The sequence below is a fragment of the Crocodylus siamensis genome, chromosome 2 (genome assembly GCF_052110815.1).
Source record: "Crocodylus siamensis isolate JL-2025a chromosome 2, ASM5211081v1, whole genome shotgun sequence".
Taxonomy (NCBI): Eukaryota; Metazoa; Chordata; order Crocodylia; family Crocodylidae; genus Crocodylus; species Crocodylus siamensis.
Genome location: NC_143396.1, coordinates 210,056,441 through 210,159,043, shown reverse-complemented (window position 1 = coordinate 210,159,043; position 102,603 = coordinate 210,056,441). Strand labels below are relative to the sequence as shown.

Genomic DNA, 102,603 nt, shown 5'->3' with positions numbered 1-102,603 from the left:
CCCCACTACAGAAAGGGTATGGACAAATTGGAGAAAGCCCAGTGGAAAGCAACAAAAATGGTTAGGAGGCTGGGGCACATGACTTATGAAGAGAGACTGAGAGAACTGGGCTTATTTAGTCTAGAGAAGAAAAGACTGAGAGGGGATTTAATAGCAGCCTTTAACTACCTGAAGGGCAGCTTAACAGAGGATAGAGCTAGACTGTTCTCAGTGGTGGCAGATGACAGAACAAGGAGCAGTGATCTCAAGTTGCAGCAAGGGAAGTTTAGGTGAGATATTAGAAAGAACTTTCTCTCTAGGGGGGTAGTAAGACACTGGAACAGGTTACCCAGAGAGTCTGTGGACTCTCCACCCTTGGAGGTTTTTAAGACCCGGGTAGACAAAGCCTTGGCTGGGATGATCTAGTTGGGGATGGTCCTGCTTTGAGCAGGGGAGTTCAAACTAGATGACCTCCTGAGGTCCCTTCCAACCCTAATTTTCTATTATACATGTACACATAAATCCTGGGATATTTCTGTTCTAAGACAAACACAGGCACAACTTGTTCAGGGACAGATAAAAACTAAGGCTAGGAACAGATATTGTTTCTTGTTATAAGACTAAGTTATTAGACTGAATTACATTTCATCACAAATATAAACACAGACATTCTGTATTATTCCACCAAGCCTCAAGGATATTTATAATCAGATGTCTCTGCAGACATCTAATTTATTCATTCATTCACCTTACCAGTTGGGTGGATCCCAAATCCATGGAATGATTGATCTCCAATAGCACAGTTAAAAAGTTAGATTTTTTTTTTTTTGCAAACATAAGAAGTAGATTGTTGGTATATTCTATACACAATTGGAGATTAGGGACAATTTTCTGACTATGAAAGGAACAGGCCAATTAGAGACATTGTGAAATCTCCATCCTCAAAATTTTCAAGAACAGGTTACGCTTGACTGTGATAGTTTAGTCAGGGATGTTCCTGCCTTGAGCAGGGATAATCTAAAATTCCTTCTAGCCCCACTTCCCTATTATCCCCCTACTATCCCACTTCCCCAAATCAAACATCTGTTCAGTTCAGCTGCTCAAGTCACAGGAATAGAGGATATTTTCACTCTCCACCTTTTATTCAGTCATACAAGCCACTAGACTGACCAGAATTTACCCAGGTGTTTTCTATCAGGGCAGCAGGGGGGAGTGGATCAGGATTTGCTCAGATGTGGTCTATCCGAGCAGCAGGGGAAGTGGATGACAGTGCTATGTATTTGCTTCAGACTTCAGTATAGCATAGAGAGATACTTGTACTGCCCTGAAACAGGTTAGTTCCTCATTAGGAAAATTAGTCCATACTAAGTTCATTGTTATAGCTAAACTGCATTTGCTACCCAGCAATATATCTTATTGAAAGCTAACCCTGATATCTCTGTTACTTCACAGTGGGCATGTCTATACGAGATGCTATATTGCCATAGCGATGAGCTACGGCAACATAGCATCAGCAGGTACAAACCATGACACCAATGCTACTGTGCAGTAGCAACAAGCTAGGTACTACCGCACAGTGGGGTCGGAAATGACCCATGTGCTGCCAGGACTCTGCAGTAACAGTAGTTAACAGCTAAAGCAAGTACTAAACAACTATGCAGTAACAACTGCACAGTTGGGGGCATGTGTAGATGTGCCCAGTCTGTAGTGAACACATACCCTACAGCTTCTACCTAAGCTACAGTAGCATCCACAATGTCTATGCACTCTATCTTTCAGGGATTCTGCCAGGGGCACTTGTCTATATAGACCCAGTGGGCACGTAACACAATTTTCTCTTGTTGAAGCAACAGAAGTGCCAAACACTGATCAACATCATGCAAAAAAAAAATATCTTCACATCGTCTCTTCATAGTTATGACTTCAAGCAGAAAAAAAGATCTGCTTCTCCGGCCTTTCACATGCCCCAGTATTTGGTTCTAATACACTGTGGAATATATAGAAAAAATAGTTCTATCCACACAAACCCCAAGTGTTTTAACTCTATAACAACTATATTTTACAAGCTACAAAGCACAATTCCCTTGCTAAATTTCTTCCAGTAGTAAAGGACTGATGTAACTGATGACACGGCATTAGGTCAACTTTGGAATTCTCCTCTGCACATATTTTAAATTACTAGAATATCTATGTTACGAGTTGTTTTACATTGTATTCATGACTGTAAAAAAAAGAAACAAACAAACAAACCAGTCTCCAAAAACAGAGTTTTGGACCTTTTCCCATTTTCACAATGCTACAGCTGTTAACAAATTTGTTGATCACCTACAATACTGAAATCTGCCAGCAGGCGGTAGGCTTGAGCTAATACAAAAAGATTCTGCTTACCTGCTCTCCTCTCAATGAAAAGACAGTAACAGAAAGCCGAGGATTTTATCTGGTTCCATGAGTTGGAATTCTTAGTGAAAACCTTTATTAAGGAAGAGCTTTTCCATATCGCTTTGACTTGTATTTAAAGGTCACCAATTATGAGAAGATGTGAACAGAGTGTAATGTCAATTAAACCTGATCTGATTCTGTTCTGAAATTAGTTAAAATGATCTTCAAGTGTAGGGGGAAAAAAATCGTATTTACATTCTGTGAGGAGGCATTTACATTATATTCAGAAGGATTTTTAGAGACATCTTGCTTTTCAGAGGTGCACATGAATCACTAACTAATAGCTGCTCACTGAAGCGATAATTCACAGGAATTTGTAGGTAATCAGTTCCTAGATGAAACTGGCAGACATTAGCATATGAAAAATTTGTACAGTGTCTAATTCAAGCAGATCTTAATCCATGATAAAGACCCCCTTGGCTCTAGAACTAGTCTATGGTTACATTAAAATTAAAATGTTATATATTTAACATTTTTAACCTTCCTATGAAGCGTATTTTAATTTCAGTCGTATAAAAAAAATGAAGGCTTTTATTAAGGTTTAATCTCAACATGCGAGGATGTTTCAAAAACTTAACAGCAAAATGGCTGCCCATGCTGTATGTCAGTGACAAAGTGCAAAAGGACACAGCAGCTGGGAATGCTGATGGGTGGCACTGTCAAATGTGCCCATCTTATCATGCTGAACACAGGCGTCTTGCTGGTGGGCATGTAGACAACATTACCACTCAGCTACCAGCTGTCTATGAATGGGTGGAGAAGTTAAAAAATGGGTGCACATCCATGAACCTCAGGCAGGATCCACCAGTGACAGCCAGAGGTGCAGCTTGTAATGTAGGAGTGGCTGTCACAGCAACAAATAAGCCTCTTTGAGGACACTGTCAAGAAACTTGTGACTTGCTTTGCAATACAGGTATTCCGGCAGGGCACTGATGTAGAGAAGTGATGTGGTCTAGTAAATGATCATGGCATAATAAATGGTTCTATTTTGAAATTGGTGCTAGTTTCTTAGAGAAAACTGGATAGGCACCTGGCTGGGGTCTTATGACCCCTGCCACCCCCAGTGCTCCTTCCTGCCCATGGCAGAGGGTTGGACTAGATGATCTGTCTAGGTCCCTTCCGACTCATTGATTCTATGAAACACCTCATAGATCAAATATTCCAATAGCCCAGATAGTCTAAACTTTGTGTTCTCAGTCCTTACCATGCTCATACCTCTCCCCATTTCTCATGCTTCCATATTGACCCCGGAACAACTATGATCAAAATTTTCAAATAAGGGTACCTGAAGTTAGACTTCCAGCTCTTTTTAGGCTTATTAATAAAGGCAGCTCTAAATTAATTACTTTAACAGGAGTACAGTATTTCTGAATACCTAATAAAGAATTTAAGGGTCTAGTTTTTTAGCTCATGTTTGTTTGTTTTTTCCAGATGGTTTTTTGAAATGGTCTTTTCTTTGAAGCAGTAAAGAAAATGGCATCTTGGAAACTGGGAACCAAGTCTGCTCTCACAAGTGAGAGAAAAGTTGAAGTGAAGAGGTTAGAAAGTCAAGACCCCATTAAAAAAAGAGGAAAGAAAAAGGACATACGTATTTAAACAAATCCTTATCTAGATAATGCAAGGACTTTGTTCATGTCAGACCATGATTATTTGAACTATATCCAACAGACTCTGCTACACTCAAAATTCACTTCAATTTAAAACTTTTACCCTAGTACATTTCACTAGAACATATCACAGTGCTGTAATTAAATAAGTGTGGGGAGCCCACAGGTCGGATTCAGCCCGTCAGAGGATTCTGTCCAGCCTGTGGTAGGTCCCTCAGCCCTGCCCAGTCCAGTCCAGGCACGGGGAACAGCCTGTGCCATGACACTTGGGGCCAGAACCACTGCCCCCAGGTGGCCTGCTGTGCCTAGCTGCTGCTGCCATAGTCTCTGCTGCTGCTGCCAGACCCGGCTCCACTACCTGGGCATGCGCACCTATCCACCCCTCACCCACCACCAGGGGCACTGGACAGAGCTGGTGGGCGAACAGAATCTTCATAAAGACTGGCCTGGGGCCCCTGTGGGCAAGGCATGTTAGGCTGGCAAGATGGGATGGGGAAAAGGGCGGGCAGGGAGCAGTGTCCAGGAGCAGGATGGGTTGGCAGGCCAGGGCCAGGATCATGAAGAAGTGACAGTGTTGGGCCAGTACAGAGCTGTAATCTGCTCCCCAAACACCTCTGCAACAACTGCTGATTCCACAGGCAGCAGCCATCCCTGGTCTCTGTCCACAGAACCAGCTCCCATCACAGTAACAAGCAGGGAACAGATCACAGCTCTGCCCTGGGTCCAGCCCTTGCAGCCCTGCACTGCACCTGGTTTGCACTGACTGCTCACAGCCTGGCAGCACAGGCCAGCCCCAAAAGATCATAACTGGCCTGACCTGGGATGGAGGCAAAGCAGGTTAATAGAAGGTGTGAACCCAGCCCTGTGAGAAGGAAAATGGGCATGAAATGGCAAACAATGGCAAGTTTTATATAGAAAGGATATTATGCTAATGCTAATGATAAGCCCTGCCAGTAAAGCAGCAGTGGATTAGGCCCTGGGTGCAATACCCAGCATTGTTGTAGCTCTAATGTTTGCCAGAGAGTAGCCATCATGATGTTCCTGCCACTTCAGCTCAACAGATAAGAAAGAGGTCATATGGACCTCTGAGCATTCAGAAGGTCAGATCATGCTTCATTAGTGAAGACTTATTAAAAGAGAGGAATCATAAATGCAAGGAGGTGTTTGATCATAGGTGCACTGTAGTCTGTGATATTTGAAGAACACAAATATTTGCCTGCGATATTTCACAGAATGAATGGGAGCTATACCATAGCAGATAGGACATGACCTAGAAGCTGGGGCAGGTGTAGTACTTTGTACTGTACAATGCAAGTGAGAGAAAAATATTTCCATGGCCAAAAGGTTGGTAGCTTGGGCTTCTGTCTTCTTTCTTTCTTGCCCCTCTTCTCACCTCTAGTCCCTTCTTCCACAGTGGGGTCCTTCTCAAATTCCCCTGTTTGTGCTGTCACTCACTGACACTGGACCTCAAAGAAAGAAAAGAGGTATTTTTGTAGTGCATTTCTTTACTAAATCTGAGGCAGCTCTACACGTGCAATTAATGCACGTGAATAAACCATTCCTGGGCAGAGTATCTATACATGCCCCTAGGACAAGAGCAAATTGACCCAGGGCAGAGCAGTTTAGGCCAAGAATGCTCCTGCTTTCCTCTGCCCCCCTGCACTAGCCAGGGGGAGCGCCAGGCTCTGGTCACAGTTGCCTGGGTGCCAGCCCCACCCTGTAGAAGTCTGCCTTGTTTTTAGTCTCTGGTAACATGCTTCTGTGGCCCCAAGCAGTCTGCAGCCTGCTGACAGCTTCCCAGAATGTTGTCTCAGGAGTTTTTCCCCTCCATGTGCCATGGACTCTCTTTGTCCTCCCTGCAGCCAGGGCACCATGCCTGCGAGGTGCTCACTGACCACCTCCTTCTCCTCTTCTCCCCACAGTAGGGTGCCTGAGTGGCCATCCATGAACCCAGGGCCCACAGTGCAAGCCCAAGAGCATGCACACTGCAGGCAGTTTGCAACAGACCCCTTCCTTTCCTACCTCCCAACAACAGACCCCCCACCTCAACCTCAAAGCACACCACCAATAAAGCACCCTCATACCTGTGAAATTATCTACAGTGTTTACTGACAAGTGTCAGGGGGGTGGGGGAGAAACAGTGGGGAGGAGGTGCCTATGGCACAGAACCCAGAGGAAGGTACCTGGCACCTGATCGCAGTGGTTCCCCAGGTGCAGCTGAGAAACTGGTGCAGAGCCCTGAGCTTCAATGGCACCCCAAGCAAGCCTGCACTTCCCTGCAACATACCCCTCCAGGTGACAATGTATCTGCCTACACAAGGAGAGCCTGGCCTTTGCAGCCAAGGAGATCACTGCTGCCATTGATGAGTTTCTTCACATGCAATGGGCTCCTGGCTGCCTAGCTGGGAGCCCACTGGGTGCTCAATGAAGTCTTGAACTGCTTCCCACCTCCCTTCATGTTGACAGGGCAAGGTATATCTGTGAAGTTGTTTCTCTTAACTACAAAGTAAAACTGTATCATCTGTGAAATGGATCTAATTATAGACTAACAAATATTACCCCTTATGTTGTATTTGAAAGTGTAACAGGGGGCCTTCTCGGGGCCCATCTACCAATGGCCCCATCCACCTGTTCTGGGTCAACAGCCCACCTTCGCCTGCCATGCCTTGTTGTTAATTAATTAACGATCTTAATTAGGTAGGAGTCTGCCCTTTTTCTTGCTCTGATGCCAGGGGGCGCTATCTGCGGCTTCATACCTCCCCTACATCGCAGCCCATGCCTCACAGATGGCATCCACAGTTGTTAACATCACCAGCCCCACTCTGGGCCCCAGAATCCTCCCAATCAGACCCCATCTAGATTCTTCTCCTCAGGCAGCCTACTCCACCTTCATTTGGGGCTGCCTAGCTCCCTGATCTGTTTTCCCTTATGGGTGTGGTCCCCCCAGGACCTTTGGCTACACTGGCCCTGGCCTCACCTCCAGGCCAGCCAGAACCCCAGGCCCTCAGCTCTGGGCATCTTTGTGGTGGGCCACTGGCTCTTTGACCCTTCCAGTCCTGGGCCCAGCATTGACCAGTTGAGGGAGTTCAAGTGAGGCTTATGAGTCTATAGCTCTGTCTCTTGGGTCTGCCTTCCTGACCCTTCTATGGGGTAACCCACCCAGTTGTGGGAGTTAAGGCACCCCAACCCACCTTTCACCAGGGTGGTAACTGGCCTGGCATTTCCTGTGGGCTCCCATTGCACTGAAAGCCCCACCAGGCCTCCCACTCCTGTCAGGGTACAGTATTAGGTCATGCCCAGGAGCCTCCTAGCCATCCCCTGCAGTTCCTCCCTTACCTCTAAGGTGTTCAATAAAACCTTGCTGCCTCCTATGCCAGCAGCAAAATGCCCTGCTTTTATAGGCAGCCCTGAATCTAAAATGGCTGCTGCAATCAGGCACCTGCTGGCTGTTTGGCTTAGGTCTTAAAGTGGCAGGCACAAACAGTGCCCTGCCACAGAAGGCTTCCTTCAGCTAATCACCTAGCAGTGGTTTTGTTTGCTTTCTTTTGGGTTTTGATCTGCAATATATATTTGCTTGACTGTACATTAACTATATGCGAGTGTATCAGGGCATACCAAGTTTCAGTATTTCAGCTGAAATAATTTTCGACACACATCTGAAGTACTTGTTTACATCTAAAATACAAGCAAGTCAGGTTACCCAGATTGATTAAGGTTGAAACTTGTCACTTGGATGGGACATAATTATGTTACAACTGGGATAAAGTCCAAGACTTTAACAATATTGCTGAATCATATGCACACCACACATTTATCCAGACTGCAGAAAGTTCTCCTATGTGTTGCTCTTGCAAATTAGTAAAGTCTTGTTTCCCATCCTTTGTTACAATTTTTGTATTGTCATCTCACTACTTACTACACAGATAGTATTCTCAATCCATGAGCTTTTGCTGACTGCTTTTTTATAAACATAAACAATATTTTTTTGCCATGCATCTCCTCCCTTGGCTCTCTGGGGAAACATTTCTCGGTCCAAGTGAGCTATATCATCAGTGAAAGCAATGTCTTGAACAAGAAGAAAGTTCCTGAGTCCTACTGTCATGTTGTTAAGCTTCTTTTCATTTGGAATCCCAAGTTCCAGGGCCAACTACCAGGCTTCACAATGCAAACTGGTTGTGGGGCAAAGGAAACTAAAGGACTGCAGCAGTAGAAATAATGAAACTTCTATATGCTGGTGATTAGCCATGCAATGTAGCTTCCTGAAAGCACATCCTATATCAAGGACAAAAATCATACAAGACATATACCAGTTAAACACATTTTTGGACATCAATGACTGTGAACACCAGAGTTCAGGAAGAGACTAAAGAACACTCCAAGTGTTTGGCATCATCAGATTTTGAATATTTAATGGATGAAATGTTCAGTTATGTTTGAACTTTCCAAAGGAGGTTGAGGAAAGCATTTAATTGGTTTTGAATCTCTTTGACTTCAGCTAAACCAGTCATTGAAGTCAGCTGTTGTCTTGTGTGTGGCCACGTTGTGGAAGCATGACGTAGATATTTGCTTTTTCAATTCTATTCCTGGGTTGGGGAGCTGAGTTTTGATCTACCAGTTGCTAACAGACTAGCCAGAGATTTGGCAGTCACTCTAAAGCAAAAAACCCCCCGAAAACATTCTGGATTAAATTTCAGGATGCTGCATCTTCCCACTTCTGCAGAAAGAAACTTCTGTAGCCTTTTTAGTTAGTGTATCTGTAAAAAAAAAAAGCGGGGGGAAGAGAGCTGCCTGATGTCTGAGACATATGTCAGGAATAATTATTGTGATGGATGCAGACATATTAACAGTACCCAGTAGAAGAAGCAAGCTCAGTTCCATGTTATCTGGGCTTCAGGTCCAGTGCTGATTCCCTTAAAAAAAAAACCCCAAAAAACAAAATGAAGCAAAAAACCCCACAAACAAACAAAAAAACCCACACACACACATTTTTGGAGGAGGGGGAAAGCAACTCTCTTCCCTCAATTCCATGATATTCTAGCATGGATCTGGCAGGTGACAGGGGTGTAATGCCAAGGGCATGAAACTTGGAAGATCTAAAAAATGAAACTCCTGTCTAACAAAGCATGATTACAATTTCTATCAGAATCTGCATGAAGCATAGGACTGGGAGAACCTATGGTAGTAGTCGATCTACAGCCACAAGACAGCAGGCTGTGGAGCAATCCAGATCTCGAGCTGAATTTCAGTCTATTTCCCACATGGAGTAAGTAATATCAACCATGGAAGTTGATTAATTTCCCTATTTTTGTCTGTCTACTTTGTATATTTGACAACACTTTTAATCATTTTCACGACTGCCTCTCTCTAGTCATCTTTTACTTTGGTTGAAGAAAAGGATATATAAATAAAATATATCCAAAAATGCTACTTCAAAAAAACCTCTCAAACTAGAATTTTTTTTGACAGATTAAAATTCAATTGGAAAATGTTCAAGTCTTAAACGCAACACCTCCACCTTATATAGAAAAGGACAGATTTTTCCTGATGTGAATAGGAGTTAATCTGCCATTCTGGCTCGGATCACCAAAAGTCTACAGTAAACAAAAAGCATAGTTCATAGTTCAGAATGGCAGATTAACAGACTCAGTGAGACACAGACACACACCACATAATCTAGTGCCTTATTTAAAATTAAACACAGTTCTTAGAGTTATGTAACTTCATATCTCTGTTTGTCTAAGGCAACTCTAATCTGAGTCTGTTATAGCCCTTCAGTTCTTTAAGACCGAGCACTACAGTTGAAAATTAGACTACACCTACCAGGTTGAAAACTTGAGAGAGAGAAACTTGCAGGGATGAGAAACCAACTAAAGTATCAACATAAAACAGAAACTCCCTAACAATATCCCAGTCTACCCAAATAGGAAAGTCTTACTGAAAGACGCCAAGACTTGGGCTTCAGTGGGTCTCAAAAGAGAGGCAATTCCAGAGCTGAGAGCAATGCTGAGACCTTCCATATATTTTTGCCATATGCATGTGATGCACTGACAGTACTTGCAGGAGGTTGCTACTGTTGGCTGACATTAGGGATCCTGACGGGGCATAAGGGAGAAAGTGTCTTATAGAAGTAGGGCCCTCATCATTTAGGGGCTTTTAGGTCAAAACCAGCACCTTGAATTTTGCCTGGAAAGCTATTGGGGCGAACGCAGTCTTTGAAACACCAGAGTTGTGTTCCTGGTGATCCACACCAATCAGAAGTCAGGCCACTGTGTTCTGCACCACCTGCAACTAGACAGTCTTCAAGGGCAGCCCCATGTAGAGTACACTGCAATAGTCTAGCCTTCTGATTAAGAAGGCACAGATGATAGTAGCAGATCTGAATCTGAAAGAGTTGCAGCCTTCACACCAAAGGGATTTGGTGAAAGGCACTCCAAGCCACCACTGCCACCTGAAGATCCAGGTGCAGCAAAGGCTGTGAATCCAAGAGACAAGGAGAGGATAAACTCCAGTGGCATGTGTCTGCCCCACCCCACAAACCCACCAAGTCAAGTGGTCTGCCTACCACTATCACCTCTGCTTTGTCTGGATTATGTTAAACTGGTAACGTTTCAAAACAGAGGAATTTAAAAAAAATCAAAATTGATACTCAAGTCAGTGGTTCCTCACTTTATAAGCACATTAACAAGTGTTTCTCTTATATAAGAAACAAGGTTTTATAAACTTGTTAGCACTTTGACACTTGTTTTTAAATAAAAGCTGTTAAGTTTGCATTGTAAAATCCCCTCTCCCGTGCATCTACAAGTATGTTCAGACTTCCATTGTACTCTGTCAGATACCTCAACTACAATTACTACATTGTAATTTGGGATTACTCAATAGCACAAAAGAGATATGTGAAGCTTCCCTATCTTGCTCAGATATGTGCGGGTTCAAGGTACACATTGATCTTGGGAAGTGGACAGAAGATAAACAATTCAACCAAACGCTTGGTTCTTTATCAATAGAAAAAACAAATGTTTTATTACCAGGGCTGAGACTTGAATTTATCATTTGTAGGTAACAGTGAATGAGTAGAAGGACATGTAGAAGAGCTTGCAAATAGGTGATTGTTTTTCCTTGTGCAACCTCTCTGTTCATTATAAAGTTGATGATTAATACTGGCAACCAACTCCTACGGCTCTTTTAACAGATGCTATGAATCTTGGCTGGGAAGCACACGACCAAGACCTTAGAATACATAGACTTTACTATGAATCAGAAGCAAATCTCCACACACTTGTCATGAATAGAACAGGGATATTTTTAAAAAATGTAGTGAACAATTTACTTACCAAAAAGGAAAGTTTCACAGGGAAACAAACTAGTCACGTATTTGGGTTAACTTAAGTAAATAGTCTTGGAGAAAAAAAAATAAAGAGGAAATTTTCAGAAGTCAAGATGCTTTGCTTTGATACTTTCTAAATCAGACTTTCCATTATTTTGTTTCAAAATTACATTTTTTAAAAACAAACTGCAAAATGCAGGTAAAGGGTTAGAATTCTTGTAAAAATGTTTCTCAATCCAAAATTAAATTTATATTTTTTCTTTTGTTTTATTTTTCTGCGAAAATATTACTGTTTTAATTATGGTTCATCTAAAATTAAATTTTGCATTTTTTCAGTTTGCACATGGAAAAAAAAGAAAATTCAAATATAGGCAGTTTTAATGACAGATCTGCTCAAACCTGCGCTACTGGACACTAACCAGACTTCTGAGAGACTCCAAATCCCAAATCCCTTAGGCCCTGCACGTGCTGGGACTTGGCAAAATTTGAGGCTCTTAAGCCTGCAATTTAAGTCTACTACCCGAGTTCAGTGACATTTCCCCAAGCCTTCCCCAGGCATGAGTCTTCTAGTTTACACCCTTTAGGGATGCATGCTAACAAAAACCAAATAGAAATAGGCTTGGCAAAAGGCATCTAATGCAATTATTCTTTACTTAAGAGAAAACAGACAGTACAATTCATTGGGAAAACAAAATGCCCAGAACACTACAACACTTCACACTAGTTCACCCGTCTGAGTTCAGGTAGGCAGGCTCCCCTCACCACATCAGGTTTGGTCTGGGAAAAATGACCAAACCCACAGTAGAGAAAGTCCTGTACGATTGATTTTGGTTTGCTTTGACGTTTTCCAGTCTCCTGTGTTATGTGCTTGATTTAATCATCCACAAGAAGCTACCAAACACCAGGGCGGATTGATTTAAACCAAACAACCAAACTGATTTAAACCAGCAAGCTAAAAACCCAATTTAAATAATTGATTTTTATTAACTTTCCAAGTGTATATTTTTCATTCATTGATATAACAATTAGAATATGTTGATTTACAATGAAATACAATTTGTACAGGAGATATGGTACATAGGTACAAAGCTGAATTATTTTATATTAGACATAACATCTAGTATATTATTTAGTTATATATCACATAAGCTAATTAATATGATTAATAAGTACTATAGTATAAAATAGTGTCAATAGATACAATATTTATATATTATAGAATTAATAGCATATTATAGATATCATAAGCTTGTAATAGAATATGTAAGTTATATAGTATCTACAGCTTAATATATTTGGATTGTTAGAAACCCTAGATTTTAGTATGCTATAAAAAGATGAAATATGTATCTTATTCACATAACCTTTTGCTCATATTTGTAATCAAGCTTTATTAAGATAGCAACTTGAATGTAATTAAACACAGAAAACACTCACTTTAAATTTATTGAAATATTTTGCATACAGAAACTTTTTAAAAATCAAAGTGGACATTTGCAACTATCTAATTTATTAGACACTGGTACTAACCACTATCGTATTAGAAGTCTGAAAGGTGATTAGCAAATTAAATAAGTTATTTCAGATCACCCTGGGGACAATTTCCTAAAATGCCTAGGTGAACATTATTTGAGCTTAAGTTACTACTTGCCTAATTCTCCTTAAAATGAGACCATAGTTTTTTGGTTTTTTTTGAAATTTTCAGGCTGTTTGCCTGAAAATATGTTGTTTTGAAATTTTACTTCCTTTCTTTCTAGCTTTAGAACTCATGAATGTCATCCTCATTTTATTCATAGACTGGAAAAGTAAAAAACAAGTTTTCCTGCTTTTTTAACTCCCAATCAATTTCTCAGCTTTGAATAAACTGATCTAAATGAAGAAAGTACTCTTACTGCACCTGCAGAAGAGGCTACTGATGGTAAAAACTGGTTTAGCAGTTCATCAAACTGTTTCCAGGCCCTTCCCTAGTTACTTCCTCCAACTCAGGGGTACAACTTTCTTTAAAACATCCTCAGCAAATGTGCACTACATGAATGGTTAACCTCCAGCTCTGAAATTTATTATGGTTGGCATGATTGATGGGTGATTAGTTGATAGCAGTGTTTTCTGCTTTGGCATTTAGACATCCACCCTGGTACTTCAAGCATATTGGCTAGGTGAATAGGTGAAATTGGTGTTTGATCCATCTGCTTCTTTACTGAATGCAATTTAACTTTGTTGTCAGGCATTTCTTGCTTTAATGTTTCTTGAAGTTCTTTCCGTATTGCAACAGCATCCACAACAGAGCAGCACTATTTCTGTAGTTTGTCCAAGGCTATGGAAATAGGTTTTAGCATACTCAGCACATCTTCTAGGGCTGTGCGAAGCTTCAGTCACTGATTTGATCTGGCAGAATCTGAATCAAATCAGGAGACCCCTTAATCCAGGGGTGAGCAATTATTTTGGGCGGAGGGCTGCTTACTGAGTTTTGGCAAGCTATCGAGGGCCATATGACAGGCATCCCAGGGCAGATAAATATTAATTTTCTAAATTTTTAGGGGTCCTGTGGGCTGGATAGAATGACCTGGCGGGCCACATTTTGCCCACCCCTGCAACTGAATCGGAACCCTCTGATTCGATTTGGAGAGATTCAATGATTCAGACATGGGCACAGCTTTAAATGTTTTTTCTACAGACCTCAGGGTACCAGGCAGCTCATGAACGCTGAGATGCCGGGGCAGATGGAGCATCCCACAGGAGCATGGGGGGGTGGTCCCCAGCGTGCTCGGTGGTGGACCCAGAAGTGGACGAGAAGCACTTCCAGTCTGCTTCTGGGTCCACCACAGAGCACATGGGGACCGTCCCCCAGCTCAGCAACTGGTGCCTCTTGGGTTGTGCGGGGGGGGGGGTACTCAGGGTCCACCTGCAGCCGATCACCGGGCCGGGGCGATGCAGGGTGGGGGCCCCCCATGCTCTTGGCAGCGGACCTGGAAGCGGACTGGGAGCACTTCCGGTCCACTTCTGGGTCTGCCACTGAGCACATGCGGGGGCCCCCCACGCTCCTGCAGGACCACTCCATCTGCCCAACCATCGCAGCATTTGTGAGCCACCTGGTACCTCAAGGTACATAGAAAAAACATTCAAAGTTGTGTCTATGGCCAAATCACTGATTCTCCAAGTAAGCATCGAATCTTCAGATTTGGATTTGACTGAATTGAATAAGGACTGTGATCTGAATCAACGAATCAAATCGCTATCCCCCAATTCGGGCCAAATCCAAATCCGAATCAAATATGGCCCATTTTGCACGCCACTAATATCTTCTACATTTCTCTTTAGTCCAATATTGACTACTCTAGCTGTAATACTTCCATCAATTTTGTCATGATTTTCTTCACAGATGGTTGTCGGAATAGGTCAGCTCTTAGCAAATAGCTCAAAGCAGTCAACTGCTGAATTCCATCAGACACCTTGCAGGAGAATTAGCTTGGATCCCACAGCTCTCTTCACTGAAGCTGTAGCAAACTGGCTGTGATAGAAATATATGATGCATCCTTTAGCCAAAGATTTAAGTACTCCAGCAATAAAGAAAAACGCTGAAATTTGCAAAATGAGCACTGTATCTGTAACATTGTTTCAGCTTTGCTTTCTTATCTTCTAAGCTTCTTCTCATCTTCTTGCTGATCCTTTGCATACAGTAGTATAAATACTGTACCCCTGGCAGGGTCAAGCCCCTAACACATGAAATATCATGCTGCATTTTTAAAGCTTGACTACCTCAAAAGTTAGACGTTTCCATCCTTATTCTTACATAGAAGAAAATCAGCCTTTTTAGTAAAGGTTCATTAACTCAACGTATTATTTTAATGTATACCTTAGTCTATGCTATACTAAATGTATACCTTAGTCTATACTGTATTACATTCCAATTTCATTTTTAAATGGTTTATTCTTAAAAAGTAAAACTTAATTGGAACTTAAAATTTTAAAAATTTAAAAAAAAAAAATTGGATTTTTTTTGGATTAAAAAAGAAAATAAATTTTTATCCACCCTGCCAGACACCCCAATCAGGTAACACCCCCCGCCCCCCGCACAATAAATCAGTTTTCCTGGAGAGAAGCCAGCCCACTCTCTAGAGCAGTTCTATTTTCAGTGGGAAAGCACTTAGGTTAACATTGCTTTATTATCAGCTTTATCCCAGAACTTTGTATTGTGAGAGTTGGCATTACTGCATACTATGATATTGGCCATTGGAACTTGTTGAACTGGACTTCCAACAGTCTGAGCACAATTAGGAGACTCACAATTTCCAAGTCAAATTAACTCTGACTTGCAACCTCAGGATAAAACCTTCAGATCTCGGGTTTTTTCCTTCTGGTGCATGTAAAGAGCACCCAACTGGTAAGTCTGTGGAAGGGAAGGGGTGGGGAGAGGAGGAAGGGGTAGGGATGAGGGTGGGGCAGATCGAGGCTCCCATGGTGAGGGAAGGAGTAGGGCAGGGGCGGTGGTGAATGGGGCCTGGGGCAAGGGCAGGGCTTGGCACAGAGCCACAGGAGGCTCATCCAGAGACACAGGGGAAGGGGCGCGGCTCCCTGCAGCTGCATGCACTGCACCCCCAGAGGAGGCATGGGGGGGAACTTGCCCCCCCCAGATTTGTGCATGGGCAGAGGTCACATGGCTCCTAGGGCAAAGGCAGCTGGGCACAGAGTGGGCAGCCTGCCTCTGCCCCACACAAATCCAGGGGGCACATGCCTTCCATGCCTCCCCCCCAGGGTGTGCTCAGGGGCAAGGAGCCATCTACCCCTCCCCCGTGCTTCTGGATGAGCTTCCTGCCGCTCTGCTGCACAACCTGCAACCCAACCCATCTGCCTCTCTACCTGCCTCTGCGCCTGTCTGCCTGCCTCTCACTCTCAAGCCACAGCCTCCACATCCCTGCTGCTGCCCCTCACTCCTGACCCACAGTACCCCACATCCTGCCAGTGTCCAGGTCCTTCCCTTCTGGGCTTCAACACCCCCCCACAGCCCCGACACCTTCACAAATAGCTCCCCCCCACACACACACACACACACACTTCAAAAATAGCATCTCACGATTTACATTCAGATCTCATGATTTGTAAGTTTGTCTCATGATTTTTGACAGGGTGGGGTTGGCAATACTGTAGTATAACAGGGAGCCTGGGGCTACAGTTACTTTACTAGGGGGAAATAATTAATTGGTACTACCTGTAAGGCATGGGCATGGCTGTAAAGGAGGTTGGAGGCCACAAAGTTAGCCCTTAAGGTGATTAGTGCCCGGGGGCAGGACCAAGCCAGGGGGGTCATATTGGTGCCAAAGGAGAAGACAGCAGGGTTCAGAAGGAACCCACAGACTGAGTGCAGACAAGGGCTCACTGCGACACAAGGGTGCCTCCCTTTTACCAATCAACCAATTATATCAAGGCATAGTAAGCAAGGGAAAAGGAAGCAAATGCAAATTTCCTCAGGATTAGTAACAGTGCCACAGTCCTCAGCAAATTCTGTTCCCAGTCAGCCATCTACCAGGAGGGTGGGAGAATAGCTCCCTGCCCTCAGGAGCTGCTTGCTGCCGGGGCAAGCTCTGCTGCAGGAGTCCAGGAGGAGACTTATGGAGCTCCCTGCTGCCAGGGCAAGGAGACAAGCCCCCAGCTCATGACTGGGGAGTGGGAGCTGGGAGATCCTTATCTCTCAGCCCCCACTCCACCATTATGATCAGGGAGTGGGGGACTGGGATACCCTTATCTCCCTGCCTGAGCCCCACAATCATGGAGCCAGTACTGGGAGCTCCCTGCTGGTAGGGGCTTGTTCCCCGCCCAGCTTTGCAAGCATGGAGCTGGGGGATGTGGAGAGGAAACAGGCTGTGGAGGCCTGGCCATTGCTACGAGAACTGGGCTGCAGGCTCCCAGCTGACAGCTAGATTCCCATCTCCCATGGAGCCAGCAGTAAACTTCCGTTTTGTCCAATCGAGGTAAAGTACCTCAGAATACTTTACAAAAATCATTCCAGATTACAGCTGGGAGTCTGCACCCACCAATAGTGGGTTAAATGGACACTTGACTAGGGTGGTTTATTCAAGGCAGGATCATCCCCAAGTAGACAGTTAGACTAGATAACCATCTAAGTTCTCCTCTAGCCCTATTTTTTTATGATTCTATGATTCTGTGGCATAAAAGCAGAACAAAATCATATTTGGTAAATGTAAGTAATTTTATTTGAAATTGTAAATATGATTAAAAGCAAAAATTCTTGCATGAAATATATCAATGTAACATTAATAAGCAAAAGAACATGCGTCTTTCAGCTTTGCTAATATTAATATTGTCTATATTCATAGAATTCATATCCAGATGGAGTCATTCTAATTGCCTTCAATTATAGTTCATTGCAAGACAAGACTTGAGCTATAATGTTTGAAGCAACGCAATTATTGTGTGTTTGTTGTTACTAACTTCCTTTATAATTTTGGAATTTACTTTCTGCTTTCAAGTGAACTGGCTGCAATGAACAAATACATACACTGTTTTTATTTATTTTTGAAGTACTGAATGATCTCATTCCGTTAGCAAGAACAATCAGCTTCACTATATTAATAATCAGTTGTTTTATTATACATTCTTTTCAGTAATTTAGCTAGAAAAAAAAAAGGTTAGGGGCCTTGCACTCAAAAGCAGTTGAAACAGATTTGTGATTAAATGCTGAGTTCACTTTCTAGGAAAAGAAAAGCCTCAAATTAGAAAGGTTGCCTACCAACATTCATTAACAGTCTAGAGAAGTATTAGAAGGCACGAAGGTTATCAGGTTCCATTAATTTCTATTTCAATAAGTAAGTATAGACAAAATGGTTACTTAAAGTCTCAAAAACAATTTTATTTTGTGCCAACATTCGTTCATGTCTTCAACAGCTTACTCTCCAGTTGGATGGACACATGTCTCTGGACGGATTGATTTCCAATAGCACAGTTCACAGGTTAGCTTTTTCCTTTGCAGAAATGCGAGATGTATCTTGTGTGTATGTTCTAATCACATCCTTTAAAAAAAGTGTGAAATTAAGTTATAAAAGAAATTATTTAAGACAAATCCTATCAGTTTAATTTACCATCAAAATCCCTGGACCATACACCTATCTATCCCAGAATGTAGTATAACCTTACCCCAGTGCACCAAATGCCCTCATGACAACTATGTGGATGAAACTAGGAAGAAACAAAAAGAAAAAGCCCTGAAAATATCCCCACTATACTAAAATAACAATCACTACCAAAAAAAATAAAATAAAGGACAGAGACACTAGAACACCAGTAGGAAAATATTTTTCGTAGGGGGTGGGGAGGATGGGAGGAGAAGAATTACTTCCTGTTTGACCTCACAGTTCTGGTACTCAAACTGAACATCAAGTACCAGTGAGTTAATAGAGATGATGACTTAATAACCCTCCTGAACAATCTTGCTCTTTCATCATCAGGTTCTCACTGCATCTCTTCTGCTGCTAGCTACCTTGTAATCTCTCTTATATTGTTTTTATTTAAAGAGTTTTGTACATGTTTTTGTTTCATCTGCTATTTAGCTCTGCTATGTCTGCATCTCTCCCTGAGGAAGGGTATTGTGATATCCAAAAGCTCGCCTATGTCTATGCCACCCATGTAGCTGGTCCTATAAAAAAGGTATCATCCACAAGAATTCCTGCTTCCTGAATCTTTAACATACCGGATTCCCAGCTTCAGCATTGTACTTATCCAGGAGAGCTTGAACACGGGCACCATAATCAGGATGAACATCAGTGAAGTTCTTCACCTAAAAGAGGAAGGCAAATTAAGTCAGGAATAGACTTAAATTCATTTCTCATTTTCAGATAGTCTTTGTTCTTTTCTCAAACTCTACAGGCTGCAATCAACATCCCATATGTAATAAGAAAGGTAAGCCACTGACCAAATAGCAGGAAAAAAATTTGAGGAATTTTCTATCTGCAATTAGATCACATAGGGTCACCACACAAATTAAGCAAGTGTCTCCCACTGAGAAAGGGTGAGTTGGAGCCTTTTATCTCCTCTGCTTTATGTACACTAGGGGAAAAAATGTTTCAACTGTTAGTTACCCATAACTGAAACACCTAAGGCAAAGTAGGGATGCAGTTTAACACTTTATTTTGACATCTTCAAAATTCTATTAACCCTCTCCACAATTCAGGAAGCACAAGCTGCTTTGCTGCTGGAGTACAGTCTGTTAAAACTGCCAGCTCACAAAGCTGGAAGTTTTCTATAACGTAACTAAGAAGTTTTTACTATGTTTTGTACAATACAGAAAAAAACATCCACTTATTCAACTGGATTCAAAAAGCAAACAAACAACTTTCTGTTCTTCTTTTTATTTCTACATTGATCATTACTATAACATTCAGGCTAACACCATTATATCTACTTACAGCTTTCTTCTGAATGAAAAGCTGAGCACCTTTAAGAAGACCAGCAATGTTCTCACAGAGCCTTTGGCGTTCATCTTCTTTCAGCACTTTGGTAAAGAACACTCGCACCTTATGAAGAAAGACAGAAGCTTATAAGCAAGGAAATGCCAGTATTTAATCTAATGTATAAACAGCTCTCCAGCAAATGCTGTTAAATTGCTAGAGCTCAGTCTTGCTATAGATAGCAGAAAATACTGATTAGTCATTCTTTCAGCACAACCAACCACTTCCTCCCACAGTACAAAACTCCTAAAGCTTTTATATGTGACAAGGGATAAAGCACAAGAATGATCTGCTACTGGTCAAAATCAGGTCCTTGCCATCAACTTTAAAGATGCAGCCATGCTTCTTCCTAGCACAGTGGCGCTCAAATCTTTTGGCCCTGTGAGCCAAATGAGTGGCCTGGGACCAGATGCATGCTAAAATCAGACAGTGTGCTGGGATGAGGCCCTGCACTACTTCTTCATACTAGGATACAAAACCCCAAAAACTCAGATTGGGTCCAGGGGCCCTGTGCCACCTTGCACACCTAATCTACCACACAGGGCCAAGCTCTCTGGCCCCACTGGTCCAGAAATTTGGTAGCAGGGGGGAGTGGTACCACCCTACTGCCCTGTGGGCCAGATGACAATGCTGTGAGGCTAGATCTGGCATGCAGACTAGGGGTGACCACCCCTGCCTATCCTAACACCAAGAACATTATTCTTCTGGGCCATCTGTCAAAAAAGTTAAAATGTGGAATTCTATATACTTTTTGTAAGCATTGATATCTAACTTCTACAATTTCTAATATTAACATTTGATTCTTTCACAATCAAAACATAAATCTGAATGCTAGTCTATTTGTCTTCTCAAGCTAGTACTTCTTCTAAAAAACAACAAATAACCTGGCCTGAGTAAGACCAATTGACAATACTATTCATTTCTAATCTAAGATAATCAATTTAGCATTTCTAATGTTCAATGCAGTTTGTCTGCTTACCCAATCAGTGCTCAAGGAAGCAATCACTAATTAAATTGAGCTTTATTCCAGATCTGTATATCAGTGGTCAGAGTTTGGACCTAAAAATTTATCATCTCTATTCCTAAGCGCAACAAAAACTTTCTTAAAAGTTCCAGTGAAATAACATTATACTAAGTAAAATGCAGCAATAAGTAAGGAGATATATGTTATTCAAATGGCTGGAGGAAAGTGAGGACGTGGTAAAATATGTTTAAAAGTAAAACTGTGTGCATTTAGTAATGCAACAAGACTAGATGTGCACCGATTATATCGGTTGCATATTGGACTGGTACCAGTAAAAGAAAAATTAATATTATTGGCTATTGGTTTTTGGCTGGTATAGTCAACTAATGTCCCTGATAAATGCCACATGCATACACAACTGTATGCATGCATGTGGTCAGGAATGCAGCCAGGCAGCTTGGAGAGTAGCATCCTGCCATTAAGTCTGGGGGCTGGGGGGGAGAGGAGGGCAGATTGAGGGGGTGGGGGTGGGGCTGAGACAGGTATTGCCCAGCCAGGGCAATGAATGGGACTCTGGGGCTGGGAGTAGAATGGAGCCATGGGTGGCTTGTCCAGGGGGCACAGGGGAGTGGGGAAGGAGGGCAGCTCCCTGCCACTGCGCACACCTCTGGGGGAAGCATGAGGGGGCATGTGCCCCCTTGGATTTCTGCACAGGGTGAGGGCAGGCTGCCCACTGTGGGCTCTGGGCCAGGGGCTGCACCAGCCTCTTCCCAGCAGGGGGGCTGAGCCAGGGCTCAGCTCAGAGCAGGCTCACCTGCGTGGGGCAGGCAGTGGTGGCAGCACTGGAAGGGGTGGCTATGGGGAGGCTAGAGGGAATTTTGGGGTGGTTATAGCTCTCTAAATCCCCCACAGTGCTGCCCTTGCTTGGGGCCCTCCGCTCTACTGTCTTTCCCTTGGGAGCCCCACACTGGCTATGCATCCTTGAGTTGGGCAGCAGGGGTGTGGGTGGGGGTTGAGGGCTATAGCCACCCCATAATGCCCCATAGCTCCCCCGTAGCCATCCTCCCAGCACTGCTGCCACTGCCCACCCACCACAACTGAGTCTAGCCTGTTCCTACCCACTCCAAGCCCAGCCCTGTCCCAGGCCCCCTGCTGGGAAGTCTGGTGCAGCCCTCAGCATGAGCCCACACTGGGCACCCCACCCTTACCCCATGCACAAATCCAGTGGGGGGTGCATTATTCCCGTGCCTCCCCTGGGGTGCACACAGAAGCAGGGAGTTGCCCCCTGCCCGCATGTGCCCCCTGGATGAGCCGCTCACGGCTCCACCCTGCTCCTGACCCCGGGGTCTAATTCACCACCCTGAATGGGCAGCACCCGCCACAGCCCATGTCCCGTTCCCTTCCTCACCATGGAGGGCATCAATCTACGCCCCCCTTGTCACCCCCACAGACTTACTGGCAGGATGCTGCTCTCCAAGCTGTCCAGCTGCATTCCTGTAAATCAGCTATCAGATTGGTATTGGCTGATATGGCCAGTTAATAATTGGCTGTCCATATCAGTCAAAAAAATTTTTTATCAGTGCACCCCTAGTAAATCACAGCTTTCACTATGCAGTTAAGATTAAAATCGTCCACAAAAAAGAACAGTAAAAAGACATTTTGAGCCCTCATCAAAAATGGCCTTTATTTTAGACAAGATGATGTTTCAAGGAAAAACCCATATTCAGTTTCTATAAGCACTTTATAAACTCAGTCATGTTCCAAAACAGGCAATGTAAACCAGCCCTTTTTACGAAACATACCTGACTAACATTGTCCTCATCTGCACTATTGAAGCGCTGTACATCTCCTGATATATGCGTATGGCTCTCCTTCAAGTTGGGCTGATCTTCAGGGCCAGTAAAACTATTTGGATAATAATTGGGGGCACCACCTTTAAAAGCAAAGTCCAAAATATTACACCTTTCAGATTAGGTTAGAACTCAGAGAAATTACAAAGTAAACCTGCAGGAATGTTTCAAATAGACTTCTATAATCTCATATCTACTTAGAATTCTTATATTTTCCCTCACTTTTTGTAAAGCAGTTGGCAATATTTCACTACATAACACTCTAAGGACCAGGACTTCCTTGGAATTTCCTTTAACTTGAACATTTCATGTAATTCAATAAACTAAAGTATGTTAAATATTAAAATTTCTAAATATCATGCATAGAAAAATTACTATAAGTTTCTCTTAAAATTCAGTAAGGGTGTTGGAAAGTTTGTAATAATTGCCAGTAGCATTTTAATAAATCGGTTTTGGATAAATATTGAGATCTGTCCCATCCAGTGAAGCAAACTTTCATCTTATATTAACAGAACACAAATAAATTCTCTTAATATTGATAGACTATTATGGATCCATGACTGAAAACATAGTTAAATTCTTCTCGAGAAGAGGCTGTTGTATCCCTCTGTTACTCATAAAAAAGTTAAGGCTGTTACTAAGGAAACAAGGATACATCAAGTTAAATATTTTGAGTCATATATTAAAAAGATACTGGACAAAATACATTATTGTATGCATGCTTAGAAAATGCTTGCCAACTATTTTGTTGAAAATTAGCTGACTATACTTGCAAGACTAGAAAAGAGAGCCTTGTATATGCATTATTTTTAGCCAGTAATTCTCAACCAGTGTGCCAGGAGATCTTGTTAAAAGCGTACTGTAGGATACCACACCAGATTAGCATTGTTAGATGTGCAAACACCTACATGATTCAGGAGATAGACCCAGAGGTTTGAAATAGGAACCCAGAGGGTCAAGAGCATTGTGACCTGTTGTGGTCTTTGAGTTCTTTGCAACAGAAGAATTGCTCAATTATTTTTCTTCAGTCAAAAAACGAGTGAAGCTATGTGTTAGCATTTTCTGAGGGGTGCCTCAAGTCTAACAAGATTGAAAACACTGGGCTAAGCATTATGTCCAGAAGCACTTTCAGAGATACCTTGGTTATCAGATAAGCACATGGGTCCATCTCTCTGATAGTTAGAGACACGAACTCTGAAGGGACAATTCACAGGTATTTGTAGGTAGTTGGGTCCTAGACGGTGGCGGTGAGTATCAGGATATGAGAAAAGACGACCCTAAAAATACATTGACATTTAATATATTAAGTATTATGTTTTTTTCCCTAGAAAATAGCTACCTTTCAAAGCAATCAGTAAAAGGTATGTTTAATGCAGTTATTTTAAGAAATGTATTTTTTCCAACATGGAGATAATCACTTATAGTCTTTAAACGCTCATAGAGATATAAATAGCTAACATTTTCAAGGATTATTTTTGAAATTCTGTTGTTAAAGTACAAATACCATTCTACCTATTTTTGTTTTCATATTTACACGATGTGCAGTTGCTATATTTTTAAGTGACTTCAGATAAGTGACTGTTATAAATGTTTCATCTGTATGCTCCTAGGCTGAAGAGAAGCCTACCTGCAATAATTTACCCTTCAATGAAACAAGGTACTGTAAGACAAAACAATGATACTATTTTTAAAAAGGGCAAAGGGGACTTAAATAGATTCACCTGATCTATGCTAAATGTTTAAGCTGTCTGCTCTATCTATGAGCAGATGTTGAGCAGTGCCCTATCACTATCTATGCCACGGGTGTCAAAGATACAGCCCACAGTCTGTACCCTGACTATCAAGATACACATCATATGGCCTCCAGTGCAGGGCCCACCCAAATGCCAGATCTAGTACCCAGTCAGTCCAGGATGCAAGCCACAGCTGGTTCAGGGCAGACACCACATGCAGCACAGGTCCCAGACCAGCTGGAGCAGGCACTGGATATAGCATGCAGGGGTGCATGGGGAGGGGATGCTCTGTAGCTCCCCTGCATACTGGAAGCAGCACAGGCTGTAGCCAGTCTGGGACCCACGCTACATGTGGCATCCACCCTAGACCAGCTGGACTAGGGAACTGCATGACGCTCATGTCCTAACCCAGCGCCATGTGTGGCACAGTCCCAAATAGGCCAGAGCAAGCACCATGGGAACTAGATCCAGGATGCCAGTGGGGCAGGGTTTGGGGAGAGACTCCAGCTCCGTACTGTTCATGAGGCCTGTGGATCAGTCCTGGGCCATTCATCTGGCCTGCAGGGTTTGACACCTCTGAGCTATGCAATGCACTGGAGATAGGGATCGGGACAGAGTCTGACTGAGATTGAGAGGTTACTATGTCCAGGAATAATGGAAAGGTTACAGGAAATTGAACTCGGTTTAAAGGTCCAAAAAAGCCTTCAGCCCAAAAACTGCAGCTTTGGCCATGTAGCTGCTATCAAAGTCACTTTATCCTTATGTTGTTTTATTTTTCTGACAATCCTAGGAATCAATGAGTTTGAAAGGTCACATGCAGAAGTACAGAATCACACACAAGTTGAAGCACTTAGTTTTGACCACTATTGGAACAGAAGCAGAAACTGTTCTCCTTGCGAAAAAATAGTTTCTGTGTGAGAGTGCCTCATCTGCTGACCATCATTTGGACTACGTTTCATCCTTTCAGGGAGAATTCGAGGATGTGGACAAACTTCCTGCTCAGAAAATCTTTGTTTTAGGAGAATGTGATCCATTAAGAGTGATGTTATTCCAGATGCAAATGTTCCAGAGGTCTACTGCTCCTAAGTATAAGGGGTTGGATTTTGCTGTTTCTGTTGTGGTAAAACATTAGCGTCATGTTATCTAACACCACTTGAGCTTTAAGACCTTTGGACTGCAGGTATAAAAGAATAGCTCTTAGCTCTCTGAATAAATATCCAGAAGCTGATTCTTTCCTGCACTAGTATTTATATACCATAATCTAAGGCAGACATGTGAACTGGTATCTTTGATGAAAACTGATGGACAGTGATAAGAGTTGAGAAGCATATCAGTGTATAGCTCATATATACAACTTGAATCTATTTTGCATTACACTGCATATGAAGGCTGGCATGAAGAGGGACCTTTAAACTGCATACCATGTCTCCTACAAAATGTCAGGGAAGATCTGACTTTTTGGATGAGCCTGAAGATTGCAATATAGGTTTAGGATGAACTGAAATATATTCTGAGGAAAGTGAAGTCACAGCTGACTGGATCCAATGGATGCTGTCCATTACTTGTTGGCAGAACTGACCTTAAAATCATCCAACTGTGGAAACACCTGGATCCCAAGTTGTCCGGGGTGTGGCTCACATCATACACTTTGTGTGTTTGAGGGACTGATGAGGCCACATGAGAAATAAAAGTGTTGGTAAATTTTCCCCCGACCACAAAATTTAAAATATTTTCCAGGGCTTGGGTGGATAACAACATAAAAAAGGCATTTTGCAGCATATCAGTCACTGGCATTTATGTAAGGAATACTGTTGACATGGACATCATCCTGAATTTTAGTTTTCTGGTACAGGTGTTCAGCTTTTTCAGTCCAAGATAGGCTTTGGACCCCCTTTCTTTTGGGGTCTGAGGCTGTCTCAGGAACAGAAACCTAACCCCAGTTCTGTTAAAGGAACCTCTCCTACTGCTCTCACACCTAGAAGAAATTGTACCTCTCAAGGCTGTGCAATCTTATGGGGTGCATCTACATGTGTACTTTACTGTGGAGTTGACTAATTAAACTCCAGAGTAAAGCATCACTGTCTACATGTGTCAGCATTAGGGGGCATTAAATTAACTCTGCTGTAAGATATTACTATCCGGGACAGTGCTATCTTATGGCGGATTCACTTACTGTGAAGAAAGCACGTGTGGATGGTGACTGAACTGCAGCAGTTTGAGCCCAGACCAGCAGCAGGCTGGGGCGGGGCGGTCAGCTACATAGCTACACATTTTGGGCACTCATGTCCCAGCCAGTCCCTCTGCCACCCAAAGCCCAGAGCTGACCTCTCGAACCTGCTGCCAGCCCAGGGCTGCTCTGTCCTAGGTCAAACTGCTGCAGTGAAGGCGCTGTGCCTGGGAGTAGCCGACTCCAGAGTAAACTGCATCAGTTTATTGAGGTGCACTAATTGTATGTGTAGATGCTCCCGTGGGATACTAAACAAGGCTGGAAAGGTTGGGGGTGATAAGGCCTGGGATAATTTATCAGTAATATTTAGAAAACATCAAATCAGTTATGGGGTTTTTGGTTGTAGTCGTATTGATCTAAAGACATAGGCAGGCAAGGTTCTTTGAGTAGATGTGATATGTTATAAGACCAATGAGTAGCTGGAAAAAAGTTCTTAGTAAGCTTTCAGGCACAGTCGTCCTTCTTCAGGCATAGGGAGTCTCTGTTGGCCTGAGACTCATAGGGAGCTCATCTGAGACTCAGACCAGCAGAGACTCCCTATGCCTGAAGAAGGGTGACTGAGCACGAAAGCTTGCTAAGAACTTTTTTCCATCAATTAGTTCTAGCATTTGAAACTCCACAGAAATGGCTTCTGACTTTAGAACATGGTAGTTCCAACTTTAAGCTCTAAAGAGCTGGCAATTTTAAGGACCTTTGATGAGAGACCAGAGAATGGAGCCTTTGAACCTGAAGGCATTACAGGTTTTTCAGAAGTCAAAATCTTCAGCAATGGAGCACATGGAGTAGGAATAGCTCTGGAAATGTTTTTACAGCAGATTGGTTAATGTAATCCATCCTGGGATAGCCTGGATCAAAGGATGGATCAATAGGCCTCTCCACAAGGCACAAAATCAGGCAGCACTCTTTAGACTTCTGATCCTATTAGAAAAAGACCAGCAAACAGCATATTTGTTCATCATGCCCTTCACTAATGCAAATAAGGCTGATAAGCATGATTACCTAATATTGTAGGCAGTTCTTAAACTGCCTGTTTCATAATGAGGTAAAAACAGTTCCTAGCCAGAACAAATTAAAATTTTAAAATTACGATGATGACTATACTAACAACTAACCACTTGTACAGGAAGGGGTGCTTTTAAGCACTAGGAAAAAGAAAAACAGTGATTAGGATGTCTAACTGGGAGCTCTGATTCAGAGCAATAGGCAGTAAGAAGGAACTGAGATGGAGCTGGAACACTACTGCCCTTGGTTGGAAGTACGAGGACAATGAAGATACATACTGCTGAGCAGAAGTCTCCAGTTCAAGTGCCCTGGGTGTTTATGCATGCCAAAAGGGAAAATGGGCACATACAAAGACTTGAAAAATAAAGAATTTACTTCTGTGTGGGGAAAAAAAAAAAAAAAAAAAGAAATTTGCATTGGGATTCAAATCTATAACAGATTAAGGCCCAAATGGTCTTCCTAGCAGGGAAAAAAAAAGAAATTAAAAATGCCTAGCATGAAGTTACTCTGTATCCAGTGGAAAATCTTTTCAGTGATATAAACTATTTAGTATTGGCTGACCAAAGCTTATCAGTTAAATTCATTACACTCTTATGTACAAGTGTGAGTTTTATAAATCACTCTTAAGTGAGTAGTGAACAGTGGTCTCCAGACAAAGTAAAAACTTCCTAAAATTATGTTTTAGGAGAAAAACCTCACACTTACAAACCAAGTGGGAAAAATGTACAAAGACAAATTTGAGCATTTTAAAGCCATTATTAAATGAATTATAAAAAATAATACTTGAAAAAGCATAAATGCATGCATACATATTATTGTGGGAATTTTAAGTAGTTACTTCATACTACACATACACTAGACTTTAGAGTCTTAACAGATTTGGAGTCTCTCAATTCACATCAAGAAATACTTTAAAAGGTGTACTTTACAGCACCTGAAAGACACCGCTCACATCGGGCTTTTGTACACTATAACCACTCCAGTTTTTGTTGTAACTGGAGACATTAATGATTAAGTTGCTGACTTCCAAATGCTTGAGATAAATTACATATTGAACAACCAGATAAACATAAAAAAGAGGGAGTTGAGAGCCTGAACAGAAATCTAAGTAGAAAATGTTTAATTTAGCAGGACTCATAAGAAATAAGAATTCCAAAACTGATATGGAATTCACAAATCCTACTGAACTGTTCCATGAAGGTAAATGTTGCCATAATACCTATCAAAATATTTTATTACAACAACACATGGAATGACATGAAATCTACTATAAAGAAGAAAGCTGTGTCAGCGTACTGTGAAACACAAGTTTACCTGTAACATTTTATCAGGGCTAGGCTCAATGCCAGGTGGCATGTTGCTTGGATCAAAGGCCAGTTGTTCAACTTCTGCAAAATAATTGACTGGATTCCTGTTTAACACCAGCTTGCCCACAGGGATAAGAGGATAGTCACTGTGGGGCCAAACCTAGAAAAATAAAATATACATTATGATTACCACTTATAGGTAACTAGGGTACACAACCTAACAAGACAAGTACAATCAGATGCAATTAATTATGTATGCTCTGCAATGAAGTCATACATACACAACTGAAGTCAATTTTACTTTGGTACTGAATGAATAGTACAAAAAAGTTACACCTTAAGAAACAAGTAAACACAGGATATTCCAGTAACTCATTTACCTTAGCATGATTATTAGGGGTGTGCAAAGCTTCAGTCCGCGATTCAATTTGGAGATTTGGCCCAATTTGGAGGCCGAATCACCAAATCCGAATCAAATCAGGATAAGGAAAAAAACCCTTTGAATCAATTCAGAGCCTCCAAATAGATTTGGAAAAGATTTGGAGATTCAGAAGGCAGTCTTCCAGGGAACAGAAACTGAGAAGAGGGAGAGGGAGCAGGGGGGAAAAAGACTGACATCAGTAGCTTGCCACTGACTGTGACCTTCCCCGAGTCCCCTTCCAGCCACAGCGCTCCAGGGGAGGGATGTAGAAACAGCATATAAGCCTCTGTCTGCAGCCTTTCTGTACCTTTTGTGAGCTGTTTCTGCCTGAGTAACAGCATCTGAAAGGTACTGGACTGGCTTGGCTTCCTACCTAATCAGTCTTCTGCTACTTCCTGTTCTTAGAAAGGATTGGATATAGCTTACTAACTAGAATCTCTCTACTTATCCCTATCCAATCCATTTCTTTCAATTTATATTTATTTTTGCTCCCCCACCCCCACTTTTTAAAAAGAAAGCCTTGTTTTCCCTGGCAGTGAACCCCCTGCACCTATCTCCTTGAAACTTGGCACACCTCATTCTCTCAGAACGGGCTACCATCCCTGCAACTTTAATCCGAATCAGCCAAAAAATAACAAAGTTATAGGTATTTCAGTGATTCCCCATTATAGTCTACGGCCAAATCTCTGAATCAGCACTGAATCTTCCAAATCCGATTTGGTCGAATAGATTCAGGACAGTGATCCTGGCAGTGCAAGCTTTCAGGCACCAACACCCTTCTTCAGGCATTGGGGAGAATCCCTCTAATGCCTGAACAAAGGTGTTTGTGCCCAAAAGCCTGCAAAGAACAATTTACCCAGCTATTTAGTTAGCCTAATTAAATACATCAGATTTACCCAAAGAACCTTGTCTGCCAAAGGCATATGAAGAACTGAATTGGAATGCAGTATTATTGGTAGTGCTGGAGCCCAACCTTTCCCATTATAAGTGCTTTTTTTTTTTTCCAGCAGCTTCAAACTAACAATTAGTCTGGAGTCTTCCATTAAGTATAAGAATAGACTCTCTTTTTAACTTCATTAAAAGAGTTCAATCATACTGTGAGCAAAGCTAGAAAAATATTGGTAAAGCTTGCCAATGATGACTTTCTCCCTCCTCCCCCTCACTGCCCCCTACAGGTTTTTTTTTTCTAAACCTTCTACTACTGCTGGCTATTGAAGTAGGAACTTCAAAGTTTGGCAGGGGATTTAACCTAGGATCAGAAAGGTACATTTTACTGTTTCCCAGGAAACCGCACTCAAGTTATGCAGCTCAAGGAAAAAATACACAAACATACACATATAAAAATACAAATTAATATGTATGCGTGTGTGTTGTTCTTTTCACGTGCTCTGCAGCACTTGCAGAAGCTTGATGCTGCTGCTACATGGTACATACAGAGCTCATGTGCAAGATGGAACAATTGTGATGAGCTAGAAACATAGTGGACACTGGGTGCATCTACCCATGCAATTAACGTGACTAAATAAACTTCAGCGCAATTTGAGCCAGAGTAAACTAATCCCAACATCACCATCTACACATGTGTTTAAGCACAGTAATTTACTCCGCCACTAGATAATACCCATTTCTGACTGGACTATTGGACTGCGCTGTAAACTAGTCCACACCGGCCCAATTGCCACACACATGTAGACTGTTATGCTTTACTGTGCAGTAAATTAGTCTACTCCACACTAAAGCACAAGTATAGATGTGCCCACTGAGTTGCAGTCTCAGCTCCTCAAATTACTGAAATTTAATTCTCTGCACTTCATAGTCATCATTGTTGTGAAGAACTTCATACCTGTTTGAGGATATTTTACCGATGGAGTAACTGAAGTACCATACCATTTCTAACTCTGGGTTTCTAATATTGCTGAGTTGAGCCTTATCCAGACATAATCCCTCAAAGAGAACCTTCCCATCTATGTGCAAGACTATGTTGTCTATAACTACCAGTTCTCAGTTCTTTCAAAACCAGGATGAAAATGGAGGATTCAAAACTTCAAATATTCCTGTTACTTAGCTATTAATTGTATAACCTACTGGCATAGTGTGCATCACATCACCCTACAGCAGTGGCTGCCAAACTTTTCAGGCTGTGGGTCAGAACAACCCACTTCTGGTCTACCTTAAGCAGAGTAGTTCTGGTGGTGTATCAGTGACTGGCAGCTTTTCCCATGTCCATGCTGAGGCCAAGCAGCTGGGAGCTGCACCCATGCCACCACCAGTTCTCCCAAACCCTTGATACTCAACTGGGGCACAAGCACAGCTTCCAGCTGGTGAGAGAGCTGCATCTGTGCTGCTGCCATTTGCCCCCCTCTCAAGCTGCAGCTCTGGTGTCGCTCTCGACTAGCTGGAAGTTGAGCCCACACCACAGCCTTGGGAAGGTTAGGGGAGGCAGCAGAGAGAAGCAGCAGCAGCACAAGTGCAGCTGAAAGTTGTCCAGCCCTAGTGCCATTCCTCACTGTTTAGCCCCAGCATGGGCGCAGACACAAGTAAAGCCCTTTAGCTCTCTCGACTGGATCTGACCCATGGACCACATGTTGCCAGCCCCTCTCATAGTGTACAATACCCATTTCCCAAAATTTGTTACTCCTGTAATTTTAGTGGTAGAAGTTTGGGCTACACATCTAAGTATGTCTACACTGAAAAAACAAAAGATACAACTCCAGCTTGTATAGACATACCCAACCTAGTTTAAAATAGATGGCCTTGTTACAGTTAATGCAGCCACAGAAGCATAGGACTTATTCTATGATATTTATCCATGGCCCTGAATGGGTTTTTTTTCAACCCATAGTGCAGTAGCATAGATTTCAGTATTATCAGTAGCAAAACTATCTAGTTCCAGAATATTAACTGCTCATTTCTGGACTGCAGTGCATACAGAACACTAGAAAAACCTGGGCTTAACCTCTCCTCAGTTCCCAGTACTATTCCATTTTCTTAAATTTAGGAAACTGCATATAAAAAAAAAAAAAAAAAAAAAAAAAAAAAAACACATTCAGGTGGCAATCCCAGCATTCAAGAGTTACAAAATACTACAATTAAGATCACCCATGCAACTTTATTCTGGCCACACTGCATAATATGCTTTTCCCTATATGATCACGTATTAGTTGTTCTTCAAGACACCTGTCTGATGCAGTGCACACAACAGAATGATAACAGAAAAGAAGTTAGACTCTTTTGCGTTTAAGGCACTGGAATTGAGACGGCAACGTTCTATTGTTGGCTCTATTGCACATTTCTTATACGACCCTGAGTACCAATTATATTGCCAAGTGTGGGTACGTGATAAAAGGGAACACCTTCAAATATGACATTTCCTAGCTTCCAAATATATGGACTGCCAACCTTAACATGGGTTTTTCTGTACTGCATGTATTATACACACATTAGTATGAAGGTTACCTTGGTTACATCAAAAGGATTAAATGGGAACTTTTCTGCTTCTTCAAATGTCATAACCTGAATGTAGAAAGACCAAGATGGATAGTTTCCTTTGGCAATGGCATTGTAAAGATCACGCAGTGCATAGTCAGGATCAGTGGAAGCCAGCTGTTCTGCTTGTTTGACAGGAAGGTTTTTGATGCCCTGGTCAGTCTGAAAATAAATCAATGAAGTGATATTCATTACAACAGAATTAAACGAGGCTAGCTGTGGAATATTATAGAAGTAAAAACTTCACTTTTGCTCACATAGCCCACCTTGGAATATAACTTTCACCCTGTTTTTGAAAAGGCAGTAGAAAGGGAGGCGGGGGGTGGAAAGGAAAAGCAGCAGCTAGACAGCCAAACCTGCTGCCTGCGCTGTGCGCCAGATGGGGCCTGCAAATCAACCTTGTCTAATCTGGCAAACTGGGTCTGTGGCTGTGTACTGGGTCCACAGCTGCATGTTGGGTCTGGCCAAACCAATCCCACTGGCTGGCCGATGTCAGCCTGAAAATTTGGTGGTAGGAGTAGCAGTGTTAGCTGCCATGGCTCCCAGAGCTCTGGCAATTAACACTGCCATTCTCCCCCTGCAACCAAATTGCTGGACCTGTAGAGATCCCTATTTCTCACATATAATGCACATGCAAATTTCCACCAGCTGGTTTTGGGGGGGAAACGGTGTGTGTTATATGGGAGAAACTGAGGTACTTTAAGAATTGTGCATAATGTTCCACCTTGGATCTGAATTCTAGAAGAAATAAAATCACACATTCTACTAAACAGTATATTTTAATCGCTGCCTTCTTTACGAGTTTGAGATCAGCAAAATAACAAACTATCTAACATTTTTAATTTGAAAGTAATTGCTTAATATTACTAATGTAGAATCGTAGAAAATTAGGGCTGGAAGGGACCTCTGGAGGTCATCTAGTCCAACTCCATGCTCAAAGCAGGACCATCCCCAACTAGATCATCCCAGCCAAGGCTTTGTCTAACTGGGTCTTAAAAACCTGCAAGGATGGAGAGTCCACAACCACATCCTTTCTATAGCGTTTTACTACCCTCCTAGAGAGAAAGTTCTTTCTAATATATCTCACCTAAACTTACCTTGCTGCAACTTGAGACTGTTTCTCTTTGTTCCGTCATCTGCCAACATGGAGAACAGTCTAGCTGCTCCATCCTCTTTCAAACCACCCTTTTCAGGTAGTTAAAGGCTGCTATTAAATCCCCTCTCGGTCTTGTTCTCTAGACTAAAAAAGCCCAGCTCCCTCAGCCTCTCTCATAAATCATGTGCCCTGCTCTCCATTGAACTCTCTCCAATTTGTCCAGATCCTTTCTGTAGTGGAGGTCCCAAAACTGGACACAGTACTCCAGATGTGGCCTCACCAGTACCAAATAGAGGGGAATAATCACTTCCCTCGATCTGCTGGCAACACTCCTCCCAATGCAGCCTAGTATGCTGTTAGCCTTCTTGGCAACAAGGGCGCAGTGTTGGCTCATTCAGCTTATTGTCCATTGTAACCCCCCGGGTCCTTTTCTGCAAAAGTTGCTGCCCAGCCAGTCAGACCCCAGTCTGTCCTGGTGCATGGAACTACTCCATCCTAAGTGCGGGACTCTGCACGTGTCCTTATTGAACCTCATGAGATTTCTTTTGGTCCAATTTGTCAAGGTGTCTCTGAACTCTAGCCCTACCCCCAAGCACATTCGCTACTCCCACCAGCTTGCTGTTATCTGCAAACTTGCTGAGGGTGCACTCTATGCCATCTTCCAGGACACTGATGCAGAGATTGAACAAAACAAGCCACAGGACCAACCTCTGGGGCACTCTACTTGATACCAGCTGCCAACTAGACATCGAGCCATTGACTACTACCCTCTGAGCATGATGATCCAGCCAGTTTTCTAACCACTTTACAGTCCATTCATCCAGTCCATACTTCCTTAGCTTGCCTGTGAGAATGCTAAGGGAGACCATATCAAAAGCTGTGTTAAAATCAATCCATGTTTCAGGGGTGTAGATTGTAGCTGTATTAGTCTAAGGACATAGGCAGACAAAAGTCCTTTGGGTAAATCTGATATCTTTCATTAACCCAACTCAAATAGCTGGAAAAATTCTTCTTAGCAAGCTTCCAGGCACAAACACCCTCATCTGCTGAGGAAGCATCTGAAGAATTGAGTTTGTGCTCGAAAGCTTGCCAAGAAGAATTTGTCCAATTATAAGAGTTGGTCTAATGAAAGATATCAGATTTACCCAAAGAACCTCGTCTTGCTAAAAATCAAGATATACCATGTCCTCTGGTCTCTCTACATCCAAAGAGCCAGTCATCTCATCATAGGAGGTGATCAGGTTGGTCAGGCATGATTTGCCCTTGGTGAATCCAAGATAGCTGTTCCCAATCGTCTTCTCCTCCAAGTACCAATGATACTAGTAAGAAAATGTGATATTTTGCCAAGGCTGTTTTAAACTATTCCGTCAGCACAAAAAGGCCATGAATGAAGCAGGAGTCACTGAGTTTTCCTAAAAACTGGAGTTGTTTTACACCAGACCACCAGCCTCCTTTATAGAATGTGTGAGTGCGAGTGCGTCTTTGGTGCTGAAAAACTTGGATTTTAGGTATGTTTCTGAAGACTGTATTTTTAAATTTGGAAATGGCTCTCAGTGCTGAAGACCAGTCTTCTCATTTCTTTGTGTTTCAAAGCATGGAAAGAAAGGTTCAGTTACCTCAAAGATAGAAGGAGGTCCAAGGATTGTTTAGCCTCCTGGCTTAAGTGATCTTAGAAGGTGGAGGTAGAGACTTTAGGAGTCAAAACTAGCCAATTCAGACCTTATGGAATTCCAGCAATGGAACTCAGAGTTTTGCTGTACTAGATTCAGTACTAGGACAGCCTAAAAGCTTGCCTGACAGTCTTTATACATAACTTAACTGTGAAAGTTCAACATACCTCATACCCAGCCAGAGCACAGGGTTCCACAAAGCAAAACAAACAAAAAAACCTAGAAGTGAGCATCAGAACCAAGAAAAGTGCTGGTCAAGAGCTGCCCCTACTAAATCCCTCTCAGCTGAACCCTGTGCAAACTATGCAACTGTGTGCATCACACACATTAAACTAAGGTGCCATAAAAATTCTAACATGTTCTAAATTCATAATTCTAGAACTTCTTCACATTGAGGGTAGCCAAAATTTGGAATGGGCTTCCAAGGGAGGTGGTGCTCTCCCCTACCCTGGGAGTCTTTAAGAGAAGGCTGGATAGGCATCTGGCTGGGGTTACCTGACCCTCACACTCTTTCCTGCCCAGGCAGAAGGTCAGTCGTAATCTGTTGAGGTCCCTTCCAACCCTAGCATCTGTATTCATCACATAAAAAGAATGCTTAAGGCTTAAAAAAAATATATGAAGGGTATTTAGGAAAAATGTACAGCCAGGTTAAACATGTACAGAACTAAGAGTACCTGCACTGCACTGACTGGTGACAAGAAGGATGGTTGGAATTGTTCCCCCTTTATTACACCTTGTGCCCATATCATTTAGTGTCAGCGGGGCAGAGCCAAAACTGGTTCAGTGAACCTAACTTTCTAGAACAGTGATCAGCACCACTTTCTAACAGCTCAGGTCTGAGATGGGCCAACACTAGGACCCAGTCACCTCTTCCATCATTTCTCCAGGTGACCCAGCTTCCTGGCTGTAGTGCAGCATGGACACATGAATCTGCCCATTGCCAAAACCTCAGCTCTGTGGGCCGGATACAGGCTGCTGACACTTTTGCTAGAAGGTTCTGAAAGCTCACTGTACAAGCACCATTTGAATCCTACAAAGTGAAGGGTTAGGCTATAAACAGATATTACCAAATGAAAAAGATCAGAGGTTATGGCCGCTGGACCGTCTCTAGCCACTGGGTGGTGGCTCAGACCTCTCTTCGGATCTTATGCCTCTTCTGGACCCTCAGTAACCTCGACGTAGTTCTATCCTCCCATGCAGTAGACCCTGCACTCGCCTGCCACGTCTTGTTGTTCCGCAATGGGCGGGGTGCCTGGCAGGTTTCTCGATACCCGGGTCCAGCCCGGCAGCTGTTCACAGGGCTCCACCACCCCTACACCCCGGCCTCACGCCACCTTGCTGGTCACCTTGATGACGTCCTCCGACAGATCACGCCCACCCAACTTGCACACTGACGTGATGTTGGGTGGGCTGAGCCCCCAGCCCAGTCTCCCTCCTAATCCTGCCCCACGGGACGCTTACTCCCAGGAACTGCCTCCTAGCTTCCCTATGCCCATATCCTAAGTGCCCTCACCCTAGACTCCCCCTCCTCGGGGAACTTCGCCTGCAGCTGCCAAGACTCACTGCACCTTCACCACATCCCGTGAATCTCCCTTTGCTTGGCCTCAGAGTTCAGGTCAGCTCCACTAGCCTTCCGGGGCCTCGATGACCCCGTCTCACCCCAACCCCTCATCTGGGTTGTCTCAGGTGTTTGTCCACCGACGTGCCGTCCTTCACCCCACCAGCCCACCACTCCACCCTTGTCTTGAGGCTTCCGTGTAGACACCTCCGCTCCTCCCCCTTCATGTCAGTACTCACTTCAGCGGTGCCTGGTGAGGGATCTCGATGGGGTGCCTCTCTCTCCCACAGCCCAGGTTCCAGCTCACCAGCCTCCTCTGGTTCCTCTTCCAAGGCTCGCTCCTCCAGTGGCTGCAGCGTGGCTCGTTCCTCAGGCAGCATTTGCAGCCGTACTGCTCGCTTCCCCGACGGTGTCCGCAGCAGCCCTGCTCACTCTTCCGGCGGCGGATGCAGCAATGAGGCTTGCTCCTCCAGCGATGTTAGCTGCAGCAGACCTTGCCCTTCAGGAGTTGCTTGCAGGAGCTCTCTCTCTGGGCTATCTGCCCCCTCTCCTGCAGCAGCCGCCATTTTTAACTTTGCCGGCCGGCATCTGGTGCTGACATCACCGGCCGGCCGCAGCTGTACATAGAGTTGGCTCATGAGCCACGCGGGTTCCTCCCGCTGTTCTCTATGTGCATCATTCAGGGGTGCCGGTAAGTACCCTGCATTGCCCTGCTTCCCAGAACAGGGGTAACAAGCTGTGTTCCAGCACAGCTGATCCACTTCATTGGGACACACAGACATCACTTGTTTTCCTGAAGAATCAGGTCCCTCCAGCTCCCAGCATTTCAGGGATCCAATCCTGCAGGAAAACTGCAAATAAGGGAACCCCAGGTTTCCTACTTGCAAATGTAAGCCCTGGAATCTGCCTGGCACCCTGGCAGAGGATTCTCTGGGTGTGCATATTGTGCTGCTGCACCCTTAACTTGGAGCAAACCTCTGCAAATGGGAGAAGCTGGGCAAGTACTCCTGGGGTTTGGAAGCCTAATCCTGCATGCCCTGGGAATAGAAATCCTAGAAGCGTTCAGGATTGGGAACCTGAAGTCCCAAGAGTGGGATGGCTAGAGAGCATAAGCAACTCCAAGCTGCCTGGACTCTCTTGCCATAATATAAATGGAATTCTACTGCAAAAGACTTATAGTTTTATACTATCTATGTCACAGTCACAAATTTGGAGCATTTGTGGCACAACAAAGGATGCAGATATCTGTTTGTTTGGCCTTTACCACCTTAAAAGTGTTATGGTGACACAAAAGCAACATCTACTTCCAGCCTTAAAAACTGATTCAAAGAAGTATAAGCTTTCATTGGCAAGAACCAACTTTGTTAGATATCATGCAAAGACTAACATGGGAAATCACATCTGTTCCTTTAAAGAGATAATATAATGAGGTCCTTGTAGAAAAAAGTGCCTGTAAATCAGAGGGAACACCTTTGTGGATCTCGCAATTGTTGAACATTTGCAGTGGTTGTCCTTTGAATCTACATCAGCTAGTCTCTCAGATCAAAATATATATCAATACCCCTAAGACTTTTCCTGAATGAGAACTGCAAGAGTACATGATATTTCCATGACTTATTGATACTTGCATAAACATTCTGAAGAAACCATTATAAAACATTTGCTCCTGTAGCATTCTTAGATATACATCATTCTGGATAAGAGCTAAACTATAGACTAAGTAGTTGTATTTAAAACCAATACCTTAGCATGGAATTTGCAGTAAATTGCTCTTCCATTAGCATTAATCATTTTAAAAGTGTGTGACCCATATCCATTCATATGGCGAAATCCATCTGGAATACCACGATCACTGAACAAGAAAGATACCTACAGAAAAAGGCATAGTCAATATTAGAAAACTGCCCTAATATAAAAGAATTAATGAATGTATAAAGCACTTTCATTCTTTATTAAATCAAACAGCATCAGCAGAAATGGTCTTCATGCTGCAAACCATAATAGAGGCCTGTGTATCAAGACCAGCTTTATTGATTTTGAGCTTGAGTGTTTGAAGATTTCTAACACTCTAAGAACTGCTTTGATAACTGGGTCCTTCAAGGTGTTGCACATGTTGATGTACTAAATCTGCTTGAAGTAATGAATGAAGTAGTGTTACATTGCAATGACTTTCTAATAGGGATAAGTTAGTTAGTCCTATTTAATTTTAGAGCAGAAGGTAGGGCAAGCTGGGACCTTAACTGGTTCAGAGAGGCAAGAGATTTCATAGGCAACAACCCACTTCATCAGATGCTACTTTATTAATTTTAGAGAAAAGGTAATGGCTTTTCTAGTAATCCATTTACTTCGAGCTTATAAAAATTAAAAGTTTTATATCCTGAGCAAACTGCTTTTATTAAAAGACAAGAGATACCACCATGTGCATCATTTAATAACTATGGAAAATGCCTTTTGTCCTTGAATTAAGTGTGAACATATCCCCCAAAGACATTTTTTTCTTAAAGTTATTAAGCAAGGCTTTGCAACATTGGCTATATAGATACATTTTTAATGTTTACTTTTTATCAGTTTTCCAACTGTACAATTCACACTAACATATTAATATAATGTATTAATGCAAGAATAAATTGAGTTAAAAAAGGACCCACCTGGTGCAGGCTTTCAGGACGAAGGCTCCAGAAGTCCCACATCATGTCTGGATCCTTCAAATGAGTCTGAGGGTTCCTCTTTTGACTATGGATAAAGGATGGAAACTAATTCAAATTAAAAAAAAAGTATGATGAATATAATGGAACTGAAGCTTCTTTTGAAGTATGTCAATTCTTCAATTACTTTCAATTGTTTTCTACAATTATTCTGAAAGTCCATTTGTAAATTCTTTAACTGCATTTCAAGAAAATAGATTGCAATTCTATCTGAATATATGTCAGTTTCAGTAAGATGTGGTCTGTTTAATTTTTTAGTACATTTCAAACTGGGAGTTGGTAACCTACAGCCCATTAGCCAGATCAGGCCTGTGGAGCCATTTGATCTAACCCACAAACAGCTGGGGCTCTGTTTACTCTTACTGTGGTAAGATTGTATTTAATTTGCCCCATGATATTGCAAGAAGGAAACTAACAAAAATAAAAAAAACAAAATAAAACAAAACCACAGGGCACCTTAAAATTAAACTGATAAAGATATTTACATGATCTCAACTCTATATATCTATTTGCATGACAGACTAATATCAGTCTTTAACCCTGACTGAAACAAAGACAGATTAGGTAAGTACCTGAAATATCTTAAAGTAACTTGAAACAGCTAAGTCAAATATAGGCCTCTACTTTATTTGTTGTTACAGTATCAATTTAGCAAACCCACAAGCACTACCAAATCCACCATTTTATCATGTTAACAGAAATGGATGATGAGTGATAAGCAAGGTCTAAATTCCTGTTTTGATACTAAAAGCAAGTTATAACAACTTTTAAAAAGTGAACATTTTAGAAATAATCCTCAAGTTCAAAGACCCAAAACTGATTAAAATGATCACAAGAGGTAAAAACACAGCATATACCAACCTACGTAAAAACACTGAAACAGGTTTACTACTTATTCTGATTTTGGTTTGCTGTTCAATGGCACACAGCCATACATCTGCTTTCAAAAACATTAACTTCATTTTCAATCAAAAACAACTGGAACTGAAAAATGAACAGTAATTCAATGATGGATAAAATACAATTAGTTAGTATTTTATGCTTCTCTATACCACTTCTTCACTATTGGCACTGACCCTAGTTTGTTTTCATCACTTTCTCAAACTGCTGCAACCCATAGTTTGCACTCACCAACATTGCATCTCGGACAAAGAAAATGGGAGTGTTGTTTCCTACTAGATCCCAGTTCCCATCTTCTGTATAGAATTTCATTGCAAAGCCTCGAGGGTCACGAACTGTGTCTGCTGAACCTGATTCTCCAGCTGGAAGAAGCATTTTAATAACTTATATATAAATATCAAGACAGAAATGCATGTTCCCACAAGTCTAGCATTAAGATAATCAGAAAGGCAGGAGACCACATTTACTACTTAAGTATTTTTAGGCATTTATTATTTACAACCTGATCCACAATGGACAATTTTAGTATATTTTCAGCACCATTTCAAGCATGTTTGTACTTGATCGTGGACTGCTGGCACAAAGTAAACCCTCACATTGCAGTTCCATGGATAATTCTTACAGTACCAAATAACTTGCATTATTAGAAGCCAATCTCTTAAAAGACCTGAACATCAGAACTGCTTTAAGTGTGGACAGGATCTCCTCTGCTCAACAGAATGAATTAACGGCTGTCAACTTTGCAGCAAGATCTGCATTCCTGTTTATTTATCCTCTTAGGATAGTCTATCCATAGAATCTCTCTGGTCAGCAGAGGTGAAGCGGGGGGTGGGGAGGACAACTGGAAATCTAGCTACAGGTCCATAAGCCTATGCTATCTGAACTTAACCCAGGAAAGGAGTTGATCTAACTTATGCCAATAATACTAAGTCCCTAGAAATGTTAGGCTAATGAAGAACTTGTAGTGTAGTGTAGCTGGTAGTGCAGCTCTGATCCAACTCCTCTCTCCCTTGGGACATTCCCAACAGGTGGGTAGTACTGGTAACAGATGCAACAGAGGCAATAGTTGGCAAGACACTCCCTTCTTCACTGGTATTCTCTGCTGGAAACTGAATGGTGATGGATCACACTAATGAAGCTGTGATCTTGTCTTTACATCAACAGACTATAAACAAACTCTGAACTAGTCCTCTATCACTGCTGCTCAGGTAAACTGGAATAAAAACGGAAAATTATGATCTGTTACTAGCATTGAGCTGGATGGTACAGAAAAATTAACTGGTTTCAGAGACAAACAGTTAACGCTAAGTCACAGGAGTGTTGATTTCAAAATGGTCTAGTTATCTAGCATAAAAGACTTATAGTACTTCTCACAATGTAGTCTCTGTAGTAGCCTCCTATTCAGACAACTGTAATAATCCATTTTATGATGATCAGGTATTCCCAAAAGCTCTTGGTATCTTATCAAACTGTACATAACCTATTTCTTAAAATGAAGAGCTGGTATAAAAAGCATGTGCGTCAGGTGACCAGAAGGAAGGATGGAACAGAATGGTCATTACTATTCCAAGCCCGGACTCTGGACTCCTGGTGTGAGTGAGGATCGGATTCTGATCAAGGGAACTTCCCCGGTAATCCCTCCGACAGCGTCGATTGGGGACGTCCGACTTTGCTGAGATCACTTGCCACGCACCTGACATCAAGGGACTATCGATAAGTTGCCAACCCATGTCTGTCTATCTATTGTTTTGAACAGCCTAGTGGCTGATACCCTCGTAATGCCAGTTGGCCTGCGACAGAATCGATTCATCTATCTGTTGTTACTATTTACCATTAGCTCTTTAATATTGCATTATCTGCTTACTGCATTTATCCTTCTGTTAACTGTTGTGTGTGTAAGCTATAATAAATTTGCCTTTGCTTCACTCCCAACTCTGCCTCCTCGATCCTGAACCAAACAGCTCAGTGGCTGATACAGTTGCAGCACCCAGTCAGCCTGCAACTAAACTGATACACTCACAGTGCCCAGCTGGCCTGTGACACACATCAGGGTCTGGGGGAGCATCTGTTCATCAAGGCACCCCAGGGGAAGACAAGTAATAATGGTCATCAATTGCTAGAGGATTACTTTAGATGGGACACAAGGAAAAACTTCTTTATGGTTCAAGTGTCCAAGAGAAGGTTGAGAGGGGACCTGGTAGCCATCTATAAACTTACCAGGGGGGACCAGCGGGGAATGGGAAAGACCCTGTTCCCCCCGAGCACCTCCCGGAGTAACAAGAAATAATGGCCATAAGTTATTTGAGAGTAGGTTCAGACTGGACATTAGAAGGCACTACTTCACAGTCAGGGTGGCTAGGATCTGGAACCAACTTCCAAGGGAAGTGGTGCTGGCTCCTACCTTGAAGGTCTTTAAGAGGAGGCTTGATAATTACCTAGCTGGGGTCATATGAGCCCAGTATTCTCTCCTGCCCAGGGCAGGTGGTCGGACTTGATGATCTACTTGAGTCCCTTCCGACTCTACATCTATGAACAGAACTGAGTTTTCCACGGAAGACCACCCTTCATTTCATACTTCCACAAAAAAATATCTATAGTAGGCTGCAGTTCAGGTAAGTGGTAGCTGCTAAACATTACTCAGGGTTTTAGAATTTTAAAGGAATGAAAAAGATCAGAGAAATTATTTAGCAGAGGACAAAGTCAAAAGTACATAATAAATTTGTCATATGGTTCTACAATTTTTTTAATGGAGATCAGATATTCAAAAACACGCTAATTACACAGTCTTACCAACAGTAGAGAATCGAATAGCAAGTGGAGTTCTTTTTCCAATGTGCTCAAACACCTTCGCCTTACAATATTTGGTAATATCATGAGTCACCTCAAAATAGCCAAAGGCACCTGTGGGAGAGGAAAAAAAAAAAGCTTTTACACATGACTGGATGAACAGTGTTGAATGAAGAAAGGGATCAAATGCCTTTGCCAATATCAAACGCCACTGCCAAAGTAGGAGCTGAAGGAGAGCTGAGGAAAAGGCTAATTCTAGCAGCTGAAAAAAATTTTTATGATCTCCTTTTCTACCTTGAGTCACCACTAGCATGTCTTCACCTCAGCCTTTGGCTACTAGATACTTGACTTCTTTTGCAGTATTCCTTCACTCTACCACTCCAACTTATGATGTGATTTTTTTTCCCCCCCATTTCAACCGGGCTAGGTTCTGGCACTACACTTTCTAATTAGATTACTGCACAATCCTCAAAAAAAACAGTGGTTTCTAAAGCTCAGATGCAATGTAGATATGGCATACCCCTAACTTATTGTACCTTTGTCTACAGGAGTTCACTGGAGCATGACAGTGCCCAGGGGGAGGGAAAAAACACATGCACATTGAGGACCCTATGCTACTGTGAGCAACAGATTTCTGAGAATTTATCCCAAGACCACGACTGGTCACCACAGGGCTATCAAGAATCCTTAATACTTAAAATGAGCTGGAACATAATATCTCAAGTTGGTTTAGTATTCAACAGGACTGATATGTTGTGGGTACTGTTTGGATATGTGGCATTTTCTAATGTACTTTTTGAATATGTGACCCAATTTGAATGTGGCATTTTAGTTTTATATTTGCTATTTGTATGCTTTCTGACAAAGATGATTAAGACATTTGTATAGTGTTTTGTAGCTTGAGTAGATCTTTGACACAACTTTGCAGGTTTGACAGGAAATGGCTGATGGGAAAGGTAGGGAAAATATTCCAAGGCATACGTAGATAGCTGGAACATAGATGTATAAATATATCAAGGCCCAATCAAAACACTAATGTGATAGATGTGATCTTTTCTTCAGGATGTGGGACATGCTGTGTAGTAAGCCAAGTACAGTTAAAGTTTCACTTTTCTTGCTTCTCCTCCCTATTTCTTAACTGGAATTAAGTTAAGTCCTCTATTCAAGAGTGGTATGTACTTTCGCCATGGGAAGAGCAAAGCCTTGATTTACAAAGAAACATAGCCTGTAGCTATCTCAGTTTCAGTAATACCGCATGCTTATGTTAGTAAGCTCATGTCTTCATATTTTTTACGAAGCAAGGAAAAAGAATGATTGCAACTAGGAAGCACTGTTGAAAGCAAAAACAATTCAAAGGAAATTTCTTTTTAAGAGGTCTTAATTACAAACCCATGATTAATCTGACTTGATGGAGTTTTTCTTGGGGTTTAAATGATGTTTCTGTTTCTCTTTATGCTATGTAGTCCATCTAACCCCCTTTTTTTTTTTTCTTACTTACCGATTTATGAAGAGCGGGGATTATAAATTAAAGTGGTTTTATTATTAAATGCTTTCTACCTAATACATTGCAGCTGTAAGTAATATCAGGTAGTTGGCAACTATGTTCCTAAGGAGACAGACAGCTGTGTGAGTAAGTGGTGTAAAAATAATGAATGTAACTTAAGTTTAATTTTTCCCCAGTTATGTCAAACTTGCACATCTACACATGGGACACAAGCTAGCAAAAATTCAGTGAAGGTTTTGGTCTACAAAGCGAAAAAGAGCTTAATAAAATGCGGATCTCTAGGGTATTTTTAAATTGCCATGTCATAATGCAACAGACAAAAATTCATATACTCCAACATCAAATGCATGCCTTCCAATAAATCAAGATGTTAAATGCATTTGATTTTAAATAGAACTTAATCATATAAGATGCAGTATGGTTACAGAATAGCCTACATTATTTTTAAATTGTGGCATTTGATATTTTATTACATGTAGCAAATATAATAAAGCAATTTTTATTTTTTTCCTGTCAGTAGCTAAATATTCCCAGTAGCACTACAGGCCCTTCTAACTTGCACAGGAACTTCTTTGGATGCCCTTCCCAAGATTTCACCTACTTCTTCTCTTCTTCCACCTGACTGACTAAACACTTGTCCATTTAAAAATACACCTAGCTGCTTGGTACAAATAGAGCACCTTTCGCCCTTCTTCATGATGCAATAGATAGTTTACCTGTCTGTCAAGTGGGAAGAATAATGTTGTTTTCATTTCCCCCTAGACCAGAGATTCTCTCTCACACCCTATAAAAAAGTTTTGACCCATCTCCAATTACTACTGTGCCTGTCTGCCTCTAGATGGAGGTCTAATCTATCAAGGTACAAAAGAACTGCAGACTCTTACAGGCATGCTATACAAAGCATGAGGGGCCATCCTGAATTGACAAAAAGACAGATCTCTTCCTATATGCAAGGTATAAAAATAACTACAGAAATATAGATGATTGAGTTTTTCCTCTGAAGTATACATCATGGAATAAAGTATTTAAAATATTAATCAAGTTTTGTATATAAACTATATTTCCTCTGGAACTTTTTTTAAATTGATGGTTACTTATCCTGAGGGCTGCTCTACATGACACAAACTACAAGGTTATATTATCAGCTTTATAAGGTAGATAGAATCTAACTCAGTGTTCATATCTGTAATGAAATTATGTCAAAACAAAATTGAGTGTCATCAACACTTCAAGTTTTACATATGTGACTAGGAATATTTCTCTCAAAATTTTCTACCACATTTCCATAACTTTTGCTCTTAAAGATAGAAGAAGGAGAGATGAAGCTCAAACTCATCACCATTTGCTTACAGGGATTCTTCATTACAGACTTAAGTCATTTGTTTTCTCTAGTTGATTAATACAAGTAAAGAACAAAAAGTGTGTGTTAAACCCACCTGCTCCTTTTGCATGCACAACTCTTTCAGGAATCCTCTCTCTGTCGAAATGAGCCATCTCATCAGTGAAAACCACATCTTGAACCAGAAGAGGTCCCCTTGGTCCTGCTGTCATGAGGTTAAGTTTATCCCCTACTGGGATCCCAGCACCAGTAGTCAAAGCATCTGGCTTCTAAACAAAAACAAACAAAAAACCCTTTCAAATTACAGTGATGGAGATAGACTCTTCTAAGCCTTAAGCAGTTAACCAAATAATATGATTCAGTATATAATAAAAGATATGCCAGATTAATCAGAGACGTCTAGAGTAACATGCCTCCTGAACCTGAAGCAACTGTATCAGAATGGATTACTTCATCAGAAAGGTTATTGTGGAGGAGGAGAGAATGACCAACTTTCAAAACGTGTGCTAATATTTAAGACTAACAGTAGTATTTTAAACAGGGTGGATTTTACTTAAATCGCAACTTAATCATTGTTTTCTACAAAAAAGTGCATTCTTGTTGTTTGATATCCTTCATTCATTTAACTTCTTGAAACTGCACTTTCAGGGAAAGGTAAGGGCTTGACTGTATACACAAACTTGCAGAGAGACCATAGGGCTGATGGGTAGGTAAATCAGGTCTATTATCTCTCATCTCTATATACTGCTGTTAACAAGGATGTTATCTCTGGAGACACAAATCAACAGTTTGAGAACTAAAGCAAACTTCACAGAGATACTTAATAGGATCTTGTAGACCTACAGTCTCTAACCTTAAGTCAGAGATCACATTTGGAATTTAAAAGGATCCTGAGATCTAACCTGTGCCGCCACCCCGCCCAGCAGGTAAGTGTGTGGGGAGGGGGCAGATCAAGGCAGAGGGATAAAAAAATTATTTGGGGGCAAGCCTACCCAGCAGGTAATTCTGTGGGAGAAGGGGTCATGTAGCCCCTCCAACCCCGCCTTCCAGCACCACCGCAGCCCCAGTACAACCCCAGCTTCTGTTGGGAACAGCCCAGCCCCAGCCAGCAGCTGCAGCCCACCCCACCCAACACCAGGGGTATGTGCCCCCCCATACCCTCCCAGGGTGTGTACCCCCCCGAGAAGCCACTCACATCTCTGTCTCGCCCTGCCCCTGCTCCCTCTTACCACTGCTGCAGTTACCCACACTGCCCTACATTTGGGGGGACACGTGCCCCCTGATCTGTGTCCGGCAGAGGCAGTTCCCACTGTGGGCTAATAATCTCTATCTTTGAGCTTTACCATATCTTAAATTAGAACTATTTTATATAGGTTTACTTTTTCAAAGAAAAGCATCCTAATAAAAAAAAAATTAAAAAAATTTTAAAAAATCCAATTTCAATAAAAAGTCCAGGTTTTGTTTTTGGGTTTGTTTTTTTTTTTAAATATAGACTGGACTTAGTAACTGAAAGCTCTAGCATTCAGAGGCAGGTAAATTATTACACTCTCTCAACTGCCGTCATCCAACTAGGAACTACCTACAGTCTATTTTGCTTAAATGCTTTCCTGTAATCCTTTGATTCTCAAAAAAGGTTTTCTGGCACACTTGGAAGTGCTGCAACACAGGCACTGGTCTCATGACAGAAGCGGCCAGTTATCTGCCCCATGCACACTCCTCCTGCATTAGGGCACTAATAACCAACGCAGGCAGGAAATGGCTAGTACTGTAGCCGTCCTTGAAAAGGTGGGTTATCTAGCCTCCTTCAGGAGCAGGAGGAGGCTAGATAGGCACCTTGGTCCTCTTTCCTGCCTGGGGCAGGGGGTCAGACATGATGATCCTCTGGGGTCCCTTTCAACTCTACAATCTATGAGAAGGCGCCTGGATCAGGAGCCTGGTTAACCTCTCAGGGGCTGCTACTTGGAAAAACTGTTTTAAATCCATTTTTCCATCTAAAGACTTAAGTGATTTCATGTTCTCAAACACAGCTTTCCTATGCTCTCAAAACAGGCTGAAATGGTTGGTCTATGGGAGTGAATGGGTAGTTAAATTTAAACATTTATTGACGCAAGTGCAATTATTTGCCTTTCTTTCAATACATAAAGACCACTTTTCATTAGAACCATCTGTAAACACCAAAACAACAGCCACAATGCTCCATTAAAAATTTCAAAGCCCCTTAAGCAGTCACAACTCCACCCACTTGAGCACAAAAACCTCTTGCATAACTGCACACAAGATTTTCTCCTCTTCATTGCTCTGCAGACCACTTCAGATGGTAATAATGGTTGCAGAACTTGCTGCAATTTTTTCAGGACAGTGACACTTCTAATTTGAGAGTTTTTTGATGACCAGACTAATGGGTAAATATTATAATGCTCACTTAAAATAAATTTAATATTTCCTTATCTTCAAAATGCAGTCCTTCCAGGTAAGTCAGGTAACAGGACATCATGAATAGCTCCTTGACAGGATTTTGTTGGGTATAATTTTACCGGGACACTAGTTTCTTTAAGTGAAAAAGTCTGTATAGGAATCATCTTAGAGATCCTTCAGGTAAATGTTATATTACAAGCTATTTCGATAAAAGGTTTTCTTCTTTAAAAGACTGCGTAGATCTACTGGTAAAATGGTACTTGCCTTCAGGATAGTTAAGTTCTTAGTTATTTAGAGTCAACTTGCAGATATGAAAAAATCTAATGTATCTGGAAAATCATCTCTATACTTGTTCATGCAAAAAAAAAATCTTTCCCTGCCCCCGATATTTCCTCCATGGATCAGACTGACACCCTTTCCTTAGTTCTAAGCAGGACACCTATTATACAGCAAACACTTATTTAGGCTTTCCCAAAACTGTCCTCTCCTGTACTGTTAGAGATCTGCAGATTTTTCTGCTTCCTTCTGTCTGCAGATCTTTAGCAATAAGTCTTCAGCCCTCATGTAACAGAAGAGGCACAACTAGACTTGTTAAAGTCATTGGAAGGGTGGCAGTGACCTAAGCTACAAAGAGCATGCTAGTGTTCATTTAATATTTTTATTTGTTTAAACTCTGAGCCAAAAGGGCAGCCCTCCAAAACGCTAGATTTTTAATACTTGAGTTAATAAGCTGTTCAGAAGAACAGAACAAGGTGTTGAAAGGAAATACTCTTCTTTCCACACCACATTTTAATACACATATTAGTCTGCTCACTCTTAAGGCAGCTGAAGCAGATTTCTCCATCCATGCCGAGATAGCTGGATGAGTGAGTCTACCAATGTATGTCATTGTATTGGTGGCTCAAGTTCATTCTGTGATCTGTCACAACTCCCAGGTCTCTTTCAGTTGTGGTGCTGACAATCATATAGCACTGTGTGCGTTTTTGTTACTGTGCATTAGGGCAGCCTAATGTGCATTTATTTAGTACCTCTGGGCATGAGCGACTGGTGCTGCCTTAGTCAGGGCAGCCATGTGCTCCCCACCAGCAACCAGCCAGCAACTGGGGGGGGGTATCCCTCCAGGGACTGCACCGACCAGGGAAAGGGTTGGGGAGGGGGGCGGAAAATGACAGGGATCCCCCATGCGCGTCCAATCACTGCGGCCACTTCTGGGAGTGTCACAGTGCTCCCACTCCCCAGCTAGTGCTTGCAGGGGGGTGTTACTGGCGCTCCCGCCTGCCCCCCCGATCCCCCTTCTGTTGCCTAAGCAGTGAGCGTGGCCAGCCAGGGGGTGCACCGGCACTCTCAGGAGGTGCACATACGCCCCCTACACATCACCATTGCCTCTGGGTGCCTGTACACAAACATGGAGGCTGCCCTGACACGCTGTAATTACAGTGCATAGTAATTACCGTGCTCCAGCAGCCTCCCATGCCTCATGTATCAGCATCAAACAAGCTTTAATTCAAGCACCCCTGCTGCCATTTTTAAGCACAGGGACAGTGGTACAGGAGACATTGCTGCTGTGCTTTAATTAGAGGAGCTCTCTGAGCTGCTCTAAAGTGCAGCATTACCCACGTCCAGAATGCATATGAAAGTGCCCTCACATTAGAGGCACTAAATTTAATACGCACAAGTATATTAATGAACATGTAAATGCATCCTGTAAGTATTTAATTCTTGGCAAGGAAATCTGCCTCACTGTGCTTGAGCATTTCAGGTCTCCTGACATACTTATTAATAACTACATATTTTTTAATGTAATGGTTCTGATTCTGCCATTCTATGCAGGCAAAATTTCCATTCAAAGTTCATGGGAATCTATGCTGTGTAGGACTAGCTCCAAGGGTTTTTTCAAATACAAAGTCACAAGACTGGAGAAAAACAATGAGTCATACCTATGCTTACTTCTCGTTCTGAATGACACAAACTGAAGTGAGCAATGCAATATATCTTTTCATCATTCAAAAATACATTAACAGTCAAATGAAAGATAGTATTTGATAACATGCATCCACATTTTGAATAAAGACCATACTCCTTTACAAGGTTCTTATTACTTTATCTTTGTGCTCTTTTGTGGAGACTTCCATGGGCCATGATATTAGATTAATTCTCTTTTATTAAAAACAACATTATGATTCTGTGAAACAGACAGAGAAGGAATATAGCTGTAAACTAAAAGTTCATGAGGACTGATGATCCACTTCTTGATTTCTAGGTAGGCCTTTATTCTTTGGGAACAACTTGAGTCTGGTGTTTGTATATCACATTCACACATGGAACAGGACTCTTTGGTCATCATTTGAAAGGTTCGGGGGATGCAGAGTAGAGTCATACATGCCACAACTTGAAAAGTGATAGAACAAAGCATTCAAATAACTGTGCCACGGATGGCTCTCAAAAATTGGGCTGGACAATCCAATTTTGATATGGTAACATCTGGTAGTTTCCTAGTCCAAGATGGATATGAATCTTTAAGTTACTTCTAACAGACTCTGTTAGAATATTAACCTAGTAATTTCATAGATTTCATAGACATTAGGGCTGGAAGGGACCTCGGGAGATCATTGAGTCCAGCCCCCTGCCCAAAGGGCAGGAAGTCAGCTGGGGACATAGGATCCCAGCAAGATAAGCATCCAATTTACTCTTGAAGGTGTTCAATGTAGGCGCTTGAACCACCTCCGCTGGCAGACTGTTCCAGACCTTGGGGGCTCGGACAGTAAAGAAATTCTTCCTTATGTCCAGCCTGAAACGGTCTTGCAGCAGTTTGTGACCGTTCGACCTCGTCATCCCTTGGGGCGCTCCGATGAACAAACGTTCCCCCAGATCCTGGTGGTCACCCCTGATAAACTTATAGGTGGCCATCAGATCACCCCTGAGCCTGCGCTTTTCCAGGCTAAAGAGTCCCGTGGCTCTCAGCCTGTCATCGTAAGATCTGTTTTCCTGACCTCTGATCATGCACATGGCTCTCCTCTGGACTCTCTCAAGCTTCTCCACATCCTTTTTGAATTGTGGAGCCCAAAACTGGATGCAGTACTCCAGCTGCGGCCTCACCAAGGCCGAGTACAAGGGGAGAATGATGTCCCGGGATTTGCTCGAGAAGCATCTACAGATGCAAGCCAGCATTTTGGTTGCTTTACTAGCCACAGCATCGCATTGCAGGCTCATGTTCATCTTGTAGTCAACGATGACCCCCAAGTCTTTTTCTTCTGTACTGCGATTCCAACGTAGCACTGCTGAGCGTATAAGGGTGCTGCAGGTTTTTCCTCCCAAGGTGGAGAACCTTGCATTTTTCGGTGTTAAACACCATCAGGTTCTCGTCTGCCCATTTGCTGAGCTTGTCCAGGTCAGCCTGGATCACCCGCCTATCTTCTTGCGTAGATGCTTTGCCCCAAAGTTTGGTGTCATCGGCGAACTTGGCCAGTCCACTCCTGACTCCAATGTCCACATCATTAATGAAGGTGTTGAACAGTATGGGTCCAAGGACAGAGCCTTGAGGGACCCCACTGGTCACAGGGCACCACGATGAGTGACTACCATCAAATACAACCCTCTGGGTCCGACCACGAAGCCAGTTTCCCAGCCAGCGGATCGTGGTGGAGCCAAGGCCACAACTGGGCAGTTTGGCCAAGAGGTGATCATGGGATACCAGATCAAAAGCTTTTCTGAAGTCAAGATATATGACATCAATCTCTTCTCCCTTGTCCAGGTGATAAGTCACCTAGTCATAGAAGGAAATGAGATTGGTCAAACAAGACCTACCCGCAACAAACCCGTGCTGGCTGTCCCTTAGAATGTTAGCCTGGGCCAGTCCATCAAGGATGGCCTCCTTAATAAACTTTTCTAAGATCTTCCCCAGCATAGAAGTCAGGCTAATGGGCCTGTAGTTAGCCGGATCCACTCTCCTCCCTTTTTTGAAGATAGGCACCACATTGGCCTTCTTCTAGTCTTCAGACACTACACCAGAGCGCCAGGAGTTTTCAAAGATCTGTGCCAGGGGCTGGGCTATGACGCTCGCCAGCTCCTTGAGTACCCTGGGGTGCAGATTGTCAGGGCCAGCTGACTTGAAGGTATCCAGCTTCTCAAGGTGTTCCTTCACGAGGTCAGCATTGATGGAGGGTAGGGGATCCCCATCACCCGGATCTCCCTGTCCCATAGCAGGCATGGGCATCCCATGTGACTGATGAAAGACTGACGCAAAGTACCTATTTAATAGGTTGGCTTTTTCCTGGGCGTCAGTTGTCAGTTGCCCCATCTGGTTTAGCAGGGGTCCAACATTGCCCTTGCTTTTCCTCCGGCTCCCCACATATCTGAAAAAGGACTTTTTGTTGTCCTTGATGCTTGAAGCTAGTTGGAGTTCAGTTGCAGCCTTGGCTTTCCTGGTTTGCTCCCTGCAGGACCGGACCAGTGCAGAATAATCCTCCTTGGAGGTGAATCCCATCCTCCATCCTTTGTAGGCTTTCCTTTTTATCCGCAGGAGGTCCGCTAGGTCCCTGGAGAGCCAGGAGGGCTGCTGTGCCTTCTTGTTGCCTTTCCTCCGTGTTGGAATACATTTAGCTTGTGCATTGAGGATCGCTTCCTTCAGAAGCAACCACTCTTCTTGAACTCCCATCTCCCTGGGGTCACGGTCTCTGAGGGCCTGACCGACAAGCCTCTTGAGCTTGTCAAAGTCGGCTTTTCTGAAGTCAAGGACTTCTGTGTTGCTGACTGACTTGCCAGCTTTACGCGGGATGGTGAAGGTGATCAGCTCGTGGTCGCTGTCACCCAGCTTCCCATCGATCACTAGGTCGCCGATTAGGTCGTCCCCCGTAGCCAGTACCAGGTCGCGCAGCGCTTTGCCTCTCGTTGGCCCATAGATTTCTTGAGTCAGGTAGAGGTCATCCACGCACGAGAGAAAGCTTTGCGACCGCTCGGATTTTGCTGAGTGATCTTCCCACGAGATGTCCGGGTAATTGAAGTCACCCATGACAACCAAGGTCCTGGAGCAAGCGGCCTCAGTCAGTTCCCGGGCAAACTCCTGGTCAAGCTCGGGACTTTAAGTGGGAGGTCTGTAGTAGACTCCCACTGTTGTGTCCCCTGTGCCGTATTCCCCACGAATTTTTACCCAGAGGGTCTCTAGCTGTCCATGCCAGTCGCCAACATCAGCTTGCAGGGACATGTAGCTTTCCTTCACATAGAGAGCTACACCCCCGCCCCTTTTGTCAACACGATCCCTCCTGTACAGGGTATAGCCCTCTATACCCGTGGTCCAGTCATGGGTGGAGTCCCACCAGGTCTCTGTTATCCCAATGACATCATAATTCTTTGCACTGAGCAATGGACGAGCTCCTCCTGCTTGTTGCCCAGGCTCCTGGCATTAGTGTACAGGCAGGCAAGTGTGCCCTTGGGGGCTCTTGCCTTGCCCACAGATTGTGCCAGGGCTGGGCTCCCTTAAGTGCCTTGGTCTGCTGGCTTTGCAAGGGTCGCTCAGCGGGCCAGCAGTGGCAGTAGTCCCCCCATCCCCCAGCGGGCTTAGTTTAAAGCCCAGTGGAGCAGGTCAGCCAGCCTGGCTGAGAAGAGCCTCCTCCCCAGGGGAGAGAGGTGGAGGCCATCTCTTCCCAGCAGCTCGCTGCCTCTCTTGTCAAAGAGCGGGCTGTGGTCATGGAAGCCAAAGCCTTTCCGATGACACCAGCGCCGCAGTCTTTGGTTCACTGCGTGGATCCTCCTCTCCCTCCTCAGCCCATAGCCCGAGACTGGGAGGATGGACGAAAACATCACCTGAGCTCCCAGACCCCTAAGCCCCGCTCCCAAATCCCTGTAGCGCCTCATGACCTGGCTGGGGGAGCTCCGAGCCGTGTCATTGGTGCCCACATGAATAAGGAGCATGGGGTAGTGGTCTGTGGGCCGGAGGAGCTGCGGGATCCTCTCCGCAATGTCTCGGATGCGGGCCCTTGGGAAGCAGCAGACTTCCCGGGCTAAGGGGTCGGGGCGGCAGATTGCCCCCTTAGTGCCCCGCAGGATGGAGTCTCCTACAACAAACACCTTTCGCTTTGACTTGGGGAGAGCAGGGGCAGTAGCTGTGGTTGAGCCTGGGTTGCCTGCGGGAGCTAGCAACTGAGCAGGCTCTGCTGGGGCTGCAAGAGGTGCGAACCTGTTGCTAAGCTCCGGCAAGGGAGGGGCCTTGGTGCGGCAGGCCTTCGGGCCCTTGACCACCTTGGTCCATGCCCCTGACTGGGCAGAGCAGGAGGTCCCAGAGTCCTCCTTAGTCGTGGAGGGAGACGGTGCTCTCCCCTGCAGCTCCCAGGGGAGAAGGGCCTGGCAGTAGGAGTCTCTCTCCTGCTCGCAGTCCCTGATGGCATGCAGTCTCTGGACTGTGGCCTGGAGCTCCTCCAGCTGGCGCGCCAGAGACCCCAGTAGGGAGCAGACCCCGCAAGGGGAGGTGGCCATGCTCCCGGGTCCCAGAGCCTGAAAAAGGGACAGGCAGCCCCCGCAGCCAAGAGCCAGGGGCTCCGTCTGTGTGGAGCCCGGAACCATGGGCTCCGTCTGGGTGGCCGTCTCTGAGGTGCCCAATGGGGGGGGCCGCAGAGCCCGAGGGGACCCTCGGGGTGCAGCATGTGCCCATCCATGTCATGCCTCTGGTAGGCTGGCTACAGCTAGGGCTGACTACTCTGGGTCTTGTGCCCTCCCCTGCATGAACTCCGCGCTAACTCGAGCGCCTGCTTACGCAGCCTGTTCGCACGGCTCCGGTCGCGTGGTTCCGTGGAGGGCTGGGCCAAGTAGGGTCCTGAGCGGGGGCTTGACCCAGCCTGGCACCAGGCAGCGGCCTCCTCCCAGGGAGCGAGGAGTTAACCCCTTCCCACCACAAGCCCGCTCACCTCTGGCTGTGCTGGGGGTCGGCAGGGGGGCTCTGCGGCTGCTGAGGGGTGTCTGGGGGGCTCCGGGGGAGCTGGGGCACAGCAGGCTTCACCCGCGCGTCTCTCACCGCTCCGGAGCCTAACTGAGCTCTTTTTCCCCCCCCCCCCCCCCCCCCCCCGTTTGGCGGGCCCTTTTAAACGGCGCACATGCGCAGTGGGCCTGCTGTCGGGGTACGCTGGTTTCTCAGGCCAGGGGGGCCCTGCCCTACAGGAGGGGGACTGGTGAGTACCCCACTCACTCTCTTGTCACTCCCTGGGGGGCTGGGCCAAGTAGGGGCCTGGGCGGGGGCTTGTCCCAGCCCGGCACCAGGCAGCGGCCTCCTCCCAGGGAGCGAGGAGTTAACCCCTTCCCACCACGAGCCCGCTTACCTCCGGCTGTGCTGGGGATGGGCAGGGGGCTCTGCGGCTGCTGAGGGGTGCCTGGGGGGCTTCGGGGGAGTGGGGGGCGCAGCGGGCTTCACCCACGCGTCTCTCACCGCTCCGGAGCCTAACTGAGCCATAACACTCTCTCACCCTCTTCCTCCATCTCTCTCTCTCTCATACCCCCTGCCTGTGTCTTGCGTACCCCTAGAGGTACGCGTACCACAGGTTGAGAGACTATGTTCTAATATACTAGCAAACTGCCCATCAAGAATGATTGGGGGGGGGCAGGGACAGGGGCCTGCATCCGGACCTCTCCCCCACTCCCCCCCGACCTTGGGCCAGGGCCGCAGCTCTTCCCTGCCTCCCCCCTGCCGCTTGCCAGGGCTGTCACCTCCCTCCTCCACTCCACTTCAGGTTGAGGCCAAGACCGGGGTCACTCCCCCCCACCGCTTTGGGCAGGAGCTGCTCCCCTGCATGCCACTGCTGTTTCGGACCAAGGCCATTCCCCACCCTCCACACCACTTTAGGATGGGGACGGAGCCACCAGTCCACTCCGGTCCCAGTCCCCGCTGGTATGGCAGCGCTCTGCCATGTGGAGCAGGATGAGGCCAGCGCTAAGCAGCCAGCACTCCACGCCTCCGCCACCACTGCGCTCCATCCCCTCTGTCATGGCGGCGCTCCAATTCCTATTGTCCCCCTCTGCCTCGCCCTACCCTGCTCTGACACGTCAGTCCCTGCTGTCATGGCAGCGCTCCGCCATGTGTCTCTCTGTCCAGTGCACTCCGATTGGCTGCCAAAGCAACCAATCAGAGTGTGAATAAAGCATTATGGACAGACAAAGGCTTTTATAATATTAGAATTAAAAAATGATAAAGGTACAACATAGCCAGCCCCAAAATGAACAGGGCTCCTACTGCTTTCCATAAATCCTCAAAAGGCCTGTAGCTTTCATGAGTACTGACAAAGCTAGCGAGTCTGACCAACACCAGCCTGCCACTGTTTTACAAAGCCTATGTGAGAGATGGAAAAAGAGAAAGAGCAACGAAGAACTTTTCTTTTTTAAATATATTTGCTACCCAGTTACAAACAGTTAGTGAAGGTCTTTTTATCTAATGGGATAAGAAAAAGAACATCAGTTTCAAAATTTCATAGTGATTAACTGTGGAGAGTGGTAGAAGGAGGAAGAGATATGAAAATATATGAAGGAAACAAAAATAAATTATTTTTTCTTAAACCACGTTCCCTTTATTGCTACAACTAAAAGAAATGAAACTTAATTTCTGTGCTATTGTGTTTTACTGTTTATGTTTTTGCAGTACTTTGTGAGAACCCAGTTTCATAGCCCCCTGCCCCCCATTCCCCATTCTCAGTCAGTCTGGTTCCCCTTGATGAAGCATATCTTGGATGCCAGGTACCTTGTATGTCAGGCACCCCGGGATGCCACAAAATCTTGGGCGCCGCAAGATGCGAGGACATAAGGGCAAGATCAGGCTCATCCTTGCCTGGCCACTGCCCTGCCTCAACTTCCTTGCCCATCAGCAAGGAGGTAAACCCTTCTAGAGTAGAGGTGCACCGATACATTGATCCAATATCAGATTGGCACTGATTTAAAGAAAATTTACTGTATCGGAAATTGGCCTCATTTGGCCAATTAAATGCCTGTGCATGTGCACAGCCACACCACAGCACGCAGGCAGAGATGAACACGGCCTGGCAGCTTGAAGAGTTGCATGCAGCTGGTAAGTCTGTTGTAGTGAAAGGGGAAGAGGGAAGGAAGGGGTGTAGGGAGGGCAGGTAAAGGCCCCTGCAGTGAGGGAGAGAAGGCATGGGTGGGACATGTGCCCCAGGATCTCTGCGGGGTGGGGTGGGGTGGGCTGCAGCTGCAGGCTGGGGCTACACCAGGCTCTTACCAGTGCACGAGATGGGGGGTTGGGCCGGGACTACGCTCGAGGCGGGCAGCAGCGGTGCTCAGAGGAGGGCAATGGTGGGACTATGGCAAATTTTGGGGTGGCTGCATTCCCACCCCCTCATAACTCCTCTCCCAGCACTGCCTCCACCTGCCTAGAGCAAAGCTCCGGCCCAGCACCCACCAGGAAGAGGCTGGCACCGCCCTGACCCCAGGCCACAGCTGCAGCCACCCCACACAGATCCGAGGCACGTGTTCCCCATGCTCTCCCAGGATGCGGGCAGCAGGGGAAGCCATTCCCCCTCCCCGTGATCCTGCCCAGCGCCTGCCCTAACCCCTACGCCACTCCTCTCTCACTGTGGGGGCCTTGATCTGACCTCCCACAAACTCCTTCCTTCTCCCTCCCCTTCCACCACAACAGACTTACCAGTTGCACACAGCTCTTCAAACCCAGCTGCATATCAGAAATCGGATCACCATCAGCCAATATGCCTCCTTAAAAATTGGCTATTGGTATCAGCTCCCATAAATTAGTTTTGAAATGTGGTGCTGTTGAATTCACACAAGTTATGGAGGAGTGCCTTGAGTCCAAGCGGTACCTTGAGTCAAACAAGGGGTGCCTCAACTTTAAACAGGTTGAGAACCACTGCTGTATACAATCAGCACAACGAACAGAAGAACAGAAAGAAACACAGACAAACTATTTAATAAACTACGCTAAGTTTTAGGATAGGGCACTTGAAAAGGGCAGTCTGAACAAACTTTGACCAGTTTTCTTGTTTGATCAAGTGATTGTTTTAAAAAAGCGTTGAGACAGAGATTTTCTGAAGTGCGTACAACATTTCTTGACTTTTGGAAGACTTAATACTGATTCAACAGCCTGCAGGACTAAGCCTTTTAAATCTGTAAGTTTGCCTTCCTTCTTTGTTTACCATGAAGAATTAACACTGTAACAGAGTCCAGGAGGACACTGCAGTTGTCAAAACCACCCAGCAAAGAGAAGTTATCTAGATTGAAGAGCCTTGAATACCTTTTGAGTTGTACTAGTGCCTTACACAGGCTTTTTTTAAAATGTCCTTTCTCTAATTTCCACTGCACTTCTTCATACCTCCAATGTGTCTGCATGACAACCACGATAAACGTAATACCTACAATCTGTTCTGTAGCAAACGTTACTCCAAAAACCAAAAATCCATGTTGTGATGTGTACTAATCATCTTGTGAAAGCCCAACTCAACTCTTTATTGATCCGTCTCCTATTAGAACCTCAGTTTTCTACAACAATTCTTAAATTTAACTTCATTCAGACACTGGGGATCAACCCACCTATCAAACCAGTGCTATTTAGTTTAAAGGATAGTAAATGCTTATATTCATTAGTAGCTGGATACTGTCTTGGCACTTCACTCCAACTCCCCAGCCTCACAAAACATCAAGCTGGGGAAAAAAAGCAAAACCTCTGCTCTAATTTGATGCCTGCCTGGGAGGTAAGTAACAGAAGCACTGCAGGGCACCATCACTTGGGCAAACCTATTGTCCGTGCAGGACTTTAAGCACTATTAGAAGGTGTTATCAGCACTACAACTGTCACAGAATCATAGAAAGCAAGGGCTGGAAGGGTCCTTGGGAGGGCATCTAGTCCAGCGTTTCCCAACCCGTGAGTCACAACTCAAAAGTGGGTCACAACAGTATAGAAAGGGTCCCAAACAAACTTTAGAAATGGATTCTCCTTTCAAGGAGAAAAACATGGGAAACGGCAGGATTTCCCTTGCAGGCTGGCAGAATTGTAGCTTGCCAGGGGCTGCTTGAGGCTCCCCCTGCCCCACACATTGGGAGGGCTGGCGCCAGCAGGGCAACAGCGAGGGACCAGGGGCTGTTTTCAACTTAAACTATTTACTGGGTCAGGACTAGCCATCGATGTTTACAAATGGGACCTGGTAAAAAACAAGAAAAGGCTGAGAACCGCTGATCTAGTCCAACCCCTGCTCAAAGCAGGACCAGCCCAGCCGGGGCCTCTGAACTCCATCCTGCAAGGGGCCGGCGCCCCCCCCGGTAACGTCTACAGCGGGCGCCCAGCGTCCTGGCTCCGCCCCCGATACTCCTCAGTCGCGGGCCCCGACCCCCCCTTCACAGCGGCTGCTGCCATATCACCGACCCCCCGCCCACCGCGGAACGTTCCATCCCGCACTCCAGCCGCAGCCATGTCGCCGACCCCGCCTCCCCCCGGAAGGTTCCATCTCACAATAGCCGCTGCCATGTCGATGTCCCTACGTCCGGCACGGGTGGCTGCGCCGCGCGCGGTCGGTTAAGAAGCCAACGGCCGCGGCGGGAGGTGGGGGGAGGCGGCAGGGTGCCGCGCGCTACCTGCGAGCCGTGCTGGTCCCGCCACTGCTTAAGCTGCTGCGAGGCGTGGTCCGAGCTGCCGGCCATGTTGCGGGCTCCGAGACCCCCGGGCGGGCTAGAGGAAGCGAGGCGCTACGAGCAAGCCAGCTGTCGCCTGCGAAGCGCAGAGGGAAGCACAGCTCAGAACAGCGGTAGCTCCTCGCTCGCCTCTGACAGGCACTTATAAGATCACCGCCGCGGGCGGCTGCCACTGTCACTCGTAGACAGCCCCTCATTGGTCAGTAGCTTCGCCACTTCGGGCTCTGATTGGGTGCGGCGTGCGCCAATTAGCGAGAAGGAACCGCCTCTCCAGGGGGCGGGGTGGGTTTCGCAGTGTTTGTGATGAGCCCGTGCTCGCCATGGCTGGAGGTGTAGCTTGTCTCACTGCTTGATTGCTTTCGTGACGGCGGAGCTGCTGCAGGGGTTGAGCACAGAGGAGACCCTGGGCAAGCTGTACAGCCTCCATGAGTTCTTGTGGGGCGGGGGAACCCTGGTATCTCCCTTGCCAAGTGCACCGTTTGGGAGTTGAGAGCTGTTTCTGCTCTTCCACCTTCATGGTGCCCGAGTAGGAGGGAGTGGGAAGCACCCCCTGCCGCCCACAGACCCCTGCAGGACGAGTTGTTTACCAGCACTTGGGCTGGCAAGTCGTATTTTTAGTAGCATAGCTTGTTTTCTGCCTTATCTTGAAGGGGGAAAGATTAAACCGCTGTTTGGCCTGTGTCCACAGTCTCGCGATCCGTTCAGTTTGCACTGGGACCTGTGGACCTTTTGCCCAGTCAGCAACATCTCTTTCCCTTGAGTTAGCTGAAAATGGGAGGATTTTTTAACCCCACACAAGTCCAGCCCTGAGATTACTCCATTAGTTGGAGTAACTACTGTATCTTTCCAGCACCCTCTCCCCCACTTTTTCCCCCCTCCTGGGTTTTGGAGTAGCTTTTGCTGGATTGGGTTGCTTTAAAGTACTGGTTCTCAACCTTTTTTGTGCTAGGACCCATTTGTAAACATCCATAGCCAGTCCTGACCCAATAAATAGTTTAAGTAGAAAACAATGCCCTTAGCCCTGCAGGTGCTCCTAATTCCCAACCCACAGCCCCCCACACCCCCAGCCCTGTGGATGCCCTTCACTCCCAACCCACTGCCCTCAGGTCCCAGCCTCCGTGTGTGTGGGGTGGGGGGGCACATACTCCCCCAGATTTGTGCACCCACAGTGGGCACAGGACTGCAGCCTGGCTGAACTGACATGGGCAGGAGCCACCTCCATGTCCCAGCAGGCAGGACCTGATGCAGGAGGATGAAGCAGAGCGGCAAGACTTGCTGCCTGCCACCCCACCTCTTCTTCTGTGTAAAGGCATGGCCTAGAGGAGAGCGACAGCAGTGCCTGGACCATGGCAGGGAGTTGCTGGAGCTGCTGTCCACTCTGCTGACTGCCGCATGTCCAAGTGGTGCCCCCTGCTTGATCGCCCTCCTCCCACTCCCTGCAGCCCCTTGCAAGCTGGAACTCTGCCAGCCTACAAGGAGAAACCTGCCATTTCCCACATTTTTCTCTTTTAAAAGAGAATCCATTTTTCAAGTCAGTTCACAACCCTTTTGTATATTTCTGCAACCCACTTTTGGGTCACAACTCACAGATTGAGAAATGCTGCTCCAAAAGCAGAGGGACAAGCTACAGTTCTAATTGCTGTTGTTTTTGCAGCAGTGAACCTAGTACCCTAGGACAGGGATGGGCAAAATACAGCCCATGGACTGGATGTGGCCCACCAGCTCATTCTCTCCAGCCTGTGGGGCCTCTAAAAATTTCAGAAAATTAATTTTTATCTGCCCCTCACTGCCCGTCAAAGATGACAGGGAGACAGTGGCAGCAGGACCCAGTAGGAACCTGTGGCGGAGCAGCAAGGCGAGCCTGGCTCTGCCCTGCCCCTCTCATCCTCAGCCCCACAGGGTCTGAAGCTTCTGTGGACCCTGGAGTGGCTCCCCACCCTCATTCGAGTAGAAAGTAAAGCCATATTGGATGGAGCAGGGGGAGCCCCTGGTGCATCCTGGGCCAGGCTGGAAACAGGGTGGCGGAGGGAAGTTGCTGCAGCCAAGTGGGGAGGGCTTGGAAGCAGTGGGGGCTGTGGGGAGTGGCGGGAGCATGCGCCACTCAGCTGCTGCTTTTTGCCAGTACTGACCCAGCTGCGCCCATCTCATTCCGAGCAGCATGTGGGAAAGCAGTGGCTGGGCTGGCTTTGCCACGTGCCACTCGAGGGGTCAGGACAGGACCGGCTGGGTTGGCACCAGCAAGAAGCAGCAGCTGAGCCACGTGCCACTTCCTTGCACCGCTTGGGGCAGGTTGGCACCAGAAGGGCAAAAAACTGTGACTCAGCCTGTGCCAAGCAGCATTCTAGGAAGCAGCACACAGGTCAGCTGGCTCAGCTGCTGTTTTTCCTTGCCAGTGGTGGCCTGGCCGGGCTGTTCCATCCCAAGCAGCACGCAGCAAAGCTGGCCTAGCCGCTGCTTCCCTGCATGCTGCTTGGAATGCAACAGACCCGGCCAAGTCAGCACTAGCAAAGAGAATTGGTGGCTGGGCCATGTGCTGCTTGGGATTGGACATGCCAGGCCAGCGGAGGTAAGTGCACAGCTTCGCACAGCTGTTCCCAGACCCCTGGGGGCTCTTGCCGTGGCCCAGGGAACTCTGCTCCACTCATGCTGTGCCCTGTGTACCTAGAGGCTGAGCCAGGAGCCCCCCAAGCCCAGCATCCTGCCCCTGCTAGGCAGCATCCTCTTGTGGGCAGGGCAGGTTAGTTGCACCCCATCCCACAGAGCTGTGTGGGCCAGGCCAGGCTCCACTTTGGGTGCTGCTGGGGGCTCAGATGTAGCCCAGTCTGTGGAGCTCTGAGGCAGTCTCCACTCCCCTCCTGGCCCCCCTCTCCTCCAGCTGCCACCTTCCCAAGTGCCTCCCCATGCACCTGCTTCTTTCCATGCCTCTCTCCTTCCTTCCCTCTCTCTTCCCTCTATTTTTTCTTCCCTCTCTCTTCCCTCTATAAAGTTTTATTTATGGTCACCAGGTTTAGAATTTTTAGAAAATCTGGTATTTACCATAAAACAGAAACGTTTATGATTATTAACTATATTAATATCCTGCCACATACCCCCTGCCCCAGTTTTGTTTATTCGACATGCCAGCACTCCAGTGCCTTACAGGGTAGACAGGGTGTGGATTTTGGCACTCCAGCCAAAAAACATTGCCTACCCCTGACATAGACCATGTGACAGAGTATAACTTCTAGTTCCAAGGCCCTACTACCCCCACCCAGAAGGAGTACTTCTGGGGGCAAAGAGAGGGACATCCACTGGCAAAGGGTAGGGTTAGGGGTAGGACTTCCAGCCACAAGATGGCAACCAGGGAGCGGGACAACTGTCAAGGAGTGGGGCTACCCATGTGGCCCTCGACAGCTCACCAAAAGTCATGAAGTGGCCCTCCACCTGAAATAATTGCCCACTTCTCCCCTAGAAACATAATGACCCAGGAGGTTCAATCCAATCCCCTGCTGTCACAGGCAACCACTCCCTATGATCCTTTTGATGTACTGGTCAGACCATTTTAAAAACATAAAAGCTTCCAAAGAAACCTGAAACACACATGTTCCAACATTCATTTTACCACCCCTACTAGAACTGTGCTCCTCTGATAGAACCCTAATCATTTCCAGCCCATACTTATTCAGCATCAGTCCATTCCCTTTGGTAGCATCTTGGGATTATATAATTATATGCAGTTTACCATATGTAGTACTATATTATGATTTTACTTTTGTAGAGGCCTTGACCAACTCAGTTCCCGGGGCAGGCCCAGTGAACTGAAAGTGCTGAACTACTAAGACAGACAAGGTTCATTGGGTGAATATGATATCTTTTATTAAACCAACTTAAATAGTTGAGAAAAAAAATTTTAGCAAGCTTTCGGGTTTAAAAACCCTTTGTCAGGCTGAGGAAGTCTCTGCAGTTGGTGTGTGCTCTTTGTGGATGAAATGAATAGTAAAAAGGCTAGGTTGGTCTACATGCAAGATAGGCAATCAGTGAAGATGTAAATTGAGGAGTCAGCGGGTGAGAGACAGGCTGGGTGGTGGGGAGAAGGGGGATGAATCTAAGCAGTTAAATAGTGGAGAGGTACCTTGGGAGTCAGATGTCAGACAGGTTATGATGTGTCATAAATCCAATGTCTACATTTAGTCCATAATTTTTAGTATCCAGGAGGTTGATGTAGTGAAGTTCATAGGCTCATCTCTGAGAGGTGTTTTGTAAGTTATCTTTGAAGATTAGAACTGAGAGACTGGAGAGAGAGTGGTTTTCTTGTGAGAAATGTGCCCCCCACCAGTAATTGGGTATTCTTGTCTTGGATAGATTTCTGGTGTCCATTCATTCTGGTGTGCAGTTGTTGTTTGGTCTCTTATACATATTTTCCATCAGGACATTTGGTGCACTGGATGAGATATATTACATTTCTGGAGGTGTAGCTGTAAGACCCAGGAATGCTGATGGGTCTGTTGTAGGGTGTAGTAATTGTGGGGGTGGTGGAGATGTGTTGGCAGGTTTTGCATTTCTTGTCATGGCATGGACTGGATCTATTCGGTGTATTCTGGGCCTAGGGAAGTTTGCTTCTGGTGACGAGGTTAATGAGGTTCGGTGCTTGTTTGAAGGCTAGAATGGGTGATTCTGGGAAGATCTCTTTAAGAATAGGGCCTCCTTCTAGTATGGGTTGCAATTGTTTGAGGATTTTCTGTATGGGTTCAAGGGAGGGGTGATATGTCATAACCAACAGCATGCAATTCATGGTTGGGTTTCTTCTGTACTGCAGCAATTCATCATGTGATATCCGGTGGCTCTTTCAAACATGCGATCTCTCTCTCTGGAGGAGTCTCCTTGTTGGGTGAAAGCTTTTTTAAGATTGGCGAGGTGGTAATCCTGGGTGTTCTCCTCAGTGTAAATTCAGTGGTATCTGATATATTGATGTCTTCTTTATCATTTGGACTGAAAACCTTCAATCTCTGATTGAGTTCCATCAGAAATTCAACAATCATCATCCCTCCATCTGACTATCTCTTGAATATTCCAGCACCAACATCTCCTTTTTAGACATAATAATCAGTATCCAGAATGGTAAAATACAGACCATGTTATACAAAAAACAGACAGACCAACGTACATATCAGCACAGAACCAGCAATCACCCTGAACACACCAAGAAAGCTGTGATATACAGCCAAGCCCTCAGATACAGAAACATTATTAAAACAATAGATGGATGAGGAAACAAGTCCTGCCTAAGTAGCTACAATTAAAGGTAATGCCAAAGATAAGAAGTTTCTGCTATTAGATTTGTCAGAGTATTGTTTAAGTGGATTGGTCTACCACCAACAAAATAAGTCCTGCCTACTAATTTCCTTTCAGGTGACCCCAGTTAGACTTGATTCAGCTCAGTGTAGTACTGAATGGCTCAGAGTGCCTCTGAGCACCACTCCAGTGCCACTCCCAAGTTCTCCCAAGATAATAGGAACGTAGACTAGTGAATCTCAATTAGTGTGGTACAGCACCTATTTAAGGGTGAATCACAAGTTAAACCTAGAGATTTCAAATAAGAATCTATAATGTCAAAAACACATTGTCAAGAAATGAGTAAAAGCTGAGACCTGGTATTTTCTGAGAAGTGCCTTAAATCTAAAAAGTTGAGAACCACTGTTGTAGACATGTCCATTAAAAACCATTACAATGACCACTTGAAAAGTAGTTTGAGCTTTTTTTTTCCAAGATCTCAAAACAAAGGGACTTCCTGAATGTTCCAGCATAGTAACATTCCATATAAAACTTAACCCTTGAGCCCTCACTTTCAGAATGGATTTGGATAAATATTCCACCCCTGTGCTCTGCAACTCCAAAGGAAAAGTAGGAAACTTTTGCCTTTGACTTTCTTATACTATTTTCCTTTCTGTTGTTGTGGTGGATGTTTAGTGCTATACTAATCAAGTCTATTTGGATTGTTCAAATCATCTTCTAGTCATCTAAGGAATTAGTTGGAAAGGGGGTCAATTTAACAACATACTATTAAGCGACAAGTAATGAATGGAGTCCCTCCTTTGAGCAACTGTAGCCATCATGGTGCATTCCAGCAGGGGAGGAATTCATCCATCTGGAGGGGACAATGGCATGGTCACATGCATTCGCCTTCTACATCATAGGCAACATGCTGGGAGCTCCAGTTCCCCTAGCCCCACAGGCCTGTTTCCCAAGCAGTGTCCGAAGCAGAGCTGGTGAGGGACCTGGGGCAGCAGGCAGGGAACAGGTAAAGAAGCCCAGCACCCTGTGCTACAGTAGCCCTGGCTGGAGTGGGGCAGGAGGAACTCTGGGTCTTCCCCTCAACCCCGGGTCAGCTGGGGACAATGGTGACAGTGGGTCTCCCTTTCTGCACCCAGAGGCAAACCCTGCTGGAGAAGGGGAGGGGAGTGATGGTGTCTGTGCTGGAGGGGATAGAGTGCCAAGAGTTGGAGGGGGAGGGAATTGTACCTGCTTTGGGGATTCAAAGTGTCATCAACAGCTGCTCTCATGGCACAATCTATCCCTAGGCACAGCTGGGCTGTAATCACCCCTGCAGAACCATGGCTTCTCCCACGCCCCTCTTTTCATATTACTGGATCCACCAATGATTTCCAGTCACTATGAAAGGACTAACCCTTCTAAGGACTCATCAAAAAGAAGGAAAAAAAATGAGGAAATAGAACAGTACGCAAATTATTTAAAAATCAATTTTATTTACTTGTAAGCAACAGAATGAAAGTGTGTCTGTAAGAGGGACTGAACTGTTACCTGTCATAGAATCATAGAATCAATGAGTCAGAAGGGACCTAGACAAATCATCTAGTCCAACACCTGCCATGGGCAGGAAGGAGCACTGGGGGTGGCAGGGGTCATAAGACCCCAGCCAGGTGCCTATCCAGTCTCCTCTTGAAGATTTCCAGGGAAGGTGAGAGCACCACCTCTCTGGGAAGCCTACTGCAGTCTTTGGCCACCCTTAGAGTGAAGTAGTTCTTCCTAATATCTAACCTAAACCTATCCTACCTCAGCTTGTGGCCACTGTTCCTGGTGACTCCAAGGGGGGCCCTGGTGAACAGACTTTCCCCGAGTCCCTGCTGCTAACCCCTGAGAAGGCTGTAGGCAGCCACAAGATCCCCCCTCAGTCTCCTCTTGCGGAGACTGAAGAAATTCAGGTCCCTCAGCCTCTCCTCATAGGGTTGGCCACAGAGGCCCCCGACCATGCGAGTGGCCCTCCTCTGGACCCTCTCCAGGTTCTCCGCATCCTTCTTGAAGTGCGGTGCCCAGAACTGGACACAGTGCTCCAGCTGCGACCTGACCAGTGCCACATAGAGGGGGAGCAAGACCTCTCTGGACCTGTTAGTGATGCCCCTGTTGATGCATGACAGGGTGCAGTTGGCTCTGCCTATTGCATCATCGCATTGGTGACTCATATTCATCCTGGAGTCAATCCTGACTCCAAGATCCCTCTCTGCCTCTGTGCTGCTGAGAGGGGCAGCCCCTAACCTATAACCATAATGCTGGTTCTCTCTCCCCAGGTGCAGCACCCTGCACTTGTCCTTGTTGAACCACATCCTGTTCAGATCCGCCCACTTCTCTAACCTATCCAGGTCTGCCTGGATGCGGTCCCTGCCTGCCGGTGTATTCACTTTACTCCACAGCTTGGTGTAATCAGTGAACTTGAACAGGGTGCTCTCCACAGGTCCAGGTCGCTAATAAAGATGTTGAACATCACCGGTCCAAGGACTGAGCCCTGGGGACTCCGCTGCCCACACCCTCCCAGGTCAACATCAACCCGTCCACCACCACCCTCCGGGTGCACCCCTGGAGCCAGTTTGCCATCCGTGTGACTGTGCATTCGTCAATGCCGCAGTCCCTCAGCTTGCCCACCAGAATTGGATGGGCCACTGTCGAAGGCCTTCTGGAAGTCCAAGAAGATGACATCGACTTCCTCCTTCACATCTAAGCTCTTTGTTACCTGGTCAAAGAAAGAGACCAGGTTAGTCAGGCAGGTTCAGCCTTGCACGAACCCATGTTGGTTATCCCTCAACATCACTTCTCCTGCAGGGCTCTCACAAATGTGGCCCTTGATAATTTTTTCAAAGACCTTCCCCAGGATAGAAGTGAGGCTGACTGGCTTGTAGTTGCCAGGCTCTTCCTTCCTCCCCTTCTTGAAAATAGGGACCACATTGGCCCTTTTCCAGTCCTCAGGGACTTGGCCCAAGCACCAGGAGTCCTCAAACAGCTGTGCCAATGGCTCTGCAATGACACCAGCCAATTCCTTCAGCACCCGGGGATGAAGGTCATCTGGGCCCACCGACTTGGACACATCAAAAAGGATGTGGAGAAGCTTGAGAGAGTCCAGAGGAGAGCCACGCGCATGATCAGAGGTCAGGAAAACAGATCTTACGATGACAGGCTGAGAGCCATGGGACTCTTTAGCCTGGAAAAGCGCAGGCTCAGGGGTAATCTGATGGCCACCTATAAGTTTATCAGGGGTGACCACCAGGATCTGGGGGAACATCTGTTTACCAGAGCGCCCCATGGGATGACGAGGTCGAACGGTCACAAACTCCTGCAAGACCGTTTCAGACTGGACATAAGGAAGAATTTCTTTACTGTCCGAGCCCCCAAGGTCTGGAACAGTCTGCCAGCGGAGGTGGTTCAAGCGCCTACATTGAACACCTTCAAGAGTAAATTGGATGCTTATCTTGCTGGGATCCTATGACCCCAGCTGACTTCTTGCCCTTTGGGCAGGGGGCTGGACTTGATGATCTCCCGAGGTCCCTTCCAGCCCTAATGTCTATGAAATCTATGAAATCTAAGCCCTCCAGGTAATCCTTAACTAGGTCTGAGCTAACAGTTGGGGGACTCACATCCTTCCTGGGCCTCTCTACGCTATCACCTGAGAGCACCCCATTGTCAGCAGACAGGAACACGGAGGCAAAGAACTTGCTGAAGAGTTCTGCCTTCTCTCGCGCGTCTGTCACCAACTGCCCTGCCCTGCCCTGCCCTGCCCTGCCTTGCCCTACCCTGCCCCGTAGGAGTCCAATGTTACCCCGAGACTTCTTCTGGCTACCTATATACTTGAAGAAGGACTTTTTGTTATCCTTAATCCCAGAAGCTAATTAAGATCTAGTGCTGCTTTAGCCTTCCTTATCAAATCCCTACAAGCTCGGGTCAGGGAGGTGTACTCCTCCTTTGTCCCTGACCCCTGCTTCCACCGCCAGTACACTTTTTTCTTTGCCCTCAGGCCAGCCTGGATATCCGCGTTCAGCCATGAAGGTTTCTTGGACCCTTTTCCCGCCTTCCTGCGCAGAAGAATTGCGTCCTGCTGCGCCCCAAGGATAGCCTCCTTGAGGAAGGACCACTTTTCCTGGACCCCCACACTAGCAACTCCCTGGGCTCCGAGTGCCGCCCTGACTACTGCCCTGAGCACATCGAAGTTGACTTTCCTAAAGTCAAGCATTTGCGCTGTGCTAGTTACCCTCCCCACCTTTCTCTGAATAGCAAACTGGATCATTTCATGAGCACTGTCCCCTAGCCTCCCTTGTACTAGCACATTCCCCATCAGCTCATCCCCAGAGGCTAACACCAGAATCAGTATGGCATTTCCCCTAGTGGGGACGAGTACCTCCTGCACGAGGTGTAGGTCCTGTACGCACGTCAGGAACCTTCGCAAGTGGCTAGACCTGGCTGACTGCTCCTCCCAGTTGATGTCAGGGTAATTCATATCACCCATGACCACAACTTCCTTTGCACGCACGGCCTCCCCAAGCTGCCTGGAAAATTCCAGATCCAGCTCTTCCTCCTGGTGTGGTGGCCTGTAGTAAACCCCTACCACCAGATCCCTCTCCCCCCGCCCTCCTTGAAGTTTGACCCAGAAGGTCTCAGTTAAGCCTTCCTCTGGTCCCATTTGGAAGGTAGAACTGGCATACTGTTCCCTAACATAGGGCACAACCCCCCCACCTTTTTTCCCCTTCCTATCTCTTCTAAACAACCTATAACCCTCTTTGTCTAGTGCCCAGTCAAAAGTTTCATCCCACCATGTCTCCACTAGGCCAACCAGGTCGATTTTTACTACTTGCTCCTCCTGCTTGTTCCCCATGCTTCTTGCATTAGTGAAGAGACACCTTAATCCCCCCGAGAGAGCCCTGGGTACCCCACCTTCCAGCTCTGTCTTCCTAAGGGAGGTGTGGCACCCAGATTGCTGGATTTACAAAGGACTTTTTCTATTCCCCCCTGCCGCAATACACACACACACCTCATCTAACCAGAACTAGGCAGAAGAAAAATTTAATAGGCATCTCGGGCCATACACTCCCCAGTCCCACTATGGGAGGCCTACTTAAACTTTAATGACTAAAATTTGGTTGCCAGGTTAGGGAATGCTGAGGCAAGAAACCGAGTCAGAGGGGGTATGCACAACATTTGAACAGTGGTTAAGGGTTCATCACAATGTCCATGCCTTTGGAGCCCTGACCACAAATGCTGTCATACTTTTCCTGGGATGACTGGTAGAAGTCCTCCCCATGAAGTTTATGAACACTTCAAGCAAGTAATCCCTTTAAGTAAGATCTGGAAGTCACGGTAACCTGAGGCTTATTCATAACAGGTAAAATACAAAACCCTGATGCTGCAAGCATTGCTAGGGCGTCTGAGAAAAAACAATGTGGTATCCCATCCAGCATATCTTCTATTCATAAGAATTTCAAGCTGGGTCCTAAGTGTCTTGTTACTCCTTAAAATCTTATGTTTTTCCTGGTTATTAATCAGTTTCTTAAGACGGTCCAAACCAGATAACCCCTTGTCACTAGAAAAGATAATTATTTACACAATTAAAAGAATGCTTTGAAGAGGCTGGACTAAGCATATAAAAAGCTGTAAAAGCAACAAACAGTGCTTCAAGAGAGAGAAATCTCTCTGACACCATCCGCTGTTGTTCTCGAGAAACTGGAAGAAACAGATTGTCTCCTTCTGTCATCTGTTTAACCTTCAACTATCGTGTTAACAACTTTACCTGTCAGAAAACAACCTGAGTGCATTGGAATGGTGAAATCCCAGCTCTGGCTCTCTTTCTTTTTTTCTCTCTAGGCCTAGATTTATGAACCTAATTGAGTATTTGGTTTCCCCAAATACTCAGTGAAACCAGAGTAGTATTGTAATTGTTTGTGTTTGTTTTCCCCTGCATGTCTATTACTACTAGTACCATTATAAATTTCATTTACTTAGCAATAAATAATTTTTATAGTCAAACTGGTGGTAACCCGGTATATTTTTCCTTCTCTGCTTCTCCTTCCCCACTTGCTTTGCAGCAATGCTTCTTTTACCTAAGCCAAAGATCCCTGCAAAGCCCAAAAGTACTGTGGGGTCAGCTCATCAAGAGGCTACCACTAATAGGACAGTTAGGGCAAAAGAGTGGGACGTGTTGAGTTTAAGACACATAAGGGGATCAGCTTGTACAGGCTTATTGACCCAATTTGGCTCAGACGTGCCTTAACGAACTGAACACTGGCCCATGAGGGTGTCAGCTAGACACCCAGCTGGATTCAGAGGCATTCCATTTACCTGTGTGCTTGCGTCTGAACTGATTCCTGGCATATGAGGGTGTCAGCCTGACCATGCTTGCAGAAGGGCGAGATAAAGCTCCATACAGAAATACAAGTAACACAAGCAGCACATTGATAGAATTACAAAGACCCTAGAAACGTATCCCTAAAAAATGAGCACACCCCAAAGTGATGGGCAAATCTGGTAACAAATTGGTGGAGAAGGCCGGCAGCACATGACCCTAATCACGTAATTGTTGAATAGTTGCTGCAGAGTGGGAAACTGAGGCACAGACCTGAGAGCTTTCTCTTCCTTTTTCTTTGTTCTCTTAATTTTCTCTTTTCTTTCTCATCAGACCAAGCTCCTTCAGCAAGGTCCCTCTCTCACAGAAGCTCCTGTAACTTTTAAGTTAAGAACTGTGCTGGAATAAATTTAGGACTGTGCCATAAAGAGTTAAGAGTTGTACTTTAGAACTAAGATTTTAGAGTAATACTCTGTCAGCATGAGATCTGAGTGATTGATGGTAATCATTAGTGTGATAAGGGAAATGGAAATGTCTGGAAAAACCCCTTTAGCTGCTCACCTGCAGGTTATAGAGAAGGGTAATGAAGAAGGGAAAATGACCCTGAGAAAGACAGTGCTTCAATGGGAAGAATCCCCTGACTGAGGCAGGTTTGAGTTTTGAACAGCAGGAACTGGAGCTTGAAAAAAAACAGTTACAACAGCATTTGAAAGACTGTGAGATAAATGGGTGCGACTTTATAGCAAAAAAGCTTAATCTGGTAACAGAACTGAGAGTGAGAGCCTCTGGGGCCTGTGAATAGACTAGAAGCAATACAATGCATGTTGGAAACATGTCCATGTGGAAGACAAGATGGAATGATTGAGAAGCTGGGCAGGGTGATGGAAGAAAAGAGAGAGGTTGGAGTAAATATAACCCTTACTTTATACATGACAAATTGTTTCAAATAAAAACCAGACAACCTCCTCAGGTTTATGTTTTTATTTGGGAATAATGCACCGTCTTGTTTGCCTGGGTAAGTCTCCTGCTATAAGTGAAGTAACCGAACTCCAAACAAGCCAAAATTAATCAACTTTATTTACCTGAGAAGGCTGAATCTCTGTAGGTGCATGTCTTTTTCAGACATGATCCAAACCACACTCCGCCCTTAAATTAAGCTGCTTTAATTAATGTGAGATTAATTATTAAGAATATTAAGCGTTCATAGCACAATGATGAGAGCAGTCACCTGGAAGGAAGGAGCCTTGAGCTCCAGTTCTGCTTCTAACAATGCTTATATTATTTTGCATTGATCAATCACTGCATAAAGTTCCTAAAAAAAATGCTAGGCTGCCAAATCACATGGACAATAAGCTGAATATGAGCCATCAGTGTACCTTTGTTGTGAAGGAGGCTAATGGCATACTGGGCTTCATTAGCAGAATTGCTGCCAGCAGATCAAGAGAATTGATTACTCCCCTGTACTCAGCACTGTTGAGGCCACATCTGGAGTACTGTGTTCAGTTTTGGACCCCCCACTACAGAAAGGATGTGGACAAATTGGGAAGAGTCCAGCAAAAGGCAACACAAATTGTTTAGGGGGCTGGGGCACGTGACTTCTGAGAAGAGACTGAAGAAAACTGGGCTTAGTCTGGAGAAGAGAAGACTGAGGGGGAATTTAATATCAGCCTTCAACTACCTGAAGCGGAGTTCAAAAGAGGATGGAGTTAGACTGTTCTCAATGGTGGCAGATGACAAAACAAGGAGCAGTAGTCTCAAGTTGCAGCATGGGAAGTTTACGTTAGGTATTAGGAAAAACTAACTCACTAGGAGGGTCATGTAGCACCGGAAAGCGTGTGGAATCTCCACCCTTGGAGGTTTTTAAGACCCAGATAGACAATGCCTTGGCTGGGATGATCTAGTTGGGGCTGGTTCTGCTTTGAGCACGGGGTTGGACTAGATGACCTCCTGAGGTCCCTTCCAACCCTAATTTTCTATGATTATATGATCATGTCCCCTCTTACTTTCTGGCCCCATGAATTTTGGTTTCTTTGCTGCAGAGCTGCATGACTTCAACAAGAGGGATATGGAATAATCCCAGCCTAGTCTTGCCAGTAGGCCAGTGGTTAACTGAATGTGTATTAGTGCTCACTAATGGGAGGAAATGACGAGGCAGCACAAGAGCCTTCAGATATACAGCCATATTTCAGAGCTGGCTTTAAATAAGAAGTTACATGAAAGACTGCACCCTAGCAGGAAGCATATTTTACTGATATTGTAAACACAAATGGTATGAAACATAAAGAATGAATACTTCTCTGTCAGTTGTAAAGAAAAATAATGGCAAAGAACCTTGAATGTTTTGATGATGTAGCTCATGATTATACATTTTGAACATATAAATAGTAAGAATGGATGGGGGGACATTGTTTTGGCAGTGTTTATTGTTCATTCAATATCAGTTTCACACTTGAGGCATTTCTGGCTATGAAACTTGTGAAGCATGATTTATTAAGTGAGACAATATCTTTTATTGGACAAATTTTACAGCTGGGAGGAGCACATCTCTCCAAACTATAAAGCTAGTCCAATAGAAGATATTACCTTACCTCACAAATCTTGCTTTTCACATATTCCCTGGATCACCATAGCTACATCACCACCACGGGAAACTCCTAACAGCCAGGATGTCAGTAAAAGCCAAAAAAACATAAACACAATCTGGAGGACCAGAGAGATCCAGCAAAGGTCAGAAGCTGTAGCATATCTAGAGGTCACAAAAATGTTCTGAATGATAGCTTCTGTTTTTGGTATGTTAATTGAGACCTTCACAGAATAGTTATAATCATAGTTTATGCAAACAGAAGTCCATAAGTATATTCTCAAAAGCTTGAGATAACAAAAATACTGAAATCAACAATATACTACTGTGGATCCAAAACTACTGCTCTTCCACTTAGTTGTATCATATAGCAACACTTCTTGCATGAGTTTCTAGTGCAAATCAGCGCCCCCCAACACATTTCTACCCCTTTTACGAGACAATTTTGGTACTCCCCAACAGCAGACAGTATGCACAAGCACAGTGGTAGTGAATATTAACATGATGGGGATGGCAACTACAGAAATATGTGTTGCAGACGAGTGAAGAGAACAGATCCACATAGGAGACTATATTTTGGTGCACGTCAGTCCCACAATGCACCACAGAAAGCAGCTGACTGCAGGCTTGCACCACACTGATCACATAAGAGTGAATTTACCCTGCATATAATGAATTTTTCATATAAAAAGGGTCATCACATAAGTGCGAATTTGCACATACAGAACACACATAAAGCAAGGGAAACCTGTACACACAGAAGATAGTTTAAGAGGAATATAGAATGCTTTTGATACCCTTGTAATAGAAGAGAACAAGAAGTAGAATACTTTTAATCTGCATGCAAACAGATAAGAAAAAGGGTTTATATTATTGTAGGTCAAAATGATAGAAGAGAGGAGCTATCATGTAAGTAGCAAGGTAAAATCCTTGCAGCATGCACTGGTAGGAAATCCTGTTAGCACCCAGATGCACACTCACTTCCAAGCACATGCAGAAAAGTATGATATGCCAGATTGAAATGTACAAGTAAATAAAAATCAAGGGCAAGGCTGTGTTTCATTAGAAGCTTCATTAGAGGCTGGTGATGAACATATACAAGGTGCTCTGAAGGGCTGATATTAAGCCATTATATGTGACGTGTGTATTGAGGACTGATGGAATGCAAAATGGGAAGCAAATAATCATGTGTCTATATACAGATGTGAATGATTCTTGTAACAGGGTACAAATAAATAAGCTGTCACATGTTAGGAAATGTATTGGTCAGTAATTTGTCTTATTATTGCTGTGGTTTAGTTAAAAAATTTAAATTACAAAAATTACAACCTGCTATGTAAAATAAAATACATGGGGTGGGGGAAAAAAGTCTATGTGATGGGATGGGACTGCTTGGAGCCTGGTGCAATAAGGGTAAAAGTGCAAGAGGCAAAAGAGGCTTTAGGACTTAGTGCCACACAGCAGCCTGCTGTTGAGTTCTTTGAATCTATAAACCAAGTCAGCAAGGTGCAAAGTGGTAAAGGGAAAAAAAAATGTGGGAAGCTAGAAAAAAAGTGATGTAAGAAATGAGGAGCACCAGTTCCTATTTCAAATAATTCACTGTGTTTTTTATGTCTTTTCCTATTCTGCTTTGGTGCTACTCTCAAGGCAGGTCTCTTGTTTAAGTTGCTTGGGAGTGAGTTTTATCCATTCAGAGATGGGAGAGAGAAACACACCGTTTTCTGGGGGGTCTTGCTTATTCTTCCTGCTTTGTTTTCCTCTCCTGTACTTCAGATTTGTTTAATTTCTCAGGAGCATATAAGATTTGATGATCCTAAAGCAGCTATATATCTACAGACAAACCAAACACACTTTAATGTGAAAGTTACTAGTCATGGATTGTGAGTGCCAAGGTAGGCAAGGTAAGAAATTATTTTTTTCTTTAAATTAATTCATTCAGGGACATGCATTTCACAAAAGGAAAACTGCATCTGACAACCATTTAGGTGATTAAGAAAAATTTAGTTTGGAGATTAAAAGGAACTTTCTGATTATGAGGGTGGTCAAGCATTGGAATAAGCTAACTAAAGAATCCATGGAATTCCCATCCTTTGAAGTTTTCAAGAATAGGTTAGACATCTCTGACTGGGTTCATTTAGTCAGGGATGATTCTGCCTTGAGCAAGGGGTTAAACTAGATGACCTCATGAGATCCCTTCCAAGCCTACTTGGTGCTCTGGATATTTGAGTTTTACATATCTGCTGGAAAACAACATCAGAAAACAACTTCTTTACAGCAGACATCATAGAATGTGTGTTATACTCATGTTGTCCTTTGACTCCTGAGGATTTATTAGCCAGAGTTCCAATAAACTAAAATTTATAGACCATCTTTGTGAATTCACTGCAACATTTCCAGCGATATATAAAACATTTGATAGCAGTTATCAATATGCATATTTCATAGATTTCATAAACACTAGGGCTGGAAGGGACCTCGGAAGAGCATCAAGTCCAGCCCCTGCCCAAGGGGAAGGAAGTCAGCTGGGGTCATAGGATCCCAGCAACATAAGCATCCAAATTTCTCTTGAAGGCATTCAGTGTGGGTGCCTGAACCACCTTCAATGGCAGGCTATTCCAGACCTTGGGGGCTTGGACAGTAAAGAAATTCTTCATTACGTCCAGTCTGAAACGGTCTTGCTGGAGTTTATAACTGTTCGACCTTGTCATCCCTTGGGGCGCTCTGGTGAACAAACGTTCGCCCAGATTCTGGTGAACACCTCTGATAAACTTATAGGTGGTCATCAGATTGTCCCTGAGCCTGCGCTTTTCCATGGCTCTCAGCTTGTTGTCGTAAGGTCTGTTTTCCTGACCTCTGATTACATGCATGGCTTTTCTCTGGACTCTCTCAAGCTTCTCCACATCCTTTTTGAATTGTGGAGCCTAAAACTGGACACAGTACTCCAGCTGCGGCTTCACCAAGGCCGAATACAAGGGAAGAACAATGTTCCAGGATTTGCTTGAGAAGCATCTATGGATGCAAGCTAGTGTTTTGCTCGCTTTACTAGCGGCAGCATCACATTGAAGGCTCATGTTCATCTTGTGGTCAATCATGACCCACAAGTCCTTTTCATCTGTAGTGCTACCCAACGTAGCACTGCCGAGCCTATGAGGATGCTGCAGGTTTTTCCTCCCAAGGTGGAGAACCCTGCATTTTTCAGTGTTAAGCACCATCATGGTCTCATCCACCCATTTCCTAAGCCTGTCAAGGTCAGCTTGGATCGCCCTCCTGTCCTCAGGAGTGGATGCTTTACCCCAGAGTTTGGTATTGTCAGTGAACTTGGCCAGTCCACTTCTGGCCCCTAATATCCACATCATTAATGAAGATGTTGAACAATACAGGTCCAAGGACAGAGCCTTGGGGGACCCCACTGGTCACAGGGCACCATATTGATTGACTTCCGTCAACCACCACCCTCTGGGTCCGACCACGGAGCCAATTCCCCAGCCAGCAGATTGTGGTAGACCCAAGGCCGCAGTTGGCCAGTTTTGTCAAGAGGTGATCATGGGATACCAGATCGAAGGCTTTTTTGAAGTCAAGATGTATGACATCAATCTCCTCTACCTTGTCCAGGTGATAGGTCACCTGGTCATAGAAGGAAATGAGATTGGTCAAGCAAGATCTACCCACAACAAACGTGACTAATGCCTGACTAATCTAGTCTCTTTTTATGACCAGGTTACAAAACACCTCGACACAGGAGTAGGGGTTGATATCGTTTACTTAGACTTCAGGAAGGCCTTCGATATGGTATCCCACCCCATACTGGTGAACAAGTTAAGAGGCTGTGACTTGGATCATTACACAGTCTGGTGGGTGGCAAATTGGCTAGGGGGTCCTACCCAGAGAGTGGTAGTGGATGGGTCGGTATCGACCTGGGAGTGGGTAGTGGGGTTCCGCAGGGCTCGGCTCTTGGACCGATACTCTTCAATGTCTTCATCAGTGACTTGGATAAGGGAGTGAAGTGTACGCTATCCAAGTTTGCGGATGATACAAAACTGTGGGGAGAAGTGGACACACCAGAGGGCAGGGAACAACTACAGGCAGACCTGGACTGGTTGGACAAATGATTAGAAAACAATAGAATGCATTTAACAAGGAGAAATGCAAAGTGCTGCACCTAGGGAGGAAAAATGTCCAGCACACCTACTGCCTAGGAAATGACCTGCTTGGTAGCACAGAAGCGGAAAGGGATCTCGGAGTCCTAGTGGACTCCAAGATGAACATGAATCACCAGTGTGACGAAGTCATCAGAAAAGCTAGCTGCACTTTATCATGCATCAGCAGATGCATGACAAACAGAACCAAGGAGATGATACTTCCTCTCTATCGGGCACTGGTCAGGCTGCAGCTGGAGTACTGAATGCAGTTTTGGGCGCCACGCTTCAAGAGGGATGTGGATAACCTGGAGAGGGTCCAGAGGAGGGCCACTCATATGGTTAAGGGCTTGCAGGCCAAGCCCTACGACGAGAGACTAAGGCACCTGGACCCCTTCAGCCTCTGCAAGAGAAGGTTGAGAGGCGACTTTGTGGCTGCCTATAAATTTATCATGGGTGTACAGAAGGGAATTGGCGAGGCTCTACTCACCGAGGCGCCCCTGGGGGGGTTACAAGAAATAATGGCGATAAGCTAGCAGAGAGCAGATTTGGACTGGATATTAGGAGGAACTTTTTCACAGTTAGAGTGGCCAAGGTCTGGAATGGGCTCCCAAGGGAGGTGGTGCTCTCTCCTACCCTAGGGTTCTTCAAGAGGAGGTTGGATGGTCATCTGGCTGGGGTCATCTGAACCCAGCACTCTTTCCTGTCTATGCAGGGGGTCGGACTCGATGATCTATTGAGGTCCCTTCTGACCCTAACATCCATGAATGTAGGAAAAGCCATGCTGGGTATCCCTCAGGATATTGCCATCAGCTAGTCTGTTAAGGATGGCCTCCTTGATAATCTTTTCCAAGACCTTGCTCAGGATAGAGGTCAGGCTGATGGGCCTGTAGTTTGCCAGATCCACTTTCCTCCCCTTCTTGAAGACAGGCACCACATTGGCCTTCTTCCAGTCTTCAGGCACTTCACCAGAGCGCTAGGAGTTCTCAAAGATCCATGCCAGGACCTGGGCTATGATGTTACCCACCTCCCTGTGTACCCTGGGGTGTAGATTGTCAGGCCCGGCTGACCTGAAGGTATCCAGCCTCTCAAGGTGTTCCTTCACGAGGTTAGCATTGATGGAGGGCAGGGAATCTCCCTCACCCGGACCTCCCTGTCCCAAAGCCCCCCAGACAGCCCCTCAGCAGCCACTGAGCCCCCTGCCGACCCCCAGCACAGCCGGAGGTAAGCAGGCTTGTGGTGGGAAGGGGTTAACTCCTCGCTTGCTGGGAGGAGGCCGCTGCCTGGTGCCGGGCAGGGTCAAGCCCCCGCCCAGGCCCCTACTTGGCCCAGCACCCCAGGGAGAGAGGAGTGAAGGAGGGGGTACTCACCAGTCCCCCTCCTGTAGGGCAGGGCCCCCCAAATTCTGGGCAGGGCCCCCCTGGCCTGAGAAGTCAGCGTCCCCCGACGGCAGACCCACTGCGCATGCGCGTAGTTTAAAAGGGCCCGCCAAACAGGGAAAAAAAAACAACAAAAAAAACCCAACCACTCAGGTAGGCTCCAGAGCGGTGAGACGCGCGGGTGAAGCCCGCTGCGCCCCCGTTCCGCCGAAGCCCCCCAGACACCCCCTTAGCAGCCGCCGAGCCCCCTGCCGACCCCCAGCACAGCTGGAGGTAAGCGGGCTTGTGGTGGAAAGGGGTTAACTCCTTGCTTGCTGGGAGGAGGCCACTGCCTGGTGCCGGGCCGGGTCAAGCCGCTGCCCAGGCCCCTACTTGGCCCAGCCCCCCAGGGGGCCGCGCGACCAGAGCTGCGCAAACAGGCGCCCGAGTTAGCGCGGAGTTCACGCAGGGGAGGACGCAGGAGGGCACGAGACCCTACCTGCGACCCCCGCCCAGCTATAGCAAGCCCCAGCCGTAGCCAGCCTACCAGAGGCATGACACGGATGGGCACGCGCTGCACCCCGAGGATCCCCTCGGGCTCTGCGGCCTCCCCATCGGGCACCTCAGAGACGGCCACCCAGACGGAGCCCATCGTTCCGGGCTCCACGCAGACGGAGCCCCTGGCTCTTGGCTGTGGGGGCTGCCTGTCCCTTTTTCAGGCTCTGGGACCCGGGAGCATGGCCACCTCCCCTTGCGGGGTCTGCTCCCTACTGGGGTCTCTGGCGCGCCAGCTGGAGGAGCTCCAGGCCACAGTCCAGAGACTGCGTGCCATCAGGGACTGCGAGCAGGAGACAGACTCCTACTGCCAGGCCTTTCTCCCCCGGGAGCCGCAGGGAAGAGCTCCATATCTCTCCACGACTAAGGAGGACTCTGGGACCTCCTGCTCTGCCCAGTCAGGGGCATGGACCAAGGTGGTCAAAGGCCCCAAGGCCCACTGCACCAAGGCCCCTCCCTCGCCGGAGCTTAGCAACAGGTTCGCACCTCTTGCAGCCCCGGCAGAGCCTGCTCAATTGCCGGCTCCCGCAGGCAACCCAGGCTCAACCACAGCTACTGCCCCCGCTCTCCCCAAGACAAAGCGAAAGGTGTTTGTTGTGGGAGACTCCATCCTGTGGGGGACCGAGTGGGCAATCTGCCGCCCCAACCCCTTAGCCCGGGAAGTCTGCTGCTTCCCGGGGGCCCGCATCCGAGACATTGCAGAGAGGATCCCGCAGCTCCTCCAGCCCACAGACCACTACCCCATGCTCCTTATTCACGTGGGCACCTATGACACGGCTCGGAGCACCCCCAGCCAGGTCCTGAGGCGCTACAGGGATTTGGGAGCGGGGCTTAGGGGTCTGGGAGCTCTGGGAGCTCAGGTGGTGTTTTCGTCCATCCTCCCAGTCTCGGGCTATGGGCTGAGGAGGGAGAGGAGGATCCACGCAGTAAACCAAAGACTGCGGCGCTGGTGTCATCGGGAAGGCTTTGGCTTCCATGACCACAGCCCGCTCTTTGGCGAGAGAGGCAGCGAGCTGCTGGGAAGAGATGGCCTCCACCTCTCCCCCCTGGGGAGGAGGCTCTTCTCAGCCAGGCTGGCTGACCTGCTCCACCAGGCTTTAAACTAAGCCCGCTGGGGGATGGGGGGACTACTGCCACTGCTGGCCTGCAGAGCGACCCTTGCAAAGCCAGCAGACCAAGGCACTTAAGGGAGCCCACCCCTGCCCCAGCCCTGGCACAATCTCTGGGCAAGGCAAGAGCCCCCAAGGGCACGCTTGCCTGCCTGTACACTAATGCCAGGAGCCTGGGCAACAAGCAGGACGAGCTCGTCCTCCTGCTCAGTGCAAAGAATTATGATGTCATTGGGATAACGGAGACCTGGTGGGACTCCATCCATGACTGGACCACGGGTATAGAGGGCTATACCCTGTACAGGAGGGATTGTGTTGACAAAAGGGGCGGGGGTGTAGCTGTCTATGTGAAGGAAAGCTACATGTCCCTGCAAGCTGATGCTGGCGACCGGCATGGACAGCTAGAGACCCTCTGGGTAAAAATTCGTGGGGAATACGACACAGGGGACACAACGGTGGGAGTCTACTACAGACCTCCCACTCAAAGTCCTGAGCTTGACCAGGAGTTTGCCCGGGAACTGACTGAGGCCACTTGCTCCAGGACCTTGGTTGTCATGGGTGACTTCAATTACCCGGACATCTCGTGGGAAGATCACTCAGCAAAATCCGAGCGGTCGCAAAGCTTTCTCTCATGTGTGGATGACCTCTACCTGACTCAAGAAGTCTATGGGCCAACGAAAGGCAAAGCGCTGCTTGACCTGGTACTGGCTACGGGGGACGACCTAATCGGCGACCTAGTGATCGATGGGAAGCTGGGTGACAGCGACCACGAGCTGATCACCTTCACCATCCGCCGTAAAGCTGGCAAGTCAGTCAGCAACACAGAAGTCCTTGACTTCAGAAAAGCCGACTTTGACAAGCTCAAGAGGCTTGTCGGTCAGGCCCTCAGCGACCGTGACCCCAGGGAGATGGGAGTTCAAGAAGAGTGGTTGCTTCTGAAGGAAGCGATCCTCAATGCACAAGCTAAATGTATTCCAACACGGAGGAAAGGCAGCAAGAAGGCACAGCAGCCCTCCTGGCTCTCCAGGGACCTAGCGGACCTCCTGTGGCTAAAAAGGAAAGCCTACAAAGGATGGAGGACGGGATTCATCTCCAAGGAGGATTACTCCGCACTGGTCCAGTCTTGCAGGGAGCAAACCAGGAAAGCCAAGGCTGCAACTGAACTCCAACTAGCTTCAGGCATCAAGGACAACAAAAAGTCCTTTTTCAGATATGTGGGGAGCCGGAGGAAAAGCAAGGGCAATGTTGGACCCCTGCTAAACCAGATGGGGCAACCGACAACTGACGCCCAGGAAAAAGCCAACCTATTAAATAGGTACTTTGCGTCAGTCTTTCATCAGTCACATGGGATGCCCATGCCTGCTATGGGACAGGGAAATCTGGGTGAGGGGGATCCCCTACCCTCCATAAATGCTGACCTCGTGAAGGAACACCTTGAGAAGCTGGATACCTTCAAGTCAGCTGGCCCTGACAATCTGCACCCCAGGGTACTCAAGGAGCTGGCGAGCGTCATAGCCCAGCCCCTGGCACAGATCTTTGAAAACTCCTGGCGCTCTGGTGTAGTGCCTGAAGACTGGAAGAAGGCCAATGTGGTGCCGATCTTCAAAAAAGGGAGGGGAGTGGATCCGGCTAACTACAGGCCCATTAGCCTGACTTCTATCCTGGGGAAGATCTTAGAAAAGTTTATTAAGGAGGCCATCTTTGAGGGACTGGCCCAGGCTAACATTCTAAGGGATAGCCAGCATGGGTTTGTTGCGGGTAGATTTAAGTGTATGTTTGACCAATCTCATTTCCTTCTATGACCAGGTGACCTATCACATGGACAAGGGAGAAGAGGTTGATGTCATATATCTTGACTTCAGAAAAGCTTTTGATCTGGTATCCCATGATCACCTCTTGGCCAAACTGCCCAGTTGTGGCCTTGGCTCCACCACGATCCGCTGGCTGGGAAATTGGCTCCGTGGTCGGACCCAGAGGGTTGTGATTGATGGCAGTCACTCATTGTGGTGCCCTGTGACCAGTGGGGTCCCTCAAGGCTCTGTCCTTGGACCCATACTGTTCAACATCTTCATTAACGATGTGGACATTGGAGTCAGGAGTGGACTGGCTAAGTTCGCCAATGACACCAAACTTTGGGGCAAAGCATCCACACCAGAGGACAGGCAGGTTATCCAGGCTGACCTGGACAAGCTCAGCAAATGGGCAGACAAGAACCTGATGGTGTTTAACACCGAAAAATGCAAGGTTCTCCACCTTGGGAGGAAAAACCTGCAGCACCCTTATAGGCTCGGCAGTGCTACGTTTGTTAGCACTACAGAAGAAAGAGACTTGGGGGTCATCATTGACCACAAGATGAACATGAGCCTGCAATGCGATGCTGCGGCTAGTAAAGTGACCAAAACGCTGGCTTGCATCCATAGATGCTTCTCAAGCAAATCCCGGGACGTCATTCTCCCCTTGTACTCGGCCTTGGTGAGGCCGCAGCTGGAGTACTGCGTCCAGTTTTGGGCTCCACAATTCAAAAAGGATGTGGAGAAGCTTGAGAGAGTCCAGAGGAGAGCCACGCGCATGATCAGAGGTCAGGAAAACAGATCTTACGATGACAGGCTGAGAGCCATGGGACTCTTTAGCCTGGAAAAGCGCAGGCTCAGGGGTGATCTGATGGCCACCTATAAGTTTATCAGGGATGACCACCAGGATCTGGGGGAACGTTTGTTCACCAGAGCGCCCCAAGGGATGACGAGGTCAAATGGTCACAAACTCCTGCAAGACCGTTTCAGGCTGGACATAAGGAAGAATTTCTTTACTGTCCGAGCCCCCAAGGTCTGGAACAGTCTGCCAGCGGAGGTGGTTCAAGCACCTACATTGAACACCTTCAAGAGTAAATTGGATGCTTATCTTGCTGGGATCCTATGACCCCAGCTGACTTCCTGCCCTTTGGGCAGGGGGCTGGACTTGATGATCTCCCGAGGTCCCTTCCAGCCCTAATGCCTATGAAATCTATGAAATCTATGAAATAATGGGCATGAGTGTCCTGTGGGACTGAAGAAAGAACAGCACAAAGTACCCATTTAAATGGTTGGCTTTTTCTTGGGCATTGGTTGTCAGTTGTCCAGTTTGTTTTAGCAGGGGTCCAATATTGCCCTTGCTTTTTCTCTGGCTCCCCACATATCTGAAAAGGGTCTTTTTATTGTCTTTGATATGTATAGCTAGCTGGAGTTCCGTCGCAGCCTTGGCTTTCCTGGTTCGCTCCCTGCAGGAATGGACCAGTACAGAATATTCCTCCTTGGAGGTGGGTAGTCTTAAACTAAAAGTTGACTTGTGAAATTTTGCAGCTTTGTTCTAGGAACAATGGTGTTTTTTCCATTGTAGGGAAAAGATAATCTTAATTATAATATGAAAGACAGAAACTTTCAATTTAGCCCATTTTATGTATCATCTGTATAAATAATGATATACATCTATGTCCTTGTTTTGATAAAACACTTACTTTAATCTTAACCGGTGTTCTAAATTCATAAAGACATATGTTCTGTGTCAAACAAAGAGAGAATCCAGTAACTGATAAATCATATAAACCTTGAGAAATTCAGATACTTAGTACCTTCTGGTGTAAATGCAGTTCATGATTATTCTTAAAAATTAGTTGTACTTATGATTGATATGGTGGCGTCAGTATTTGATGCATCTTGCAAGAGATGGATCCAGAGCAGGTGCAATGGCATTGTTGTACCTGCCTTTAGTACCATGCTGTGGAGCAGCAACCAGGGGCTTATTTTAAGTCTCTGAAGAAGATATGAATCTTTTCTACTTTCAGCATCTCCTCCCTTACCCATATCTCCCCTCCCCTCCCATTCCACAAACTGCAGCTGCATTGTCCATGGATGACCCAGGGATGGGGGAGCTCCGGAGCCACTCTTACCATTCTCCAGCCAGGCTGTACAGGGAGCCAGGCTCAGCCAGGGGTAGTGGCAGAGCAATGGCAGTAGTGGGGGGAGGGTGGGTTTCCCCTCCCTGCCTGCTCCCCCCCACCAGTGCTCCTCACCATCCCAGGAACAGGGGCTGTGGGCACGTGTTGGGGGACTTTGGCCCTGTTGGGGGGCTATAGCTTACCAGTGCCTCTATCATTATAATAAAATAGATTCTAAATATCTATACACTTTGGCATTTACTTTGAGCTTTTTTGTCATTGAATAATCAGAACTGCCTCTACACCCTTTGCTCACCAAGATGTGTAGCACTGAGCAGCATTGATATGCCAGTGCCTTGGCCCTGCCCTTGCCCCTCACTCTCAATCCACAGCCTGCCCCCCACCCCGGGCCCCTTACTCCTGACCCACACAAGGGACTGCCATAGCGATGCTCTGGCTGGCTACCAGTGTATCTCTTTGGAGGACCCAAGCCTCTGGCTGCCTCAGGACACGGTCCTGGACCATGCCCTGCCCTGCTTTTTTTCTGTAGGATTTTTGTTTTTTGACACCTGGATATCCAGGTATCAAATTTTGAATGCCCACTGCAAATATGCAGCACAAGGAACATTTTTTGTTCCCAGCGTGCCTCTTGTCATGTGTCAAACTGCTTTGAGACGCAGCAAGAGGCATGTGCAGGCTCATCTGGACATGCCCATATAGTTAGAAAAGTCAGATTGCTTTTTGGGAAATCTAAATAAGAACTTAGGAGTCAGCCTTTCTGTATTCTAGTTATGCCTAAAAGCACCATCTAAGAGCATAGAATCAGTCACAAGGCCCTTGTCCTGAATTTTTTTCTTTCAAATATCAAGAGTAGTAGAAGAGACTGGAAAATATAGGTGTAGATACTGTAAGATCCAGGTGGCATGGGAGTTCAGTGGGCAAGGACTTTGATCACACCACACAGTGGCTGGACGATGCATGGCTTTAGCAGCAGAGGACTGGGGAGGCTTCATCCATGCTGACCCTGAGTAGCAGTGAGAAGCAGCAGTGAGGGCGAGGCCCTTGTACTACACAAATTGCCAATTGCTCAAATCATGAGTGAGACCTTATGAGGGAAGAGAAGGCAAGACGCCACATTTACTGATTAAGTGCTTAATACACACACATACCACATTTATACCCCAATTTCTGTTCTGCGCTGGTATACATTACCAGTCTTGATCAGTGCTCGGTTCAACTTAGTGACCAGCTAAGTTGATCACAAGTAGGAGCTGGACTTCTCCCAGTCCATCTCGTTAGATGAACTGATGCTCCATGATGACATGCAGAACAAGACTCAAAATTGATATGTCTCATCCCATCTTTTACAGCCTTGTCAACTCACCCAGTCCTCTGGGCTTTTGATGGGTTATCACTGTGTTCTTTCTTGAAGGTCGCTTGCCGTTGTTCTCTCACTGTTCTGGGGTGAATTTTTCTTGTTTGGTCTTTTATCTGTCTGCATTCTTCAGCCAGTCGCCAGCTGATGTTTTCCTTTTCCACAAACACGCTCTCACCCATACAGCATACAAGAGTAAAAGGTTGAGCCCTTATACCAAGCTACAGAACAATACAAAATGTAGTTTTGTAGTTTCTTAAGGCAATGCAAAACTCAAGAAAATACATAAAATTAAAAGCAATAGGCAAAAAGTCTATTTTTATAACACTTGTACTGGCCCACCCTAAATCCAAGTCAGATTATTGGGGTTTACAGCTGCAAAAAGTGCCAACAGCAAAAGTAACCAACCACCTGAGTTCACATGTGAAATCCATGTTAATCATGGTCTCTTAGATCCTAGTCCAATGTCCTAATTATAAAACCATTTTTCCCATTTATCTATTTTATACATCCTAGCCTTACTCTGTTGGCTTAGAATGGTGTGTCCTTCTGTGATCAAGTGACATATCACTTGGACAAAAGAGAAGAGATTGATGTCATATAGCTTGACTTTAAAAAAGCCTTTGATTTGGTGTCCCATGATTTCCTCATGGAAAAATTGGCCACCTGCGGCCTCGGCTATATCACAGTCTGATGGCTGGGGAATTGCCTCCGAGGTCAGACCCAGAGAGTGGTAATCGATAGAAGTAAATCATCATGGTCCTCCATGACTAGTGGGGTCCCCCAAGGCTCTGTCCTTGGACCTATACTCTTTAACATCTTTATTAACAATGTGGACATTGGTGTCAGAAGCAGACTGGCCAAGTTCACCGATGACACCAAACTTTGGGATAAAGCGTCCGGTCCTTGGGATAGGCTGGTGATCCAGGCCAAACTTGACAGGCTCAGAAAATGCATGGATGAAAACCTGATGATATTCAATACTGAAAAATGCAAGGTACTACACCTTGGGAAAAAAAACCCACATTACACTTATAGGCTCGGCAGTGCTACGCTTGCTAGCACCACAGCCAAAAGCAAGAGTACAAGAGGTTGGCAAGGGGCTGGAAACATTACCAGCATGTGTTCCTGGGAAGGGAGCAGGAATGCCAGACTGAGCCTCATGGCAATCTACTGTCCACACCCTCATTCCATGTGAGTGTGGGTGCATGCAGACCACCTTGGTTTAACTAAGCAGTTAAGCACTGTCATTTTCTTATGGAGGTAAGTCCATAACAGAGATCATTCTGTCTTTCTGTGCTGTGGGTTCCTCTCCTTTCACTGTCAATTGTGGAACAGTTATGGTAACACCCTGACTGACACATTGTGTATCAGATATATGCTGTACACTCAGCACTGGAGCAAGAGCTACTGATATCCCTCTCCCCGTCTGCCTTCCCCTCCTGCACCTGGCTGCATGCCAAGATCTTGAGATAAGGCACTGGACAGTGTACTAAGGACCACAGCTGCTTGCCCAACCCCCACAAGCCCGCCATTTTAATAACCAGTGCAGCACTGGTTATTAAGTCCTGGGTAATCAAGTCCTGGGATTGTTGAGGCCTGGCTACTCCACTAGCACTGCCCCACTTCTTATCTGCATCATCTTGTGAAAGTGTATTCTACATCTTTCACTACATGGCACTGCTCTGTCCCTCCTGCAAAAACCTGATGGCATTCAACATAGAGAAGTGCAGGGTGCTCCACCATGGGAGGAAAAACAAGCATCATACTTATAGGTTTGGCAGTGCTAAGCTCACTAGCACCACAACCAAAAGAGACTTGGGGGTCTTGATTGACCACAATATGAACATAAGCCACCAATGTGATGCCACAGCCAGCAAAGCAAACCAAACTCTGGCATGCATCCACTGATGCATCTGAAGCAAAACCAGGAACGTCATCCTCTCAGTTTAGTCAGCTTTAGTGAGGCCACAGCTGGAGTACTGTATCCAGTTTTGGGTCCCCCACTTCAGGAGGGACGTGGGTAAGACTGAGAGAGTGCAAAGGAAAGATACCCACATGATCAAAGGCCAGTAGAGCAAGCCTTACGAGCAGAGGCTGAGGGACATGGGACTCTTCAGCCTGGAGAGAGGCTTGGTGGCAGCCTATAAGTATATAAGGGGTGCACCAGGATCTGGGAGAACAGTTGTTCCCCAAGGGATAATGAGGTCTAACGGCCACAAACTTTTTGAAGTCCAATTTAGATTGGACATAAGGAAAAACTTCTTGACAGTCTGAGTGTCCAGGATTTGGAACAGACTCCCCCCAGAGGAGATGTAAGCACTTACTCTGGACTCATTCAAAAGGCATTTGGATGCTTATATTACAGCAGACTTCCTACCTATGGCAGGCGGGGTGGACTCGATGATTTCACACAGTGGCGATGCGTAGGGGGTACATGGGCAGACTGCACCACACACAGGTGTGGTAGGCACTGCACGTGTGCTAGGCTCTGGCATGGGTGACTGGTACTGCCGTAGGAAAGGCACGTGCCCTCCCAGCAATGTGGGGGAGTTCCCCCATGGCTAGTCTTGCTGATGAGGGAGTCCCCCCTCGGCTGACCCCTACAGCCAGGATCGTGAGCTGGCCAATCGCTGTGGCCGCTCAGGGGGTATACCCCCTGCATCCCCTATGCATCGCCACTGGGCTCTGAAAGACCACCTTGTGTGACTTTTCATAGATTTCATAGACATTAGAGACTGGAAGGGTCCTTGTGAGATCATGGGCGACTGGTGCCGCCTTAGTCGTGGGGGGCACATGCCCCCTCTGCGACCAGTCCCAACAACCAGGTGGGGGAGGTTCCCCCCCGACCAATCCTGCAGACCAGGGGGGAGATTGATCCTGCAATGGCCGATCACTGTGGCCCATTGCTGTGATTGCTACAGCCACTTTTGGGAATGGCTGGCCACTTCTGGAAGCAAATACCAGCCAATTGCTCCAGCTGATCCAAGAAGCAGCCACAGCCACTCCCAGAAATGGCTGCAGCAATTGGTCGGTGCTTGCAGGGGGGAGCACCAGCGCACCAGGCTGCCCCCCTTGCCCGTCGCCTTAGCAGCAAGCACAGCCAATCAGGGGGTGCACCGGTGCTCTCAGGGGGTGCCCAGCTCCGGCCCCGGTCCTCACTGTTATGGTGGCACTCCACCATGTGGGGCAGGGGGAGGCCAGTGCTGCGTAGCCAGTACACTGTGCCCCCGCTGCCTCTGTCATGGTGGCACTCTGGTCCCCATTGTACCCCTCTGCCTCCAAGGAGCAGGGCAGGGGAGGCAAGGCCACCCCTGCTCCAGCCCTTCAGTCCCCACTGTCATGGTGGCACTCCGCCATGTATCTGTCTGTCCAGAGCACTCTGATTGGCTTCCGAGGCAACCAGAGTGTGAATAAAGCATTAGAGACAGACTAAGGCTTTTATAATATTAGAATATATATACATTTATTAATATGAATAAAGACAGGGAAAAGTAGAGGAGCAAAGGAAACCTTAGAAAGGACCTGCAGCTGGCATGATCCCATCTTCTCCATATTGGCCCTCCCCAGAGAGTATAGAAGTGGAAACTTGTGGTCTACTTTAATGGGCAGCCCCATAGATACTGGGATTTTGGGTATAAAAAACAAAAGGTTGGGCTGTAGACCTGTCACCTGCTTCCTTTAATTGGTAGCCAACCCACAAATATGTCTGTAATTCAGGTAATGAGGCTTTGTACTTAGTATCAAAAGAAATTCCAATTAACGATGTTTATCATACTCCTGGCATGCATCCTATAAGACTATTAAATATATGAAGCCTGCAAACAATGCATGCAAGCCCCTGCCTATGCTCCAACTTCTAATTCAATTTGTAACTTTTCTAACATGAATAGTACTAATTATGGGGGGTTGTCCATTTATGTCATTTTTAATATTTGCTTAGGATCTATGACAGCCAGCCATATTGCCCTAGCGACAGACTAAGATGACTCCTGGTTATCTCCTATAAGCACTCTAACATTATTTCGTAGGATAGATTAAATACCTAGCCATAGTTATCAGAGTTGACTGATTTCTTTCTTCCTTTTTTCCAGGTTCCTGTGTAACAGGATTGCTTTCCTGTTCCCTTGGCCTCTGCCTACTCCATTCCCTACTAAAGAAGTATAAAAGAACTATCCAGATTTTTTGCTGAATGTACTCCTACAATTATAATGGGGCAGCCTCGCTGATGTGAACACTAGTGTTTCAGACATGGTTGTGTTATGAAAAAACCTGCTGAATGACTGTTTTTTGGGGTAATGAACGTATTTGCTGTAATCAGGTCAACCAAGAATTTCACAATGAGATTATACAGCATGCACAGCACCTAAAAGAAGCAAGAATGCTTATGGGTTAGGCTAAGAGACACAGACAAATAGCTTTGGTAGCCTACATATGTATGTTGTCCTACATATGTAGCCAAGCCAACCCAACAGGTCAAGACTTTCAATCCTCCATGCTTAAAGTTAGGTCCATATTTAGGCACCTAAACAAAAAAGGCTTGATATTTTTTCAATGACAACACATTTTGTGATAGATACAAAGTTGTAGAAGGATGGAAACCATAAAAAACTGTTCTACTGTGGTGTGATGGATGCTGCAGGTGCATGGGATCTTCATAGACTACTGCTGCACTGTGTTACTGGTGGCCCATAGGCTGAATGTGGCTCCCAAAGGGTTAACATGGCCCCTGGGCTCCTGGTTAGGGTGCCAGTCTCCCTTTTGCTCTCCAGTTGCTGTGGCTGGAGTCCTCCTTTGGCTTCCACTACGTACCCCTGCCCCTGTGGGGAGGGGCAGAGTGGCTTAGCCCGTGAAGCTGAGAGAGCTTGTGGCTAGGGAGGTCAGAGGGAGCTTATACCCCATGAATGCAGAGGTGCCAAGGCAGGCAGGCAGCACATCTGCATGGTGCAGGGAGTGGGGCATGTAGTTTAGGAGGCTCACTTGGCCCAGGGAGAGGCTCACCATATTGGGGGTGCGTGTATGAAGTTCGTGCAGTGCATGGAGTTGGGGTAGTGTGGCTAAGGAAGTGTATGTAGTGCATCAGGGATTGATGCAATACAGCATGGGTGGGAGCTATACAGTGCTGTGTGCAGCTCCCATGGCATGTGGCTAGGGGGCCTGTGGCCCCTGACCACTCAGAAATTGGGCAGAAATGAGCTAGTGTATCAACAGGCAATTTATGTGTCTAGTTTTCCTAACTCCCTGGGCACTGGGCAGGTTTCTTATGGAATCCCTGAGAGAAGTTAATTAATACAGATTCCCAATACAGATTGTATTTTTCAGGTTTGTCCCATGTGGAAAATATGCCTGACTCATTTTATCTAGTTCAAGAGACCTAGCAAAGAAAGGCTTTCACCCTGTATAAAGTGACCTACAGATATAAGAGGAGGTCAGGCTCATTGGAACAAAAGAGGAGGTCAGGCTCATTGGAACAAAGAACTGATGAATTATATACAGTATCAGCCAAGATCCAACACTGATGATAGATAAACCCTAATAAATTCAGTATGCATGTAGACTGTTTACTGTTGTTTTCTCTATAATGCATTTGTCCTAAAATAAAATGTCCTGTGCTTTGTCACAGCCAGGTGGTCAACACTGTCTTTGGCCTAAAGAGACAACATATTTTCAGGTGCTTAACTAACTCAAACCTAGTGGGTTAATTGGAGTGAATTACAAGAGGTCTGTAGCCCTAGAGTAGCATTCTGGAGGAAGATGTACAGACACCGCTCCTATCACACCAAGAGATTTGAGGCCTGGGAGCACCCCTGGGATGTTTACAAAGAGTCTTAGACCCTCAGATTTGAATATTTTTGTCATCTGTAGATTCTTCTATTTTTTATCATTATGATAAACTGCCATTCCCAATACATTTGTCCAACAATAGGATGCAAAACTAGACTTGAGTCTACACACCATCTGCTTACATGTCTTAATTTTGACAGTAAAAGGAAATAACATAAATGCATGACGCTATTATCAGGGTGCTTATTATAGTCAAACAAACAAGGGATGTAGTCACAGCTGAATGTAGAGATGTTGTTGCCCTATTAGCTGAATCTAAAGCAGCTCCTTCTAACCTTCAGTAATGGCTCATTACAGCACCTCCCATATGGGCAGCAGCTTGCTAATACCTTCCATTCACAGCTGTCCTATGTAATGGCAGCATGTGGCTTGTTGTCCCAGTCATCCTGATTAAGGCAGCTTTTCAGACCGACTAGCTAGAGGCTTTGGTATGTTGCATTATTTTGTCTAAGTGGCTTCTACAACTTCTGGGCAACTTGTTATTTCTGTTAATATGAAATAAAGTTTCTGGATAAATCCCTTAGTGTTTTAACTGGACTGATTCACAGAAAGTAAACAACAAAGGTCTATTGCTTATTATAAATTGTTTGGCCTTGTGACAGTCAAGGCTCTATGTATTCATCAGGAATTAAGATCTAACATTTGTCACAAAGCTCTCGCTTTCTTTAGTGCTCCAGTGCAGGCTGGCAAACCTGCTGCAGGTTCAGGTAATATAAAATTATGGAAGATTTTATTTAACGGAATATGAAAACACTGTGATAACTACAATATTCCCTGTAGTATTTAATTTGGCTTCAATTCATTTTACCCTTCTCAAAAACTTTGTCTTCACTGTGCTGAAAATCTGTCTTGTGGAAGTTATCAGAGGAGAAGATTGATATATTTTAGCATTTGGTTAAAGGGGTGCCTTGGCATTTGGGAAGATATAAGAGGTAGTTTGGAATTGGGGAAAACCATCCTTTGGAAGTTTTGCTAAAAGAATTAGAAGTGACATAGTTATTAATTTTGATATTTAAATTTATGGCTATTAGAATGTTTTTAGGCTTTGTACAGACAACGGGGAAGCTTAAAATAGGAGACTAGCATTGACCAGTGGATAACTTGATTTATGGGCTTAGAAATATTAGTTTTTAAAACCCCCCCACAAATGATTAGTCAGTGCACAGGCACCTAATTATAGCTAATAACACATAATAACATGCGAGAGCTCACACAGTGATCCTCCAACCATCACTGAGTCAATGCCTATGGGCTACTTTCACAATGGGATTGTCACAGTAGCCATATTATATGTAATTATTAGCAATCATAAGCACTGCAGATATCTCCCATGTCCTAAATACTATTAGTCTAGCCTCTCTAGGTATTTTCAATAGTAATTCACTCTGCACTCTCTGTGACTTTATGTGGAATTACATTCTGAAAGAAAAGGTTACAGTTGTGTCATTTTTTGTCAGGTGCATAAAAATTAGAAAATGCCAATATTGAGAAAATAACCTGTGCAATTTTAAGTCAAATGCCTTATGCTTTATGATACAGTTCTAAATAATGCTATTATATACACTTTTTCACAGCGCCAATCCATGTGTGATTTTTTTTTTCCCACATTGTACTTGCTCCTGCTTATCCCTACCTCCACACACAGTGCACAAAAGAGAAGCTCCTAGTTACCAACACTGATGCGTCAACAGTAGCTTGAAGGAATATTGCAAGAAATGTCCTGGTTAGCCCCTGCAACTCTAAGATAGAGGGTGCTCAGTGCAGAAACAGTGTTTAGCAAATTCAAGTGCAAAAACATACCTCTGAGAATGTGAACAATTTGGCAGAGGCCTGTAATTTGGGCAAACCTTTCCAGGGACCACAAATGGTACATTCAACATATTTGCTAAACTTCAAGTTACTACCCCAAGGCACTGCTTTGTAACAAACTGGGGAATTCTTTTTAATATAGGCAAAACAATGTATTCTCTTTAAACTCTTCCATGAAAATGGCTAAATTAGCTTAATTAAAATTCCCCTTTCCCTGGTCTCCATCCCTCTAAAAAGATGTCTGAAACTGGAAAGTGGCATGAAAACCTAAAACTTTTAGCAGATTTCTAAGTAACTTAGAAATTTAGTTAGTCTTACACTGTTTTGTACTGAAAAGTGTAAGATACTGTTTACTATAAGAATTCCTATCTGCCCTCCCTAAAACAAAAAAAATAGGATTTTTACCAAAGCTGATAGTTGAAATGACATGTCATCCTAGCTGTGCTTGTACCTCTTTTTATTCACCAGTCCTGAGCACTTATTTGTATGACTGAAGTTTGTTCATACTATTTAAATTATTATAATAAATGGAATTAGTAAAACTCTGTTTCTGTTTGTGCATGAATAGCAAATGGGAAAATTACTAAACTGTATTGGTTTGTTCTCTATAATTCAGTCATTTCTACTTCAGTCTAGTTATTTTATTACTATTTTTGTTAATTGTGTCAAACTGGTATTTTTTGTTTGTAACTATCTATTGTTGCTTCTTTTTAAATCCTTTTGAGAATCTAGAAATTGAGATATCCAGTTGGTGAAATCTGTCTTGAAATTCCCATATGGATTTCAACCCACCCTAAAGATTCTGAAGTATTTGGGCTAAAGGGTTTTTGACTACTAACTTAGTAAGTTATCTCATGATGTCCACAAACCACTCATTTTTTAGTGTATGTCACTTCAGTTTTGCCATGTCGTTGGGCCCTCTATCTTACAATCTTGGCAAAGCTACATACAAGTCTTTTTTGGCTAAACCATGGAGCTTATTTTCATGTTTTTGTAAGAAGCATTGGCTAATACTACTTCTGCATAAGAGAGTCCTCTCCTACATTGTGATGTTCGGTTTACATCCAGTATTGGTGACATGTCTCTATATGTGTCTACAGTGCTGTCAATGCTGTGGGAGGCGGGAAAAGGATTTTACAATTATTGACATAACCCTCATCCATTGTTTGTTTTGTTATAGCTTTGCCTCCATGCATCCATGGCTTTCCTGTTGAAAGACACGTGAGCAGAGACTTTGGTCTAAAGCAATTCAATCCTGTGACCAGAATTCATTTATAAGTATTGAAGGTTAGTGGTAGCATGGTTAGGAAAGCTGACTGTTGACCAGGTGGGGATCCCATGTCACAACACCAGCAGACATCTCATTTTACATAAACTGCTGTAACCTGAGGTGAGCATTGTGGAAATTGTGGAAGAAGGCCAGACTGTAGTTCACTGTGCTTGCAATGAGGCTGGGCTTTTCAAATGGAGATATCTGTTGGGTACAAATCATGTATATCCTTGTCTTGCAGTAGCAAAGAATGTAGTGACATTTACATTCACTATATGGCTCTTCACAACAAAAAAGATCCAGTAGAATCCTGCTAATCACATAACTGGGAACAAGCATAAATGAAAAGTGTAAGGGTAATACATCAGAAAATGTTCTTTGTTCATTTATTTTTTCAGGTCCAGTTTAAAATCAGTGACAATATTTCATAGTCTACTAGCTATTGTGCTGAAATACTGTGTTTAAAAAAAAGAATTCTTATCGTTAAAATTCTTCACAGTATCTGCTGTTATTTGTTTGAGAGACAGGAGAACACAACTGGGGTACACAGATCATAAACTCTGCAGTTCACTAAAGTGCATCTTGAAGAGGTTCTAATCCATACAGGAAAAACGATGCAGAAAAATATAAATAATTTTACATAACATAAATCAAATTTGTCGTGGCCAGCCTGATGTATGTGAATAGGCACACTGTGGTAATGGCATATTAGAATTTTATACTTATTTTGCTCACCTTTATGAGCCCTTCTCTGTATCAATAGGGAATACCAGTAACACAAACTGTGGTGCTTTTGCATGCTGCTATAAGAAATATCTGATCAGTATCCAGTTCACTGTTTCCTAAGGATATAATTTCCATCTGCAGTATGTTAGTTTATTATATCAAGTGGCTTACCAGTGTTACTTCATGTTTTAGTATGTATGGTCTTTTCATACTGATATGGTATGAACCTATTATTTAATTAGACATAATATTGTCTAATGTTTTGGGCAGTCATCCACAGATGTAGATAGGTTGGTGGGTTAATATATGTCTGGGGTGCTAGACTGTACAAAGAAATCCAGAATAGAAAAGCTTAGGAACCTAAGCCAAGTTTCTTTTTACGCAAGCAAAGTTATCTAATGGAGTTCAGAAGCACCTAGAACCTCATTAGATTTTCAGGAAACCAACCTGGGAATGTATAAAAGGAAAAGGAAATTGTAGAAGGGAGAATTGGGGTTATGAGTGATTAGCAGGGATCCTGGGTTTCGCTGATAAAAAAAATTCAGATTCTCTGATAAAACCCCCACAATCCATGATTAAAAATAAAGGCCCCCTGACAGCCCCCTGGCCCTGCTGGTGCCCCTCACCCCCTCTCCCAACCCTGCTGGTACCCCTCAACTCCAGCCTGCCAGAGGGACCCACAGCTGCCAGGGCTATGGGGCCAGGGACCTGGATCCATAGCCCCCTGCCCCCAACAGAAGGCAGTGGCTGCTGCAGCAGAGCAGAACCCAGCTCCCCTCCTGCTGCCTGCCTGCTGTGTGCTCAGGCAGGGTAGAGGGTGGTGGGCAGATCCCTATAGCTGCCCACACTCCTGGGGGTGGACAAGCAGGGGCCTGTGCCCCCCAGATCTGTGTGCAGGGTGGGGGTGGGTACATGCTGAGGGCTCAGGCTCCCACCCTGCTGCCATCCCCCGGGCCCTCCACAGTCTGGCGGGAGCGACCCGGTACTGCAGAGAACAGTAGGGGCACACACGGATCTCACTGATGCTGCAACCTCCCCACCGCTCTGGCGATGTGTCCCCTGTGCACAGCTGAGTGAGGGGCGCAACTGCGTGCCACCACCCTCACTGCAGCCCCATGTGTAGGGGATGCGTTGCCAAGGCAGGGAGGAGCTTAAAGTGGCAAACAGCTTTCCTGTGTGGCCCCGCTCTGCCCTCCAGTGTTGGATCACACCCGCTGGGCTGCAGAGGCCCTAGGAGAGGGCAGCATGGTGGGAGCCAGAGCCTACAGAGGTAGCCCGCCCTCCCTACCCTATGCACAGATCTGGAGGCACAGATCTGCTCCTCTTGGGGGCAGGGAGCTGGCCCCACCCCCACCCCCTGGACAAGCTGCCCATGGCCCCTTCCCACTTCCTGCTAGGAGCCTGTGGCCACGCATTGTGGCCCCAAGGCCCCATGCACTGCCCACCTCCCTGCTTCCCTCCCTAGGGGGGCCCCAATCCCCCCACCCCCAACTTACCTCATGGACCTGTTCTCCAGGCTGCCTGGTGGCCATGTCCACGTACATGAATATTACATGCCCTGACTGATCACCCTTCTCCCGCTCCCTCCCTGCAGGCTGGGACTCTGCCAGCCTGCAGAGGGATCATTTCAAAACTGCAAAATCCACGGATTTCTCCTCTAAAATGAGAAATCTGCATTTTACTATGGTAAGGGAAGAAACCTGTGTTTTACTCTGTTTTTCTGTGGGAAACGGAAAATCCCAGATCTGAGGTGATTAGTCAGACAGAAGGTAGCTCAGTAGACAAAGAGGCTTGAATCCTTGCTGAGTTGAGGTGCTCCCTGCCCTCCCCACCCTCCCTGCAAATTTCTTTTTAAGTTTTTGGAATTTTTTTCTCTCCTGAAGAAAGGAGAAAACTAAAACCCTTTGAGTTGGAAAAATGTTGATTCACTGACATTAAAACATTTTACAAGAACATCCTTGAACCTCAATCTTCCACCTTCAAATGAGCATTGTGACTAATGGGCCATGGATTCAGCCTCTCTCTGTCTCTGTAAATAATTATATAAGAAAGTGGAAGACTTCCAGCTAGAGAGTTCACAACTTACCCACACCTATTCCAACTAGAGAGAGCAACAATTCACCAATGCCTATTCCAGATTAGACAACAGACCAAAGATTAGGGCATTTATCTGGCATGTAGGAAACTCTAGGTCAAACCCCTGCTCTGTTGAGGGCAAATGAGAACCCTGAAACTAGGACTACCCCATTCCAAACAAGCAGTGTAATCACTAGTGTGTTCTTAGGTCTCTCGTTTTCCTTCATTTTCAAAGAGAAAGAAATGTTTTAACTTTGTCCCAATGTAAAACAAGAACATATTGGAAATTTCAGGTTTTCACAGTTCAAAAAAGCAGTCCCCTTCCTGTCTCTCTGTCATTCATACCCATCAATTCAAAAGTTGTAAACACCATTACATATTTTTTTTCAGCATTGGCCAGACTCAGGAAGTATGACACATGCCCATCATGTTCTACATATGTAATTTGTTCTAGTTATTGCTTCACATGGGAGGTGTTTGTATATTAAGAGCATAGCTGGTAAATGGTATCGCAGTAAATGCAATTTTGCCATAAGGATTATCATAAAAATGACAGCACATTGTATCCTGAGGCTTCAGTGTGTTTAGAAGTAATAGCAGGAGTGTGATATAGGACTCCAGGATGTGGTGCAGACCACTGCAAACATCCCTGAAAAATCTTCCATACAAGTAACTAACCATAAATTTGCATACTGGTATACATCTATACCCCGATTTAAAAAAGAGCTGATAACCACTTATGAATGCTGTTGTAGTTACTTCTTGTACCCGTTGTGGTAACACTGAGTGGCTGTCATCACATTGTGTTCCTATGTAAGAAAGACAATGCCAGCACCAAATACTGTATAATTTTTGGCTTATGCCAGGAGAAAATATGAGAAGAAAAAGTGGTGTACCACTGACCAAGTTACATTACTTACACGTGACACAGAAAATCGACTTGAAATAAGGTAGAAAACATACACAGTCTTTATTGACCTTACAGCTGCCTATGATGCTGTATGGCACCAAGGCTTCAAATATATGATACCTGACTACAAGCTACATGCTTTCATCATGAACATCATCTCCAGCAGATCATTTAAACTCATTACTAGCCAAGGAGAAATAAACAGAGTACACACTCTGAAGAATAGAGTCCCTCAAGGGTCAGTGCTAGCACCAGTACTTTTCAATGTATATACCTCAGACTTCCCACATACATCTAAGCAATACACGTATGCTGACAATGTTGCCTTAGTAGCCCAAGGAACTGATATGACATGACAGAATTGGAAAAGGTGCTGAGTACTAACATGGAACTCTTCACTGACTTTCTCTGTAAGGGGCACTTAAAGTTGAGCATCAATAAATCAGTATCATCACTCTTCCACCTAGAGAATTGTCAAGCCAAGAGCACACTAAATATCAGAGTAAGCAACCACGTCCTTCCCCATGAGCATACCCCAACCAACCTAGGACTAACACTAGACAGTTCCCTTACCTATAAACATCACATTCAGAATGTCAGCAGTAAAGTCTCTGTATGGGTAGCTGCCTTAAGATGTTCAGCTCGCATGACATGGAGTGCCAATTTCAAAGTGCTCAAAACCACCACACTCACAATGATATATGCCCCAGCAGAATATTGTGATCCTGTGTGGTCCACAAGTTGCCACACTAAAAAATTCAACACTGTACTTAATAGTGCACTGAGACTTATAACAGACTACACAACTTGCACATACAGGGCATGCCTACACATGCATTTAAGTGCAACTACATTTAATGTGCATTAAATTAATGCGCATTAAGTGATTTTTGGCGGGTGTCTACACATACAGAGACTCGGCGCTAAAGTTAGTCTCAAGTCCCTGCAGCCCTACCATGTGTCCCTGTGGCCTTTGGGGGAGCTTCAGCATCCGACCATAAGCTGGTAACACCTGGCAGCCATCTGGGAACCTCTGATCCTTGGCCAGCCCCTTCCCTGCTCAGGAGTCATTGCCCAGCACAGGGACAACACGCTCAGCTCCCTCCTTGCCCACCCTGCCTCCTTGCACCAGGGCTTCTCCATCCCCTGCCCCTGCCCCTGCCCTGCCAAAGATGTCCACTGCCCAGCTGCTGGCCCCAGCAGGTCCTTCCTCCCACCCAGGCTCTAGGACAGCCATGCACACTCAGCAGCGTCCAGGGCACTGGCTGCAGGAGGTCCTGCCTGACCACCTCCTCCTGCGCTCCCCACTCCAGCCCACCTGCCCCGTTGCCCACACACTCCCCACCCCCAGCACCACTCTCAGGACATGCACATGCTTGAAACAGAAAAACTTGATTATCCTCACAACACCCGCCCTTGTCCCCCCCTCAACAAACAGAATCACCTCCACCACCCTCCCCACCCACCAACAATTAAAAACCCACTTACAAGTGGGAGACTATATACGAGGGTAAAACTATATACGGTATTTTGGGTCTTCTAGCCCTGAAGGGGGGCTACGGGGCAGAGCCCCAGGGCAGATGCCCAGCACCCCGGCCCCTGGGTCATGCTGAACAGACTGAGGTCTGGGTATGGATGCTTCAAAACAACACTTTATAAAATGAATATCTTGGACAGCCCCCTGTGGGAAAGCAGTGTCCAACAAAAGCACAGCACTTAATCAAAAGCTGCAATCTTTACAAATACCTAGATGGGCCTTTCATTATGGGGCAGATAGAATCTGCACATTGAACAATAATATTAGACAGTGGCTCATAGATTTAGAAATTGATATCTGATGCCACACAAAAACAATAACATAAGAAGAAAGCAAACAAATGTTGGAAAGGATAACATGTCAGGGAACATGAAAATATGAGCATCAGTTTTAGTACACACAGAGCAAGTCCAAATCATTCTCATATGTCTTAAATGGGATTTAGGTGGAATGTGGATGCATAAGGCCCCTGACACATTACATTTAAGAGATGATTAGCAGGTTAATCATGCCTTAAATAATAACCTGGCCATTTGTTCAAGTCAGTTTAAGGCATGATAATACAGTAAGCAACTTACAAAATTAATCCACATAATTTGTTAACAACTGTTTGGCTTGTTTGTATCACACCTTAAATTAAATATGGGACAGGTTGGGGCTGGCCCATGACCCACTCTGATGCTCTGGATTCAGTGTCAGGGAGTGTCAGGATCCAGCATGGGGCAGCCTCAGGGTTTGGAACATAGCTGTTCCCTACTCACTTGGGCTTGGGGCAAAACCAGTCCCTGAACTCCAGACCCCCTCTCACCCCCTGGAGGCAGATGGGGTGTGAGTTGAGCTTGACACTGGGGAGCATCTCCCTGATCTCGGGTTAACTGAATCCCACACCTTTAAAAACTATAGGTGTCTTTACATGTTCTCTGGGGGTGGATACTTCCCAGCAAACTGTCCCCATGTTCCAGGACCTGTAAAACCCATGCGTGACCCACAGCTGGGATTGGGTTTGTAAAAATTGCGTGTGCTACCCAGCTAGGGCTTTGACAATCAGCTGATTGTTGGCTAAGTCCTGAACCAGACTGGGGCCAGTTCCAGGACCCAGTTCAGTTCTCAGCCCCTGTTGATAATTGGTTAATTGTGAGCACCCAGCTTTCAGCTTGCTAGTGCAGGGGGAGCCTGGGATCATGATCATTACTGGGATCATGATCATGCAGGCCCCTTCCGTACTGGCAAGTAAGGTGAAATTTGGATCTAATCCCTAATCCCAAAATTGTGTGTGTGGCATGGCAGGAGGCATGCCTGTTGGGATTGCGAATCAGATCCTTTCACACCTTTAAAAGAAAGTCCGTCAACAGCTTAAGTCACAAAAACAATTCTGATCAAACCTACTCTAGTAGCAACAAAACAAGTTAGGTGC

The 102,603-nt window shown here is 45.4% G+C and overlaps 1 protein-coding gene and 1 long non-coding RNA gene across 2 annotated transcripts; one reads left to right on the top strand and one right to left on the bottom strand.

Annotated features, from left to right (window-relative positions):
• Positions 1–17,535: 17,535 nt before the first annotated feature.
• CAT (catalase) lies at positions 17,536–60,592 on the bottom strand. Its single transcript, XM_090032926.1, has 13 exons — positions 60,341–60,592; positions 46,455–46,626; positions 43,518–43,628; positions 40,959–41,089; positions 39,771–39,875; positions 38,866–38,991; positions 32,769–32,960; positions 28,899–29,051; positions 23,761–23,899; positions 22,575–22,705; positions 19,767–19,874; positions 19,052–19,138; positions 17,536–18,374 (listed from the first exon to the last, which is right to left on the bottom strand). The coding sequence occupies exons 1-13, from the start codon at positions 60,404–60,406 to the stop codon at positions 18,309–18,311; spliced, it is 1,587 nt and encodes a 528-aa protein (XP_089889052.1). The 5' UTR covers positions 60,407–60,592; the 3' UTR covers positions 17,536–18,308.
• Positions 60,593–76,271: 15,679 nt separating this feature from the next.
• On the top strand, positions 76,272–95,116 carry LOC149871658 (uncharacterized). Its single transcript, XR_016440550.1, has 3 exons — positions 76,272–76,475; positions 84,942–85,024; positions 91,112–95,116. It is a non-coding gene; the product is annotated as an uncharacterized LOC149871658 (long non-coding RNA).
• Positions 95,117–102,603: the final 7,487 nt, after the last annotated feature.

Coding starts and splice junctions, on each gene's coding strand:
- CAT (XM_090032926.1), bottom strand. CDS start 60,406: ATGGCCGGCAGCTCGGACCACGCCTCGCAGCAGCTTAAGCAGTGGCGG. Junction 38,992..39,770: donor GTCCTGAAAGCCTGCACCAG/GTGGGTCCTTTT, acceptor CTTTTTCTGTAG/GTATCTTTCTTGTTCAGTGA. Junction 19,875..22,574: donor ATGAGGACAATGTTAGTCAG/GTATGTTTCGTA, acceptor TTTCTTCATAAG/GTGCGAGTGTTCTTTACCAA.